The sequence below is a fragment of the Schistocerca serialis genome, chromosome 1, assembly GCF_023864345.2.
Source record: "Schistocerca serialis cubense isolate TAMUIC-IGC-003099 chromosome 1, iqSchSeri2.2, whole genome shotgun sequence".
Classification (NCBI taxonomy): Eukaryota; Metazoa; Arthropoda; class Insecta; order Orthoptera; family Acrididae; genus Schistocerca; species Schistocerca serialis.
Genome location: NC_064638.1, coordinates 487,368,526 through 487,512,704, shown reverse-complemented (window position 1 = coordinate 487,512,704; position 144,179 = coordinate 487,368,526). Strand labels below are relative to the sequence as shown.

The following is a 144,179-nucleotide window of genomic DNA, read 5'->3' as shown; positions in this document are numbered from 1 at the left end:
ACTTAGAACTACTTAAACCTAACTACCATAAGGACATCACACACATCCATGTCCGAGGCAGGATTCGAACCTGCGACCGTAGCGGTCACGCCGTTCCAGACTGAAGCGCCTAGAACCGCTCGGCGGCACAGGCCGGCACGTGTCCCCTCACGTTTCCACTTCACTATCACATCGGAAACAGTGCGCCTAGGGATGTTTAGGAGTGTGCAAATCTCGCGTACAGATGTGTTACACAAGTGACACCCAATCACCTGACCACTTTCGAAGTCCGTGACTTCCGCGGTGAACCCCATTCTGCTCTCTCACGATGACTAATGACTACTGAGGTCGCTGATATCGAGCAGGTGGCAGCACAATGAAACTAACAGGAAAAACGTATGTTTTGGGGGGTCTCCGGATATTTTTGATCACATAGTGTAAATGGGAGTATCTTTTGACTGCACTGACTTAGAAGGTTACGTTTTTTTTACAGCACCAAGAGACCTTAGGCCTTAGTATGTGAGATAAAATTCAACTTGAAACGTCCCCCCGTTCCTGAGAAAAAGGGGTCTTAACAGATGGACAGACCAACCAGCAGTCGGACAACAAATGAGAAACTTCCTGACAGATTAAAACTGTGTGCCGGACCGAGATTCGAACTCGGGACCTTTGCCTTTCGCGGGCAAGTGCTCCACCATCTGAGCTACCCAAGCACGACTCACACTCCGTCCTCGCAGCTTTACTTCTGCCAGTACCTCGTCTCCTACCTTCCAAACTTTACAGAAGCTCTCCTGTGAACCTGGCAAAAGTAAAGCTGTGAGGACGGGGTGTGAGTCGTGCTTGGGTAGCTCAGATGGTAGAGCACTTGCCCGCGAAAGGCAAAGGTCCCGAGTTCGAGTCTCGGTCCGCCACACAGTTTTAATCTGTCAGAAAGTTTCATATCAGCGCACACTCCGCTGCAGAGTGAAAATCTCATTCTGGACAACAAATGACATTATAAATATTTTTTCGTGTTCTTTAGTCATAAATTAACGAGTTTTGGATTTTTTTCCTTTACATGTACTATTAAATTTTGCTTCTTGACAAATTTCATGGTTCTAGGTCAAATGAAAGTACCATATAGGTTTTGGTGAGTGAGTTTGCGAGTATCAAAATATGTGACATAAATGGCCGTATGTTTTTATTGTATGGACTTAAAATCTTAACTTTTTGACACAGCCAAGTGACCATAGATCTTAGTATATGGTGCTGCATTTCAACTTGGTACGTCCACCCGTTCCTAAAGAATAGAGTTTTTAACATTCGGGCAGACAGAGACACAGACAGACGGACAACAAAGTGATCCGTTTTTATCGCCTGAAGTAGGAAACCATAAAAATGGCATAATTAATCGAAATCGCGATCGTGGTGGACAAGTAAATTTTTAATAGGGGTCGCAGAAATTGCTGACCTTTCTTTTATACCTTGTTTTTAACAAACCTTTGCATCTTACATATACGTGATCTACTATGGTATACGCCAAATAAGATAAAATAAAATGTCCCCTTGGGCTATGGACCAATGTACGGTAGGGATGACCATTATCGCTGAAACAATCTATTTTTGGTTATATCGTTTTTTATGTTAATTTAATGTGACTGTTAAAGCCACACAAAATAACCAGTTTCTCAAATACCTGATTTTCGGTTTTTATCCCTATTATTTCCTGTATCGTAGAAATCGAACGGAGATTAAAAACTTTTGACTCAGTTTCAAGATATATAGAATTGAAATATTAAATTAAGTAGGCAAATAAAAGAAAATTTAATCCGCCATTGTTCGCTGCTTTTCTCGAAAATTGATAAGTGGTTGATTATTACATAAAATCACCCGTATTCTTCTAGTTGCTCCAGTTTTTTGAAACTACTCAAAAATCATCTTGTAATCGGATATCATACCACTGTTTGGGCATAACGAATAGTCAGTGCGAAAGGATGAAAACAGAGGCTAAGAACTCTATTTTCTTGTTAATTCGTCCGATTTCAATGCCTATACGCACATAAAGACATATTATGTAGTCACAGGCAGCAGATCAGTTATTTTATATTTTTATTGTATACTATGAATGATTTTTTTGGAAGTTTTTAATTCGTAACTATCACCAAAGTTTCTTTCCTCTTATTATTTCATAGATTTGGCACACAAATTTTTAATTTTTTAAAGCAGTTGAAGCGTTGTACTTTATTACTACGTCACTCCACAAAAATATTGGTGCCATTCTGCAATACAACGGATGTCCAGCGGCGGCAGGAGAGTGCTGTGGAGACCAGGCGAAGGCGTTTCGCTCGTTGCACGTACACGCGTTACCTTAAGCCACGGTTCACGGCAACAGGGGCACTATTGTCTCAGCAATACTCTACCAATTTTCATGCCATGTGTTTGTTGCTCTTTTCTGTCGCTATTGTTATTAAAGTAGCATTTATCGCTAGGATTGTGCAAATGATACTCGTCTTTGAACGGGCTCGAGATTTTTTCCAACAATCACGTAACATTTTACTCGCGCGGCTCGAGTGCATGGAAGGATGCGCAAGAAACTACGAACTAGTCACAAAAATAAGCTTATTTGACAATTTCATGGAACAATGAAGAAAACAGCATTAAATTCTACCAGTGGATAAACTCCTACAATGTTTGAAGTAATTTATAATAAGAATTCTCATACAGTGCTGGTATGTATGGACATATAATTACAAACATTTATGCTGCTTTTTAAGACAAAGACAAAAATGTTGTTCAAATGGCTCTGAGCACTATGGGACTCAACATCTGAGGTCATCAGTCCCCTAAAACTTAGAACTACTTAAACCTAACTAACCTAAGGACATCACACACTTCCATGTCCGAGGCAGGATTCGAACCTGCGACAGCAGCAGTCACGCGGTTCCAGACTGAAGCGCCTAGAACCGCTCGGCCACACCGGCCGGCAAAAATGTTGTCCTCCAAAAAAACGTTACTTGACTAAACCCAGTATAATATTTCATTTGTTTATGAGAAGCGGCGACGATTTACCAAGTTGGTTCCAAATAAGCAATTCAGCCCCTGCTCACATATTAAAATTAAAGATAAAAACGTTACCGTATTTTAGTCTGTTTGAGAACAAGACGGCAACATGGAGATAAACCAATGAAGACAATTAATCAAGAATTACATGGCGAACAAATGAAATATATCGTGATAAAGTAACTAATTTTATCGCGAGAATGAATTACAGCGGCAAGATCCGTCATGGAGATCGTAGCGTCAGACGTCGCTCGATCGAACAAGCTGCTGCACAATTGGACAGAATCACGATTAAACCTTTTATTTATTTATTTATTAGTTGCTGGTTTTACGTCTGACCTGCACCGTTGAAGATATTCCAGTCCGTGTTTCCGTTATTTTTGTTATTAAAATCCTTAGTACATTAAAAAAGATGAAACAGGTAGTTGTGACAGCATCAACAAGTCACTAGATCGTAGGCCGATCGAAAGATCGAATAGAGCCCGAGATTTCCCAAACTGTGACGTAAACTGTTCGAATCGCGTTCAAACACATCCCTACTGTTCGCTTTTACCATTTTCTATACACTTAATATTTCAAACCAATACAAATTTTAGGTGTAAAAATTGTTTTTTTAAATAGTTTATATATAAACAAAAAATCTAGCGCTACTGTCATTGCAAGTTAGCAATAAATAAATAAAAAGCACCTTTACAGCCGAGCCAAAACAAATACCGGTTCCACAAGTCACACCAATACTGAAGAAAGGTAGCAGGAGTAATGCACTAAGTTAAAGGCCCGCATCATTGACGTCGATATGTAGCAGGATTGTGGAGCATTTATTGGGTTCGAACATTATGAATTACCTCGAAGGGACCGGGTTATTGACGCACAGTCAACAAGGATTTAGAAAACATCGTTCTTGTGAAACACAACTAGCTCTGTAAACACAGGAAGTGTTGAGTGCTGTTGACAGGGGATTTCAGATTGAGTCCAGAAGGCTTTTGACAATGTACCACACAAGTGGCTTCTAGTGAAACTGCGTGGTTTTGGAACATCGTCTCAATTACGTGACTGGATTCGTGATTTCCTGTCGGAGAGGTCACAGTTCGTAGTAATTGACGGAAAGTAATCAAATAAAATAGAAGTGATTTCTGGCGTTGCCCAAGGTAATGTTACAGGCGCTCTGCTGTTCCTTATCCATATAAACTACTCAGGAGACAATCTGAGCCGGCCGCGGTGGTCTAGCGGTTCTAGGCGCTCAGTCCGGAACCGCGCAACTGCTACGGTCGCAGGTTCGAATCCTGCCTCGGGCATGGATGTGTGTGATGTCCTTAGGTTAGTTAGGTTTAATTAGTTCTAAGTTCTAGGGGACTGATGACCATAGACGTTAGGTCCCATAGTGCTCAGAGCCATTTGGACCATTTAGACAATCTGAGGAGGCGTCTTAGGTTATATGCAGATGATGCTGTCGTTTATCGTCTAGTAAAGTCGTTAGTAGATCAAGATAAACAGCAAAACGATTTAGAAAAGATATCTGTACGGTGCGAAAATTGGCAATTGACCCTAAGTAATGAGAAGTGTGAGGTCATCCCCAAGAGAGTTAAAAGGAATCCGTTAAACTTCGGATACACGATAAATCAGTCAAATCTAAAGGTCATAAATTCAACTAAATAACTAGCCATTACAGTAAGGAACAACTTAAATCTGAAAGAACACACAGAAAATGTTGTGGGGAAGGCAAACCAAAGACTGCGCTTTATTGTCAGAATACTTAGAAAATGAAACAGATCTACTGAAGAGACTGCCTGTACTACGCTTAACCGTCCTCTTTCGGAGTACTGCTGCCTGGTGTGAGATCCTTACCAGCTATGATTAACGGAATACATCGAGAAAGTTCGAAGAAGAGCAGCACGCTTTGTATTATCGCGAAGTACGGGATAGAGTGTCGCTCACATGATACAGGATTTGGGGTGGACATCATTAAAACAAAGACTTTTTCAATTTTAATAAACATTTTTGGAACAGCGATCAAAAAAATTTTTAAAAATTTTTCTTTTTAAAATTCAGTCTTGATCGCACCACGCATGCTACAAAATATTACTATGATCGTTTCCCCCCATGTAGGTCGGCGTGAACAAAATATTTTCGCATTCGGAGGAGAAAATTGATGATTGAAATTTCGTGAGAAGATTACGCCGCAACGAAAGTCTTTAAAAATTTTTTTCTTTTTAAAATTCAGTCTTGATCGGACCACGTATGTTACAAGAACATGGGTGACCGGTTTCGGTCATATCACATGTCCATCATCAGACCTGTAATTTAGAAAGTAATAGAAACCTTTTCTATTACTTTCTAAACTAAATTACAGGCATCAATTTTCTCCTCCGAATGCGAAAATATTTTGTTGACGCCGACCGACATAGGGGGAAACGATCATAGTAATAAAATAAGGGAAATCAGAGCTCGCACGAAGAAATACAGGTCTTCGAGATTGGAATAACAGAAAATTATTGCGAAGGTAGTTCGATTAACCCACTGCCAGGCACTTAAGCGCGATTTGCGCAGTATCCAGTTAGATGTAGATGTAGCAGGTATTCGGAACTAAAATACCGATATCCGTTTTGAACGGTCGGTTTTTGCCATCCCTAATGTACGGGTCGGCCGGAGGAAGCGAGTCCCCGCGTGCGGCCGGCCCGCATATAGGTCGGGCGTACGCCAGCGGCTGGGCGTGTAGCCGTACATAGCCACAGCCGGCAGCCGGGCGGCGTACCGGGGAGTATCGATCGCGCGGGCGCGTCGCCCGGGAGGACGCAGCGCCCGCCACGCCCACGTGCCGGCGCCGCGCTGCAGCCGTGACATTCGTTCCGGACAGGCGGCGCTGCGCCCTGGGCCTCTGCCTGCGTGGGTGGGTGGGGGCTGCGGGAGACGCCCACCTGTTCCTCTCGCATGGACCCGGCCGACCCAAACACTACCACCGGTCACTTTGGTCAACCGGCGGAGGGGTTTTAGCATTTAGATCGCCTCCCAGCAAGACCTAACCGCAGGCGAGAATCCAAGATCTCTCTCTCTCTCTCTCTCTCTCTCTCTTTCATACACACACACACACACACACACACACACACAACGTGCCACAAGCGCCTTCGATTTTAATATTGACAACAATAAAATACGTAAAATCTTACAACGTAACACAGATTATTGATGGGAAAAACCGATCAGTTAAGGGGGGTAGGACGTCAAACGGGCCGTCTTGGAGCAAGAGAGACACCACAGCACATTTTAATTTCCACTGTCTATAGTTTTACGAATAAATTCATAAAACTTTGTCAGCATGACCAGGAAGGATACAGGATTCACAATCATAGCAGTGGAAGTTAAAAAAAATAACAAAATAATTTTTTTACATGTTAAAGTTCATCATTTTTTCACTTCTACTGGCTGCATTTATTGCTATAGGTACAAGTTTCTTCGTAAGTAAGAGAGATTCTTCGATGAATTTTGCACAGCATACAAACCATACTTACAGGTGTATGAAACTCTAGAAATTATTCAATTTATAAAAAAATGAATGTGCTGTTACATTTTAAACTTCATGATAAGAAAAACTCAAATTTTGTAGTTAATTATCTCAATTTTTATCACAGTTTTTAATAGACTTCGAAAATTCTAGAGTTTCATACACCTGTAAGTATGGTTTGTATGCTGTGCAAAATTCATCGAAGAATCTCCCTTGCTTATGAAGAAAAGTGTACCTATAGCAACAAACGCAGACAATGGTAAGTGAAAAAAAGGTGAAATTCAAATGTAAAAAAATAAATTATTTTCTTATATTTTTGAACTTCCACCACTATAAGTGTAAATCTTGAATCCTTCCTGTTCATTCTGACAAAGTTTTATGAATTTATTTTTAAAAGTATAGAGAGTGGAAATTAAAAATTCCTGTGGTGTCGTCCCGTTTGACGTCCTACCCCCCTTAAAACCGATACCGGTATTTTAGTTCTGAATAACCGGTATTTTTCGGTATTTGTTTGGCCTCACGTGTTTATTATTATTTACTAACAACCGGGTAAGAGACCGAAATGTCAATTAGCCACAGCAGCAGTGCTAAAATTTTTGGTTTTTACATACACCTTTCTTTAAAAAACGACTAATTTCATTCGTAAAATTTTCATCGCTTTGAAATATTGCGTTGTAACAGACAATGGGATAAGCTATCAGTGCTATTTTAAAAACAATGTCGACAGAAAGGAACAACTAACACGTGGCACAAGAATTGGTACAGCTTTGCTGAGACATTACTGGCACTGTTAACAATGTTGCGAGGCGTATTAGATGGTACGCATGTACAGTGAGGCCAAAAAGTATTCGTCTAGTTGTAATTTTTTTAAGAAGCTAAGTATATGTCACGTGAAAGGAAGGGAACGTAAAATGCAAACATCCAGTCATATGTAACGAACCTCGGTAAGTCATTTTTATTGATGGGTAAGGAAATAAATACATCCATAGCGATAACAAATTTGACAAAATGGAGAATTTATTCAAGGGCTACTTCAAAAAGTATTCGTCCACTCATATTGTTACAATCTGAAAATATGATTTCAATTACAAAAACTAACATTTAGTGTGGTTTCCCTTTGCAGCTATTACTGCTTGTACTCGTCTGGGCATCGACTCGACCAAGTTTGCCGTCAGAGAGGGTGGAATTTTGTCCCATTGAAGTGCTTCTTTTAGGTCTCTCTTGTCAGGAATGTGTCTTCTTCTGATGCTATCTTCCAGCTGTCCAAAGATGTTCAATAGTATTAATGTCGAGGGTCTGAGGAGCGGTGTTGTTTTGGGTTGTACAGGGGCCACAGCCTTGTATTTAGTGCCATATGCTTTGGGTCGTTATCTTGTTTAAAAATGTAATTTCCTTGCAGATCTACTTTTTTGGCGCTAGAATTCATATTGTCCTTTAAAATGTTGATATACATATGGCGATCCATTGTACCTTCTATGAAATGTAATTTTCCAACACCTGCAGCACTCATGCAGCCCCACACCACAAGGGAGCCAACACTGTGTTTAACCGTTGGCACAAGTTTGAGTGGCAGCATCTCCGCATTCTTCTTACGCCACACCATTCGCCTGCATTCCGACCCGAATACGTTATATGATACCCATACGTTTTGAAGGTATTTCTGATTGTGTTGGCACATACCTTCTTTCCCCTAGACTCTAACTCCCCAGCCAACTTAGGAGCGCTGATTTTAGGTTTCTTCTTCATTTCCCTATTGATAAATCTCACGTCTGCATCAGTTAAAGTGCGAGTGCGTCCGGTACGTGGTTGGTTTCTTAATGATTTTGTTGCGCAAAATCGATCTATTATCAACTGAACCGTCGATCTAAGTCTACCGACTACTTTAGCAACTTCGCAAGAAGATTTGCACTCATTATGTAAACGCAGAATAAGTTTCCTTTCGATCAGCGTCGTCTCACTACCCTTACGGCCCAAGGCGCCAATTGCAGTGTATCGGCTCCATTCAGAACGACAACAGGCGATAGAGTGGGGCCGGGCGCGGTTGACTCTATTGTGTGCCGTGGATCAGCGTTATAGTTCAATCACTGCACGCAGAATTTCGGCATGTCCAGATGGTGGACGAATACTTTATGAAGTAGCTCTTGTATTAAGTTTTCTATTTTGTTAACCTTGCTGTCGATCTGGATGTATTTCTTTCCTTGCTTTTCAACAAAAATAACTTACCGAGGTACTTCTTACATGGCTGGCTCTTTAGATTTTGTATACATGTCTTTTCATGTTACACAAACTTTGTTTTCTGAAAAATATGCAGCTAGACGAATACTTTTTGGGCTCACTGTACGTACAACCAGTGTGCAAGATTTGCCCCATTTGGTCAGTATGGTAGTTTCTCGCTGTCGTCGTTCGACACCAGTTGCATTACAGAATTGCACCATCCCTAGTCTGGAAGCATTTTACGAAGTGCGATAGTAATGAAGTACAATGCTCCATTTGCTTTAAAAGACTAAAAACGGTCGTAGCCACAACAAACTTGCGTCTTCTTATGAAAAGAAAACTTCACACTTAACAATTCATTCATAATTTACGATAAACACAGAAAGTAGTTGATATACTTCCTATGTCTACATAATATGCCTTTATCTGCGCTTGTAGCTCCTGAAAACAGACAAATTAACACGAAAAATAGAGTACTTCAACGTCAGTTTTCATCCGTTACCAAATACCGCCTGATCTTAATCGCTTAAACAATGGCTGAAGCCATAACGGATAGATCATGTTTGTACGTGATTGTCCGGCAGTATTTTTTGCCTGTGATGTCATCGCACAAATGGACCTGCTTAGCTTTGCGCCTTTTCTGTTTGTTGTGCCTTTGACCCGCATCCGCGCAGTGTCGGCATGGTGATGAACGGTTTTTCGCACGGTTAATTTAAGGAGTGGCCAGATGGCTCCGTTACGCACCCCCACCCCCCTCTCCTTCTGCCGAGGAAGGAATGTGTATATCCCAATCGTATCCGTGTAGTGTTATTCATGGTGGTAGTGTTAGAAAGTTTTCTAAATATCTGCGAAGTCCAGGCTGGCCGGGATACCGACCCGCGTGGATAATCTGGAGGGCCGACTCGATCCGAGGCCGCCGCACCTCCCCCAACACGGAGACGGCGCTTTAACACACTCTTATCAGGACGGCTTCGTCATAGCTTTGTGTAAATTCATGAATTGCTGCAGTATAGAAACTCGTTTAGCAATGACACTGATTAGGTGTCATTCTCAAGAGCTTACAGAGTCCCACTGCGTCCAGAAGTCAGACAATAAGTATATTCGCCACAAATGATTCAAATGGCTCTGAGCACTATGGGACTTAACTTCTGAGGTCATCAGTCCCCTAGAACTTAGAACTACTTAAACCTAACTAACCTAAGGACATCACACACATCCATGCCCGAGGCAGGATTCGAACCTGCGACCGTAGCGGTCGCGCGGTTCCACACTGTAACGCCTAGAATCGCTCGGCCACCACGGCCGGCTATTCACCACAAATAGGCGAAAATCGCTGTTATACTGAAAATTACAAAAGAATAAACGATGATGTCTCATATGACTCGAATATGTGCTCGGAATTATAGAAAACGCAAAGTCACAGGGAAGTTCGCGTCGAAAGGAATCCAAAAGGCCTAAAACGTCCAGAGCGAATGCGAGAGCTACGGCAGCGTCGGAATTGAAATGACAAACCGGTGCAAAGCGATCACGTTGCTGAACCATCGGGCGTAACACCGCCCAGTATTACATCGATCCCACTGACGCGCATGTCATGTATGCCTGTGATCTGCTTCAGACCGTTGTCTGTTTCATGGAAGATTCTACTGCCGGTCATGCTGACCTCTCGATGATGATACTACGCACACCGCATACATCCCTGGATATACTTGTTCAACTTCATGAGTCCATAGAACCTTGCTGCATGCGATCAACTTGTGATTCATCTACTCTGAACCGCCGTACTAATCTGTATAAACAATGCAGCAAATAGATGGCAAATTAGTTTACTTATTAATACGAGACACTTATTACAATCTTATCCCGACGTTCTCACGAAAAATCCACGTCACACATAGACGATTTTGTTTATGTCAGTGAATACACACTGACTTCGTATAATGTCAAAGAAATTGTAATTCAGAGAAATATTTCATCTGAAAAATATTCGTCCGAGGTCCGAAAATGTGAGAAGTACATGCGTCATTCAACTGATTACGAACTGTAACAGTAACAATATCTTGTAACTTTGACAGTGTCATTATTTATCCAGTATAAAACGGAAGTGTGTGTTCGCCATTATTATTATTATTTCAGATATGGATGCAGACTATGGCTATGCGAGCGTATAAATGGAGTCTATTTCAGCTCTTTCCGTTCTTGAGGTCTGCCTTCTTACTACGTATATTGTTTTCTTCATAGTGCAGGTTCTCTCACCCTTTATCTTCCCCCTTAGACCCGTATTACGCTCTAAAAGGACTTTGTCAAAAATGTTTTGTAAAAGAGGGTTTATGAAATCTTTCACGGTGTACCAGAGTACTTAATTACACATTCTATAAAATTTAGAGCATTGTCCTAGCTTTTATAAAAGATTTGTCAAAGTACGAGGACGTGCTGAAGAGTAATGACTCCGAATTTTTAATGTGAAATCTCTTAAAGCCTTTTAATTAAAACAGATGTTATTAAGGTTTTACATCTATATTCTTCATGTCTATGTATTTGCAGCCCTGTACCGCTACAGGGTTCTGAATTGTAGCGTATAACATGACGGTGTGCAACATAACTATGTCGTTGCCCGAGAAGCAGCGTGCTGTAATCAATTTTCGAATTCGAAAGAGTTCGTCCTCACATGGAACAGACACTCCAGCAAGGCAATGCCAGATCTCACGCGGGCGCTGCAACAATCCGACGCCTTCGGTTCACTGCCATCGATCATCCGCCAGGTATCTCTTGGTGTAAATGTGTTCGCCGGCGAGTGCATATGTTGAGAAATAAGTATGTAGAAACGGACAATAAAGATATAGAATGTTGAAAACGTTTTGTTTTATTTAAGAATCTTTAGGAGTATTCACATAAAAATCGGAGGCATTACTTTTCAGCACGTCCTCGAAGATTGTCAATTTCGTGAAACAAATGTTTCTTGCATCGGCTGTTTCTCATGCCCATTTTACTTTCATTTTATGTACTACGATGTTTTCGCTGTGTAGTCATTCTCGGGTTTATGGTTTAACCTGTTAACTACTTACGTTTTGGGTTACAGTCATATAATTTGATGGGAAATCCGTCGTTCGTCGGACTTGAGAGCAATAGGCATGATACTCTGGTAAATATTACAGTAATAGTAGCAAACAGTAAAGCCGTTAACTAGAGTGGCGGAGCACTGAACTATGTACAGGGAACTTATCCCTTTCCAGAACCTTATCAGGGCTGTGGATCCTGTTGCAGCAGAATTACCTTGACAATATAATATGAATCTTACTCTCTGTGGTTTGTCCGCTATACCTTTGGCTCACGAATTGCGTCGGATTTGTTGTTGACAGGTTTGGTCAGCCTGTGAAGATGCGCCTTTACCTGGCTGGTATGTTATTGATCGGACCGCAAACCCGCCCACGTGGGCAAATCTTGAAACAAGCACTAGGAAGGTATCCTGTGGTAAACGTAGCTCGGATTGTAGAATTCTTTGCCATTTTAGAGGCTTAGTTTTCGTGCTAGTTAACTTTCCGAACGTTAGCTGCTAAATGTGAAAATTGACATGTGTAAAATTATAACCGCTTTTGCTACAATGAATTTTTTCTTGCCACGCCACCCCCCTCCCCTCCCCCACTTAACCCTAGCTATGGATCCCTTTAGCAGGTAGGGTGCGACAGCGACAGTTGCTGTTTTTTCACAAGCACCTGTTACATCTCTCTCTCTCTCTCTCTCTCTCTCTCTCTCTCTCTCTCTCTTCCTTTTCCCCCCGTAGCTTAGATACGGATGAACGAAAAACTGATATGACTTATGAAGAAATGTTTCCTGCTCATCAGAGATTTGTGTTATTATTACTGATCGAGTAAGCTACCAACAAGTGACTTAGTTTTTTTTTTCTGGCTTTCAATATCACAAGCGAAGCACAACGGGATGTTCCATTTACAAGAAAGCTATTTGCTGCCACGGAACATACGCACTAGATCCACCTTAATAAGTCCCAGCAATTACTGTTTATTTTTTAATTCCGACAGCAAGGAACACCTACAAATTGATTTTGTCCCCTTCCAGCCAGTATTGATTCGTAAGGACTACACAAAAGGGCTCCTCCCATTCTTACGATGGGTAAATTAGCATGAAATTACTGCGTCATATCGATGAACTATTCTCTTTTTTTTGTTTCTTATGTTTACGGAGCGTTTTGTAGTGTAAGGAGGCAGCGCTACGACACCAAAGTCAACATGAAGTATTACCAGCGTCATTTATTATTTTCGTTTTTTATAGAAGCCATGGAGCTGCAAGTGTGCAAATCAACATAGAATGGGAATTTGTAGTGCTGCAGCCACATTTCATGGTATCGGCACAGTGCGTGATTTGTGTTGACGCTTTGTCAAATGCTGAAGACTGGGATTAATTCTTATATTTATGGAAGCAAATTATGTATCTCTCATTTTATTAACATGCCCACTGCCTTCTGGTTTAAATGTGTTTCGCCGTCAGGAAATTCCTAGCTATATTATGGCCATTTAGTGAGTTATGAATATGCTAATTTGCCGGCCGCTGAGGCCGAACGGTTCTAAGCGCTTCAGTCTGGAACCGCGCGACCACTACGGTCGCAGGTTCGAATCCTGCCTCGGGCATGGATGTGTGTGAAGTCCTTAGGTTAATTAGGTTTAAGTAGTTCTAATTCTAGGGGACTGATGACCTCAGATGTTAAGTCCCATAGTGCTCAGAGCCATTTGAACATGTTAATTTATATATAAGCAACGTCCCTGCAGGCTCTCCTGGAAGGCATTACTAGGTTGCTTATGTACTTGTACATAAATGTTATCAACAATAAAATGCCATTATCAACACTGACTGCAAAGTACCATATTGTCATTTATCCAAGCACTCTATAACACAGACAGAGATTTATTTTTCAATATCTAGCCTGTCACTGTCAATTTGTGTGTGTGTAGAGTATCCAAACAGCAGATATCTCTTTAAGACTGAAAGGTACAGGTCTCCAAATTTCAGAATAGGTCATCTACTAATCGGGGTTACACCTACAGACCAAGCAAATCTTAACATTTGAATTCAAAGAGACTGTGAAAAAAGGATTATTGTTGTGAACGTATGTAATTCACCTGGACCTTTTCTAAACCAAAAGCAACCTACCTTAATGTCCACCATTTCAGAGATAGTCAGCTCCACACTTTAGCCTGTCAGATTCATAAATAAACAATACTTTCACTTTAGCATTTGGCATCCTTTACATGTGAAATATCCTTCATGCACAGCCTTGATCTCTATGATTAACATATCCATTCAAATACTGTGTTGGCATATGAAAACGTTGCTACATGTTCTCACAGTTAGTCTGTAAGACTCATTTACAAACAGATCCTTGAAAATAAGACTCAATTAAAAAGTTAGAAAAAAAGGAGTTTAATGAGAAAAAGGATGTCGTCTCTCACCACATACAATTTTATGAAACTGCTCTGAAATAAGACCACTGAAACCAGTTTTTCTTCCATTTAACCCCAATAAAGAATGTTGAAGATTAGATGGGTAGATTGTAGAAATAATGAAACAGTCCAAGTCAAATAGGGGAGAAAGGAATTTCTGACAGATTGACTAACAGTAGAGGACACATCTTGAGCTATCAAGGAATCATTAATTTGTAATGGAGAGTAGTGTGTGGGGTAATAATTGTACAGGAAACCAAGGCTCGACTACAGTAATAAAATATAAAATGCACACACAGTATAAATCATAATAATTTCCTTCCATTTTCACTAAAATTCATGCTTGTGTTCACCTCCCACCACCACACACTACCATTCAGACTGTACCCACCTGTAAGGAATACCAAATAGAAAGCTAAAGTAATGACTCAAATTAGTGTGGCTGGCTGATTTCTTACTAAAATATTTGATGAGCCAGCTAATATGAAAACACACCAGAACCTTCTCATTGGAAATTTAGCAGCACAGTTCATGCAAGGTTAAATGTCATAACACATTTATCTCATTCTCTATTAAAATAGTTTGCAGATCAAATAAACTAGTGTCTGCCATCTTGTCTGCATGCACAATAAATGTGGCATACTGACATCTGAGACAAGCATTGCATGCTGGAAGGCTCTCTGAACAGAGCATGAAGCCTTTTGCAACCACACTGTGTCTACTGCATCCTACATTCTGAATTGGTGATCCTCCAATGCCTCAGAATGTATCCTATCAACCATTCCCTTCTTTTAGTAAAGCTGCGAACAAATTTCTTGTCACCCAAATTCTATTCAGTACCTCCTCATTAATTATGTGATCCCCCCCACCTAATCTTTAGCATTCTTCTGTAGCACCACATTTCAAAAGCTTCTATTCTCTTCTTATCTAAACCATTAACCATCCATGTTTCATTTCAATACACGGCTCTAGAAAGCTTCAGGAAAGACTACTTAACACTTAGTCTCTGTATGTCCATCTTTTCAGAGATCGTTGTGAGACTTGGCTGTTCAATACAGGATGTCAAATTAAACACCTTTCAGCCAACTAGTTTCCAAACTTATTTATTTGGCTACCAGTTTTGGCGATTTACTACACCATCTTCAGGCCCCTGACCAACGTGTAGGATCGGCAGTTAATGGTTGAAGATATCGCTATACCAAGTATAAATCTAATAATACCAGTATTGCTGGCCCCTGTTTTGATCAGAACTGAGGTGGAATCTTCCAATATGTTGGTCAGAGGCCTCAAGATGGTGTAGTAAATCGCCAAAACTGATAGCCAAATAAAATGAGTTTGGAAACTAGACAGCTGAAAGGCATTTAATTTGACATCCTTTTAACTCTGAAGTCTCTATTCAATATTAATACATTTCTCTTCTTTAGAAATACTTTCCTTGCCATTGTCAGTCTACATTTAATATCATCTCTATGACACCCATAAATTATTTTGCTGCCCAAAAAGTCTGATGTATATCACCTGTATCTTACAAGTGTACATCTTGCACACCAGATGGAAGAGTTTTTATTTGACTGGCTCTCCCACGGCACTCAGTAGATCTGATGGAATGTTGTCAGTTCTCAGGGACTTGTTTAGACTTGGATCTCTCAGCACTCTATCAAATTCTTCTCAAAGTATCAATCTCCCATCTCATTTTCATCCACATTCTCTTCCATTTTTTACAATATTGCCTTCACGTTCATCTCCCGTGTACAGACCCTCTACATACTCCTTCCACCTTTAAGCTTTCCCTTCTTTGCTTAGGACCGGTTTTACATATGAGCTCTTAATATTCATACCACTGCTTCCTCGAAAGCCTCTTTAACTTTCCTGCAGATAGTATCTATCTTTCCTCTAGTTCATTGGTACCAGTTGACCAACCCTACCTTACTTATTTCTTTGAACGTTGAGAAGGGCATCGTGCAGGCTCTAGACCAGAGATAGTCAACCTGGATTACTGTCCACTAGTGAGCATTCCAGCTATCAAGGTGGGCAGTAGGTGTTTTAAAAATATTTTCATAAATTTTGACGTAAAGTATGTGATAAAGAATTATTATTATAAAAAGTCTGTTCAAAAAATGCCGCAATGTTGTCCACAAAATTTTTCTGTGTTTACCATTTACTTATCGTGCATGGTCTCCTTCGAAATACTCTCCTCCATAATTGATACAGCACTCCCAGCACCGTTTACACTTCCGAGCACAGTCTTGGTACACCTCTTGTCTGGAGAGTATGGGGGATGAGGCAGCACACTAATTTCATTTTTTGTGCAACAGTCATGCAGCAACAGGGATGAATGTACAGGTACATTATCGTGATGTATGAGCCATGAATTGTCTGACACATTTCAGGCCATTTCCTTCCCATATTTTCTCGCAGGCATTGCAACATATCCCAATAGTACCATCGCTGAACAGTCTGTCTCTGTGGCAAGAATTCATGATGAACTAATCCTTCAAAGTCAAAGAAAACTATCAGCATGGCTCTGACATTTGACCTGAAGAGCTTTTTTGTCTTGAAGAATCTTTCCCGACCCATTGTAGAGATTGAACCTTGGTCTCAACATCATAACCACAGACCCATGTCTCACCAACAGTTGTTTACATTATTCTGCAATCTCTTTGACAGTCAGTCCTTGATTGGCAAACACAATTTCGTTGATGTTGCTGTCATGAGCATCATCAGTAGACATCAAAGGGAGTCCTGAACAAGCGTCATCTTTAACATCTATCCAGCCATTTTTAACCTGTGCAAATCATTCGTAACACAGAATAAGGCTTAAGCACTCATCACCGTAGACTACCTAAATCATTTAGTGTGTCTCTGTGAAGTTTTTTTGAATTTTACACTAAATTTAATGCAGAGATATTGCTCTGCTAACTCTGCTATTTCGAAATTCGCAAACTGTGCGACAATGTTGTACTCAATACAACACTGAACAATAACTAAAAGACATACAATAATGAAACTTTCCGCAGTTACACATTAAACACAGGTGTGTGTAGGGATGCATACCGCATTTCTCTCCAATACACCACTGGTGTAAAATCACAAATGTCTGGAATTTTCCCCACAGCCATTGTATGTTGTATCTTGCTGTAACTATGCTTTATAAATTTTGTAAAGTGACTTTTCCCTACATTTTAACTCATCATTACTAGTGGCGTAGATTGGTTGTAAAGATTGGGTTGGTTGGTTGGTTTGGGGGAAGAGACCAAACAGTGAGGTCATCGGTCTCATCGGGTTAGGGAAGGACGGAGAAGGAAGTCGGCCGTGCCCTTTCAAAGGAACCATCCCGGCATTTGCCTGGAGTGATTTAGGGAAATCACGGAAAACCTAAATCAGGATGGCCGGACGCGGGATTGAACCGTCGTCCTCCCGAATGCGAGTCCAGTGTGCTAGCCACTGCGCCACCTCGCTCGGTGTAAAGGTTGGGGAGACTGTACAGTTATTATAGGGAGACAAAATAGTACAATAAACAATTTAAACAGATGAAACAAAATGTATCAAATAAAACAACAACAACAACAACTACTACTACTACTACTACTACTACCACCACCACTACCACTACCACCGCCACTAATAATAATAATAATAATAATAATAATAACTAATTTGTTCAAGAAAGAATGACACATTTCTAGAACTCCAGCAGCAAGAGAAGCAGCATTCATATTTTCTTGTACACAAGTGCAATGCGCCTGTCTTTGCTTTACACGAATAAGTCTATAACTCGGTGTACAAAGATCTGATCACTGGATAGCTCTCCAAGTAGTGTCCTTTCTATTGCTAACGTGCTCAAACACGACGACCGGATGTTGGATATTGAATTCCTTAAATAATTCTTCACTCATTTAAGAGTACTAATGCTTCGTTCTATGCTTGCTATAATTGCGGGTAGGGTCAAAACCAAAAGCAGGAACTTTGTTGTTTCTTCATAAACAGAGTTTAAATAATTGTTGACAATGTACTTTAAGAGGATTCTTGGAGTTAAAGTGTTTTTTCTCATCAGCGTATATGTTACTCAGTTCATGCTGAGGTTGTTCTTGTTCGTAAAAAGGATACTGTTCTAATAACTGAAGCAGTTTCAACTTTGGGAATTCTTTTTGATAGTTTGGGAAACACTTTTTGTTCAGAAGTTCAACAAACTGAATTTGGGATAAACTCTTTACATCTTCTTTCCATCTGAACAATTTGCAAATCCATTATCTCGTAAGTTAATGCCCTGAGAGGTGTCGTTTCACTGTCACAGAATGATAAATTGCCATTCAAACAGAAGCTGCATTTAATGCATTCATCAACGAATGTTTTCGTTTTTAATTGTCATAAGTTTCTCAAAACAGTTCTTATTTCGTCATGGCAAGCAATTATACTGACAGATTTTGACTGAAGAACATTAAAGAGATGATTGACATAAACAAAGCACCCTCAGTAGATGCGAAGCAAGTAGACAAATGTAGGCTCATCCATTCGTCGTTTCATTCCCGCAGCACAGCTCAAAGATTCTGGGTCCCATTGAGAGTCTGTATCATCAATTATATAATTAAAAGCACCATATAACTCTGAGAAGTGACTAGATATTGTTGAAACTGCTCTGGAACGAAAGTTTCAGCAAGTGCTGCTCGCGTCTGGCAGTTTAAATCCTTTCTCAGTTAGCAATACAGTTCATTTTGACGATTTGCTGAAAAACGAATGGAATGTAGTACTATCACTTACAAACATGAGTACTTGTCATATGATTTGGAGGCATGTAACAGTACCAAATTCAGATGGTGTGCTTAATAATGAATAAACAGTGCATGGAGACAGAACTGCTTCACCAATTGCTGTAGTCTTCTTTCTCTGCCCTCCATTACTGAAGTGCCATCATCTGTTTGACTAACCACTTTTCCTTCCACATTCCATTCTTTCAATACCGCATGAATAATGTTTGGAAAACCTACAGCAGTTAAATCTCCAGAAACATCGTAAAATCCAACGAATCTTTCCTCAATTTTGTCTGCAATACAGTATCTGAATATTATACAGATACAGCTTGTTCATTTTATTTTATTGCCGTCAGACGAGCGGCTTCAGAAAGGGCGTGCTCAAGTCTACTTTTGCCCAATAACTGAAATGATTCGTTGTTCTGCAGGTGATGTTTTGATATCTGATGCTTTTGTGCTTTCCTGTGAAAGTTCTTTATTGTACAAATGCCCTCACTGCACCATTCCTTTTCACCACCGAACAGAAGACATGTATAACAATATAATCTGTTATTAACTGCATTCGCAGTCAGCCAAGTATACTTTTCGTACCAGGCTGTCTGAAAAGTGCGTCTTTGTTTGGCTTCACTTAAACTACTTTGAGTACAGGAATAGGTCGTTTGTCCTTCAATTCGCACTTTTATCATTCGTTAATGTAGAAAAAGGCGTTTTTAATAAAAATTCTAAAAGGTGTTCAGATGCTGGCTCACTCATGTTGGCGACACAACGAAAATATGTGCTAAAATCACACAAGAATGACTATGAACAAAAACCGCGTGACTGTTCACTTCCGTGTTAAAAGCCAGCATAGAAGCGACTAGTCTCGATACCTGCTAGCAAGTGCAGCGCAATAGCCTTCGTGGAAGAGGGAAAGTGGAGGGGAGCCGTGAAAGCCACTAAAGCGCGCAGGCGCACACGGCCAGGTAAGGGAAGGGAGGCAGAGACTGGGAGCAGTCGAGTCTCAAGCAGGCAGATACACATATACTCAGGGTGCGGCGTGGGCTACAAAAACTGATGTCTTCACACATTTAGAGCTCTTAGCAGAAAGTTATTTATATTTTTGTTATGAATTACTATTGCATCTTTTTTAAGCAGGAATACAGGGGAGACAGAGTCTCCCCTCACGCTACGCCACTGATCATTACTGAGTAATTAGTAAACAGAAAATTTTACTGCTAACATGGATGCAAAAGTCCTGTAAAAAAGGATGACTACCTCTGCTCTAGACTATTCTGTCTGCTCAGAACAAACTGTCTCCTCTGCAGTGGCACCCTCATGACTGTATGTAACTCTGTATAAAATACCATTTAATTGGTTAAATGTGTCTAAAAGACTTATTAATGGAAAAATGTGGGCATCTAAGAAAGCCCGCCCCCACTCCCCCCTTAAAGCCAAATGCAAATACTGTGGTACAATTACATGACACATTTAAAATCTCAACATTTTACAGTTAAGATATTCTCAGGAGTGCAGTCCCTCTTGTATTTTACTAAATACTGGACAGATAAAACATCTACTCAACAAGTGACAGCAGGAGAACAACACTTATATACAGTTTTAAATTTGCATGCTTTCAGAGCCAGTGGCTCCTTCTAGCAGAAGGGTTGAAGGGGAAGGAAGACGGATGAAGAAAAAAGCCTCACAATGTTAAGCGAATGAGGATAGTTTGGAAATGTCACCCAAAAACCAAGGTCAGGCTTTCCTGCACATCCTGTTTGATAAGCCTCCCCTGGTCCGTGGTTCTGGGTAACTTCTCAAAACTGTGCCCGATTTGCTAAACTTTGTCAGTCCTTTTCATTTCTCTTCCTTCCACTTAACCATTGTCAGAAGAAGGGGACACTGACTCCAAAAGCTTGCAAATCTCCTTAACCTTTATATGGGGGTGTTCTCCTGCTGTTGCTCGGTGAATAGATTTTTTTATCTATCCAGTCACATTATAGTTTAAAAATTGAGAATAGATTATTATTGTTGAAATATTACTAAACACAAAAGAATTCTTGGCGTCTTTAGTAACTGAGATGCTGGGCACCTCTGAAGCTGGGACAGGGTTGGTATTTTCCCCACACCAAGTATTACAACCTCATGCTTTGTGTAGATCCCAGTTGACTGTATTGTTCTCAGGTGATTTCCAAAAATCAGTTACATGTGAAGGAAAGCAACTGTTTGGTATGTTGCTGATCCTGGAACAATAGAGTACTTGTCATGCTGAGGGTGCGAAGCAGTCACTTCTCATCCATTTGTGGTTCCTTGTGGAGGATCGATGTATCATGGCCAGTTCATAGCCTTCACAAATGTAGATCTATTTTATATGAGCCTTTTATATGTGCAGCTTTGTCAACATCCACTGCTTGTAGCATATCAGTCTGTAAATCAGACTCCAACCAACCATGACACACACACGCTGGTGACAACAATGTTCAATTGATTGCAGCATATGTGTAATTTTAAAAATATAATGTATGTGAAAGATAGTACAGGCACATAAATGGCACTGTCTATCCACATCTGTATCAATTTTCTTTCCCTTCAGCAATTTGTTAATCACCAGAAGACACTGATGCTGTTTGAATTATGGTGTTCACCTAGTAGGTCTTCTTAGATAATTTTTTAATGAATTTTCTCCAGTTACTGGTACAATTACAACAGACTTTTAATGTTTTGTACTTTGCAAAAATGAAATGAAATGATCATGTAGCATTATTGGTTGGGAAACTCCAACTGGGATTGTTCAGCCATCTGGTACAAGTTTAACGTCACATCAGTGAACTGTGTGTTGAAGATAAAATGATGATGAGAACAACACAATACCCAGTCCCTGAGTGAATAAAGTCTCCCACCTGGCTGGCAATTGAACCCAGTCCTCCAACATGGCAGTCAGCCATGCTGACCTCTCAGCTACAAAATGGCTCTGAGCACTATGGGACGTAACATCTGAGGTCATCAGTCCCCTAGAACTTAGAACAACTTAAACCTAACTAACCTAAGGACATCACACACATCCATGCCTGAAGCAGGATTCGAACCTGCGACCATAGTGGTCGCGCGGTTCTAGACTGAAGCACCTAGAACCGCTTGGCTACACTGGCTGGCTCTCAGCTACAAAAGCAGACATTTTACAGAAATGGAACAGTCAATGTCTTGGCAGTGATGATCAGTGCATATTGTATAAGGAAAAAAATACAGAAAACTAAAATACAAATACAGAAAACTAAAAGTATTACAATAAAGTAATTTTGTGCAATCTCCAGCATTGCTAGTGCTCCTTACGGTACAGATGCTTACACATGTAGAAAACTGTCATTAAAACGTTGTGTAGATTCTAGTGTGTCAAGATACAGAGGATAAAGAAAAAGCTAACAAAGTTTCGTGGAACATGCAAACCAATAGCCCAGAACAGTAGGCCATAGGCAGCGATTTTGTACAGCCCAAAAGTGTGGTAGTTTCCACATGTATGTTCTCAGCAAGTCTGGATTCAGTAGTGTCCTCTGGTCCCAAATTATTAAGCAATGCATTATGTACAGTATTAACTTTCTGATGTCTTTTTCTGTCTCTGTTGTACTCCATCTGTGCAGTACAGTGGCAGCTACATCTCTACTGCTATTATAAAATGCATATGCTTAGATTGTCAGGAAGAAAAAAGCACAAACAAATGTGAATCATGAAAAGGATTATTCATAATAAAATATTTCATTAAGTTACCAACTTAACAAGCAGCTCCAAGCATCAAAATATGTGTGCCAAATTGAACAGCAAACAGCACTCAGCAGGCAAGCAGTTTTGTCACTGGAGTTTAAACACAAATAATCAATTGCACCACGCAAGTCTCATGACTAAAATAATTTACCATGGCAGCAACAGCAACTTTACCTACCATGATTACTTCAATTGACAAAATAAAAGTACGCACATGAGTACTGTATCAATCTTGGAGCGGCTCAATGGTGCATGAGAAAACATAAGAGAGAGAGGCCAGTACTGTGGCCACCACATTCTCCCGACTTCACTCCTATGGCTTTCTTGTAATAATAGTGTGGTGTACAAAACATCGATGGACAGTCCAGAATGGACGAAATTTTCACCAACATCTGTAGCATCAAAACTTTCATGGACACCTAGTGTGAAAATGGAGCATCTGTGACATTGAGTCACACAAAATGTATCTTTCATTTCCTCTAACTACTCTAAACTTTTGTGTGTATCGATTTTTACAGACCGTCTGTACAACACCATTGTGTGGCAAAGTGCCTGGGAGATCAGTTGACTGGAATGGCTAATGTATTGCAAAAAAGGTTATGCAATGAACATCAATGAAAATGAAACAAGGGTAATAGAGTGTAATCAAATCAGGTGATGGTGAGGGAATTAGACTACGAAACGAGGCACTAAAATAGAGAAATGAATTTAGCTTTTCAGCATAAAAATTGACAATGGTTCAGTAAAGAGCTTACAAAATGCAGACTGGCAATCGAAACGAAAGTGTTGGACAAAGAGAAATTCTAATAGAAATATTGTTACAAAACATTTTGTGAAGTTATCTGTCTAGAGTGTTGCCTTGTATGGAACTGAAATACATGAGGTGTGTTTTTTTTATGTATGATCCGTTTGAACATAAGTACACAACTAAAGGTTATTTCAAAAAAGTAAATTTATTTTCAGAAAGTACATACTTCACTCTATTTTTTGACACAGTTGCCAAGTTTGTTGAAACACATAACATACCTCTCAACCAATTTTAAAATACTCTCTTCATAAAAACTTGCCACCTGTTCTGATAACAGAAAGTTCACTGCCGTTTCCACGTCATCGTCATTGTAACGGTTGTCACTGAGGTGTTGTTTGAGATGGAGGAACAGATGGTAATCGCTCAGTGCAAGATCAGGACTGTAGGGTGGGTGGTCTAAAACTTCCCCGCCAAAACTGTCCAATAAATCATGGGTCTGACCTGCAGTTTGAGGTCTTGCATTGTCATGGAGAAGGACAATTCCCTTTGTCAGCATGACACGTCTTTTGCTTTGAATCGCTCTGCATAGCTTTCTCAGTGTTTGGCAGTATGCTTGTGCATCTCTAGTGGTTCCTGGTTCCTTGTTGCATGAAGTCGACCAGCAAAACACCATGCCTATCCCAAAACACTGACGCCACGATTTTGTGCTGGTACAGAGTCTGTTTGGCCTTCACCTTTACAGGCGAGCATGTGTGTCTCCATTCCATGTCTGTTGCTTCGATTCGGGCATGATATGCGAAACCCATGTTTCGTCTCCAGTTACGATCTGACCAAAGAAGCCATCACCTTCTTTGTGATAACGAGTCAAGAACTTCATCACACACTCAAATCTTTGGTTTCTGTGGTCCTCTGTTAGGAGTTTCAGGACCCAATGGGAACACAGTTTCCTAAACTTTAGGTGTTCGGAAACAATGTTGTAAAGCACTGATCTCGACATGTCAGGAAATTCTTTTGAGAGACCTGGTATTGCGAAGCACCTGTTCTCATGAATCCTCGCTTCAACTGAAGCCACCAAATCGTCTGTAATCAAAGAAGGGTGACCGGAGCAGTCCTCATCATGGACGTTGTCACGGCCAACTTTGAATTCTCGTACCCACTTATGCACTTTGCTTTCACTCATAACAGTATCACCGTACATTTCGCAAATCTGTCGATGAATTTCTGCAGCAGACAGGTTTCTTGCTCACAAAAACCATATCACTGAGCGAACCTCACATGTGGCAGGTGAGTTGACAGTCTTAAACATTTTGAAGCACAGAACAGAACCATACAGGTTAGCTACAGAGCTGAAATTGAGCACAGTTGTTCCCGAGGCATGCCGGTACACAGCGCAGGCGCTCGTTGTGGTATACACACGAACTACTAGTGTCTACTACAAAACGGACCTTACTTAAAACACACACCTCGTAAATAATAAACAGGACAGACAAGTAAAATCAGAAGCTTTTGAAATGTAGTGTCCAAGGAAAATAATAAACACTAGAGGGATATATCAAGTAACTAACAGAGGTTTTGCATTTTATGTCAAAGCGGTAGGTGGAACAAAACAAAATGTCCAGACACACTGTGACCAAAATGGTACTGAAACAGAGGATGACAGACTAAAGGCCGAAATACTAAATGCCTTTTACCAAAGCTGTTTCACAGAGGAAGACTGCACTGTAGTTCCTTCTCTAGATTGTCGTACAGATGACAAAATGGTAGATATCGAAATAGACAACAGAGGGATAGAGATACAATTAAAATCGCTCAAAAGAGGACAGGCCGCTGGACCTGATGGGATACCAGTTCGATTTTACACAGAGTACGCGAAGGAACTTGCCCCCCTTCTTGCAGCGGTGTACCGTAGGTCTCTAGAAGAGCGTAGCGTTCCAAAGGATTGGAAAAGGGCACAAGTCATCTCCGTTTTCAAGAAGGGATGTCGAACAGATGTGCAGAACTATAGACCTATATCTCTAACGTCGATCAGTTGTAGAATTTTGGAACACGTATTATGTTAGAATATAATGACTTTTCTGGAGACTAGAAATCTACTCTGTAGGAATCAGCATGGGTTTCGAAAAAGACGGTCGTGTGAAACCCAGCTCGCGCTATTCGTCCACGAGACTCAGAGGGCCATAGACACGGGTTCACAGGTAGATGCCGTGTTTCTTGACTTCCGCAAGGCGCTCGATACAGTTCCCCACAGTCGTTTAATGAACAAAGTAAGAGCATATGGACTATCAGACCAATTGTGTGATTGGATAGAGTCTTCCGAAGTAAGAGTAATTTCAGGTGTGCCGCAGGGGAGTGTCATAGGACTGTTGCTATTCACAATATACATAAATGAGCTTGTGGATGACATCGGAAGTTCACTGAGGCTTTTTGTGGATGATGCTGTGGTATATGGAAAATTGTACTGAAATGCAGGAGGATCTGCAGCGAATTGACGCATGGTGCAGGGAATGGCAATTGAATCTCAATGTAGACAAGTGTAATGTGCTGCGAATACATAGAAAGAAAGATCCCTTATTATTTAGCTACAATATAGCAGGTCAGCAACTGGAAGCAGCTAATTCCATAAATTATCTGGGAGTATGCATTAGGAGTGATTTAAAATGGAATGATCATATAAAGTTGATCGTCGGTAAAGCAGATGCCAGACTGAGATTCATTGGAAGAATCCTAAGGAAATGCAATCCGAAAACAAAGGAAGTAGGTTACAGTACGCTTGTTTGCCCACTGCTTGAATACTGCTCAGCAGTGTGGGATCCGTACCAGATAGGGTTGACAGAAGAGATAGAGAAGATCCAACGGAGAGCAGCGCGCTTTGTTACAGGATCATTTAGTAATCGCGAAAGCGTTACGGAGATGATAAATAAACTCCAGTGGAAGACTCTGCAGGAGAGACGCTGAGTAGCTCGGTACGGGCTTTCGTTAAAGTTTCGAGAACATACCTTCACCGAAGAGTCAAGCAGTATATTGTTCCCTCCTACGTATATCTCGCGAAGAGACCATGAGGATAAAATCAGAGAGATTAGAGCCCACACAGAAGCATACCGAAAATCCTTCTTTCCACGAGCAATACGAGACTGGAATAGAAGGGAGAACCAATAGAGGTACTCAAGGGTACCCTCCGCCACATGCCGTCAGGTGACTTGCGGAGTATGGATGTAGATGTAGATGTAGAATTGGCAAGAAGGAAGCTTCACGATGCAACTTCACTAAAAGGTGAAATAAGTTGACAGGATACTCATTAGATGTCAAGTAACAGCTGATTTGGTAATGGGAAGATGTCATGGGAAGTTGTCCAGGTGTGTGTGTGTGTGTGTGTGTGTGTGTGTGTGTGTGTGTGGGAGAGAGGAGGGTTGCTTGCAGTAGTTATGCAGATATGAAAAGACTTGCACGGGACAAACTTAAAGACTAGTCTAGAGAGCTGTATCAAACCCATTTTCAGACTGAAGATTACAGTAACATCTATGTCACAGTAAATATTAGAACAAAATATTAAGTGTTAGAAAAATAAGGAACAACAAATCCATAGGCTCAACAGGGGCACTGTAACTGATGTTGCAGTGAAGTATTCATTTGCTTCTGTAGCTGACACAGATTATCACTTTTGCCAAAATCCTCGTGATTATACACCGAGGGTCACCATACTCAGTTTAAAGGGCCTAAATATCTCTGTTATCAGTCCACCATTTCACTGGAAATTCACATAATGCAAAATAAGAAAGAGAGAACTGTCAGGTCCAGAGTATGTAACTTTGTTGTCAAGATTGGAAATGTGCATAACAATAGTTTAAAATAGATAATTAGAAATGAGACAAAACTGAGGCAGCTAAAAACTACAATTGTTCACTGAAGTATATTCCATGAAGGGTCACCATAGTCAGTATGATTAGACTGAGGTGACAAAAGTCATGAGATGCCTCATAATATCACGTCAGACCACTTTTTGCCTGGCGTAGCACAGCAACTCTAAGTTGTTGGAAGTCCCTACAGAAATACTGAGCCATGCTGCATCTAAAGCCATCCATAAATACAAAAGTGTTGCACATGAAGGAGTTTTTGCATGAACTGACCTCTTAATTATATCCCATAAATGTTCTATAGGATTCATGTAAGATGATCTGTGTGGCCAAATCATTCACTCGAAATGTCCAGCATGTGCTTCAAATCATTCATGTACAACGGTGGCCTAGTGACGCATTGTCATCCATAAAATTCCACTGTCATTTGGGAATATGAAGTCCATTAATGGCTGCAAATAGCCGAACATAACCACGATCCAGTCTGTTCATGTAAACACAGCCCACACCATTAAGGAGCCACCAGCAATTTGCACAATACCTTTGTGGCAGCTTGCGTACATGGCTTCAAGGGGTCTGAGGCCACACTCTGACCCTACCATCAGCTCTTACCAAATGAAACTGTGATTCATCTGACCATGACAAAGTTTTCCGGTCATCTAGGGTCAAACCGATATGCTCATGAGCCCAGTAGAGTTACTGCAGCTGATGTCATGCAGTTAGCTAAGGCATTCGTGTCATCTGCTGCAACAGCCCATTAACACCAAATTCCACCACTCAGTCCTAACACACACATTTTTTGTACATCCCATGCTGATTTCCAACGTTATTTCACACAGTGTTGCTTCTCCGTTGACACTGACAAATGCCGCTGCTCTTGGTTGTTTAGTAAAGGCTACTGGCCACTGCATTGTCCATAGTGAGAAGTAATGCCTGAAATTTAGTGTTCACAGTACACTCTTGACCACTGTGGATGTTGCAATATTGAATTCCCAAACCATTTCCGAAATGGAATGTCCCATGCATCTAGCGCCAAATAACAGTCGGCATTCAGAGTCTGTTAATTCCCTTCGTGTGGCCGTAGTCACGTCTGAAACCTTTTTATGTGAATCACCCGAGTACAAATGACTGCTCTGCCAATGCACTGCCCTTTTATATCTTGTGTATGTAATACTGCCACCACCTTTATCGTGCATATCACTACCCCACGACTTGTCACTACAGTGTAAATCAGCATGAGAAAATGAAGACCACTCAGAGTAGAGAGCTAATTAGGCTAAAGCGCTGGATGAATAAAATACATACGTAAAGATTTTAAAATGCCTGACAATGCAGAGGCGGAGGGTAGCTTGAGGCAAACTGGGGCACATGGCGCTCCACATATACCCTTGACACCAAATGTTGAGGTGCATTATATTTTGTTATAAAATCTGGTTTCCCTCAGGAAACATGACTTTGTTAACTGCTATCCCAATGTCCCTAATTATCTGGGGTAGGGAGGCATGCAGGTTGATGGCTTTTGTCTCTCTTCAGCCAACAAGGCACACATTGTGAGAATATGGGCTACCATGGGATGGTTAGTGCAACTGCATTGAGACAGTTTTCTTTATGTAAAAGGAACTTGTGGTTAAGTCTGGTGTGGCAGATATGTAGCTGTCAGAATACAATGGCTTTTGAGAGGCTTGGACAGAAGTATACCATGCCTTGGTGGTTCCCTTAATTGTCCTCTACTTGTTGAGGATTGTGCTGACCTGCCATTCCATATCACGGGTTTCAAATTTTGATCCCACAGTTGCAATTTTAGGGCTGTTCTCAGCCTGTGCCCAGTACTCTGAGTTCAATTTTGACTCCTGTGGTGGCTTCTTTGGCTAATTGGTCAGCAAGTTCATTTCCTGGAACACCCGCATGGCTCAGTATCCAGATGAATGTCAAAACCCTTCTGGCATCTGTCATATGAAAAGCACGGAACCAACAGAGAAGGAAAATGTGAATGGATAATACACTCACAATGAATGAAAAATTTAATTTCTAAAAAAGTTAACTTTTATTTTCCATAGTGAATTGGAATATATCACAAATCACAGTAATGTTGGAAATATTGCCGCATAATATATGTAAATACTATGTATAAATATTTAATATACTATAAAATAACATACATACACACACAGCAACACTGTTATCCTACTAATGAAGTCACTAGTTCTGCTACATCTTCACTAGTCGATCTTACTGTCAGCTGCATTGTGACACCTTCAGCAAGTGCTAATTTCGCTCGGACCAGCATATCATGACCTCCGCGAAACACCCCTGTACAGGAAATAGAAAGGATTCAAGTTGGTTATATGAGTAAAAATACTACTGGTATGAAAACAAATGTATACATTCACTGGTACGTAAGGCTGAAGATGGAATCCAAGTTTCTTAATTCAACAGAGGGAATTCTTCAAGAATGGTGTCGCTTACACTTTTCTTTCTCACTGAAACTTGTCCTTTCTATATCAATCACATTAGCACTTAAAAAACTGCTTTTGATGCCAAATAATTCTAAATCTTCCACCTTCTTTTCAATGCCTTTCATCCCAATGACTTCGGGCCACTAGTTGATCTTATATAAAACAGAATCTTATTTAAAAAATACTGTGTTTTGGCAATAATTAAAACCAGCTTAAATTTTCTTGCATAGTTCTTTGGTTGCCATCTCACTTTATTTAAAAAGAAAATTTCTACTATGTTAAACACCCATTTCCTGAGTTCTTGTAATTCGAGACTCATAGCATTTCCATGATTGCAGACTCGAATTTAAAAATGCCAAAATTTTTTTGAAGAACTCTTCCTGCAAGCTTTTAGGTTTTATCACCTATTCTAAATCATAATTTCTGAAAGAATAATCTGATCTGTTGCTCTGCCATCCAAGATAGATTCTACCTCTTTATTCTTCAGTGGACTGTGGTTCTGGTTTTACTTTTTTTTATTATTAATTTTAGTCTAGTTTGATTTGCTTGCAAGTTGTTTAAGCCTCCACTGCAGCTTGCTGCTCTGTCCGCAGCTTTCTACAATTGATACGAAGCCAGGATAGATTTTTCTCATCTATCTTAAATGGGTTGTTGAATGAGATTCCTAAAATTAAATTACATATTGTTCTACCAGTTTTATCAAGAGCTGAAAGTTTAGGAAAAAAACTTACAAATACATTCTCTATTCGATTTCCTCAGCCACTCCCATTCTTATTTTGCTTTTGTTCCTGATATCTTCATGCCATAAATTTTCATATACAACATGCAAGAAATAATTATGCTAAACTCATAAAAATTAGAGATGTATGTGCTACTGTACACTACACACTTTACCTGCAAGAAACAATGTGTGTGCCGACTTTCCTTCAGGTACTCTGTCTGACCTCTCAGCTGGCTGCATGCCCAGGAAGTTGATAATGGATTTCACAGCCTCTTCCAGTGTATTCATGCTTGATAGTGCATAAATATCCTCCATTTCACAATATGCTTCTGCTGCTTCATCCCACGAAGCACCAAAATTTACTTTGCTAACCTTCTGGATTTGGTCACTGAGAGTTACTTCAACATCCTCCAACTGCAAACACAATTGCAAGAATGAGAATTGAGAAAATAAAATAACTCGGTTATTCTACTTATGAACAACAAATTTATTTAACAAGTTGCCCATTGGCAGTCAACGTTTTAGATTCCTGTCTTATTATGAAAAAGTGAATGGGTATTTCAATATTCAGGTTGTGGTCTTCAGTCGAGAGACTGGTTTGAAGCAGCTTTCCATGCTACTCTATCCTGTGCAAGCTTCTTCATCTCTGAGCAACTACTGCAACCTACTTAGTGTATTCGTCTCTTGGTCCCCCTATATGATGTTTACCTTCCATGCTTCCCTCCAATACTAAATCGATGATCCCTTGATGCCTCAGAATATGCCCTACCAGCTGATCCCTTCTTCTAGTCAAGTTGTGCCAGAAATCTCTCTCCTCTCCAATTCTATTCAATACCTCCTCCTAGTTATGTGATCTACCCCTCCACTCTTCAGCATTCTTCTGCAGCACCATATTTCGAAAGCTTCTATTATCTTCTTGTCTAAACTATTTATCGTCCATGTTTCACTTGCATACATAGCTACACTGCATACAAATACTTTCAGAAACAACTTCCTGACACTTAAATCTATAATCGATGTTAACAAATTTCTCTTCTTCAGAAATGCTTTCCCTGCCATTGCCAGTCTACATTTTATATCCTCTCTACTTCGACCATCATCAGTTATTTTGCTCCCCAAATAGCAAAACTCCTTTACTACTTTAAGTGTCTCATTTCCTAATCTAATTCCCTCAGCATCACCCGACTTAATTCGACTACATTCCATTATCCTCGTTTTGCTTTTGTTGATGTTCATCTTACACCCTCCTTTCAAGACACTGTCCATTCCGTTCAACTGCTCTTCCAGGTCCTTTGCTGTCTCTGGGAGAATTACAATGCCATTGGCAAACCTCAGTTTTCATTCCTTCTCCATGAATTTTAATTCATACTCCAAATTTTTCTTTTGTTTTCTTTACTGCTTGTTCAATATACAGATTGAATAACAGTGGGGATAGGCTACAACCCTGTCTCACTCCCTTCCCAGCCACTGCTTCCCTTTCATGTCCCTCGACTCTTTATAACTGCCATCTGGTTTCCGTACAAATTGTAAATAGCCTTTCAATCCCTGTATTTTATCCCTGCCACTTTCAGCATTTGAAAGAGAGTATTCCACTCAATGTTGTCAAAAGCTTTCTACAAGTGTACAAATGCTAGAAACATTGGTTTGCCTTTCCTTAATCTATTTTCTAAGGTAAGTTGTAGGGTGAGTATTGCCTAGCATGTTCCAAGATTTCTACGGAATCCAAACTGATATTCCCCAAGGTTGTCTTGTACCAGTTTTTCCATTTTTCTGTAAAGAATTCGTGTTAGTATTTTGCAGCCATGACTTCTTAAACTGATAGGTTGATAATTTTCACACCTGTCGACACCTGCTTTCTTTGGGATTGGAATTATTTATTCTTCTTGAAGCCTAAGGGTATTTGTATTTCAATGCAGTAAGTTAAATAACATAAATAAGACAATTTTATAATTCTCAACTTATATTACAAACTCAACAAATACCCAAAATATTATGGATTTTGTTTTAAAAGAAAAAACCACCAGAAATAATAAAAACTGGGAAAGGAAGATTAGATTTTGTCTCTCTTACCATGAAGTTATTAGTTAAAGGCTCAAAGTTTGACACGACGAAAGAGTAGCAAAATGGCTGTGACATCTTCAAGCAGCCATATTAGCTGTTGCCTTAATTCGCAGAAACTTTGGTAAACCTAGATTTATTGTCCAGACAGGGTTTGAACCCAGTTTCTCTTATGAAGCAGTCTAGTGGCTTAGTCATTATGCCACCAGCTCTACATCTGCATCTATTCTCCGCAAACCATCTGACTGTGTGGCAGAAGGTACTTCTGGCACCATTACAGAATCCCACCATTCCCTGTTCCATTCACAAATAGTGCGAGGGAAAATTGATTCGTGGTGAACCTGCACATTACCTGTAATTTCTCGAATTTTCTCATTGTTGTCATTTTAGGAGTTGTATGTAGGAGGAAGTAATTTTTGCTAGACTTTTCCCAGAAAAATACTCTTCCATAATTTCAAGAACAAACCTCTCCACGATGCCCAACATGTCCCTCGTAGCATCTGCCACTAGAGTTTGTCGAGTGTCTCCATAATGTTTCCATGCCAACTAACAGATGAAGCAATGACAAATGCTGCTCTTCATTGGATCTTGTCTCAGTCTTCGATCAAACCTTATTACTAGTATTAGTAATTTATTTGTCTAAGGAGGATTCTACAATCCCTTTCCACCTTCAATTTACATATAATACAATTTGTCAAGGTAATATAAAGAAGAACATATGTCACATAAGTAGACATATAAATATAGTTATAATAGAGGGAAACATTCCACGTAGGAAATATATATCTAAAAACAAAGATGATTTGACTTACCAAATGAAAGTGCTGGCAGGTCGACAGACACACAAACAACCACAAACATACACACAAAATTCAAGCTTTCGCAACAAACTGTTGCCTCATCAGGAAACAGGGAAGGAGAGGGAAAGACGAAAGGAAGTGGGTTTTAAGGGAGAGGGTAAGGAGTCATTCCAATCCCGGGAGTGGAAAGACTTACCTTAGGGGGAAAAAAGGACGGGTATACACTCGCACACACACATATCCATCCACACATATACAGACACAAGCAGACATATTTGTGTGTCTTTAAATATGTCTGCTTGTGTCTGTATATGTGTGGATGGATGTGTGTGTGTGTGTGTGTGTGTGTGTGTGTGTGTGTGTGTGTGTGTGTGTGTGCGCGCGCGCGAGTGTATACCCGTCCTTTTTTCCCCCTAAGGTAAGTCTTTCCGCTCCCGGGATTGGAATGACTCCTTACCCTCTCCCTTAAAACCCACGTCCTTTCGTCTTTCCCTCTCCTTCCCTCTTTCCTGATGAGGCAACAGTTTGTTGTGAAAGCTTGAATTTTGTGTGTATGTTTGTGGTTGTTTGTGTGTCTGTCGACCTGCCAGCACTTTCATTTGGTAAGTCAAATCATCTTTGTTTTTAGACATATAAATATATATACACATGTTAATAACTTGAATGCTCAGTATTAATATTCCACAATAATATTTATTTAATAATTTATTATGAACCAGCTTTCAGCTTCTTAGTAATCAGATAGCCCACACAACTCCAGCGATAATTCATAACTTTACAATGATGTGCAAAATTTTATAGCTATATCAATACAAAACACAAGCGCAATGTAATACCTAAAGAGGCTCTGAACAAATAAATCTGATATTACAATAAATTCAAATGTTAAAGCTGTATGAATGTACAAACCAAATATGTTGTACAGGTGAATAATGGAACAGGCTACAAGTCATATGGACAACTTGTCAATGTGATGAACAGGCCAAAAAAGGAGGAGGAGGAGGAGGAGGAGAAAGAAGTCTATATAATGTGGGTGCAGAACAGTTACAACAAGCCTATTATCCAATGGTGAGAGAAACAATAATTGTCTGCTGATACCTTAGTAAGGTTGAGTAATGCGAACCGCATTCGGTCATTAAGGGCCAGGTCAGGATTCTTTGATTGGTGTTTATTAATGACCAGAGTGTCAAATGTTAGTTTTCTGCCATTAGTTCCACTATCGAAAACATGTTTCACATCATATGAATGACATTCATTCAGAGCATATTCAGCAAAGGTCTAATCTTTCTTTTTCAGTCCCCAGCACCTTTCATAATCAGTCAATCTAGTAGTTATAGTGCTACCTGACTGACCTACATATAACTTGCCACACAGGTTGCAGGAAATCCTATAAATTCCAAAGGTGGAATCTTACCCTTACAGTTGAACAGAAAGTGGACAACAGTATTCCTAGAACCAAAAGCTGGAGTATATTCCCTTCCACCTTTGCTAAACATGCTATGAAAGAATGTCATTCATTTGATTTGGAATGTGATGTTCTCCGTAGTGGAACTGAAGGCAGAAAACTAACATAATTCAAAAGTCTGGCCATTAATAAACATCAATCAAAGAACACTGACCTGGTCCTTAACGACTAAATACTGTTCTATTACCTACCCTTACCAAAGTAACAGCAGACAGTTATTTCCCTCACCACTAGATAATAAGCTTGTTTTAGTTGTTCCACATCAACATTACACAGAATTCTCCCCCACCCCCACTCCTTCCCCTTTTTCAGCTTGTTGTTGTTGTTGTTGTGGTCTTCAGTCCTGAGACTGGTTTGATGCAGCTCTCCATGCTATCCTATCCTGTGCAAGTTTCTTCATCTCCCAGTACCTACTGCAACCTACATCCTTCTGAATCTCCTTAGTGTATTCATCTCTTGGTCTCCCTCTACGATTTTTACCCTCCATGCTGCCCTCCAATGCTAAATTTGTGATCCCTTGATGCCTCAGAACATGTCCTACCAACAGGTCCCTTCTTCTCGTCAAGTTGTGCCACAAACTCCTCTTCTCCCCAATTCTATTCAATACCTCCTCATTAGTTATGTGATCTACCCATCTAATCTTCAGCATTCTTCTGTAGCACCACATTTCGAAAGCTTCTATTCTCCTCCTGTCCGAACTATTTATCGTCCATGTTTCACTTCCATACATGGCTACACTCCATACAAATACTTTCAGAAACGACTTCCTGACACTGAAATTTATACTCGATGTTAACAAATTTCTCTTCTTCAGAAACGCTTTCCTTGCCATTGCCAGTCTACATTTTATATCTTCTCTACTTCGACCATCACTAGTTATTTTGCTCCCCAAATAGCAAAAATCCTTTACTACTTTAAGTGTCTCATTTCCTAATCCAATTCCCTCAGCATCACCCGACTTAATTCGACAACATTCCATTATCCTCGTTTTGCTTTTGTTGATGTTCATCTTATATCCTCCTTTCAAGACCCTGTCCATTCCGTTCAACTGTTCTTCCAAGTTCTTTGCTGTCTCTGACAGAATTACAATGTCATTGGCAAACCTCAGTTTTCATTCCTTCTCCATGAATTTTAATTCATACTCCAAATTTTTCTTTTGTTTCCTTTACTGCTTGCTCAATATACAGATTGAATAACATCGGGGATAGGCTACAATCCTGTCTCACTCCCTTCCCAACCACTGCTTCCCTTTCATGCCCCTCGACTCTTATAACTGCCATCTGGTTTCTGTACAAATTGTAAATAGCCTTTCGTTCCCTGTATTTTACCCCTGCCACCTTTAGAATTTGGAAGAGAGTATTCCAGTCAACATTGTCAAAAGCTTTCTCTAAGTCTACAAATGCTAGAAACGTAGGTTTGCCTTTCCTTAATCTTTCTTCTAAGATAAGTCGTAAGGTCAGTATTGCCTCACGTGTTCTAACATTTCTACGGAATCCAAACTGATCTTCCCCGATATCGCCTTCTACCAGTTTTTCCATTCGTCTGTAAAGAATTCGCGTTAGTATTTTGCAGCTGCGACTTATTAAACTGATAGTTCGGTAATTTTCACATCTGTCAACACCTGCTTTCTTTTGGATTGGAATTATTATATTCTTCTTGAAGTCTGAGGGAATTTCACCTGTTTCATACATCTTGCTCACCAGATGGTAGAGTTTTGTCAGGACTGGCTCTCCCAAGGCCGTCAGTAGTTCTAATGGAATGTTGTCTACTCCCAGGGCCTTGTTTTGACTCAGGTCTTTCAGTGCTCTGTCAAACTCTTCACGCAGTATCGTATCTCCCATTTCATCTTCATCTACATCCTCTTCCATTTCCATAATATTGTCCTCAAGTATATCGCCCTTGTATAGACCCTCTATATACTCCTTCCACCTTTCTGCTTTCCCTTCTTTGGTTAGAACTGGGTTTCCATCTGAGCTCTTGATATTCATACAAGTGGTTCTCTTTTCTCCACAGGTCTCTTTAATTTTCCTGTAGGCAGTATCTATCTTACCCCTTGTGAGATAAGCCTCTACATCCTTACATTTGTCCTCTAGCCATCCCTGCTTAGCCATTTTGCACTTCCTGTCAATCTCATTTTTGAGACGTTTGTATTCCTTTTTGCCTGCTTCATTTACTACATTTTTATATTTTCTCCTTTCATCAATTAAATTCAATATTTCATCTGTTACATAAGGATTTCTACTAACCCTCGTCTTTTTACCTACTTGATCCACTGCTGCCTTCACTATTTCATTCCTCAAAGCTACCCATTCTTCTTCTACTGTATTTCTTTCCCCCATTCCTGTCAATTGTTCCCTTATGCTCTCCCTGAAACTCTGTACACCCTCTGGTTCTTTCAGTTTATCCAGGTCCCATCTCCTTAAATCCCCACCTTTTTGCAGTTTCTTCAATTTTAATCTGCAGTTCATAACCAATAGATTGTGGTCAGAGTCTACATCTGCCCCTGGAAATGTCTTACAATTTAAAACCGGGTTCCTAAATCTCTGTCTTACCATTATATAATCTATCTGATACCTTTTAGTATCTCCAGGATTCTTTCATGTAAACAACCTTCTTTTATTCAACACATTAACCAATCTGTCGATGTGACATAGTAGCCTGCACCATTACTCTCACTTGTACAACATATGTGGCTTATCTATTGATATGGTTTTAATATTTGAATATAGTATAAGATTTATTTGTTCAGAGTCTGTTTAGGTATGATATACTTATTTTTTTGTATTGATATAGTCATAAATGTCACATATCTTTGTACAGCTATATGTCACTGAATTTGTGTGGACTTATTTAGTATTAAGTTATCTTACAATGGCCTAAGAAGCCAAAAGCCAGTTCATAACCACCTATTAAATAGATATTATTGTGGAACATTAATAATGTGTATTCAAGTTGTTAATATGTGTATATTCCTTCAAGAAATGACAGAATATTTCACAAATATATATACATGTGTTTATATAGGAGAGGGCAGGTGGTCAACCATGAACTTGTTAAAGGAAATGTTTCAATATTTGCCTGAATTGATTTGGGGAAGCCACATAAAACCTAAACCAGGCTGATCAGACAGAGAATGTTTAAACATTAGAATGTAACCCTTTTGAAATGTAGTGCCACAATATTCTAGCCCTGTTTTTCTGCTTCAAAAAATTTGAAGTTTTACAAGAGTAACATGATAGTTTATATTGCTGAAAAAACTGCCAATATTTCTAAAAAACTGCCAATATTTCTAAAAAACTGCCAATATTTCTAAAAAACTGCCAATATTTCTAAAAAACTGCCAATATTTCTAAAAAAAACCGCCAATATTTCTAAAAAACCGCCAATATTTCTAAAAACCACAAAAATTGGCAAAAAATAACCTTGAATTTAATAAAAAATAAAATCAAATTTGGCAATAAACCATGACAGCAGCAAAAAATAAAACTGAATTTTATTGAAAAATCCACTGAATTTGGTGAAGAGCACTGAAACTGGCAAAAAATAAACTGGATTCATTGAAAAATATCAAATTTGATAAAAACAACACAACTGGCAAAAAAAAAAAAAAAAAACAGTACAGGCATTGGAGAAAATAACACCAAAATAGGAAAAAAATAACATGGAAAAGTAGAAAAAAAGTAACACTGAAATAGGGAAAAAATAAACCAGATTAAGAAAAAAAATTATCGAGTTTATCAGAATATGTAGCAACATTGGAAAAAACTAACACCAAATTTGGCAAAATCATCATATTTGCAAAAAATTATACTGAATTTGGCAAAAAATAACACCAAATTTGGCCATAAAATAAATGATTTTTTCCTGTCTCTACCGGTTCACCACTGTCCAAAAAATGGACTGCTGGAACACGCACCACATTAAAAACACGGCTGCAGTACACCTGCTTGACACCCGCCCTAATATACAGAAGAACAGCCCCATTGCCTGCTGCATATCTTAATGTCGATAGCAAGTTTCACATTTGACCCATTAAGGCTTGTTGAGACTGCATCATGCTTTACTAGCTAAAGCAAATGTGGTAGAGTATGTCGAACAATGTCATGCTACACCTTATGTGTATTCACATGAACATCTGTGGGCCCAAGTGCAGAAAAAAAGGCAATTTGTGCACTGTAAAAGAGGGAAAAAATGGTGAAACATCAAGGTCAATATCTACATCTACATGGATACTCTGCAAATCACATTTAAATGCCTGGCAGAGTGTTTATCGAACCACCTTCACAATAATTCTCTATTATTCCAATCTCGTAAAGTCGCGGAAAAAATGAACACCTTTATCCTTCTGTGCGAGCTCTGATTTCCCTTTTTTATTATGTTAATCATTTCTCCCTTTATATGTCAACATCAACAAAATATGTTAGCATTCGAAGGAGAAAGTTGGTGATTGAAATTTCATGAGACATTCCGCCACGATGACAAACACATTTGTTTTAATGACTTCCAACCCAAATACTGTATCACTTCAGTGACACTCTCTCTCCTATTTCATGACAATACAAAACATGCTGCCCTTCTCTGAACTTTCTTGATGTACTCTGTCAATTCCATCTGCTAAGGATCCCACACCGTGCAACAGTATTCTAAAAGAGGACGGACAAGCATAGCGTAGGCAGTTTCTCTAGCTGGTCTGCTACATTTTCTAAGTGTGCTGCCAATAAAATTCAGTCTTTGGTTAACCTTCCCCACAACATTTTCTATGTGTTCGTTCCTATTTAAGTTGTTCACAATTGTAATTCCTAAGCATTTAGTTGAATTTAAGGTCTTTAGATTTGACTCATTTATTGTGTAACTGAAGTTTAACAGATTCCTTCATGCATTCATATGGATGACTTCACACTTTTTGTTATTTTGGGTCAATTGCCAAATTTTGCGCCATACAGATTTCTTTTCTAAATCATTTTGCAATTTGTTTTGATCTTCTTATGACTTTACTAGTCGATAAATGACAGTGTCATTTGCAAACAACCTATGACAGCTGTTCAGATTGACTCCCAAGTCATTTATATAGATAAGGAACAGCAAAGATCCTTTAACACTATCTTGGGGAACGCCAGATTAAGGTGTTTGGACCTTCTTAAAATAAACAGTTCTTTAACACTGTGACATCTAGCAATAGAGTTATGAGTTCTGTAGTCCAGTTGCCATGGCCACACAATACCATACCAAAAAAGGGAGACAGGGACTATTTTGGTACAGACCTAGGATATTAAGAGTTGCTCAAACTAACCACTATTAATAATATGAAATGAGGTAGTTAGGATATACTGCTGAAATATGGTTACCTTTAAGGTGTAACAGTAATCTAGCTTTATAAAGTACTGAATGGAGAACTTCCTGTCAAATTTATTTCTTGGGGAACAACACATTATCAAACTCAGCTAATCAACTATAACAAAAATAGCACTTTCTGAGTCTTGCCCCCTCTTGTATTAATTTCTGGGGGCACTCATGCAGTCAGTGATCACTAAGCTACAACCCCATGTCAGCTCAATGTTCAGTCAATAGCACAAAAACATTCTGTGCTGCACTACCCTGATATACAGTCACCCATACTGAACAGCTACTGAGTATGGACACTGCAATATTGCCACTTGTTCGTGTAATTTCAACCCACTATAGTCTCTGTGAGTTTACTGATGTGTATTATTACAGTGTGAAGTTTGATATAAAAGCTGATCCTCTTCAAAAAGGACAGTGAAAAGAAATGTGCATAAACTCGGAAATCAACTTCAATGGTGTTGTGTAAAGTTACTTAAAGTCAACTTATGAGTCATCCATTCAGCTGGGTCAGTAAATTTGCAACTGGAGATTCGTGACACCCGAAACAGAGAAATGGCAGTTTTGATTAATGAAGAGTGACTAAACTGGAAACAGATTTTGAAATAGATGATTCAGAGTTTACTGATGAAGACCGTGCAGTTGAAGACAACAAACTGAGTAATGTTAGTGGTGAATGGCTGAGGATTGTATTTACTGGCCAGGACAAACAAAGTTTTAATAGTGGGTATCTAACAAAAAGAATATTTTGGAAATACAAAATTTATTTCACATATATTTGTTGAGGAAATAATTTGATTGAAACCAAGGGAATTTCTGTACAGCTTTTAGATGACAACTGCATCTACACCAGGCAAATTAGTAAGAAAATCAGCAAATGGAGTACAATGATAAGAAACAGAAAAGTTCCCCTTTGTAGGAGGGGTGCGTCCCCCTTTTTCCCGTCCAGAGGTAGATTTGTACCATATTTTTAATTTACATGCAAAAAGGCTCATTTTTCAAACAGAGCTCTGATTAGTAAATATATTCCTTGCAAAATTGTACACGAAAAAGATCTTGTGAATCTTTTCATTTATACAAATGATATTTGAGGTATAAGAAGTGGTACAGAATTCTATAAACGTGATGGTTTGCACTTTTCGTTTATAAGCAAAGTATTTAAATAAAAAGCGTAAATAAGTGTATATTTTGTAGCCTTTATATTCTACTTTATGATTTTTTTTTTGCGACCAGTGTTGTTGAAATCAGGAGTATGTGCCAACAATGAAAACATCAAGTTCCCCTTCCCATTCACTCAGTGATCCCCTACCACTACTGTCAATGCCATTTCTTCCTACCCACTGTCCAGTTCCATTGAGTTAATGTTGTGAACTGTCAAAGTAGTGTCAGAGAGTTGTTTCTGTGGTAGTATTCGTCAGTTTGTGGTTTTATGAAGTGCTTCTCCTTAGTCTCATTTCTTTTGTCTGGACTGAGGAAGCAATACTGCTGGACCCTAGTATCTGTTTTATTTGTGGTAAATCTGTTTCAGAAGAAGAGACATCAATAGTGACGAAGGGCTTGGAAACTCTGATACACGTCAGCAAGAAATGGAAGGATGGGCTCATAATCCTCTACAGAACGCTGGACTGACTGAAGTGCATCACGTATGTCGACCTGAATTAGTAGTATAAGGAAACTAACCAACCAGAATGTTGCACAAGCAGATGATAAAAGTTCGAGAACCTCTTACTCTTATTCATTCAGTTTCAAAAAGACTGTTTCATACACGCTGAAACATGTGGCACAGAAGCGGAAACAAAAAAAACCACTCCACAAACGCTGTGGAGTGTTTGATGTTTGCTCTTTAACTGTGAAATATATGTTGCTTGAGAAAGCAGAGAAATACGATGCTTATTTTGGTAGAAAGGTTGCTGAATGCATCAAGAGTGTTATGTATTTAGTAGCTGCAAAAGCCCATTATCATCAAGATTGCTATGCTAAATTAATGTCGAACCCATCCTCTGTCTGAAAAAAAGGCCACCCTCAAGATACCAAGTTTGATGCTGCTTTTCAAGAATTATATAAATTTAGATAGTTCAGAGGAATGTCAAATTTTACTGTTCCATTTTTGGCAGAAAGTTAATGAATGTCTCCCAGAAGGAGAGACAATGACTATAAAAACTCTGAAAAATAAACTGACTGAACACTTCGGTGATGGGGTCTTGTTTGCCACAATGCCAAAAAATCCCCTAGTTGTATGTTTTCGTGTTAGGGGCCACAAACTATTGAATCAATGGTACAATGAACTACGTGTTAGTGAAAAAGATGGGAGAAAGAGAATAGCAGAAGCAGCAGCAGCAGCAGCTATCATCCGTGAAGATGTAAGAATGACTCCTTACAGTATTGCTGATTATCCAGATATCAATGACTTGACAGAGAATGCTGAAGTTATGGCTGCTGAAACTTTACATGAATTTGTGAAGGGTGTGGTTTTGTCAAAGCAGAAAGGTAGTAAACAGTTCCCTTTAAAAAAATGTACAGCTATATCCCATGCGATTGTGTCAGCTACCAGCACTTTTTCATTTACCTCCCCACTGCAACCTGGTGTATCTCAAATATGGGTTTGTGCTTTTCATATAGCACTATGACTTTATTTGAGGCTTCTGCCTTTCAGTTCTGGAAACCAAATTTTCCAAATGATTTGTTCACACAGTTCGTTTTTGATACTGCTGACTTCAATATAGCAACAATGATAGGCAAAGGTACATTCCATGCTATGGATGGAATCAAAGGTGTGACTCCAGGGAGAGCAACGGAACATCAGAAAGTAACTAAACACTCTGTCATGCGGAGCTTGACTGAAACACGAGGCGCCAAAAAAATTAATCTGCTAACATTCTGAAGGCAGAATAGAATTGGAATTAAAGAAATTGATCTGCAAAATGTCTACTCAGAACAATCATTCACAAAAGCAACAGTGCCTACAAAGCACGATTTTACTTTGACGATGGGAAAGTTTTTATGGCTTTCTATTTCTGCATGGCTATGTTTTATGGAGAGAATCACAACTGGAGAACCTTATACATAATCAAATTCATCAACAACCTCCCCACAGATTATAGCACTATTTTAACTGCAGGCTGGCGCAGTGGTTAGCACACTGGACTCGCATTCGGGAGGACGATGGTTCAAATCTGTCTCCGGCCATACTGATTTAGGTTTTCCGCGATTTCCCTAAATCGTTTCACGCAAATGCCGGGATGGTTCCTTTGAAAGGGCATGGCCTATTTCCTTCCCAATACTTGCCCCATCTCAGCTTGTGCTCCTTCTCTAATGATCTTATTGTTGATGGGACATTAAACACTTATCTCCTCCTCCTCCTCCTCAATTGCCATCATGGAGAATAAGACCACAAAGCAAACATGTATTGTGACGTCTGATCAACCACTGTACATGAAAGCTAAAGATATAGTTGCAGTGGAGGCTAATGGAGGGAATGAGCTGTTCACTAGCGTACTTATTAGATTAGGAGGCTTTCACTTGATAATATTTTTCCTGGGAGCAATAGGATTCTTAATTAGAGACAGTGGACTCTCTCAACTTTTGGAGACTGTATATGCTGCAGCTTCTGTTCCCCATATACTTTCTGGTCATATACACAAGGGCAATTCAAGCTTACTCTGCAGTAATGTGTGCTCTTTCCACCATAATACTGAAGGAAATGGCAGTCATTGAGGAGGAGAAGCAACATATTGAAGACTGTATTTCTGAAAGAGTGGAAATGGCGCATCTTTCAGCGATTTGGAAACAGATCAAGTGATTGAAAAGTTGAAAAATAAATTTGCCAACACAATGGATTATATTAGGCAAAGAGGGAAAACTTCCCAACTGTGGATACAATACATTCAGCTTGTCATCTTGGCATTGCATTTCATCCAAGCAGAGCATATGGGGAATTGGGAGCTCCATACTTTCTTTATGCTAAGGTGTGTCATTTGCACCTCCAGGAGATGGAAAAATTGAAAGAAACTATGAAACCCATGAAGTTCCATAAATTCTCCAAGGACAGTTTCTTCATGGTTCGAAACTCTGATAAGTACTGGTGTGGAGTATGGACTGACATGACGATAGAACAAACGCTTATGAAAAACCTGAAGAGTGTTGGAGGTGTTTCACACCGAAGAGATTTCAGCGAGTGTGTGTTGAACCAATAGATTTGCAGTATACCAATAGCCAATCACTAATGTGAAGCTATGTAACAGTTCTGCAATTTACATTCGGTTACGAGTGATCAGAGTGTTGAACTGAGGAGTGGGAGAATTCACAGAAGATTTCAACTGTGGTTGCAACAACACACTCCATTTGCTTATAAGGAGCAATTGTATTCATTAGCATCTGAATTGGTAGCTTCTCTGGAAGTAAACTGCAACAAAGGTGTGTGTGTGTTGGTGAAGAAGCTCTTTGAAGAATAGTTACTGTATCATCAAAATTTGGTTCTCTGAAGCTTAAGCGATGCAGCATGGTTAGGACAACACGTGTGTCAATTGTTACGATTAAAAACAAATATAACTGAAGTAGATACAAATCAAGTTATTTTAGAGAATACTGTGCATGTTTCATTCACCTGATGATTTAAAGGATTGCTTCACATACGAATTGTCGAGTGTACCAATGTCTCTGTTGGACTGATGAGGAAAACAAAAAGTCATCATTGTGCAATCTTTTTGATCAAGTACCTAAAAGGAATATTGACAATAATGAATTGAAGTTCTTTGCTATAGATGCAGGGTTTCTTATCCTCCACATCGTGTGGCCCGAGAATGGAACTTTTGGTGACATTTATAAAACCTTAACAGTCCATATTCAGAGACATTATAAAGATGCTGCTGCTGTTGTATTTGACGGATATTCAGAAAGCTCTCTGAACCCAAAGACTACTGAATGACAAAGGTGAATGATGGAATGGATCTCATGAGAAATTTTCTTTGATGATGAAACATTATGTGTTGAATTACAGTTTGCCTCACTTAATAACCTCAGCAATAAGGAAATGTTTATTACACAGCTTGTGCAAAAACTAGACAGTTTTGGTAGTGAAACCGGATTGTGGATGACGATGCAGATGTTGAAACTGTTGCAAAAGCAATAAATGCCTAAAAATTTTACCAGCAAGTGATTATAGTGGGTCAAGATGTAGATCATCTTGTGCTACTTGTCGATCTCGCTCCAAATGACACAGACATAATTCTAATGAAGGAAGGTAAAGAAAGGTAGCATCAGGACAAGGTGTTACACTTCCAAAGAAATACGTAACTCCTCACTCATTCATGAATGCTAGAATTCAACACTGTTTCTTTAAGTAATAAGTGGTTGTGACAGCACATTCGACTGGTATCCCCAACTTCATAATATTCCACAGATATTTAACGCTCCTGTTTCCTCTCCTGATACCACTGCAAAAGCAGGAGAGATATTTATACTCTCTCTCTACACAAAAACAGTCCTGATGAAACTTAAATGCCATTCGATTTAAATGTTTGTACTTGTGGGTCAGGCAAACAACACTGTCATACTCTCTCATTTGCCACCCACTACTGATGCAGGACACCTCCAGTCTCACCGAATTTACCTACAAGTCCAGCTATGGCTGGGGAACAACTTGAGCTGGAGGCTATCAAACTCATCCCTCTCCTCGATTCACATGAAACAACCACCTTCTCCAGAGAAAATACTGCTACTGATTTCATGCGGCTGCACTCAAGGCTGTGAAAGAAAGTGCAGATGTGTGAAGACTGACCTACATGCACAAAAGTGTGCAAAAACTGCCATGGACAAAGCTGCACTAATCTGCCTCACAGAGATTAGACAGAAGAGTTGGATGATGGTTTTACGAATTTATTTGTTTGATAGATATTGTGGTATTTTCAATGTCTAAATGCTGTAATAGGATTGTAAATATATTACAACAAAAGTAATTGTTGATTAGTTTTATAGTAATTCTTAATTTTCATGAAAAATGACTTTCATTCCAATAATTAAAGTTGCATACTTCTAAAGTAAACTACTATAAAGCAAAATTGTTCTGTATAGAAAGAAGTCTGTTTCAAAAGAAATTTCACTTACTTTCCTACAAACTTTAGCACTCAAACTAATTACCTTGCTTAAACATGCGCCTGTCTTCCTGCAAGTAGAATTTCACCAGAAATATTTTCTGTCATATACATAACTTTGTTAAATGAACGGTTTTCTGTGAAGTTTGGAAGAAGGAAAATAAATTAAATTAGGGGGTTGGGGAGGGGGAAGCTACCCCAATAGGGGAGGAAACTTTTTTGTTTTTTACTACTTCATTCCCTAAGAGTGTTTTCCCAAAGTTTCAAAACTTTATAAATTTTCCCCCTCATTTTTCCTAATTTTCCTGGACTAATCAGTTCAGAGGGCAGGTAAGATGGTGGAAAGCTATCCATCCCTGCCACTCCTTTAAGTACAGATGATGTTCTGTAGCTGTTGATAACATGTTTATTGAAATCAAATGCCTTTTTTTCTTTTTTTAAGTCATTAGTCTTCTAACCATTGCGATGTGGCCTATCAAGAATTTCTCTCTTGCGCTAACCTCTTCATCTCAGAGTAGTGCTGTGCCCTGAAATAGTTTGGCGTGAAAACGATAAATTTTTAAATTTTAATTCCAGTTGCAGCCAGGTAGCAAAGGCCCCGTTGTGGAACGTGCTAACCAAGTAAGCCACTGTGCAGTATTGTCGACATCACACCAAAACATTTCTGCCAGACAAGGTTGCTACACTGGTCACAGCCGAGGTGCATAGAATCGTGAACATCACAACACAGTGAGACCATGAGTTAAGTAACATTTTGTAACTAAGAGTACTTGTATGCTTCCAAGGAACTCACACATTGCAAATTTAGCCCAGCCTAGCAACCTGTACTCAGGATGTGCAAGCTTGGAAAAGCTGACACAGCAAGTCTATAGCAAACCTACTAGTTCCTCAGGCAGGACTATATCAGAAGTGTAGCTGTAAGCGTGGCTCAAGTCATTTAGCCATGCAGTCATTCTGTCGGTGTCTTGAGCCAGAGAGAATGACAGGGTTTTGAGTTTCTGAGAAGCCACAGCTACCATTGGATGATGAAGATCAGCTGGAGACCTGTGCACTGATAGCTCATCAAGTTAAGGCAAGAAGTGTACCTACCATACCCATGGTGTGTCAGCTGCACGACTTTGAGAAATCTCACTGATGTGGGGAACAGATGCCTGGCCAGCCTCTGCCACTATGAGGGACTATGGCTGACGGACTGCAAGCTGTTTACAATCTGGCTTGGGAGGCGCACCTTCATGGCCTCCTAACCACTTAGGTATCATTGGCCAACATCCTGGTCTACCGCTGTGTGGCGACCAGGGCACTGCCGCTTGGCATCAGGAAACTATCGCAACCAAGTGCACGACATGGGGACAATAAGTGTGTGTGGCGGCAACTAGCTGACACTACTTCAGAGGGCTTGGATGGGCCACACTTGTCTTCATCTGCTGGCGACCCACAGAGCACCATGGCAGCTGTGGCCTGTGACCCAAGACAATGGACACAGCCAACGTGATCGGGATGTCAGCGCATTCCATAATGCGCTTTGTTTGCATGCATGCAGTGTGGCCCTGAGGTGGGCTGGAGTGTTTTATAAAGCTGCTTGAATGAACAACTGTCAATACTATGACTTTTTAACTGAATGTTCTGGCATTAATCTGTTCTTACCATTTTTCTCGCACATCCTCATGCACAGCAGCCCAGAACAGACCAGGGCACCACAGTAGATTCGCACCCTATATCCTTTATAATTTGTTGGATTTATTCCAACCTCCTCCTTTCTTTACAGTTTTGGCCTCCACAGCTCCACTAGTCTTATGGAAGTTATTTTCTGATGCCTTGGCAAATGTCAACGTTTTCTTTTATTTGCCACTTCTGCTGAGAACCACCACATTACTTATCAGTAATCGCACTTTTCAACGTTTTTCTACATCATATCCTAAATTCTTTGATTCCCTTCTGCTCTGATTTCCCCACAGTCTATGCTTCATTACCATACATGCTGTGCTCCATACACACATCCACACAATTTTATTTCTCAGTCCTATGTTTGCTACTTGTATACTTCTTTTGGCCAGGAATACCATCTTCACCAGTGATAGTCTGCTTTTTATGTTGCTTGGTGCCTTGTGTTATTTTGCTTCCTCGTTTCCAAGGTAGCAGAATACCTTCCTTTCTTGTACTTCCTGGTCCCCAATTTTTATGGTAAATCACTTAATAATCTCATTTTTGCCACTCTTCATTATTTTTATCGTTCTTCAGCTTACTCTCAATCCATTTTCTATGTTCGGAAGACTGTAAATTCAATTCAGTATGACCCGTAATTCTTCCAACTTTCACTGAGGGTAATAGTGACATTAGAAAATCTTACCATTGATGTCCTTTCACCCTGAATTTTAATCCCAATCTTGAACCTTTCTTCAATTACCATCATTGCTCCTCAATATAGACAAGATTACATCCCTATCATACACCCTTTTTAATGCAAGCACTTGATTCTTGGTCTTCCATTCTTATTGTTCTTTGTTGATACTTACACACAAAGTATTACTCTTCTTTCCCTACAGCTTATAACAATTTCTCAGAGTTTCAAACATCTTGCACAATTTTACACTGTTGCACTTTTTTTAGGCCAACAAATCTTGTGAATGTTCTTGACTTTGCTTAAATAATGCTTCCATTAACAAGCGCAATGTCAAAACTGCTTTGTCTCATACTGTTACCTTCCCAAAAACCAAACTGATCGTTACCTAACACAGCCTCAATTTTCTTTTCCATTCTTATGTATATTATCCTTGTGATACAATCATTAATAATATTGTAGTTTTGTTCAGACACTGGCTGAGAGTCATTCTCAAGTGTGCAGGGAGTTTATGCAAAGGATAGCACAAACATATAATATAACATATAAATTCAGCTGAAATGCTCATTGTGTGCTGGAACAAAAACTGCGCTGCCAATGATGTATGCCACCTGAATTTATACAGTTTTTTGGCAAATTTTGTACTCAAAACAGCATTTTTCCCAATGTTTCCACTTTCAAAATGCAACCTTTAGCAATGACTAATCAACCTGGTGAATTTCCTACACAGTTGATGAAATGTGATACACCCAGAAAAAATAAAAACATTCCTTCATGCCCCTTAAGCTACCCATTATTTGCGAGTAACAAAAACATTTTCCTGGTTGAATGAAGAGGGTAGCATGTTATACTTCTTGAATTTCATTTATGCCGACAAAGGGAAGTCAAACTCATCTGTAAAAGGATACATGAATGGTAATAAAACAATATAAAACTTTTTATTTCCTTACCATGTACTCATCATCATAACCTTCTTCAGAATCTGGTTGACCAGTTGTAGGATCACAATCTTTGACTACAAACTTAAGAGTAGCACTGAAAGTACCTATAGAAGAAAAACAAATAGAAAAATGAATTTAAAAAATCAGTTCCATAGACCACATAAAAAACAGACTTCAATTGGAAAGTGATACGAACATTGTAGACCTACTGGAGCAAGAACCAAAAGGTCACTACCTAGTAATATAGTGATGTGATATAAATGGCAAAAAGTTTTGAATCCTTTGAGCATATTTTAGTCAACATTTCTTACAAAAAACACTGAGGCTTCTAGGAATTTATCATTCAGTGTTTCTTGGTTGATAAATATCAAAGGGCATTGCATTAAATGACAATCTTAATTCTCAAGTAGAACAGTAAATTGTGACTGGAAAATTTAAATGAACTCTGCCAATTTTATTCATCATAGTGAATACTCATCAAAAATAAGGGGCAAAATTTATAAAATAGCTTTAAGACTAGTCCTAGTGTATGGTAGTGAACTCTGGGTGTAAAAAAAACACTCATGAACAGAAACTCCATGCAACAGAAATGTGCATGTACAGTAGATGAAAGAAGTAACACTGAAAGATGAATTACACAATGAATTAATGGGTGATGTGTTTAAGGTTGTCTCCATACATGAAAAAACTCATAATCCACGATGAGATTGTGTGCTAACGTAACACTAAGACCTGATGTCCATGCCCTGGAAAAGGGCCTTTACAGAGTACAAAAATGAGATGGAGATAAGAGACCTCACCCAGCTGGTTAAGGTGTATCCACGGTGATATGAAGAGATTACGCCTTAGTGAAGATGATGCCTACCATCGGCATGGTGCCTCATGGTTAGGGAAGTCAAACCCTACAATGGGAAAGGCGACGACAAGAAAGAATGCATAATCGGGAAACTAAATAAAAATTAAATTGTAGTTAATACTTTACAAAAAGTGATCGAATATTTGTGTGTGAACTGAAAATAACAGTGTAATAAATTATCTGTAGGGGGACTCCGTATGAAAATTCAGAGTAGTAATTACAGGTTATAAACACATTTAACAGTTTTCTCATTACATTTACTATCAATTCAATGTAAGGAAAAATGGAAGGCAACTGCAGCTGTTCACTCCTTTCTCTATCAATTATTTCAATAATGCTCCAATAATAATTTAATAATAATATACTCCCTCTTGAGTTTTACAAGACCCCCCCCCCCCCCTCCCACACACCACCATCATCATCATCTCCCCTCTCCACCCATAGACAGCACTATTCAATTTTAGAAGTGCTGATGTGTAAATAGTGTTCCTATATTTTAGCCAAATTCAGGACATTTTCAAAATAATGCACAAAAATTAAGGACAACATGGTAAAATTCAGGACATGTTAGAATTACCATCAATACAGTCTTAATAATATACAATTTTCACATAATTAGCTGTAACACTGGTGAGGCATTAATAGCAGTATTGCATATACATTTAGGCTGTAAATATAAACAGAAATTTCACACATTTTGCATTGCGTACAATGGTACAAACTCACTGGTACTTGAATAGTACATTTTTTGGTATGTATTTCCTCCAAAAGTTTTTTTTTTTATTCTGTTCACAATTTTGGAGCCCATACAAAGAAGGCTAACAAATGTGGTTTCTGTCAGTGTCAGAGCTTTTATTGTTTTTAAGTTGAGTGTTTTTTCATCTGTACACATACTTTAATACTGAGAACACACTTTTTTAGATGCATTAAAACATGGAATAGCTAGGAAAATTCAACCAAATTACTAATATGTTCTGGGACAGGGGCAGCCAAGAATTCAGTTTGAGAGCTGTGGCCTGGCTTACACACACACACACACACACACACACACACACACACAGATTGAATTATTGTAGCACTTTCGTAATCTCACTGTGGTGATGTCAAAATGCTCCCTGAGGAAAACAATGTAGACATCCTGGACAGTTGTAACATAAGGGATTTTTTCTTTAAAACAGGAACTAGACCGCAGATCAATAAGTTACAACTGTACATGCAAAGGACACTTTCAAATGAAATGGCAAATGATCTTGAAAACAGATGTATGGCTGGCACTGTCCTCGAAATGTTTAGAAAACTATCCTCGTGATTGTTTCAAGGCCACAATGAATTCTTCACACTTCATGTTTTCTTTGGTGCTACTGAGCTTAGGGCTGTGTTTGTCAGAATTTGTCCCATCTTTTTAAGGACATCCCCATCAAATCAGAAATAAGATGTTTCTCATCTTGCACTGTCTTACTATGGGCAGTGTACAGTGAAGTCCATTTCAAATGTTAGGTCAGCAATTCTTTCCAGATGTTCTTATTTTAGTGCCTGCACTCCTCTTTCATTCATAAATTCAAAAATAGCTAGCTCTCTTGAAAACTGTTGCAACTGACAGTGGAATAATGTGCGAGACTTCAGAAATTTTACTATTCATACTACCAATTTATTCACGTGCTTCATGCCTGCAATATTGCCACAAAGTGCTAGTTGATGTACAGAACAATGAATCTCTTGTCAATAGTATTTTTTTGCTCTTTTGTTGTCAACTAAATCTTTAAATTCTTTCTGTATGGTGCTTTAATGCTGTTTCATAGCAAATTTGTGATACCAGTCAATTACGGGAAGGTAAGATCTTTCTCATCCTTCTCCTCTGCGATTTCCATTCATTTTTAAAGGCCTGCGATGATCAGTTGCTAGACTGGCTCTTTCTGTACCAAAAGCTACTCAACCTGTGAACTTCTTGTTCGCCCTGAACAAATAGCGAAGTAAACAGTATCGACAACACGATTCTGCCGAATGGAGTAGAATCATGCTAACTGAAAATGCCACACTGCAATACTAAATGAAACGCCACTCTGTGCCAGGTACTTCCGAAGAGGGCTGAGCAAAGCTGAGACAGGTGAAACCTTGGCCTACACATCCAGCTCACATGCGTTTTATCAAGCTGTGGCTAGCCCTATTCTAGGTGCACTCACTCCTTATGAAAATGAGTAGAAATTTGCTGTCATTTTTCAATGATATTACAATTTGCTGGACTGATTGAGGAGGGTTATGGGACTAAACAGCAAGCTGGTCAGCCCCGCAATCCAAAAGTTAAATGCGTAAGACAGAGGCATCTGCAAAAAATGGGTGGATCCAGTCACAGGGGGTCAAACTATAAAGTGAGGAAGCTAAAAACACACACAGTGGAAAGTGTAAAATGGTAACTCAAATACAAAAGCTGGAAAAACAGAGGGATAAAAGAGCGGTCTTCATACGGGGAGTGGTCATGGGTCCCAGACCCAGAAAAGAGTAGAAGCCCCAACCACAACTGCCCTGCCCCTGCTCCAGGAAGAAATCAAAACCTTGTAAATGAAAATAAAGACCACTTTCAGAAGGAAACTGAGGACCAGTCCAGTCATCTGTGAATTGTCCGCTAATACTAAAGGACAAGGAATTTGGGAAGCCATAATTAGTATGAAGGGTCAAAAGAAGGGGACATTCCACTGAAATATGGGATACCATCAGTCTGGCTTTATAATCACATTGTGGGGGTGGCTCGTTACACAAGAGTAAACAATGGGTGAGCCTGGTATGACCGATGCTTACACAACATAAGACAGTGGACTACTACTGAGAGGAGCGGAAGGAAGAGCGTGAAACTGTAGTAGTCTCCTTGATTGTGTGAAGTTTATTACTGAGAGCAGAAGCACACCAGATGTCATTTACCTTTTGGGCAAAAAGTGATTTGATGTGAATCTGCATACCTGCAACTGGAATCATGAAAAGGGAAACGGGGGGGGGGGGGGGGGGGGGGGGGGGGGAGTATCTGAGTATCTGGCTCTCTAGCCAAACAGTCAGCCAGTTCATTCCCTGGGATGCCCTCATGACTTGGGACCCAGAGAAAGGCAATTGAGCAGGCGGTATGGCTAAGGGCAGAGAGAAGGTCATGGATAGCAGAGACCAAAGGGTGATGACAGTAGCATAAGTCTACAGCGTGCAGACTGCTCACTGAGTCAGTACATATTAAAACACTGTTAAGGGAGGCCAAGTAACAAAATGGAGGGGCCTGCATTAATGGCTAGCAGTTCTGTTATGAACACACTAGATGATCCCGGCAGTAAATGGTGTTCCATGCCAGCAGGACACACAAAAGTGTATATTGACTTATATGTCATTTTAGATCCATCAGTGTAAAAGATGGCAGCATCTTGGAACTCTTTAAGGATGGAACGAACAAGATGCTGATATATCATAGGGGCGACAGAGACCTTAGGACCCTGGAATAGGTCAGTCCTAATCTGTGGTCGAGGCACAATCCAAGCGGGGGGGTTGGGGGGAGGGGGGGGGGTTGCTGAGCTGCAGAAGGAAATAGGAAATACATGATACATGAGGCCCTCTCCAGTAACCAGAGGAGGAGGGAGGAGATTAGTGTTCAACGTCCCGTCGACAACCATAAACCTGACAGCTGTAATCTAGTCTGGACAAAACCAGAGCATGGTAAAGGTGGAGAAGAATAGCACGGTCTGAACCCCAAGATGTGCGCGCCAGGATGTGGAGAGCATTAAGCTTCTGCATACATGTAGTCTTCAGGTGACAAATATGGGGCACCCATATCAGCTTTTTATCAAAAAGAAGGTCCAAGAAACAGAGCTCCACTACAAAATCTAGGTGCTGGTTGCCTAAATAAAGTTCTGCATTGGGGTTTACTGTAGGTCTACGGCAAAACCACACAACCCACATTTTGATTCAGAGAACTAGAAGCCATGGGAAAGGACCCATGCTGAGGCCCATCAGATGACATATTGGAGCTGGCATTCCGCAGGTGCTACTGAGTGGGATGTGCACCAGATGCAAAAATCATTGACATGCAGTGCCGGGGTAACCAGAGGCCTAACAGAAGGTACAAGTCCATTGATAGTGATAAGGAAGAGTGTGACACTTAACAAAACCCTGTGGGATACCATTCTCCTCAGTCCGAGGGTGCCGAGTGAGGTGCCAACTCAAACCTGGAAGAGCCTGTGGGATAAAAACTTGCAGATAAAAATTGGAATGGGGCCTGTGGAAGCCACAGTCATGGAGGGTAAATAAAATGTGATGGCGACAAGCCGTGTTGTGTGCCTTTTGTAGGCGAGGTGTAGGTGGTTAGTAAAAGCCTGTCGGATTGCTGTTTCCAATCTGAGTTAATGGTCAGTTGTAGATCATCCTTCCCGGAAGCTTCACTGATATGGGGACAAAATCCCTGAGATTCGAGCACCCAACATAATCAGAAGCTAAACATCCTCTTGAGCAGTTTACAATGTGCACTGGTCAGGCTAATCAGCCATAGCTTCCGAGTGTCACAGTTCCTCCTGGGTTTAAGGATGGAGATACAGGATGTATACGTGGACAAGGAAAAAAAAGTTCCCGCATTTTTCCTGGATGTCCCAGTTAAAAATGCACTTTTTCCGTGTAAAGTGAGAGAATGCTTTCTCTCGGAACCATAAAACTTATCAACCCTTTGAATGGTTAAGGTTTTATACACTGGCGTAGAACTTCCCAGTGCTTCAGAAAATGAACGTCCCCTCCCAGAAAAAAGGAAGACATATTTTGGAAAGATATTTCATGGGCTGCTACATGTAGCACATATGATCTCGCCAGCTGACGATAGCAGATACTCAGAGCATAGGAATGTGACGTAGTCAGTCAATAGCAACCAACATCGCTGTTCAGTAGTGCAAACACATATGAAACATTAATGGTTTAAATTAAAACACATAGTGCAGCTACTAGAAAAGCTAAGCTTTCACATGTAATATTGGTCTATTTTGCAAGTGTTACACTTTAATATACATCACACAAATGTGTTAGTAACATTTTAAATAATACGTAAACGTGTGGGCTCAAAATTCTGCTAAGTGGTTGGCCCTCACAGTGTTAAGCTTTAAATGAGAACCAAATGATCTGTGATTCAAAAAATTCAAAGCACATTTGCGCATGTAACATAATTCATCCTGCGTAAAATGAAATTTACTTATTCCCGCGACCTGTTGGAATTCGTTTCAGCAGCTGTCAGTGAGTGCCAGAAAACGGCTTTACTGCGAATGCACAGCTACGATGACATAGAAAGCTCACATGTTTGTACCTATATAACATTAAGAGATCTAACGTTATGTCGTAAATGAAATAGAACATCAGAGGGTACTCAAAGAGCATTGGAATTTCGTAACCCAGACTTAAATGCATAATTCGGCTGAAAGTGCACATTCGTATGTCCATATTCACAAAGAAGTAGGCCCCAACATGATATGAGGGTTGGAACTTAAATAGTGGTAACTATTTATTCACAACCAATACAAAAGAGTTACATATTTACACCTGTTACTGTCCTTCAAAGCAGTCACCAGCATTGTGTAGAATCCATTGCCAGTGATGTGGAAGGCGTAGAATACCATTAGCGGAGCCTGTTCTATCTAAAGTTATGGTGATTCTCGTGTACGACTGTGATGGTGTTATCCTAACGCATTACATTCCTCCAAGGCAGACCATCAATGCACAGTATTACTGTTCATTTTTGGATCACCACCTGCGACCAACTTTGCGAAAGAAGCGGCGACACTTTCTGCGCAACCCACCCAGGATTTTGCATGACAATGCACGGCCATATACAGTACGAGCTGTGGCTGCTCTGTTCGGTCGATGGAACTGGGAAGTACTGTACCATCCACCATACTCCCCAGACTTAAGTCCTTGTGACTTTGATTTGATTCCAAAGATAAAGGAACCATTTCGTGGCATTCGCTTCAGAACTGTTCCAGGGATTCGGCAGGCAGCAGACCGCTCCATTCGCACCATCAACAGAACAGACTCTGCTAATGGTATACCACGCCTTCCACATCTCTGGCAACGGGTTCTACAGAACGCTGGTGATTACTCTGAACGACAGTAACAGGTGCAAACATGTAACTCTTTTGTATTGGTTGTGAATAAATAGTTGTCACTATTTAAGTTCCAACCCTCATATTAAGCTTTCCAGTGTGGTTTTCGGGCTGCAAATCTTCTTGGAGTACCAGTACTGTATTATCTCATCTTTGGTTCTTTATTATGGCATAATGCCATATGCACCAGGGGATAAAAACGGACACTTCTAATTCAGCAAACAGTTGACACTAGCTAATAGCGTAGAATAGAGCACTTCATTTCAAATCAATGAAATGCCTCTGCGAAAAAGATTAATAAAAGCCAAATTTCTTAGCAAATCGACAAAAGTAACTTCAGTGTTCAGCAAGGCAATTACGGCTCGACTGCCAAAAATCTGGAAATAAAATAAACTCAAGAGACTAAAACTAATAACATATCTTAGCCTTCTGTAAATACATGAATGTATTTCAATTCACTTAACTGCTCTCAGACACAGAAATGTGTTTCGTTTTCATTTGACGAGAGAATTGCAAACAAAGAAGAAAAGCAAAGCACTGGTCACGTGGAGACTATCACCCTCTCTGCTGCAACTTAGACTGCTCTACGCATGCGCCAATCTGGCAGCCTCGGCTCGCCAGAAGAATTTTTGTGCTAGTGTCTGGCTGCTTGTTGCTACTGCTGCTACAGCTAACAGCCGTACTTCAAGTAGCCATAAGCGGGAGGGAGCAGGTACTGCTCATACGCGACCCAACTGCAAATGCGCATGAGCCCGCTGGCAACTTCTCAAAGGAACCTAATGTAAACAGTCGTGACGTCACTGTTTGTTGTTATGAAGTACTGCATAGTCTTCGTCCTAAAGCCTTTGACACATTTTTGTGTTTGCAGGCACTTGTGTGTGCACTGTGTTTTGTTGTTGGAAATGGTGCACTTCCTTTGGAACCTGGTTTATTTCGGTTTTATTTCTCTCGTTTATGTTTTATTGCTGCATTATTATTCTGCAGTAGTGGGCTAGAGTAAAATTCTTTGTTAAAGTATATCAGTTCATACCAATCAAAACTACGAAAGTTTAACTGAAAACTAAAAAAATGAAAAATACCTGAAATTCTAAAAAATTCTTGGATTTATCCCGGTTTTCTCCCAGATGAAAAAATTTCCGGGTTTTTCCCGAATTTCCCGGGGTGTATACATGCTGAGATAACTATGCTGATTCGGCATTGCAAGGGAAAGGCACCTGTAAGCCAAATGCGGTTGAAGACCTTGAGTAGATGTTGCCTCTGGGTAATGTCCAAGTGTTGGATCACCTGGTTGTGGATGGAATCCTGACCTAGGGCCATGTCATGTGAAGAGGTAAGAGCTTGCACGAACTCCCATTCAGTGAAGGGTTCATTATAGGCTGCAACTTTGTGGGGGTTGGAAACAGAGGAATGTTTCTGCCTGAGAAAGGTAGCAGGATAGGAAAAAGACGTCGATGCTGTCGCAAAGTGTGTCATGAGGTGTTCAGCAAGGGCCGATGGTTCAGTAAACAGAGCACCCTGTAAGATACGACAGTGGACAGTTGATTGTCACTGGTAGTCCAGAAGGCTACAAAAGCTTGGGCCAAACCTGTGATGAAGAGGAATATGTCCCCAGGGAGGAAACACAGCGCTCCCAGCATTCCTTTTTACTCTGCTTAATAAGGTAGCAGACCTTAGCATGGATATGCTTAAAAGCAATAATGTTGGTCTGGGAAGAGAGTCGTTTCATTTTTTGCAATGCCCGTCAGCAGTCCTTTTTCCACCATGGTACTGGTCCACGACGACAGAGATCTGTGAATAGGGGGATAGTAGTGCCAGCGGCATGAAGGATAGTGTCAGAGATGTGTTGCTTGACCACACAATGCAATCCAAAAGAGGTGTTGAAGTGCACAGATGTATATAAAGGCAAATTGGCTCTGCGGAATGCCCAACATGTGGGGTTGTTTGCCTGGTGGCAGCATAGGATTGATTGAATCACCAGAAAGTGGTCACTGTCACAAAGATAATCATGGGGTGACCAATGTAGAGAAGCCACGAGAGCACAGGAGGAGATTGTGAGATCGATAGCAGAAAAGGGACCATGAGCGGCACTTAGGTGGGTAGAGGAACCGTCACTGACGAGACACAAATCAAAGTCTATAGTAAGTTGGTCAATTAGAAGCCCTACCTGTCGAGGCGGCAGGAGATGCTGTATTAAGGTAGACAGTTCAACTTAAGAAAGTGACCTATCTGGAGGGAGGTAGACATTGCAAATAGTGATTGCTGGGGATGTTCGCACTCTTATTGCTATTGCTTTCAGGTTGGTACAAAGGGGGATTCAGTCATTAATGATATCAGTGCAAACCAAAGAGCAGACCACTCCAGATACTATCCTGGGGCCAGGATGATTCCAACAGAATGCCAATAACCATGAAATGTTGAAGAGTGGTCATCACAGAAGTGTGTTTCATGAAAAGCAAGAGAGAACTCAGAATAATAGGAAAAAAAGTGTTTTATTTCCAGTGGGTGACAATAACATCTGTTGCAATTCCACTGGATTAGCTTGTGACGAAAGTCCAGGTGAGACAAAGAAACCAAGGGAAGATCACAACAGTCAGTGATCATCACAGATGAGGACGGCATGTCATGCATAAATAAGAGGTTAGACTCAGGTTGTGAAGGGGGCCATGGTACCTCCTCTGGGGGGCACCGGGAGGGGTCTTGCCCTGGGACTCAAGTTTTTTCTTCTTTTCCTTCAGAGGACGAAGAGGGCACGGCAAAGAGGGAGAGCAGGCTTCTGCAAGATCCAGGGCCGGACGAGAGTGAGTGACCTTGGAACATACAGACAGTGTGTCTGGGAGCACGGATCTCCAGTGTGTGTGTGTGTGTGTGTGTGTGTGTGTGTGTGTGTGTGTGTGTGTGTGTGTGTTGGGGGGGGGGGGGGGCAGTCTCCAGGTGGGAGGTCCTTCATCACTGGTGGTTGCCGAAAAAGGGGGCACTTCTTTGGTCGAGGAGGTATAGCGGCACCCTGGAGGGGAGGGTGTGGGAACTGCAGTGTAGGAGGAGGGGAGAGGGGGACTGAACTCGGATGAGGAAGAGGGAAGTGGAGGAAAGGACGTAACAGAGGCGAAAGTTGAAGAAAGTGACGCTAGATGGAGTCGGTCATATTTCTGGTGAGCTCCAGCGTAAGATAGGTGATTCAAGGACTTGTACTCTAGGATCTTCTTTTCTACCTCGTATACTGGGCAATCTGAAAGTGTGGAGAGTGGCAGTCTTAACTATTTACACATACAGATGGCAGAACACAGGGGCTTCCCTAATGGACTGTATGTCCGTAGTCACCACACAGAGGGCCCGCAACACATCAAGAGAACATATGCCCAATATGCATGCACCGAAAGCACCTCATGGGTGGTGGGACATAGAGCTTCACATGACATCTTTAACACATGACCTTGACCTCCTCTGGTAGGGTATCTCCCTCAAAAGCGAAATTTGGTTTCATGTTCCAGTCCAATAGTTTACCTTTACAATATTTACCTACACAGCAGTCAAACAGCTTGTCAAACAGTTCTCCTTGACTCACAGTAAAGTTCATGGAAGTATATTTCACAAAACATTACAAATCTTGAATCCAGCTGACAGTTTTCTTCAGGGCAGCTGTTTAGATTGGCTAAAGAGGCATCATAAATGGTTCGCATCAATCACAAATACATCCAACACAAGTATCATAGAAATCTGTGGTGATATCATTAAACTGATCAAGTGTCACTAGTGAATCACTTTTCAACTCTCATTACTGCTGTTTTACGACAGATGAAACATATGGAGAGTGGGTTTTTGAAAAAATTCTTCAAGATTGTAAGTCACTTATCAAGGGACAAGAAGAAGGGCTTTAATACTTACAAAATCAGCGACTATTCAGACAGCCGGTAGAAGAGAGAACCATCTAATAGTTTGTTGCATTCTACTTCAGTAAATTCACAGACCGATTTTACCTTTTCACTACATGCAACGTAGATACCTAAATGCTCGTAGATTTTACCAATTATGAACTATATATTAATGGGCAAGCAATGTGCATTTGTTTGGAAAGAATTGTGCACAATTTGAGGACATCATCATACGCCAGTTAAATTATTTTCATTCTTTTCTTGCAACTTAAAGATTTTTGTATCTCTCCCCAATAACTCGTATTTTTGTTGTCAGCTTAAACTGCTAGAAACTTTTTCTGAAGACCGAATTTGTATTCACCTCTGAGACCTACAAACTCAAATGGTCTGCACTTTCAGCAAGAGAGCTCTCCAGCTCCAACATTCTGACCATGATCCCTCAGTGGTAAAATCAAACCATTAAATGAAACGGCTTGAAGTTGTGTGGCTTGAAGAACCTATCAATGAAATAAACTACTACTTTCAGTTCCATCATTATTTCTTCCATAGCAAATGGCACAATCATGTTTGCAATAATTGAGTTGGTCTTTGTATGCAAGCACGAGTGCTTTTTGTTTATCTATGATTTAATGATGCCAGTGGTGCAGTCCATGCACTTTGGTTGTGCATCACTGTATGGTATGTCAGTGTGGCTTCTTGTGCCAAAAGTTGTTTATCCGTGTCTGAAACTACCACCTTTACCAAAAAATAGTTGTCAATTTTTGATCTTTAGTAGTTAACCTGGGGGCACAGTTTTGTTTTTGTTGGTCTTCCTGTGAGTTACTATGTCAGAGCCTCCTTTATGTCCAATGCAAAATTTCACAGCACAAATTGTACAGACTGTGACCTTTCATAAACATGAATTATTGCTGTGTCTTATTGTTTAGTTTGCACTTACATTATCCCATGATTAATACAGTTAATATTAAGATAATGTTTATTGAAGTCCCTGCCGTGAACACTGGAAATGTTGAACTACTCTACAACAGTGCAACACACTGATGTTACAATACATGCACTTGTTTACAAGATCACAGTACTGTCATGTTTCTGAAAGAATTTATATATTATATCGAACTTGACAACCAAATAGTTTAATTTTTTCATGTGAATGAAGTGTCATGCCAACATTACAAAACTTCAGGCAAACAAAGCATTTTATCGGCACAGGTTAAGTGATTAGAACAAAAAGGAAAAAGTTGGCTACCTAAGATGAAAATCAGGAACATTTCACTCAGCCCAAAGAGGTGTTGGAGACACTGGGACAGGTTTTTAAGAATTGGGACTGTCCCAGAAAAATCAAGACAAATAGAAACACTGTGCGTAATATATCAAGCCCCAATAATATAACTTCTGTCGCATCACATCAAAAATGAACCCCATCTCCCTACCCTATGGCTCCTATCTCTGTGACAGTCCCTGCTGTAAGACTAACCATATGCACCCACTGACCACCACCTACACTAGCCCTGAAACTGGGGAAATACATACTATCAAAAGATGAGCTACCTGTGAAAGATACCAGCTGTTATGTAAACCCTGTTTGGGCTTTCACTTCGGCACGACTACCACCAAATTATCAGTTAGGATGAATGGGCATAGGCAGAGTGTGTACACTGGCAACATGCAATATCCTGTTGCAGAACATGCTCTACAACATGACAGCTGTGACTTCGATGCCTGTTTCACCACATTCCCACAGACATCAGTTTCTGAGAACTTCACAGGTGGGAACTGGCGCTACAACATGTCCTTGGTTCTCACCACCTACCGTGTCTTAATTTACATTAATTTTTTCTGTTTCAGCATTTCTTCACAGTATCTATTCCTTTCTTCATTCCCTTTTAGTTGTCTACATGTTTCATTTTCTGACCTGTCTATTTTTCACTGCCCCTCTTCCACCTCCACTCTTATTATTAAGATCACTAAATAATTCACGATTATATGAAATGATAGTGGTTGTGATTAATGTACTTAGCAGAAGCATTTGTGATTAATGTATGTGACAGCAGCAGTTATTTTCACGCTACAGCAGAAAAATCACCATCAAGCCAACTTACCAACAGATGATGACAAGTCCTTCGGGAATTTCAGGATTACATATGCTGTGCCTGTTTCATTATAAGGCAAGCGACGACAAGGTATCTCCTTCAATATTTCATACCCTTCAGCAGGTTCAAGCTGCACACGCACATTTTCCAGGAGTTGATCATCGAGAGTATTCAGGCAGTCAAACTGAGAGGTGAGAAAGTCATGAGAGGAACATGTCCTTCAATAATCCAAAAAACTGTGAAGCAACATCTCATCTGAGATAAGCACAAAAAGTGGAGCTACTCACCTGAAGAACAAGATGTTGGGGAAATATGTGCTTCACACACCTTACAACATATTCAGTTTCTGATTCTGTAAGCTCCACCGGCTCAGAACTGCGGAACAACGAAGCACATAGGGGTGCCAGTTCAGGAACAGAACGTAATTTCTCGAGGTATGCCTCCTCACGACTGACAGCAACTGTGGCTGCTGCTGTTGCTGCCGCTGTTGGAGCTTTTGCACCTGTGTGCATTCAGGAATTTCATCTATTTTAAGCACAATGGTGAAGCTTTTTTAATTTATTGTATGCAAAAATGGCAATATGAGTAATACCTAGATACTTTTTATTGAAAGTTCAGCCATTTTTAACAAAACAACTTTACATACAGAAAATATACAGAGCAGCAAATAAATGTACAATCACAGCTTTACAAGCGGTGGTGACAACAAATTTAATATAAAAATAAAGTGGTACCTACACAAAATTATTGTCACATCAGTAAAACTGCCTGGTTCGCTTTTTTCAGTAATGATTATGATTTCCTATATCCTTCATATGTCATAATACTGACAACAATTAATTTAAATTCTACTGCTGTTTTTTCAACCTAAAATTGTCAACAACAATGACATAGGAAAGATTGTAACTCACCACACAGAAGAGAGACTGATTGGCAGTGGGCATATTTAAGCTGCAAGTCCAACTCAAATACACATCTACCCTATTTCATTGCTGTTATTCCATCCAACATTTTCCAGTGTTTATTTTTAAAAATTATGTGCAATTGAATGTTTCAAGAAACCAGAAACTATTAGTGTTGAAATAGCATTAATAAAGAAAGTTGTTGTCATACAGAGCTTGAAAATACAGTTTACCCTTCCCATCAAGGAAACTTCTACATTGCGCCTGCCAACAAGTCTTACAACATATGCAATTTTCTACTTTTATGCACAGAGTATATTTAGGATGTGACTGGAAACCAAGCTTAATACTGGACTACATGAATATGGAAAATTACCTTCAGTCAAAACAGTAGCATACAAAATGCGAGTTCAGTGGACAATGCAACACAAAATCTGAATCTGCTTCATCATCCACTCTCAAAAGTAAATGACACGGAGTTACACTATCATGAACATCACAGGTTGAAAACACTAAATTACAGAGAATATACATTTAACATCCATATTTGTCGAACATTTCTCTCACTGGTAGGGTCATTTCGAAAGTTCTGCAACCTATAACATAGTACTGAAGAAAATAATTTATTTTGCAAAATACCTTTACAGGCTTCAATATAATCTCCATTCCACCTTATGACAGCTTCGCAACATTACGTAAACTTTAGTGTTCTGGATGGGGAACCTTCACTGTTGAGCTGTCCAACTACTCACTGGATGCTTTATCAATTGTATCAAAATATTTTTCATGGAGTTGTTCCTTCAATTTGGGAACAAATCAAAGTCTGGCAGACTCATATCATGTTTGTGTGGTGAGTGCAGAAATATTTCCCATCCACATTTGTTGGGCATTTCTCACTGGTGGGGCAACATGCAGTCTTGCATTATCATGTAGAATAATTTATGATTCTGTACACTGAAGTGACAGACACTCTTGTCTCATATGCAATTTCCTTATGTTTTTAAGGGATCCTTTCTGAAAATGTCATTGACAATAACTTGAGAGGTGTAGTCCATTGCAGTTGACGGCCTTCCACTATTTGGGTTATTCTCAATGCTAACTCTATCTTCATGGAAATGAGCAGACCACCATGATACTATGCTGCAAGTCCATTACACTATTCCCGCACACCTCTCTCGAAGCTTTGTAAATTTCCATTGGGTTCTTTCCACAAAGGGAGTCATTTCTGACATCTGAATGCTGGTTACTACATATAATTCAACCTGATTTTGTTTCAGCTTCCATTTTAAAACTGAACTGCTCATGAAACAGCCATGCCAACCAGCAAACACATATACAACTATAGGGTGCACAAAAATATCCACTACAGTCACAATAAAAGGTTATTTATTTGTCAACGACCGGTTTCGGCTTGTGCCCATCCTCAGGTGTTTATACATTCATGTACATGTTTATACCGCTGGAGATCAATAAAGTTGAAGCACCATTATTATAGTTACACTGTGGTGATAGTTTTGCCACTTAATTACACAGTTATCATTTTCAAGTCCGTAAGTGTATAACTAAGTGGCAAAACTGTCACCACAGTGTAACTATAATAATGGTGCTTCATCTTTATTGATCTCCAGCAGTATAAAAATGTACATGAATGTATAAACACCTGAGGATGGGCACAAGCCCAAAACCGGTCATGTGACAAATAAATAACCTTTTATTGTGACTGGTAGCGAATATTTTTCTACACCCTATAAAGGAACAGTCACGGAGTTCGACAGCATCCACTACGGATGAAATTCACATATACAACTATCATACCTAAAGTCTCGCTCACAACTGACATGAAATTCAATTTGACCATACTACCATAATGGTTGCACACATGCAGTGTGCAGGATTTTTGAATTTACCCTTGTACGATCACTATATGGGGCCAAACAGCGTTTGGATCACAATAGTTCCAATAACGGAAAGTCCAGGATGGAATGTAACAATATAATGAAAAGGATAGTTGCTATTCACCATATAGCAGAGATGCTGAGTTGCAGAAAAGCACAACGAAAAGACTGTCACACAACTAGCTTTTGCCAACAAGGCCTTTGTCAACATTAGACAACATACACACACGCACGCACGCAAGTCTCTGGCAGCTGGAGCCAGCATTATGGGAGAGGCAACTGGGTGGGGGCCAGTAGGAGGCTTGGGTGGGGATGGGTACAGTGAGAGATAGCAGGGTAGGGATGGGGGACTGTAAAGTGCTGATGGGAGTGTGCAGGGATGAGGTGAACAGTGGGGCAGCTAGATGCAGTTGGGAGGTTAGACAGGGGCAGGTGAGACAAAAGGTGGGTCAGCAAAAGAGGATAGAAGTGAAAAGACTGTGTGCATTGGTGGAATAGAGTGTAGTGCTGGAATGAAAACAGGGACTAAAGAAGGTCGAGACCAGGACGGTTACGGGAATACAGGATATATAATATATTGCAATATATCCTGTGTTCCTGTAATTCTCCTGATCTCAACCTTTGTTAGTCCTTGTTCTGACCCATCTACCCCCTTTCCTATTCGAATTCCAATACTACACAGCCCTCTATTCCATCGATGCACCCAGTCTGTTTACTTCTCTCCTTAGACGGTCTAACCTCCAGACTGTACCTAGCTGCCCCAGTCTCCACCTCATCCCTGCACGCTCCCTGAAGCACTTTACAGTCCCCCACCCCTACCCTGCTATCTCTTCCCCTACCCGGCCCTGCTTCCTCCTTACTCCCACCATATTGTCTCTCTCATAATGCCCTGTTGCTCGCAGCCTAGCTCCAGCTGCCAGAGATTGTGGTCATGTGTGAGTGAGTTGCATTTGCATGAGTGTGTGCGTGTGTGTATGATGTCTAATTTTGACAAAGGCCTTGTTGGCCGAAAGCTAACTGTGTGACAAGCCTTTTTGTTGTGCCTTTCTGCGACTCAGCATCTCCATCATATGGTGAGTAGCAACTATCCATTTCATCATATTGTTATAGTAAAATAGTTATCTGCAGATAACAATCAAAATTGGACTTACGTTTCATGCAAATATCACATAAAATCTTACTAGTCTGCCCAGCAGACAAAAATCTAAATAGCCCATTATAAAATATGTAAGAAATGTTACTCAACTTTCATACAATTGAAAAATGAACTGTACCACCATATTTCCTTTTATTACCTGGTAAGCCTGGTGTTATAAGCATGCCATCAGGTGCAGCACCTCCTTTAGCAGCTAGATCGTCAGCAGATGGAGTGGGAGCTAGAGGAACTGACTTCATGTCAAACGGTGAATCAGTGGGATTGAGATTATATTGATGTAAGGCACGTTCCAAGCCAGGAATTGAAACCTGTAAAAGAATGAAACACGGAAGTACCAATGTACAACTCTGTAACTTTCATCTTATTGATCAGCCATGTTTACTGCAAAAATTACATTTCTAAGTTACCTCGCTAAGCACAGTTATTTGTCTTAGTAGAGCTAGAAGCTTCCTTAGCACTATAAGTTTCTAATTTTGTATTCAGACTTCAGGATAAACTACATAATTAAAGAAACCAAAACAATTAATATATTACATAACAAGAATGACAGGATGAAAACAGCATTATCTGGACATGACAAATCAATACATTTTAACACTTTTGCTGCTGAGTGAGAGTACAAACGTCCTGCCAAATAGTTCCCCTTGTGTTTTGGGCATGCATATGTGCGCTGATTGGATTTTCCTACAGTGCTATGGACATCTGAATGCATCCTGAGCCACCTATCTTTCACTGCTACAGACATGTTACCTCCATATATCACTGAATTAAAAAAGTTTCCTTTATTTATCATACAACATTTGTTCCTCACTATGTGCTATCACTTGCAGAGAACTCCGTTTCAACATCTTAAATCATTTATGAGATATGATAATTGTTATGATCACACCATTCGCAATAGCCAAGAAAGTGAATGGGTGTGTCGCATACAACCATCCTTCACCTCTCTTCTGGGGCACACTTCCTTGATGAATCATTGTCCGTGCGGGTGGAGAGGCTTGCGTATCTGTGGGAAGCTGAGGGCTATGCTGAAGGTAGAGGACCTACTGCCGGAAAGGCCTCAGCCAATGGATCAGACTAAGAGTGTCCCACAATGTCCCATCTTCCCTATCCACTTCTAGTCCTACCCAATTCCCTGACCCGACCCAAGGTGTGATGCGGTCCGTGCTGAGTGGTGCGTTGCACATGGGAAGATGTGCTGCAAACGTAGCCTCAGGGATACTGGGCGACCTCCCTGAGCAATTAGCCTTACACCGCGCGGGGTATTCGTGGTGTGGACCTTCTAGATCCCCAAATCTCGTGGGACCAAATGGACACGATTAAAGAAAATAAAGAAAAACAAACTGAGGGGGAAAACTGAGATCTCAGATACCCAAACATCGGGGTCAGAACTGATGGAAGGCATTCCCACTACTGAATCAGGGTCTAGACCTGAGCCAGAAGTGGGAACTGTAACCAAGAAGCTAAACCAGATTAAGCAGATTAAGATCAAAGCCTTGTCTGGGGCCCAGAGGAGGAAGCTACTTGGAGAACAGAGGAAAAAGGAAGGGAAAGAATGGATTCCTAAAGACAAGTGGAAGAAATTAAAGGGACTAGAACCTAAGACCTCCAGGAAGAAACTGTCTCAGGTTGAAGGGGATATGCAGACCACTATGTCAAAGACAGGCAGTAAGCGGATAAGGGGGGAATCAAAGACTCCCTTCTCCCTGGATAAGTGAGTCTAGAAAAAAAACCGAGGCAAGAAATAGGGAAACAGACCTACAGTACTGTAGTCTTAGTTTTTAGGATGGCAGTTATCCAGGAAGGTTATCCACTGGTGGCCATCACCTCGCAGCAGGAGGAACTGGTACAGGTGGCCGTCTTTGAAAAATTGGGGGGGATGCTGGCCCAGGACCCAACTTCAGGAGGGTCTATTTAGATCATGGTGACCTCATTTTTGTCTGTGAGAGGGTGCACACGGTGGAATGGCTCAAGGACAAGTTGCTCATCATATCCCCGTGGCAAGATGCGAAGCTGCTGGTTAAGATGGCAGCGGAGCTTCTTAAGACCGCAAAGATATTATTATGGGTACCTAAGATCCTTATGGAAGTCTCTTCTAAGACTCTGTTCGGGAAAATAGGGGCCCAGAACCCAAAAATCTCGACAGAAGACTGGAGTGTGATTAACCAGAAGGTTGCTCCGGAAGGACGAACCCTGGTGGTGGAGGTCGCAGAGAAGTCCCTGAAGGCAAAGTGGGAGCAGGACCTAAATCTGCTTTTGGGGTTCTCGCAGGACACCGTCAGGGTTTTCAAGGATCTCAAAGATGGCAGCAAGATGGGGCCTCGAGGTGCTGCAGATTAATATGCAGCACAGTAAAGGGGCCTCCGCTGCCCTGAGTTGCTGCCTGGGGAGACCAAACCTTGATAAGGAATCCAGTAGAATTTGAGGAAGTAGCAGAGACAGTTACCTCTGCCATAGTGACCTCATATCAGGACAACTGCACAATCTCCAGGAAGTTCACAAATAGGGGGTGTTCCTTGGTGGAATAACAAACTGGAAATGCAAAGAAAACAGGTACGGAGACTGTTTAATATTGTGAGACATAAAGGACAATGGGCTAAATATCGTGAGCCCCTTCTTAATTACAATCTTGCAATCAGACAAGCACAGGAGGCATCCTGGAAGGCATTCTGTGAGGAAGTGGAGGGCACGGGCACAAGCCAGACTTCACAAGATTCTCACTAGAGTACTATCCAAACCAGGAGGTACGTTGAGGAAGGAGGATGGGGAATATATGAAGACAGCACATGAGACGCTGGAATTGCTCCTCAAAACTCACTTTCCTCAATATGCTCTGCTGGGCAACACAGACCAGTATGTGACCCCAGAGAGGGAACGGGTCTCAGGCACTCGAAGAGAGCACTGGGAATCAGCCAAGGAGTGTGTGAACTTCAATAAAATCCACTGGGTGGTGGGAACATTCCAACCATTCTAGTCACCTGGCCCAGATGATATTTTTCCAGCTCTCCTGCAACAGGCTGGAGGAAAGCTCATAAGAGTCCTTTGCAGGCTATTCATGTTTAGCCTAGCAGTACGAATCATTCCCAATGCTTGGAGGGCAGTGAAGGTTGTCTTCATTCCAAAGCCAGGGAGAACTCACCATACCAAGGCCAATGATATGAGACCAACCAGTCTGTCCTCCTCCATTCTCAAAATATTGGAAAAACTGGTAAATGGATACGTCGGGGAGAGGAGGCTAAGTAGGGTCCCTCTACAATCGAACCAACACGCATAGCAACCAGGTAAATCATGTGAGACGCTCTCCACCAACTTGTTGGGAAGGTGGAAAAAGCACTTCACTTCCAAGACATCGCCCTCTGCATCTTCCTTCAGTAACATGACCTTCGATTCCATGGTAAGGGCAGCAGAGGTGCATGACCTGGGGATCACTATATGTAAGTGGACCAGGGGAATGCTCAGTGGAAGGAAGGTAGAGGCTACCATGATGAACGTAAAGATGGTAATTAACACCACTAGAGGCTGCACACAATGAGGAGTTTTGTCTCCTCTACTGTGGACTCTAGTGGTGAATGACTTCATTGAGGAACTAAATTCTAGACAATGCTTCTGCTCCAGCCATTGTGGCCGAGTCTTTCTAGGCACTTCAGTCTGGAACCGCGCGACCGCTACGGTCGCAGGTTCGAATCCTGCCTCGGGCATGGGTGTGTGTGATGTCCTTAGGCTTAAGTAGTTCTAAGTTCTAAGGGACTGATGACCTCAGCTGTTAAGTCCCATAGCCCATAGTGCTCAGAGCCATTTCAACCAATGCTTCTGCCAAAAATATGCAGATGACCTTGTCATAGTAATATTTGGCAAATTCACTGACACAGTAAGGAATATGGCACAAGGAGGATTGGACATTGTGCAGTAAACAGGATCTGAGAGTTAATTCTAAGAGGACTGTTGTGGTGCCATTTACGAAGAGACACATTCAACACTCAAGTTGGAATCTAAAGCTCTTTGACGAAACTCTACCTGTGAAGGGGATAGTGAAATATCTAGGGGTAACCTTGGATGAGAAGCTAACTTGGACCCCTCACATTAAGAGCATCTGCTCCAAGGCAAAAAGTACTCTAGTGAGTACTAGAAGGGCTTGTGGCAAAAACTGGGGCCTAAGACCCAGGGGTATGCACTGGATATACACCACAGTGGTTAGACCTAGGACTTCCTATGGGGCCATAGTGTGGTAGAAGAAGGTAGAACAGCGGGTTGCTGCTAAGGAGCTTGCTAAGGTGCAGAGATTGGCCTGTTTAGCCATAACGGGCGGAATTAGTAGCACACCAAGCGCTGTAATGGAAGCTATGCTGGATATGCCTCCACCTTTGGGTCAAGATGGAGGCAGCAGCTGGGGCACAGACTTAAAACTGGCAAAAACTGGGTCTCATTTGCTTATCCAGAATCACACACTAACAAAGTAAGTGAGGTAAATATAGTAATGGCTGGGGAAATGCCTGCCGACTATATAGTAACTACCAACTGCTTCGACAAGCCTTACAACATAATGATTGGAAGTAGGGAGCAGTGGGAAAAAACAGTTTGACACCGTACAGGGGACACTGTTTGGTTCACCGATGGGTTGAAAACAGACCAAGGTGTTGAAGAAGAGGGTGTACGGGGTTCAGCCAAGACTGGAGAGCATCATCTCTCTAGGAAAACAGGCCACTGTATTCTAAGCTGAAATTACTGCAATCAGGGCATGTGTGGAGGAGAATATGCGTAGATGTTGCAATGACCGTAGCATCTACAGCTATTCAGACAGCCAAGCAGCCCTGAAATCATTGGCCACTCCTGCAACAAGATCTAACATTGTTGCAGATTGCCACAGGGCTCTGATGGAGCTAGGGGGAAGCAATAGGGTAAATCTAGTGTGGGTCCCTGGCCACTCAGGGATCTGTGGCAATGAACAAGCTGATAGACTGGCTAGTATGGGGACAACAAAAAAAATGGTTCTGAGCACTATGGGACTCAACTGCTGTGGTCATAAGTCCCCTAGAACTTAGAACTACTTAAACCTAACTAACCTAAGGACATCACACACATCCATGCCTGAGGCAGGATTCGAACCTGCGACCGTAGCGGTCGTGCGGATGGGGACAACAACTCCATTTATTAGACCGGAACCTGTCTTGACACTCACCAAGCCTATGATCAAATTAGAACTACGGAAACAGCATGTAGGATATTGGACCAAGGTCCATAAACAAAAACATGGTAAGGTAATGATGCCCAGGCCATGTTTTAAAAGAAGCTCTGTAATCCTGGGATTGAACAGGAAGGAGATCAAACTCATGACTGGACTGATGACTGGTCATGGGAATTTCAAAAACCACCTACACACAACGGGTATTGCGGAAGAGGACCATAAATGTAGGATCTGTAATGAGGGCAAAGAAACTGCATCACACCTAATCTTCGAAGGAATGGCACTGGAGAGTAAAAGATACAGAATCTTCGGGACAACTAGACCTGAAGAAATTGTGTCTAATAAAAAACTGGTAGAGGGACTCCTTACACTATTTAAGGGTACCGGTTGGCTTTACTACATATACAGGGAGTGATACCGCACAATAAACCTAGTTTTGGTGCAGGCAGTGGCGGGTCAGACCTAAGCTGTTTTAGCTTCCCTATTAAAATCAATCAACCAACCATCCTTCAGATATAAAACCCAATAAATTGAGAATGAAATGTGATATCCTTTTGCTCTCAGTTTTATATACAATTTTGATATCTTATCTACACTTTGTGGACTGCTATGTATGAGCTAAAATCAACCACATGATAAGTTTACGCAATGTGTTTTTACCTCTGTAAGATCTTCAACATTTTGTCCATGTTTTACTTCATTTGATGCAGTACAGTAACTATGGCATATAACAAAAAGAAAATCAGTCCTTTAGCAAGTGAAGATACCTAGCTGTAAGATGGCCAAAAATCAAATTTTTTCACCTAATTGTTTTTGAAAAACTGGATAAGTAAACTGGATAAGTATTTCATATCCACCAGAATACCATCTCTCAGCACAGGTACCAACCTCTGATGAACAGTACTGCCATAACAGCAGCAGCCTCAGCACAGAACGTGAAGAGCTCATTTGCAGCAGCTAAAGGGTTAACTAGGTGTTCTGAGTAGTAAGTCAGTGAATACAGGATACAATGGAGTAACCACCTAACCCACATCTCACTGAACTAGTTTCGTCTCAGTGACTGAAGATGAAAAACTACTGACAGAACAGCCACAACGACATCAAAGAAACAGCAGGCACAGAAAAGATTATTTAGCTTAACCATTAAAAAACCAAGATCATCATGATGAAGTGATAAAAAGAAAGAACTGATTACAACATCTGCTGATGATGTTCTTCAAAAAAGTTGTATCTTTCAGACTTCAGTATCTGTTATAAATGGACAGGCAGTACAGGATTTGAAAAAGGGGCAACAGAAGAGAATGTTTTCACTTATACCTTCCAAACCAGCTGCAGTGTACAGGTCACTGCTCACCACAGCACTGTTCTTCCCCACACTAATGAGAATGTGAAAGTGCAGCTTTGCATGTATGTTTTATGACCTGCATCAATCAATTATTTCCAAAACCAGTAATAAGTGAAGAGTAACTAACAATAAAACAATTTTTATGAGACACCACACAGGCAAGAAAAGGTAAGCAATAGATTGCGAAGGGTCAAATGAGTGAATTTCATCACTGTTCTTGATTGTTACCAACTATCAGGACCATAATATGAGCGAAGTAATACTAATACCATTTACACACATGATCACTATCTCTGGCCACTACTCTGGCAACAGCAAGAACAGAAAGTATCATGTGTTCACAATTAAAAAAGTCTCATCTTCAAAGTTACAAGCAAAAGACAATTTCAATAACACATTTCATTGTAATATTAGTAGAGGATTACAGCAAAAATGCAGTCTTTCATAGCCCCAGCTACGTAATTAAAATAAAAATGATTAAAAAATCCGAAGCCACAAACAGCAGTTTTCCACATTCCTTTATGAATAAACCAACATAAAAGCAATTTATCATAGAAACAGAACTGAAGTTATTAATTCCATATTCTTTACAAAGAATAGCTACAACTGAAACCCCCCTGCCCCCCCCCCCCCCACCCTCCCTCTCATGTAGAAATTTCACTGACATTTTGAGTCAAGGTAACATTGTAGTAAAAAGATGTATAAATTTATTTCATACTGTACCTGAAGGCCTTCAATGATGTACTGATTTGCCAGTGAGCGGTCTTGTTTCTCAAGAATACTGTGGTAGTATGTAGCACGATCTCGCACCTCATCATCGGAATCCATTTGACATCGAGCCAGTAAAACCTGGATGTTAGGCAATAGATCAGGGCAGGCAGCTCCAAACTGTGCCATTGCTGCAACAGCTGCTGCTCGGACCATGGCATTTTCCAATATTACACGATTATAAATAAATCTTATGTACCTAAAAGGGAATCCAAAAAATAACATGTGCATTGGAATTAAATAAAGGTTCAGAGTGGAAAAACAAATGGACAACATGGGAAAGAGACATATTTTATAATAATGTAATTAACGATTTAAGAATATTATTTCAGAAATATAACTCAGTACATTCACACACAGCACATCTACATCTTCCTACTGCCAATAAATGATTATTCTAGCCATAAAATGGGGTAAATTATTGCCATATCTTTCAGATTATAAACAATATTATGTAGAAAATTGTTGTGATCAATCACTGATAAATTGCACTAAGTGGTTAGTGTGTGCTGATGAATGTTAAAGTCAAACATATGGCTATCACAGCAAAAACTGAGCTAGTGATAATTTGCCCCAAACAACTCACGTCCTGTTAAAAAATATCATTATTGGCTTTGCGCAATCAAATATGAAAACAAGTGAATTATCACTATTAGCATAAAGCAAGGGATAACTTGTTTTTTAACACAAATTCCATGGCAGATTCATTAAAGAAGCACACTCACATTACATGCAATTTCATTCTCTTGTAAACAGTTTTACCTCTATCAAACACATTAGACAGAAGAAATTTTGGTATGAAGGGCCAGTGGTGAACTTCACTAAAGTTTTGGACAAATTAACATTGTTTTTTTCTTTTGCACTGAATCTTACCAGAGTAAACTGTTGTCATTCCGAAAGCTGCTTAAATGAATGAGCCTATTGGACATGATATGTCCTTACTTTCCTCTGACCTAAGAACTGGCACACCTTACCCCTCTGAAAGCAACCCACAGCAAGATTTAATCTGAACAATGTTGTATCCCACTGTGCTATGTGGCTGCTGGATTCTTGTCTTACAGAGTTCAACCACATATTGGAATGGAGAAGTCTCACCAATACTGATCATGAAATGGCCTTCTGACAATGTTTCTGTGAGTATGTACTAACTCAGGAAGTGAGCACAGGAAGATGGTTCTTCGAAAAGCCCAAACATTTGTTCTTTGAAAATCCCAAAGATTTGTTCTGACAATGTCACTGTCAACAAGCCATGAGTTAAACTGGTTCCTGGCATTTTGTCAGTTTTCTCTCTGTTGTTAGTGGGCGATTTGCCATCTTAACTGATGAAATGTGATTTTTTACACAATCTGAGTTTTTTGGCTTCTTCATAATAATTGTTCACAGTAATTTTTTAAATCAGTGCTTCTTCCCACTTCCTTTTGAAGACTTTTCCGAATAGTTTTGTTTACACCAATGCATCTCGATTAGAAAAATGTGGTTTAAACTATTGTAACACACGGAAGACAAGGCAGGAACTTGTGTTGAGTATACCTTACATTCTAGCAACTGCGATGGAATATAGAGGCTTTAACAACAAATAAAAATAGTGTAATCCATTTTAAAGTTGTGATAAATATTTATGTTAATAGGGCCCCTGTATTTTGTCATCTGTTGCTGATCTTTGATGTGGTGAGGAACAAAGGTAATGCATTCTGTGTAAATTCCTTTGTTCTGTGGCTGTCTCTTGAGCTCTATTTAAAACCATTGTCATATTTTTGTTTCCTTGTACTGGAAGGTTTCACTGATCATAGCTACCCGTGTAGCTTCACATTTCAGTGACGTTATCTGATGCAACCACCTGTACCATTCAGTATTTCAGTGAAGTAACCTGATGTGAGTCTTTACATGTGATCACCGCCATTGTCTTACATGTGCATAAACGTTATGTAAATTTGTCATCATCATTTTTCTGCGAAGTTTTGTGTTTTAGGAAGTAGTCAGCGATACACAGAAAGTTTCAAAGTCGTTTCTCATGCCTTTTCAGAAAATGTTGAAGATTCTGACAGCTGATGAAACTGCGTCAAAGCTGCTACAAAATGATGTTGGAAACAGTCTCTGTCTGAAGAAAGTTTGGAAAATTGAGAAGAGAACATTGAAATATGTGAGCATGACATGGATTCATATGTGGCTATATTTTCAGGTGGTGAACCTCCAAATTCAAGTGTTACTCATGAGTAAAGATGAGCAGATTAAATGGCACATGAAACAAATTAGTCACAGAGGAAGATTCAAAAGCCACACTGTCATTTTTTCTCATAAGCCAGGCACCCTATGGCAAAGTAGCAGCATCCAACTGAAATCTTTTCTCTCTATTTTGATAATACATTGATGGGTGGCACCGTTGTGTGCACTAAAAATTATATGATTAACAATTGCGCACAGTTTGACATATATTTATACACAAGATAGAGACTACGCGAAGCTGAATGCGTTTCTGTATCTCTTGCTATGCACAGGGACTTGCAATGCTTCCAATCAACATTTCAAAGTGTCTTGGGATATGGATGGAGCCAATACATTTGCAGTTATTATGCCGTATAGAAGATTCTTGTTTTTACTTTGCTGTATTCACTTCGATGACACAGACACTGGAGATGAGAGTAAAAAGACTGACAAGTCAACTGGTTTGCTTGAACATATCATATCATTGCAAGGTAAGTATTTGATGTTATGTACCACTGGAAGACATGTGTCAACTGATGAGCAACTAATTCCATTTTGAGGACAATTTTTGCTTCCAAAGTATCTGCCATAAAGCCACAGAAATACAGCATAACAGGTTTTTGCTTTGTTAGACTCCAGAACACACTATCGTATGAACTTTGAAATATATTTAAGGACACCAGTTGGAACACCCAACATGGAGCTACAGAAGAAAAGGGATCTGTTAAACACCAAGTTCAAACTATTCAAGTTGCCCACTCCACGGAACCTGTTTTTGGAGTAGGAGGAGGAGGAGGAGGAGGAGGAGGAGGAGGAGGAGGAGAATGTGAATATTTCATGTATCTCAGTAATATTGTGGCAAACAAGGGGAGTGATAATCATTATGTTCCGAATGGTGTAACCAAAGGGTTCCAGAATATTCCATTTAATATGAAGTCTTGCATGGGTTAACAGAACTTCTCTAAGAACTAAACAGACTGTATTCAAAACTTGCCTTCTACTTATCATGTCATAGCCTGGAGATCTGTGTCATAACCAACATCACTTAAGTCAACTGCAGACTTGTGAAATGAAATTCCTCAAGTTCTCTCTACAAACTACAAGGAGAGGAAACATAAAAAATGAACACATAAAGAGAGACCTGCAAGTGGAAGTGATCATAGAGATGTACAGTGTAAATGAAGTGCTTTGGCCATGTGAAATGGATGCAACCTAAAACTTCCCTGGCAATATTTGGAAAGGAAATGCCATCACGAAAACCAGTTTGAGGACCAACAAAGAGGCAGCTGGGTCAAATTTGAAGACGATCTTGAAAGAAAGGGAAAAATGTGAGATGCTGTGAAGAAGAAAATCCATCAATGGGGGCAAATCATTTGTAAACATTCTGCTGGAAGGACTCAAAAAATATCCTACCTAGCTAACTGGAAGGACCCCATGGTGGTGATGGTGATAAAAAAAAGATGCCAACGCTCACAAGGAGAGGCGACCAGCGATGGGATCAACTTTTTGAAACAATCTAGACAGTGATGTAGGTTAGGGTCCAAGGAATCACACCCTGCAGCCACTCACCCTAGTGGGCCCTCATTTGTGAGAAATCAAAGAGAGAAATTTCAAAATTACGTGTGATGCTATATAGCTTTAAAAATGGTAGTTAAATTTACAAACTGGTTCCGCAGTGTAATGGTTAAGGTACTGACTTTGCATGCAAGAGACTGAGTAGAATGTAGTTGGGTTCTTTGAATTTTTTTATTTTTTTTATATTTATTAAAATAATTCTGATCATTATTGGTTTAAATGTAACTTTTTTCATATTCTTTTGTCAAGTCATATTACTCCTCATAGTGTAGCGATTCAATTTCTGTGTAAATTCTAGAACCACTCAGCCTTCTACCGTCTCGAACACACGATATTCTAGATACGAGTGTGGGATAGTCAAATCCTACCTACTGCATGTCACACGTTTGTGTGTGCAGGTTTAAAGTCAGATGCGAGAAGAACGTAGACACGGCGGTCGAACGCCACCGACAAGTACTTGTCGGGCAATCCATAGATGTTTTAGAGGAAGAACCATGGAGTTTTATGCAGCGCTGTACCTGTTGTGTCATTGACTATTGTTATGTGAAAGAAGAACAGTTGAAAAAGTAATCTTGTAAACTCTAAATCCAGCCTTGTTAGAGGCAAGACCTATTTTATGATTCATGTGAAGTAGAGTCATGGTTATTAAGCCAACTCTTTCATAAATGTACTTAAATTTGTTTCTAATGTTGGATGGAGCGAGTGACTTATTGGAAGTCGTATATGTATGTGGAAAGTGATAATTTTATTCTATATGAAGTTGAAATATACCGTTGGTTGATGAAAAGCAAAGTTCACATATCTACTTATTTCACAAGTAGAGAGAGAGGCTTAAATATTCCCGTACCTAGCATCATTCTATGGAGATGAAGGCAAGAGTGTTTTCCAGTAGCCAGCTAGCCAGCAAACAAGATCGGCTGTGAATCTCAAGTAAGTAACCTCGTATAAAAGGAGTGGGAAGGTTGTACGTCATTTTCTCGCTTTAAATCGCTGTCAAAACCATTAGAACATGGCGACCTGTGTGAAAGGACCCGAGAAAATGGGTAATTTAAGTAAAAAACTAGATAAGAAGTTGTTACATGTTGCCCTAACAACCAAACATAACACGACAAGGAATTTACTCTAAGACATTGGAATACATTCAAGTATCCAATGAAGCAAAATTTTAATGAAAAATAGTGAAGACATGGAAAATTCACAACTATAAAACAGCAAATAAGATTTTGATGCATTTGTCTAAGAAGAAATATGCGTAAAGCACTTCAAGCAAGAAGATCCAGTGTGGGGGGTATATCGCTCTCACACAAATTGCAGGGACTCAGACGTGGAAACCAACCTACATCCGACGCCGCCGGCACCAGCCGCTGTTCACCAGTGCTGACCTGCCTCTACATCCACACACCTACGCAACAAGACTTCTACACCGGGTGAGCATGAAACAAAACTTCATTACTTTAGTACCAAGTGGTACATACTGTTGAGTGAACTTTTTTGGTTTAATTGTAGTATTTAAAATTAGTTTTGGGGCTAAAGCATATAAAAGCATGGACAATATACATCAAATTGAGGACACTCATGAACCAGCTATGGCTATGAGAGTTAGCAAAGAAACACCTGACTGGGCTGAGTTGGTAAATTTAATCAAAGCTCAGAGTGTGACTCTAAGTTTGGTACATTCTCAATTAAATGCTCTGAGTCTTAAGTTAAACTCATTAGATTCATAATTAAATACCCAGAGTGCAGTTTTGAATGCCCAGAGTGATACTCCGAATAATCAAGTGACAAATCTAGGTTTGCTAAATGCCAAAGTCGACTCGCAAAGCAAAGAAATAGTAATCTATGCGAAGGCATGGGTGCTCTTAAGACTGAATTTGATGCCTTAAATAGTAGCGTAGAGAATTTAAAAATAGATTTAAAGAATGAATTGACTAATTCCTTGACCATTCATGTAAATCAAATGTTTACTGACCTTAGTCAGAAAAAGAATGACAATTTCCAAGATATATCAAAAAAGTTAGAATTTAACATTGAGGACAGATGTAATAATGTGGAATCCGAAATTAATGAAAAGTTAGGATCCTTTGAAAATGTGTGCAATGTTAAGTTTAATGCTGTAAAGCAGGACTGAATACTTCGAAAGAGAGTGTAGATAAGAATAATGAATTAATACCGATTATTCATACGCAAATTACAGGTGTCAGTACACGAGTAGATAATGTAGAAAGAAATTTCAAAGAGAAAATAACGAACTCTGATATCATAAATGGAAGTAGTTTGGAGGAACAATTTGAAGAAATTTTAGATCGAAAAGTTAATGAGAGAATAGCACCCGGGAATGTGTCACCTATTCCTTCTTCCGAACTTAATGATACCAGGAAGGGTACAGAAGACCTATGAAGAAATTTAAGTGTATTCAAGAGAAGTAGGAAAAAGGGTAACTTCACCTAATGTGGTATTAACTTATGAAGCTGTGACTCATTTACAATGGGGAGCTAATTCAGGGTTATCTAGACAATTCCCTAAATTTAAGCTGGACGGAGATGTAAATCTGATCGATTTATTAAAAAGATTTAACCAAGCATTACCAAAAAATTCGGAAGAATCTAAGAATATCGAATTTGCTGTGGGGTACCTTCTAGGGGAAGCCTCAGAATGGGGCACAGTAAACATCGAGACGTTTTCATCTTGGGAAAACTTTCAAAATAAATTTAAAGAGAAATACTGGTCTGCCAGTGCTCAAGAAAACTTGATATCAGATCTATGGGACCCAAAATATTACAATAATACTTGGGGTACTATGAGGAAATATTTTAATTGGCATTTAACATGAGCAAAGTATTTAGATAAGCCAGTGGAAGAAGAAGGGTTAGTACGTATTTTAATTAGACGACTGCCTATCTATGCGAGAAAAGACATCTTATGTTGTGGTTGGAAAACAGCAGAAGAGTAGTTGTTGGTTGGTTGTTTGGGGAAGGAGACCAGACAGCGTGGTCATTGGTCTCACCGGATTAGGGAAGGATGGGGAAGGAAGTCGGCCGTGTCCTTTCAGTGGAGTGATTTAGGGAAATCACGGAAAACCTAAATCAGGATGGCCGGACGTGGGATTGAACTGTCGTCCTCCCGAATGCGAGTTCAGTGTCCATCCACTGCGCCACCTCGCTCGGTCCGAGTTGTTGTCTTTTGTTGATGCACCTGATGCACTAAATAAGGACCTTAATGAAACTTTACACTAAAGCGAAAGTTCGAACTACAAAAAGAATAGCGGAAATAATTTTAAAAGGCACGTGGCAAACTTAGCAAAAGTACATTGGTACAATAAGAAAAGTTGTAACAATAATTATAAAAATAAACATCCACATTCAAATTTAAATCCAGTAACTTCTCAACAATCTGTACCAAGTAACCTAAAAACACAAAATGGGAATGACATACCTTGTTACGGTAACCAACTCATACTTAGTAGTAATGAAAAAAACGTTGTTCGAGCTGGATTCAGGGCAGGGGCCCAGATCGTAGAGATACATTAGAAGGCCTTATTCCATGTAAGTATGTTAATTTTACATACAAAATATCCACAAAGGAATGGTTTCTGTTTGAAGAACCAAGCTTAGACACTAATAACCCACTGCCTGTAACAGCAGGGACAGTGGAAACTTCAGAGGTTAACATATTTACAGATTCGGAAAGTGAGGTATCATTCATCTCAAACGCATTTTTTAACTCACTGCAGAATAAATAGCACTTAACATTATTGCCAGTGACTGGAGTATACATAATTAGGATAACGGGAACAAAAAGTAAACTTGTAAAATATTAAACTCCGGTGAACTGCAGTACTGGAAACATTATTTTGTCAAACGCTATTGACAATAGAGAGTATTAATAGAGACATACTGTTTGGTTTATATTGGTTGTTAAGAGTTGAAAGTCATCTTTAACTTTGATGATCATCATCTTTGTTTTAGTAAAGGGGACAGTAGATGCTAGACATCTTTTGTGATAAATAGTCGCTTTGAGAAACAAACAAACGAGTGTCAGTGTCTGCGATTAACAGCTACAGCACAATTAACCCTCAAAAATCGGTAATGTGGCCCAAGGAAAACATCAAACTGATATACTAGACAAAGTTAATGAATCCCAGGTATTAATGAATCAACAGAGGCAAGATTTAAATAAAATTTTAATGGAGTATGAAGTAGTGTTTTCCGACTGTCCAGGTAGCATCAGTGACCATACCTGTAAGTTCAAAATCAAAGATGACACTCCATTCTTTTGCAAAACTGTATCCAATACCGATGAGTTTGGAGGAAGCAGTTTGGGATGAGATTAACAAAATGATTGATAATAATATTACAGAACGAAGTTCCAGTGTGATCAATAATCCTCTGGTCATTGTAAAGAAAGCTACAGGTGGTGTACTGTTAGTCTTAGACATTCGTACACTGAACTAACAAAGAGACGGAGAGAGACTGAACGATTAATCTCGATGAATTGTTGTCCAAATTTGAAAAGGCAAGATTCTTTAGCATGATGGATTTGACAGCGGGATATTGGCAGATAAAATTACATCTGGAATCAAAAAAATATACAGCCTTTTTATTTGATGGAAAATCATAGCATTTCAACATATTGCCATTTGGACTTATATCTCTGTGTCCATATTTATATCTGCGTTAGATGAAGCACTAGGGAGAGACTTATTGAAGGATTTGATAATATACATAGATGATATCCTAATAATATCAGCTACTTGGTAAGAACATTGTCTAACTTCGTGCAAGAATCTGAAAAAATTTAAAGAGAAAGGTATTATAATGAAGCTGTCAAAATCGTTATTTGTGTGCCATGAACTCAAGTTCAGAGGGAATTAGACCAAACACTGAACACATAAAAGCTATCAAAAAACGTCTGCACCTCAGAAATGTAAGACAATTAAAAGGACTGATAGGTATGGCTGGATAATATCAACAGTACGTACGAGGGCAGGAGTTGAATGACCCGAGAATTTTACATTTATTAGAGAAAGGAGTACCGTGGACTTGTGATCAAGGTGCAAATGATGCATTTGAAAACATTAAAAGAGCATTTGTTAAGGCACCCATATTACATCATCCAGTCTGGGTGAACCGTTTAAAATTTCGACACATACATCTGATTACGGTATTGCTGCTGAACTTTTCCAAGGAGAACGGGATCCGAATAAAGTAGAACACAGAACCATAGCTTTTGCTAGCCATAGCCTAAATAAGCACAAACTGAATTACACAGCTACCGAAAAGGAACTATTGGTGATTATGAGGAGTATTCAAAAGTTTCAAACATTAGTATGGGGATCAGAAATACATATTCATACAGATCAAGTTTTATCCTTTCTGATGAGTAGTCTATTACTACAGAGTAGGTTGATGCGAAGGATGCTTTTCCTACAGGAGTACAATATTAAAATACGATACGTAAGAAGGTTCCAAAAATAGTCTCTGATGCTTTACCTAGGCTACCCTAGGAATGGAAGAACTGAAACATATGGAAGGACCTGGCGTTATTTTTGCCGTTAATTTTATGTCAGCAGAATATCCAAACTTCAGGGTAAAGGCAATGGCTCAAAGAATAACAGATAACATCCACCATGATCCTTATTTCACAGAAATATTTTCTATGTGTATCCAGAACTCGTTACCTCCTAATCAGTTAGGAAAATGGAAAATTATAGATCATAACCTGTTTTCGAGAGACAGTGTAACATCACAGCATTGGCGTTTATGTATTCCGAAGGTAATGGAAGACGAACTTGTATGGTATGTTCACACAGGGTATGGACACTGCAGAATCAAAAAATGTATATCCCATATGAATAAGTTTTATTATTTCAAGAAGCTAGCTCATGGAATAGCATCTTTGATTAGAACCTGTGAAATTTTCCGCAGAGTAAGAGAGACTAATACTCATGTGAAATACGAAATGTATCCTACTATTCCTAAGTCATTACACGACCTCACAGCAGCAGACTTTTTGGACCAATTCCACAAGGAAAGGGAGTAGTATCATATTTTGGTCCTCATAGAATGCTGGTCAAAACATGTTAAACTATATCCCATTGAAAAAGCAAATACACAAATGGTTATACACTGTTTACAACATTACTTCCTAGAAGTAGGCAAACCAAAACGGTTTCTAACGGATAATGGACCACAATTTGTGAGTAACGAATTTAGAGAATTCCTAGCATGGGAAGGTATTCGACAAGTGTTAATATCCAATTATAACCCATCATCAAACCAGTGTGAATGAATAATGAAGGAAATTGTAAAATTATGTCGTGCTTACTGCCACGAAAAACATACTTCGTGGGCAACAAAAATTAAAGACTTTGAACTTATCCTAAATGAGTTACCCCATTTATCGACTGGGTTGACACCTGTAGAAGTTATAGGCAAAACTTTAATAGGAGAACCTCTAAATAAATGTTTTAACAACTGCATATCAATTATGAAGTAAATCAGGAAATAGTTTCTAAGAATTTAGTTGAGAAAGCACAACAAAGATTAAGTAAGCATAACGAAAAAGCTGTAAAACCTCAGTACCTAGTCAATGACTTGGTCCTTATAAAACAACAACTTCAAAGCTTGACTCTGAAGAAAGTGACCCCCCATTTTTTTCAAAAAATATGAGGGACCATACTGGGTACAAATGGTAATCCATCCTACGATGTTATTTTTGGTATATCCCACAAGTGGATCAGAGAAGGGGAAATACAATATAGAAGATGTAAAATTGTATATTCCCCCCTGGGATGTTAACATTCTGAATTAAAGGGTGGAGTGACGACCATCGGATCCCGAGTTGTTTTCAGGGTTTCTTCCAAAACAGTTTTCCTGCACCAAATTCCTTTAAAATCTTAAACTATTCTGTCATCTGGCCTTTAAAATCTAGAACTATCCTCGAGTCATATTGCGTAGAAAACCCAATATGACTATAAAATCGATAACAACTTAAGAAAATCCCCAAAAAGAAGTGATATGTACACAAAATAAGCCGAATAGATTATTATATTTATGGATAATATAATATGATGTGACTAGTTAAACAACTGTGATACCGAAATGTATAGCTTTTCTATTTTGTATAGAGTATTTTTACCTTTTATGAGATGTGATATAGATGGGAGGGTTTGTATAAACTTTGAAAGGGGTGGGTACTGTTGATAAGAGCATGATTTACACGAACAGATAAATCATGACTAACACAAAACACACAACACACCTTTCAAACAACCCTCACAAACAAGTGCCGTTTCCATAGGATTTCCTTCAGGGACTTCAACGGTGAAGGTGGGACAAGTCCGTTCTGTAGGAGACGATTTAATACCAAACCACCTCCGGTGTCTCACTCAAGTACCTGAGAGGTAGGGATCCTGGGGAACAGGGCTATTCGAAAATTTCTGTGTAAATTCTAGAACCACTCAGTCTTCTACCATCTCAAACACACGATATTCTAGATACGAGTGTGGGATAGTAAAATCCTAGCTACTGCATGCCACGTTCGTGTGTGCAGGTTTAAAGTGAGTTGCGAGAAGACAGTAAATGTGGCGGTCGAGTGACACTGACAGGTACTTGTCGGGCAATCCAGAGATGTGGGAGGAAGAAATATGGAGTCTTTATGCAGCTCTGCGCCTATTGTGTCATTGACTATTGTTATGTGAAAGAAAAACAGTTGAAAAAGTAATCCTGTAAACACTTAATCCAGTCTTGTTAGAAGCAAGACCTATTTTACGATTCATGTGAAGTAGTCATGGTTATTAAGCCAAATCTTTTATAAATGTAGTTAAATTTGTTTCTAATGTTGGACGGAGTGAGTGACATATTGGAAGTCATATATGTGTGTGGAAAGTGAGAATTTTATTCTGTACGGTGTTCAAATATACCGTTTGTTGACGAAAAGTAAAGTTCGCGTATCTACTTATTTCACAAGAAGAGAGAGAGAGAGAGAGAGAGAGAGAGAGAGAGAGAGAGAGAGAGACTTAAATATTCCCATACCTAGCATCATTCTACGGAGACGAAGTCAAGAGAGTTTTCCAGCACCCAGCAAAGAAGATCGGCTGTGAATCTCAAGTGAGTCACCTCGTATAAAAGAAGTGGGAAGGTTGTACGTTTACTTCTCACTTTAAATTGCCGTCAAAAACGTTAGAATATGAAATACATTATATTCTCTCATATTTCTTCCTATCAGGCATTTGAATTCTTGCTTACAGGATTTTGATTATCACTCTGTATTACCTTTGATTTAATTGCATCCATTTTTTACTCTTACATTTTTGTCCTTGTTACTGCAGTCATTATTTTTATATCTTATTTTCCTTGAATTTCTTTTTACTTATAATCCTAGCTTTTGTTGAAATCATCATTCACATTATTTTGTCCATAGTGCAATAAGAATTTATGTTTCAAATGTTTGTATGACAATTACCATCAAAAAAAATGTACATCTTGTAACAAAAAATACATTCTTGACAGCGCTCCACTGACAATACAAATAGATTATTTCATCTTCTGTTTTTTAACCAACATATCAGCAATTTCAAATTTTTAAACATTGTGATGGATAAATAAAAATAATAAAATGCTCATGCACAAAGAGACTAACTGGGAAAAAATGATAGGAAGAAAAAATAAGAGCAACTGGGGAAGCTGAAATGTTGATTTAAACGGTGTGGCAAATAAAAAAAAAATTGTGTGTAAACCAAATAATTGAATAAAAATAGTGATCCAAGTTATGTCAATGAAGATTTAAAAACAATAATAATTCAGCATATCTGATAAGATTCAAACTGACAACCTTTTGCATGTGAACTCAGTATCTTAACCATTACGCTACAGAACCAGTCTGAAGAAAAGCTACTACCTTTAAACCTAAAGAACGTCACACAAAATTCCGATTTTTGTTGTTAATTACTCAGAAATGAGCACCCACCAGGGTGAATGGTTGCAAGGTGTGATTCCTTGGACCTTAACCTACATCACCATACAGTGTGTTGATCCCATCACTGGGGACCTCTCCTTGTCAGTTGATAAATTGAAGTCAAGGAAACTTTTCTATTGCCACTACAACAGTAATCAACTGCACAGTATTTAAGTGAATCACAATCTTAGAGCATTCTGATATTCTGTTTCAAAGGAATCATAGCAATAATCTAAAACTGACTGGCACAAGATTTAACATTGACCCTGATTTGTCTACTTTGAGTGCATGTTACTAACACTAAAAATGGGGAGAAATTGAGGAAAGGAAAGATGCATGAGCATTTAAATTTGCATCGGGTTACTTTAACATAACTCATTGTTACAAGAACATAAGAACCATGAATATGGTATGGAAAGCTATGCCACAATGTAAATAATTTGGGAGTAAAAGTAATAACTTAACAAACAGTACAGGTGCCAAGTCATCAATAGGCATACAAACGAGACTGAAAATTACGGTAGTTTTAAGATAAAGCTTTTTTTGAGCTAGAGTGCTCTGCCTCCCCGTCCCCACACAGAGAATACGAAGCTGGGACCGCAGTTCCACAGGTCAACTGATGTGAGGGGTTGTGTTAGGTACAGTGTGCAAGGGGAGAAACCAGGCAAGGAGAGGGAGGGAGGCAGCAGGTGTAGATGGGGGAGGGGGTTACAGGCAGGAGGTGCATGGGATACGAATGCTACACACTGGTGAGTTTGTGCAGTATACAGTGACACAGACAAGTGGACTGGCAGGGGTGACAGAACAGAGGAATGAGAGACGTGGACAGACAGAGGGTAAGGGTGCAGTGTGAGTAAAGTTAGTTTTCTGTGGCAAGGTGAAGGTGGGAGTGGGCAGGATGTTGCAGAGATTGAGGACAAGAGCATTACAAGAACAAAGGATGTGCTGTAGTTCAGAAAAGTTGGTGGAGGGGGAATCTACATAGTACAGGTTGCGAAGTAGCTACTGAAATTGAGCATGTTGTGCTTAGCAGCAAGCCTCCTGAATACTTCTCCCCAGCACAAGCTTTTCCAAATTAAGTAGATGGAATTTTTTCTTGCAACAAATTTTTCATTCTCATAACCCTCCTGGTGTCAATCACTGCTAACCTCTGCCTCACACCCATCAATACATCCATTCACCCTTCACCTGTACAATCCCTACAGCCTCCACTTCCTCTGTTCCGTCATCCCTACCCAATCTACTCTGCCACATTATCACCATGTACTGCACAAACTTATTGGTCCTGGTACCCTTGTGTCACATTCCTATCCCAAGCATCTGCTGCCCACTGTCATTGACAGTCCTAGATCTCTGAACTATTAGCCACTCTTTCCCAACCATCTCAATCCAACCCCCTGCAACACCTTTCCGCTCTTGCCCACCCACCTAGTACAAACCTTCACCCTAGTCTGCATGGGGAACTGCAGTCCCAGCACTGTGTACTCAGCCAGCAGAATGTAGCTGGTATGCATATATATATATATATATATGTGTGTGTGTGTGTGTGTGTGTGTGTGTGGTGGGGGGGGGGGGGGGGGGGAGGTTTGCACATGCTCGTCCACTCACCTGAAGGCTAGTGAAGTTTTCAGTCGTCGATGACTCAGGACCTCTACTATTTGGTGAGTTGTTACCTTTACTTCTAAATTACTAATATAAGAATCGACAATAAAATACTAAACTGTCTGAAGAAATCTACCAAGAAGTCTAGGAAGTGGAGTGCAGGAATATTAAATAAGAAGTATGTAGGATGAAATATGCTGGAGAGTATAACAAATTCTCAGTCCCATTTAGTTCAGTCAGATAATGGGGCAGCTTCTGGACAAAGTCTGTGTTCAATTTCCTCCACTATTCTTTCCTAACTGAGTCAAGGGCACCTCTCATGATGAAAATACCAAGATGATGTACCAAAATTTATGTTCAATGCCAAGTTCTTTTCGCAACCATCTTGCAGTACAGTTTACAAACCTCAACAATATTGTGATATCTTTGAAGTTTCATACCATCTTTGAAAAAACAATACCGCAAAACTGACTTTTCTAATTTTCTGGATTTTGGTCAACTGGCTTACATGACACATTACAAAAGCAATATCATGTAAATCAAACAAGGCAAAAATGGTTAACCCCGATAACCCTGACGTCCTTCTGGAAGAACGACGTAACTCACTGTTGAAATTATCTATTTTTGCGAATAACCCAGTGTTGCAACAGACTGTGACGCATTGTTATATGAAGTAGGCAGAGTCAGTTGCGCGCTGCGACAGTCAGTTTGACGCTGTCGTTCATAGTGAGTGAGAAACTGTGTCTTGAAAATAGGGCCGATTTTACCATCGACGAACTGACTGACCTTGTCATCGATGAATATGTATATTTTCTTTCATATTGCGTCAATAATTCTGAAACTTGTCATATAATATCTTAAAGAATTAACCTATATTATTTACGGGCTCATATTACGATTGAAAGTTTTTGTCAGTTGTAATTCAATAATGTTTTCAAACGTCCTTCCAGAAGGACGTCAGGGTAATATGTTGTCATTTTGTATTCACAGAAAACGATGTACACTTATGGAACTTCTGGACATGTTAGAATCAAAAGATGAGGAAATACCTAATACTGGTGTGAATGTAACATTACACCCTCCTCTAAATTCAACTGGTGACGTAACAGATGAAGATTCGGGTGCTGAAGAAAATCCAAGTGTAGATAAATTACCAGCAAGTTAGCTCAATGCTACTGCGCTACATTACCTAAAAGAGAGGGGCGTGGAAGCAACAGGAACAATAAGAGGAAACAGAGTTAAGAATTGTACTCTATCATTTGAAGGTAAAATGATAAAAGAAAATGGAGGATCATATGAAATTTGTTCTGACTCAGCATCCAGGATTTCCATTGTACGTTGGAATGACAACAATGTTGTTACTGTAGCCACCAACTTTGACAGAGTGCAAACACTGCGCTCTGTAGCAAGATTTTCCAGGGAACGAAAGAAAAGGATTAGCATGCTTCAGCCTAACTTGGGAGGCATAGATCGAACTGACCAAAATTAATCCCTATATAGATGCTTTATAAGAGGGAAAAATTGGTATTTCCCGTTCACTGCAGATTTTATAGACATTGCAGAGCAAAATGCCTGGGATCTTTACAAGCACAACGAATAACCCCTAGATCATCCGACGTTTCGTCGTCGAATTGTCACTGCAATTCTTGAAAGTAACAAAAGAGTCACTACCAGCAGAGGATGTCCTAGTAACAGGGCACAACTAGATTCTAGATTTGATGGAATAGAACATTATGTTGCTGAATTACCAAACAGACGAGATAACAAAAAAGAAGAAGTAGCTGAAATGTCGAAGTTGCCACAAAAAAACTACTACTATGTGTGTAAAATGCGACGAACCACTTCATGTTTGTTGCTTTTTGTCTTATCATACTAGTGTATAAAATATGTGTATACGTTATTTTCTTTGTTTTTTTTTTTTGTATTTATTAGCTGTTTTAGCCCATAATTCAAATTTATTTATGTTTATTTGAAAGTATAAAAACCAAATCAAGTTAATTGTGCAATATCATATACTTTAAAAACATTATTGTCCTGACGTCCTTCTGGAAGGACGCCCATTTTTGGAAATACTAAATAAAAATAAGGTTAGGTTAGTGGTGTTTAACGTCCTGTCGACAACGAGGTCATTAGAGACAGAGCGCAAGCTCGGGTTAGGGAAGGATGGGGAAGGAAATCGGCCGTGCCCTTTCAAAGGAACCATCCCGGCATTTGCCTGAAATGATTTAGGGAAATCACGGAAAACCTAAATCATGATGGCTAAATAAAAATAAATACTCTAAATTGTTTTTACTTTCTTCCTTACAACCTTGTGAATGAATGTAGATAAGATATAAATCAATTTTTGAAAAACAAATAATTCAGGACTATCTGGGTTAATATTCCACATAACTTCAAAAGAATTAGGTACTACATAAATGGAACATCGTAAGGTTCCTGAGGTTATGTGGCTGTCTATAGAGAGCTTGCAATGCCAGAAGACTGTGGCAAAGTGCAGGAAAACCTATGAAGGATTGACAATTGGTGCAGTGGCTGGCAGCTGTTAATCACTCTCAAAAGCAAATCTCTACTTTCATGCACTACTTTCGAGGGAGCAAGAGTTTCTCTCTCTATGAAAAGATTGTTTTGTAAAAATTTAAAATAAGAAGCAATAACAAAGTTCTGTGCTTGCTTATGCATTTACAAGGTAAATCAATACAGTCAGTTATGCTCTGTTTTTTAAACAATACTGTGGGACACATTGTTGGTTATGGTTCATGCAAAATAGAAACAGACATACCTCGACGGCTGCTTTGTTCGAGGCCCTTCTTTACCCAACAAATGAAGAATACGAACAGCAAGACTTGTGTGTTCACAATCTTCTATGAATTCACAGAGATGGGCGAGACCTGTAAGCATTTGGTTGTTTTGTTAGTTGCACTCAATCTCAATGGTATGGCATCATACAGTTTGAATTCAGTATTATTAAGAGTTGACCAGACAATATAAATATCTGTTATCTAGGCAAAGACATTTCATTAAAATTCATATCACTACAGTACTCAGACAATGGAATGAACAGTGAGAACGACATAACAGAATTTCATCATAAAAATACCTGTTTCCTTTGCTTCAGGATTTTCTTCAATGATGGTGATAATTGTATCGGCAATTGAAGCTTTGTATTCCAATCCTCCCTCATCACGAAGCATGGCTGACAGGAAATTCATCAACACACTGTGTTTGCGAGGGAACTTCAGACACAGTGCTCGTATAGCCTGCAAAATTTTATGCAATGTTGTAAGTTTCCATCAGAAAAACACTGGTTATTTATGAACACAATCTGTCCAGCATTACTGGCCTCATAACTTAGGCAACAAAAAAATCCACACTCTGATGAACCTTGTGACATCCAGGGTTATTGAAACATTAAGGTTGCTACATAAATTTCTTTGCTGACTTAGTGAGAATGATCAACCTCTACAGCAGTCCAAAAAAATGTGGGAGTTACAGGTCTTGGCTCACTGAAAAATTCATGTAACAATGTTGGACAATTTCATATTCACCCATCAAAGCCTCTTAAATATCATACTGAACACCAAATAAACTGTTAAGAAGTTACACAAAATTTAAACTAACTGATGCACAGTCTTGATGGATATGTTCATTAATGAGTAATACATACTCACATAACCAAAAATAATTATAATTATTATTACTTTGAAAAATATAACAGATACTGAAAGTCAGTGAAGGCTGCTGCAAAGTGCTCAATCCAATTTAGGTAAAGCTGCTTAGCATCACTCGTCAAAACAAAAATATAGACATATACGTTTTCATTAAAAATAAATTTGATTAAAGCTGTTCATTTGACACGTATCCTTACCTGAACAACAACAATCTTGAATTCATCACTGATCTCACTGACAAAGCTAGCAATCTGCTTCATCAATCTATCAACAGAGGATTCTGCACCAGTCTTCAGCAACGTTGTAATGGCAAGTGTGGCGATTGATCGATTCGAATCAGTTATAAGACTTTCGAGATCCATATTGCAAGCTGTAACTGCTGTTGGATGAGTCATAGCCACCTGCAAATCATTGAACACATTGATTCACATTCACTGGGGGGGAAAAAAAACAGATTTTAAAAGAATCAAATTCACACTATTATCCTGCTTTGCAACATGCAGCATAGCAAGAATAATGCTGCATCTTAAATACAGCTAAACAAACAGCAGAGTTAATGGGCCAGATGCACAAATACTTTTTACTACATATTATAACTATTTTAATTGTACTACGAGTATGCAGCTGGTGAAATAGGTAGGCTGGTACAGGGCAATAGGGAGCACCAGTATCGACTTGGCACAGAGCAAATGCTGCTTTAGATGGATCAAGATTGAAGACTCATGGGCGAAACCCACCACAGTCTAGTTCTTTGGCCACGATACTGTGATATGGAAAGAAATGGAAGGACTAACACATTATTACATTTGCTGAATGTTGGAAGGCTGAGAATAATGATACTATTTTTCAGATTAAAATGTTTATGATGTAAACTAATCCCCCATTCAGATGTCTGGCTGGTGAGTACTTCAGGGGATGTCATCAAAAGAAATGAACATTTTAATTTCACCATCGGTACACAAAAAGTAAGAACACTTCAAAGAGCAGGAAAAGTGGAAAATCTGAAGAAAGACAGGGACAAATGTGAAAGGAACATAAAGAGTTTAAATGGGGTTGGCAGACAATGGTGAAATAGTGTCAGGTAATTCCACAATCATTTATTCTTTGAACATGGTATAGCAGTAGTGATGGGAAATCAAAAGAGTGCAAATTGATACTAAAGTGATGTGCCACAATGATCATTTAATGTTTGTGAAAATAAATGCAGAAACAGATCAGGTGTGCACGACATCAGACCATGATGACAAAGAAGTGGAGAAAATATACAATGCAATAGAAGATATTATTCACTCTGAGGGCAGAGCGACAGTCAGCATCTTAATCATAGGAAACTGGTATAGGGTGGTTCGACAAGGTAGCGAAGCAAACAACATGTAACAATATGGATTAGGAAGAAGGAACGACAAATGGGAGATGCTAGTGGAGTACTGTCAGCAAAATAAATTGGTCACGATGAACACTTTGTTAAAGGAAACAAAGAGTAAATTTTACACGTGTAAGAGCCCAGGAGACATTAACAGTTATCACATAGACTACTTACTCATCATCAAACAGAGGCAAAGTGGTGGTGTGAAAGACACCAAGACCATGCTGGTTGCTGATATCGACTCTCATCACAATCTTTTGGTTGCAGACATCAGTACAAGTTGAAGAGGTGAGGAAACAACATGCCAAGAAATGTAGTGATCACAGAATAATTAGTCTGATCTCACACACAGTGAAGATCACTGCAAGAGTACTCAATAGAGGGCCAGAACACAAAGTTGAAGAAATAATGGGAGAGGACCAGTTTGGATTTAGGAAAGTAAAGGAACCATAGGCATCATTAGCATAGTGAGGATGTTGTTGAAGAGAGTTTTGGGTTTTACAAAGAACTTGTAAGCTGGTTGTAGGTTGTGTTCCAAAAATGAATAGCATAGAGACAGAAGTGATGACACTTTCTGCAAGACCTGACCATTTTGCATGACAATGCTCAAGCACGCACAGTGCAAGCTGTTACTGATTTGTTTCACTAATGGGGCTGCAAAGTGCTATACCACCTACTGTACTCCCCTGGCTTAAGCCCTCTTAAGTTAAACTCAATTTCTTAATTGAAGGAAACACTTCACGCCATTCAATTCAGAACTGTACAAATTCATAGGACAATAGACTGCGATGCTTGAACTGTCAACATAACTGGCACTGCTAAGAGTATCCTACAACTTCCACATCACTGGCAACAATGCTGGTGACTATGTTGAAGGTCAGGAAAACTTTGAAACACGTATCTATTTTATATGAGCTGTAAATAAATAGTTGCCACTATTACAATTCCAACCCTTCTAAAAAGAAGTGAAGAAAGGAGTAGTTACAGTGAAACAATGCTGAGATGGAAAGAATTAAAGTAAATTAAGGCCAGGTGGTTGGTGAGAACCAAGGACATGTTGTGCTAGTTCCCACCAGCAGAATTCTGAGAAACTGGTGTCTGGGGGAAGAATTAGATGGTGCGTGTAGTGAAACAATCACCGAGGTCACAACTGTCATGTTGTGCAGCATACTCTGCAACAGGATATTGTGTGTTGCCTGTATACAACCTCTGCCTATGCCCTGACTGGTAACTGGGTGATAGTCATGCCAATGTAAAAGGCTGAATAGTGTTAACATTACAGCTGGCATATGACATGTCATTTCACAGGTGGCTCTTCATTTGATAGAATATACTTTGAAACTTCCTGGCAGATCAAAACTGTGTGCCGGACCGAAACTCTAACTCGGGACCTTGCCTTTCGTGGGCAAGTGCTCTACCAACTGAGTTACCCAAGCATTTCATTCTAGAAGTATATACTATGTCAGTTACAGGGCTATTATAGGTGGTTGGAGGAGGGTGTGTACGGCAAGTCTTGCAGTGGGGACGGTCACAGGGGTAGGAGCCATAGGCTAAGGATATGGGTGCAGAAATGCATATGGTCTGACAAGAATATTGTAGAGATTAGGAGGGTGATGAAAAGCTATTCTAAGCGTGGTGGGCAAAATCTCAGACAGAATGGATTTCATTTCAGGGCATGATTTTAGAAAGTCACGGCCTTTAAGTAGCTGAGTGATACATTCAAGAACAGGATAATACTGGGTGACATGTGGTGAGCTCTGAAGTTGTTTTTTGGATGGATCAGCAGTACCAGAATTGGATCTGATGGCCCAGGAAATCCAGTTTTGAACTAGGCTGTTGGGATAATTATGTCCAATGAAGGCTGAGGTGAGAGTTGTGGTGTATTGCTGTCAGTCTGTTTGTCTCGAATGCCAAGGCTGTATGGGAGGAAATGTTTGACATGGAAAGGATGGCAACTGTCAAAATGTAAGTACTGTTGTTTGTTAGTAGGTTTAATATGGACAGAAATGTGGAGCTGATCTTCAGCGAGGATGAGATCAACATCGAAGAAAATGGCATGGGATTCAGAATAGGACCATGTGAAATTTAATTAAGAGACAGTATAGAGATTCCAGGAATTTTAACAGGTCGGCCTCACCCTCAGACCATATGGCAAAGATGTCTTCTATGTATGTAAACTGTACGCGGGGCTGAAGGCTTACAGATCCCAGGAGAGCCCCCTCCAAGCGACCCATGAAAAGGTTGGCATATGAAGGAACCATCCCGATTCCCATGACTGTACCTCCCATCTGTTTGTACATCTGCCCCTCATAGGTGAAGTAATTGTTGATAAAAACTACCCTCCAAAAACCAACTTCGAAGCATACAACTTGTCACCCAGTATTATCCTGGTCAGACATACAACCCGGATTCTGGATGACTTTTCTGAACTGTAACCCTTTCCCTAAATCTCTCCAGTCCTTTTCCTTCACCCCTCTTCCTTCCCCTTCAACTCTTCTGCCAGAAGGAACAGCCCTGGCTCCAGAAGTTTGTGAACATTAAATCCTTTTGTGTGTTTTTTCCCTTGCCGCCACAAGGTAAATAGATTTTTTATTTGTCCATTTACATTTATATTATCAACAACTGATTATTTCTGTTGTTATTGTTGGCTGTTGCTGTTTATGACAGTCAACTAGGGCAGCACTCTTGGAAGTTCTGGAGGAACTCATGCCTACCTCCTCAGAATTTCTCTGTCCTACCATTACCCTGTATCTGCCCAATGTTTCACATTTATTTACTTCTTGTCTAATTTGTTGCTTCCATTGTCTTTTCTCATCCAGCCCACACTGTGACTGTGTTTCATTCTTTTCTGCAAGTTTCTCTCGACAACACAACACTTCTGCATTCTAGTTAGTAATCTCCTCTACTGTAATTGCTTCTCTAGAATTTATTCCTTTCTTTTTCTATTCTGGTCACCAATTTTATGACGTCTATACTTCTTTCTGCTGCCCTTCCCTTGCCTCACATAATGCGTGTAGGTTTTAAAAGCTTTCCTGTTTGAATTCTGATTTGTGTCATTTCTTATATCACTTTCTTAAATTAAACTTTTTTTTGCATAGGCTGCTACTTTATTTGAAACAACAGTTACTTCACAATTGGTCAATTTTGACATTGTTGTTATTTTCAGGTCACCTCTTTTTTTAGAGCTTGTTTACACATCACTGTGAATTGAACAGGAAGTGCACTCCACTACATGCATTATGTTGAGTATAGGGTACAGAAGCACTGCAAAATTCAGCTGTGTGTTAAATATACTAAACGATTTGGACATCTTAAACTACATATTACATATGATCTTTTAAGATACTACACAGGACTGTATGCACAAATATAGTACAGTGCACATTAAATGTCCAAATTGGTTAATTGTAAAGCAACTGTAACTTCAAATAAATTAGTTGCTTTTAAAGGATCCCAACAACAGAAAACTACATTATAAATGTCACTTCCTTCTCATCAGATGTATCGATCTCTGATTTTGGAAGTAGCATTAATGGAACCTTTTCAGCTTGTACCTGCACTTCTACCTGCAGCCACTTAGCACATTCAATTTCATAAATTAAAAAAGGAAAAAAGAAATGATCCTGGCACTGAACTGTAGTACCACTTTCAATTTGTCAGGTATTTTTAACTTTGACACGGGTCTTTGTCCTATGTACACTTTCTCTTATATCTTTACACACTTCATTGTCCACAATCTTGTCCAAACATGGTAATACTATTGCACATACACTGATCAGCCAGAACATTATAACCACCTACGTAATAGCTGATATCTCCACCTTTGGCATGGATAACAGTGGCGACATGTCATGGTTTGGAAGCAATGAGACATTGGTAGGTCGTTAGAGGGAGCTGGCGTCACATCTGCACACACAAGTCAGCTAATTTCTGTAAATGCTGGGAAGAAGGATATGAGCTCTGATACCATATTCAATCAAGTCTCAAATGTGTTCAATCAGGTTCAGATCTGGTGAGCTAGGGGCCAGCACACCAACTGGAACTCACCACTGTGTTCCCCAAACACTCCTGGCCTTGTGACATCATGCGTTATCTTGTTGAAAAATGTCACTGCTATCAGGAAACATGATCATCTTGAAGGGGTATACGTGATCTCCAACCAGTGTACGATACTTGTCGGCCGTCACTGTGCGTTCCATAAGCTCCACTGGACCGATGGATACCAATGTGAATGCTCCCAATAATGGAGCAGCCACTAGCTTGTCTCTGTCCCCCCATACAGATATCAAGGAGCTATTCCCTTGGAAGATGACTAATTCGCACCCTTCCATCGGCATGATGATGAAGGCATCGGGATCCATCAGACCATGCAATGCTCTGCCACTGTGCCAACAACCAGTGTGATGGTCACATGCCCATTTCAGTCATAGTTGCTGATCTTGTGGTGTTAACATTAACACATGCATGAGTCGTTGGCTGTGAAGGCCCATCATTAAGAGTGACTGATGAACTGTGTGTTCAAACACACTTGTACTCTGTCCAGCATTAAGTCTGATGTTAGTTCCACCACAGTTCCCCACCTGTCCTGTTTTACCTGCCTGCCCAGCATATATCTGACATCTGTAACAAGTCGTACACTGTCCTAATTGCTCATGTTGAGCCTCCGAGCCATCACAATCTGATCTTGGTCAAACTCGTATAGATCATGTGCCTTCCCATCCTAAAGATGGACAACAAGCTCACTGATACTGCACGCACTGTGTGTATATGTGACTGGCAGCCATTCCTCACCACATGACACTGCTGTCACTTGGACAATTTTATGTCAATAGTAGGTTGGTGGTCATAATGTTCTAACTGATTAGTGGCAATGGATGGTTAAAACTCTGTAACATTTAGTTTCATTTCCAAGAATGTTTAGAGACTCAAATGTTCATGTTCCAGAAGTATTATCTTATTATGGCCTAAAAACACTTCATACCCAATGATTATGTATCAACCATCAAACACATTTTCACAATGGAAGTGTCAGTGTTCAAAAAGTTTGCTAAGAACAATAAGCATGACAGTAAAATGTGATAAAAGAATTTCCACAGAAAAAATAAATTCTACCTACAGCTAGCTGAAATGATTACAGAACTGGGAGCCAATACTGTCTTTTTTCCAGTGAAGTACTTACATAATTTAACTTTCTTGATAAACCTACGACCAGAATGAGCCCAGACTTTGTTTCTCTTGTCTGATTTCTAATAGTATCAACTGTCCTGAACAGAGAAAGCTACAAACTTATCATACCTTCTAGTTCTGCACTGAATACACATAACATGTTTAGTTAGGTTGTAGTGCTGATTCAACGTATTTGGCCAGAAAAATTGTGTGTGTGTGTGTGTGTGTGTGTGTTTGTGTGTGTGTGTGTGTGTGTGTGTGTGTGTGTGTGTGTGTGTGTGTCGGCGCGCGCGCGCAGGATGTAGTATTGTCTCAAAGCTTAGCAACATTTCCAATCTTGTTTACATGCCTATCAACCACTCCACACCTTGTTATCTTTACTCCTTCCATTATTTGTAATACAAATTATTTAGTCCATGAAATCATCTTGTGTCCAAATATTTACTGATTCTGATACAGTTCAAATATTTTAGAATACAAGGTGAAGATTATTGGCATAGGATACTACATTTACACACTCTGTAGACAAATTATCAATACAGTATAATATTTAATTCAATCAAGTGTTGACAAACAGTGGCCACAGGTTCGTATGAGGAATGTCCCTTATTTTCCAATTCCAATATTGTCTGAATTACTCTTTCAGTACTTGCATGTGCATATGCCATGCAGTTAGTTGTGTATTTGTTACGGATAGTGTCAGACATTTTTCAGTTGTTATCTAATATGTCATGTTAATACAAAACTCTTAAATACCTGTACCCAATAAACCATCAGACAGACACGTGCTGGAAGTTTTATTTTGAAACATACAGGAAGTCAAATCAACAGTTGGTGTAAGTGACAACCTTGTGGTTCACGAGTGCACTATATTTAGCAAGAAAGCAAGAATTCTGACAAGAGCTATTGAAAATTATTCACAAAAAGTTACTAATGTGCACTCGAGTGAAGAAATTTCCAAAGGAGTGTCAAGGTGTGTTTCAGTGCCGTGAAGACAGGTTTATAAATAATTTGGACAATTTATTTCGTATCACACATGCCAATGCTCTACAAACTATCAAACTGGAAATATACAAGATATTTTTACTTTGACAGAGAGGGCCAGGTTGTAAAGGCTTACCTGGGCAGGAGTAGACCAAATACTTGTGGATGAAGAAGAAAGGGCAAGACAGAGAAACAAAAGTTCTCAGCATCTATTTCTATGTCTACTGCTGTACTTCTATTTTCATCACCTGAAGAAACAGATAGGGCATTTTGAAATTCAAATGAAATTGACATTGTTGGGACTTTGGAACATACTTCTAAGAGTACTTCAATATAGAATGCTGTAAGGTGGGGAACCAATGTCTGTATTGCTGAAAAATATGAAGTCACCTCGGACAGATGCCAGCATAGTGTAAGAGATTCTGTGTGTATTATACAGGCGATAACAGAGACACTAGGTCACAATACTGAAGAGCTATCTATCACTATATTTTCTCTTCAGACAAAGGAGAAGAGAACTGTCTAATACAATAAAATGAGCTTTCAAAAATGTTACCTCTGCAGTTCTCAGTGTTCATTGGGATGGTAAACTTGCCAGCATCAAATGCCACAGATCCAAAAGAAGAAAGATTCCCAGTCATCGTTATATTTGAGGACAGCGAACAGCTTACTGGTGTTCTGGGATTACAGAATAGTTTTGGTAGAGAGCTAGCAACTGTTTTTCTGAAATGCAACAAAGTATTGGGGTACTGAAGACAACGTACAAATTCTCTGCAATGACAACTGCATCAGATAATGGCCATCTTAATGGGGCATGCAACTTATCTGATCACAAACTGGAAAGGGAATTTTATTTCCCATGCCATTAACACATGGATGAACTTACTTTAAGAAATGTGCTTGAATGTACACTACATGGGGGTAAGAAGCAGTCCTGGAGTATCAGCTTTTAAAAATCTGAAAGATAACTGGAAAAGTATCAATGTCAGTAATTATTTCATGTGCAAAAAAGATGGTCTATTTGGTTTTTAATGAGTCACAAACTAGGCTGGATGTTTGACTTTCAAGTTAATGAGGTGGTCCAACAGTGAGATGTGATTACTGTGAACTGTTATACGTCTGTGTAATATTTCTGGGAGGAGACTTTTGGAAAAATCTGAAAAACACCCTCATAGAGGAGTGCATTAAGCAATATTGAATGCGAGAGCCAGTAATTGATTAAAAATGTTTCTGCTAAGATCACAACTTGAACTATATATTAAAAATAAATGTACCCTGAGATGTATCAATTTTATTGTAAATGTTTGCTTCAAACTTTTACTTCAGTTCAGTGGAGTTTTAAAAGTTCCTCACCTGGATTTGTGCCCCCAATCTGAAATCAAATGAAAAGGCAGATTCCAAGATTTCTGAAACAACTATAAGGGAATTTAGTACTCATTTGTGGCATTTATCAGAACAGTTTTCTCTCTTATCACTCTTTGATGGTGAAATAGACACACAAACCAAAATCTAAATGAGAGCAAATTTTGACAGAAGAATCTAAAAATGGAAAATAGATACTGGAAAACATGATGGACCATTATATGGTAAGATTAATATTACTCTGATTACCATTTACTATTGCTTTTATTTCATTAATTTGCATCTCTTAATTCACTCTTGTATTTAGTCCAGAGAAAACATTAGCCGACTTCATGTTAAGCAAGAGCAGCTGAAGATTGTGGACACTACTTTTATGCCCTTTGAAATGAACGAGCAGCACTTCATATTAAGAAGCTAAACTGATATTTAAGGAATTAACAGCTGTCAATGACTCTTCCGAAATGCTTGTTAAATTAGTGCAAGATTTTCATGGAAAAATGTTCAAATGTGTATGTATTCCAAAGGGACCAAACTGCTGAGGTCAGTGGTCCCTAGATTTACACACTACTTAAAAACTAATTTACAATAAGAACACCACACACACCCATGCCCAAGGGAGGACTTTAATATCCAGTGGGAGGGACCACGCAGTTCGTGACATGGCGCATCAAACCATGCAGCCACTACGCGAGGCATTTTCATGGACTATTGACAGTAGGTGAGGAGCAAAAGGAATTGTATGTGTTGTGCTCAAGATCAGTGCAGACTATACCTAGATTAAAAGAAACAAACACTGAAAGCAATACTCTTAAGAATACTAAACACACCCTAAAAAGCAAAAAGGTATTCAACTTTAATTTTATGCACTCATCAATAAATTTTACACAAAAGCTAACATTCCCAACATTTAAAATTTGTCACTCTAGTCAGCATGGGTTAAGTCATTCTACTGACATGAAACTTTTCTCCAGAGGAAATCTAACCAAACAGAAAACATTTAAGGGGCGAGTGTAAAATTTTTTGAAAAAATATACCGTATTTACTCGAATCTAAGCCACACTTTTTTTTGGTGTTTTTGTAATCCAAAAAACTGCCTGCAGCTTAGAATCGAGTGCAAAGTAAGCGGAAGTTCTGAAAAATGTTGGTAGGTGCCACAACTAACTTCTGCCATCGAATATATGTAGCACTGCACTGGCATGCTTTGCAGGCACAAAGATAAATACTGGCGCCAAAACCTACGCGTCAGGAAAAAAAAAAAGTGGAAGATAAGCTTTCTTCTCCGCCCCGAGTTTCAACCACTGCATTTTATACATTATCCAACGAAGTAAATACAAATTCTGTATTGTTCATCTTCGAATGTAGCATCATTTCAATGTACTACAAAAATCCAACTGGCAAGACTGTTTGGGATGTTTGTCAATATGGCCAACTCTACGTTCTGAATTTTTTCCTACCTGTGAGAAGAGATGGTTGCTTATAGGAACTTTTATGAATTGTGAATCACATGCAGTATTCTCTTCGCCATAAGAATAATACAAATATAAACATTTTGCCATGTATTCTTTAGTGTTTGCTGCTATTTCATTTAAATCCCGTCTGCCTAATAAACTACGAAACCAGGGTGAGACAACAGCAAACGCGGAAGAATATAATATCATGTCATGTTTATATTTGTATTATTCTTATGCCTAATAGTGATACAGTCAGAAATGAAGCACGGCAACTGACTAGATTTTTACATCTAAGATGACTCTAATTTCTATGCAGAATGTAATATACTAAAGAGGCGTCTGCAAAGATTTTCAAATGGAGAAACATTTTTGCTAAACTCTCGTTCCGAACGTCTTCTATCATAAGCAGTCTATTATTTGGTTCTTGTTGATCATTATCAAAGAAGGCATCAGTATAAGTAACAACAAATAGCAGTCTCTTGCCATTGTTTTGCTAATGAGACAATTCCTCTCTTTTTTTATTGTACGCTGCGGTAGCGCGCACAAAAGCAAGCCATGCTGCGAGCGGGGACAGGCCCTAAACACTCATTATCAGAATACGACAAACAATTCATGACACAGTACAGTAATGCATTTTCAGCTTAGAGTGACAAACACCTACAACAAAGAGAACGGCACTTACCAGATCAAAGCAAAATAAGCAATCAATTCAAACCAGACGAAGCACGTGAAAAAGGAAAGGTACCCGTATATAAATATGGACGGAGCGCATGACGCATAGCAATGGCTACTTAGTAAAGCGTAACTGCTAAATTTATGACTCGAACCGAAGCTACTGTAGCTGTATCGTCATTCATTCGACCTAAATTGTGTCTCATATCACAATGGACCAACTTTGTTTCGATTTCGAGGTGTGAACTAAAACTTCTCTCCCCCCTTGAATTTCGAGTCTCAAATTTCAGGTGCAGCTTAGATTCGGGAATTTTTTTTTTTTTTTCTCCTTGATTTCGAGTCTCATTTTTCACGTGCGGCTTGGATTCGAGTAAATACAGTAAAATAAATAAATACATTCAGGCAAAATAAAGGACACCCTAACTGATACAGACTATATAAAAATGACTGATTTGAGTGGTATGTCAAGCACAATTTTTCCTGTTTTGTCCTTAATCCTGTGCTTGCATAAAGAGAGAAGGGAACAGAAAGGATGTAAAACAGGAAACAGTTTCTGTCTAATATATGCACATGTCTAATACATGCACACACTAAGAAGACTGCAATAAGGTGGCTAATGGGAGTAGCTGACTCAATACGAACTAAATAACCTGGATGGATATTGATCACTTTGCAGTTGTTATCAACTTTAGCTCACAGATGACACTATGTTTAGGGCAGGTAACACATCAATATGTATGATAATTTCAAACTCAGTTACAGATAACATTTCAGCTTCATTAACTCAAGTGTCATATCTACATCTTCGTAGGTGTAAACATAACGTATATAGTGTTGTCTACATGCTAAGGTACGCTGCATTCTGTACCAGATGATGTCATTCAGATTCTTTCAGTTCGGCAACTCCCATTATCTTATTGAGTGTCTTCTAACGTGTATAGTAGATTTAGATTACTGTCTGTCTATTATAGGCTCGGATTGTTGAAAGTAAAAATGTGGTATTTCACAATAACAGACTTTTACATACTCTTTATTCAACAATCAAGTGTTCAGTATGAACAACTATGATGATCAAAAAATTTCAAGATGATAAAATATGTTGAGACAATACATACTTTGGTGGGTTTGTATATTGTGACAAACAGTATTGAAAAAACTCAATTCTTCAAAGACGCTATAGACATTATTGAAGTGATATCACATACAGTTTGAACACTGTTCTGTGCTCTTAAATTATTTGTGTCCAGTGAGCTATGTTGAATCTTACATTACATGGAATTAAGAATTAAAATTTATAAAGTGAATTCATTTATCACAAGACAGTCTCACAACCTTTGTAATACTGAAAACAATTTTCCTAATCCAATGACTTGCACAACTTACCTTGTTGAGTGTTCTGACAGCTGCAAATCGGAGTGTTGGCTTTGGACTGGAACAAAAGAGTTGCAGCACACCTACAGCTGGTGCAAGTTCCCTGGAGGTTGTGCGACGGAGGTTGACAATGGCATGGGCTGCCTCATAAATTACCATTTCAGATTTATGTCGCAGGCATGAATCAATAAATTCAAGCAAAGGTGAATCTGAAGATCCACCACTGCCCACACTATCTTCTTCTTCCAACAATTTGCATGCAATACGTATCTGAAACAAAAGGTGGTTTAATAAAATAAAATTGTGTAGTCGTCTTCAGTAAGAAGACTGATTTAACTCAGCTGTTTATCCAGTTCATCTCTGCAAAACTACCACAATCTACATCTATTTGAACATGCTTATTGTATTCAAGTCTGTGTCCCTCTACAACCCCCCTCCCCCCAAACACACACACTTCCTTCCATGACAAAAACTGTAATTTCTTGCTCCCTCAGGAAGCATCCTATCACCAGATTCCTTCTTTTAGTCAAGCTATGTCATATATTTCTTTCTCCCAAGTACATTTAGTGCATCCTCATTTGTTATTCTTTCTACCTATCTAATCTTCAGCGTTCTTACATAGCACCACATTTCAAAACTTCTACTCTCTTCTTTGTCTGAACTGCCTCTCATTCATGTTTCACTTCCATACAAGGCAAATACAGTCAAAGAAAATTTCCTAAAACTTAATTTTTTTTCAATGTTAACAAATTTCTCTTTTTTCAGGAATGCTTTCTTGCTGTTGCCAGTCTACTTTTCACATCCTCTCTACTTTGTCCATGATCAATTATTTTGCTGCTCAAATAGCAAAACTCATCAGCTATATTACGTGTCACATTTTCTAATCTAATTTCCTCAGCACCCTGTGATTTAATTTGATTACACTGCATAACAGATGTTTTGCTTTTGTTAATGTTCATGCTGTAATTCCAGTTCAACTGCTCTTCAAAGTAATTTGCCATCTATGACAGAATTACAATGTCACTCGCAAACCTCCACAGCTTGCTCAGTGTACAGACTGCAGAACATTAGGGATGGGTTACAATCCTGTCTCACTGCATTCTCAATCACTGCTTTCCTTCATGTCCTTCGACTCCTGTAACTGATGTCTGGTTTCTGTACAAATTTTAAATAATCTTTTGATCTCTCTATTTCATCCCTGCTACCTTCAGAATTTCAAAGTACAGTCAATAATGTCAAAACCTTTCTCTGAGTCCATAAATACTGTAAATGTAGGTTTGCTTTTTGTTAACCTACCTTCTAAGATTATTTGTAAGGTCAATATTGCCTCGTGTGCTCTTACTTTTCTCCAAATCCGTATCTATCTTCCCAAAGGTCACCTTCTAACAGTTTTTTTTTTTTTTTTTCAGTTTCCTGTAAATAATTCATGTCAATATTTTACCACCATGACTTATTATACTGATGGTTCAGTAGTATTCACAACTGTCCACACCCACCTTCTTTGGAAATGGAAAATTACATTCTTCCTGAAGTCAGAGTGTTTTTATTCTGCCTCATGTATCTTGTGCACCAAATGAAATAACTGTGTCACGGCTGGCTCTCCCAAGGATCTCACTAATTTGGAGCATGCGTTGTCTACTACAGAGGCCTTCCTGAATATTTCTTGGTATTCTGCAGGGTGGCATCGCCCAAAAGGCACGATATTTTGACAAGCCAACTTCTTGCCATCTTTAGGTGTACCCGCAGTCTCATTGATCTCTGATGGATGCTGACTATATATCGTCTGTCCACCTCCTGCAACCTCTGTCTCGGTGCCTCTGTGTGGTCTGTGGCTGGTGGCAGGGGAAGTGTGGTGCTCGGTGGTGGGGCAAGCATGGAGCAGGCCATGCCAGATCACGAACCACAGTCCTTTCGCATTCGCAGCTGCTTGCAGATCTCAGCTGCAGTGTTGACAATGTGTCTTCTTTAGATGTCTTAACTGCAGCGGATTTCCTTGTAAACTCATGATGTGATTTCATCATACTCAAGGCTGGATCCTAGGTCCTACTTAGCTGAAAGTCACTGTCACACAATCCCCAGAGGGTATTCAACTGCTGCAACACCTTTATGCCATCGTAGCACATTTCATGTGCATGGAAGATGCACTGTTCTGCCATGGCAGACATTGTCGGCTGTACATTGTCTGTGGGGTGTTTACGTTCAGTGCATCTCTCCTGTACTGTCCAGATGGCCTGACCTACATATATTTTCCCACACAAGCAAGGGATGCGGTAAACACCTGGTTTCTAGAGACCTACGTCATATTTTACTGATCCTAATAAGGTTTTAGTCTTGCATGGAGGGCAAAACACGCACCTGACATTGTGTTTTTGGAGTATTCTGCCAATCTCTGCCAATATGTTCCTGACGTGGTACAATCACTGATGGAGTCACTTTGTCTTTGTTCTCACCAGGCTGCTATCTCGGTTTCTTCGATCTAAGGGCACATTTTATCTGGCAGCTGTACTAACTGTTCGTGCGGAAGACTGCCTGTACGTGCTGCAATTCAGCTGCCAAGTTTTCACGATCTGAGGTTTTGCGTGCTCTGTGTACCAGTGTGTCTAGGAAACCTCACTGCGAAGGAGCACGACAGCTGGAGGCATGCAGGCACAAATCTGTATGTGTCAGTTTATGGTAGAACCTGTTCTAGTGTGCCATCTGGTCTTAGCTTGACGAGCACATCCAGAAATAGAAGCTGGTTGTTTTCTTCTACTTCTATCGTGAACTTGATAGTGTAGTGAAGTGAATTCAAGTTCTGCAGAAAGCCTTGTAGGTGATGTCATCCGTGTGACCACATTGTATCGCCTACATTCTGGAAAAACAAGAGGGGTTGTACACTGCTGACTCCAGATCTTGTTTCCACTTGGGGTCTTTCTATGCTTCATCAAATTCTTCTTATAGTATCATATCTCATATTCACATACTTCTTCTTTGTATAAAAGTATAAAATTGTCCTCAAGTTTGTTTCCTTATGTAGGCTCTCTATATCCACCAATGAACCAAAACATTAAGACCACCTGTTTAATAGTGTGTTGGTCCACTTTTCAAACACAGTACAGCAGTGCTACTAATTGGCATGCGTTCTACAAGTCCTTGACTGGTTTCTAAAGAATGTGCCACCAGATGTCTATTCACAGGTCACTAAATTCCCACAAATTACAGTATGGTTATTTGTGGGCACACAGCTGGTTCCCAATGAGTGTTCCAGTGGGTACAGATAAAGGGCATTTTTCTGGCTAAGACATCAATGAGACTTATGCTCCTCAAACCACTGCAGTACAATTCTGCCCTTGTGCCGTGGAGAGCCATGCTGCTGGAAGATGTCATTGCCAGTATAGAAGACTTCAGCTGTGGAGGAATGCAGGTATTTCTCGATAATCTTAATGTAATTCGCTGCTGTCGTGGTGTCTGAGTACTACCGTAGGACCCATAGAAGTCCCAACAGAATGTACCCCCTAACATAATTCTGCTTTCACCAGCCTGCATCTGTGGTGTGGTGCATGGATCAAGCAGCCATTCACCTGGAAGACAGTGTGTAAGGACCCAATCATTCAACAGGCAACATGTTTGTATCGATCCACGGTGAAAAGTTGGTAGTGCTGGGCCTACTGCAATCATAACTAACAAAGTTGTTGGGTCAACACAGGTCATGTGATATGGAGTTCTACGTTCAACAATGGCCTTTGAATTGTGTGCTTTGAAACACTTGTGCCTGCACCAGCATTGCCATCTGTCAACCTGGATTACACTGCAGGGGATCCTGTGACTGCTACATTTTGTGATGAGATGTGGACATACCAATACCATCAGTCTATTCAAATCTTCACCATCCTTCAACCACTTTCCATAGCTGCTCACGACAGTAGTACACAAACAGTAGTCCAGGTTCACCGTTTCAAAGATTTTTGTTTCCAGTCTTGCCACAACAATGTGCTTTGTCAAAACCACTTATATCAGTGGATTTCTTTATTGTAATGACTGCCCTCCTGCCTCTCTTCTGCTAACATTCTTTCCTCATTGTGCCTCATGCCTGCAACACCACAAGGAGGCACTGAACACTGCGGTGGATAGTGGTCATAATGTTTTGGCTCGTCAGTGTATATGCCTTCTACCTTTCCGCTTTACCTTCTTTGCTTAGTACTGGCTTGCCATTTGAGTTTTTAATAACCACACAGCTTATCTTTTCTTCGAAAGTTCCTTTAATTTTTCTATAGGCGGCATCAATCTTCCCCCTAGATGTGCACTCTTCCACAGCCTTGCATTTGTTTTCTAGCCATCCTTGCATTGCCATTTTGCAATTTCTGTTAATCATATTTTTAGGGTTCTGTACCTTATTTGTAAAAACAGAACCATTATTGGATCACTTTGTTGCCTGTGTGTGTGTGTGTGTGTGTGTGTGTGTGTGTGTGTGTGTGTGTGTGTGTGTGTCCGTCCGATTGTTAAGAACTCTTTTTCTCAGGAACGTGCGGACGCACGATTCCGTGGCAGTGTAAAAATTCTATGTCAATATGTTGAAAAGATTTGACCATTTATGTCACATTTTAAAACTTGTAAACTCATTCATCCAAACCTACAGGGCACTTCCCATTGACCTAGAATCATGAAATTTGGTACAAAGCAATGTTTCATGCTACAAGTAAAGGAAAACATCTGAAAATTGTTAATTTAATTATATCACACAAAAATATTCTTTTATCATTTTTTATCCATCTCTTTGTATGTCTGTCCATCTTTTAAGACCCCTTTTTCTCTGAAACAGGTTGGCATATCAAGTTCAAATTTAAGTCACCACTTTTGGTGATGTAAGAAAATTAATCTTATAATACAATGCAATCAAAAGATTTTGTCATTTATGTCACATATTTTGATACCAGCAAACTCACTCATGAAAACCCGTAGGATACTTCCCGTTGACCCAGAATCATGAAATTCGGCAAGATGCAAAGTTTCTTAGTACAAGTAAAGTAAGAAATATGAAACTTACTGAACTGTAATTGTATCACATAAAAAATATCTTTTTGCCATTTGAACATATATGGAAATCACCATCCATCAAAAGCATAATATGTGAACATTACTGCATGTACACATAAAACATAAGCAGTTGTCATGTTTTAATAATTAAATAAAAAATGTTTTAAATCATCTTTCTCTAAATATATAAATTGAGGTTCCCAGCTCCCCTCTTTTTGTATGTCAGAGATGGTTTGAGGAATTACCGTAGCGACTTCGATATAGTCTTGGAATTCTCTGGACCAATATCTTGTCAGCATTGATGTTGACAGCCAGCAAAAATTGTTCAGATTTTCGATTCCTAGGTTGGATGAACTGTACATACACATAATTAAATTTGTACAGAACCCTCAGTGTGCAAGTCCTACTTGCAATTGCCCAATTTTTCCATGTTTCCTTCCACCTGCTTCATTTGCTGCATTTTTATATTTCATTCTTTTACCAATTAAATTCAATATTTCCTATGTTATTTGGAGAATTATACTAAGTATTGTCTCTGGGCCTTTGTGATCCCATGCTGTCTTCTTATTTCATCTCTATTTGTCTTTATTGTATTCCCCCCCCCCCCCCCCCCCCGGTCCCTCCCCCTCCCAGCTTCAGTCCAATGTTGCCTAATGTTCCCTCTGCAACATTTAACAACCTCTCTGTTCTTCAATTTATCAATGTCCCATCACCTTAATTTCCTACATTTTTTTAAATTTCAGTTTTAATTTCCAATTCATAACCAACAAATTGTGGTCAGACTACACATCTTGCCTTACAAATGTCTTAAAATCCGGTTTTAAAATATCTGTATTACCATTATACAATCAATCTAAAACATTCCTGTGGCCCCACATATCTTCTTTCACGATTCTGAAATCAGTGTTAGCGATGATTAAATTATGCTCTATGCAAAATTCTACCACACAGAATCCTCTATCATTTCTTTCCCCAGCTCACGTTCTCCTAATGTTTTTCATTCCCTTTGTTTTCTTACAGTAGACATCCATTCACCCGTCACAAATTTTCATCTCCCGTAACTACCTGAATAGTTTCCATCAATCTCTTCACCATCCGTGGGGCTAGTTGGTATATAAACTTTTACTAATGTGGTGGGTGTTGTCTTCATGTCTTTCTTGGCTATGATAATGCGTTTACGATGCTGCTCATGGTAGCTTCTCCACATTCCTATTTTCTTATTCATTATTAATTTTCTTATTCATTATAAGACTAACTCCTGTATTACCTTTATTTGATTTTATGTTGTGGCCCTTTACTGATGTTTCCCGAAGTTCTGTCATACTGGCACCGTACTACGTTAAATCTCTCTACATTTAATTTCAACCTATCCATTTCCTTTTTAAATGCTCTTACCTATCTACACAATTATGGGCCATCTTAGATTCTATGCTCTGACTCATGGCATGCCAGTTTTGATTTTCCTGATGGCTACATGAAATTACTGTGCTATATTAATAGTAATTCTCATATGACGCACAATTGCTTTAATGAATCTTGGTACTCACTGTGACATGTTGTTGTTGTTGTGGTCTTCAGTCCTGAGACTGGTTTGATGCAGCTCTCCATGCTACTCTATCCTGTGCAAGCTTTTTCATCTCCCAGTACCTACTGCAACCTACATCCTTCTGAATCTGCTTAGTGTATTCATCTCTTGGTCTCCCTCTACGATTTTTACCCTCCACGCTGCCCTCCAATACTAAATTGGTGATCCCTTGATGCCTCAGAACATGTCCTACCAACCGATCCCTTCTTCTGGTCAAGTTGTGCCACAAACTTCTCTTCTCCCCAATCCTATTCAATACTTCCTCATTAGTTACGTGATCTACCCATCTAATCTTCAGCATTCTTCTGTAGCACCACATTTCGAAAGCTTCTATTCTCTTCTTGTCCAAACTATTTATCGTCCATGTTTCACTTCCATACATGGCTACACTCCATACGAATACTTTCAGAAATGACTTCCTGACACTTAAATCAATACTGGATGTTAACAAATTTCTCTTCTTCAGAAACGCTTTCCTTGCCATTGCCAGCCTGCATTTTATATCCTCTCTACTTCGACCATCATCAGTTATTTTGCTCCCCAAATAGCAAAACTCCTTTACTACTTTAAGTACCTCATTTCCTAATCTAATTCCCTCAGCATCACCAGACTTAATTAGACTACATTCCATTATCCTTGTTTTGCTTTTGTTGATGTTCATCTTATATCCTCCTTTCAAGACACTGTCCATTCCATTCAACTGCTCTTCCAAGTACTTTGCTGTCTCTGACAGAATTACAATGTCATCGGCGAACCTCAAAGTTTTTATTTCTTCTCCATGAATTTTAATACCTACTCCGAATTTTTCTTTTGTTTCCTTTACTGCTTGCTCAATATACAGATTGAACAACATCGGGGAGAGGCTACAACCCTGTCTTACTCCCTTCCCAACCACTGCTTCCCTTTCATGTCCCTCGACTCTTATAACTGCCATCTGCTTTCTGTACAAATTGTAAATAGCCTTTCGCTCCCTGTATTTTACCCCTGCCACCTTTAGAATTTGAAAGAGAGTATTCCAGTTAACGTTGTCAAAAGCTTTCTCTAAGTCTACAAATGCTAGAAACGTAGGTTTGCCTTTCCTTAATCTTTCTTCTAAGATAAGTCGTAAGGTCAGTATTGCCTCACGTGTTCCAGTGTTTCTACGGAATCCAAACTGATCTTCCCCGAGGTTGGCTTCTACTACTTTTTCCATTCGTCTGTAAAGAATTCGTGTTAGTATTTTGCAGCTGTGACTTATTAAGCTGATAGTTCGGTAATTTTCACATCTGTCAACACCTGCTTTCTTTGGGATTGGAATTATTATATTCTTCTTGAAGTCTGAGGGTATTTCGCCTGTTTCATACATCTTGCTCACCAGATGGTAGAGTTTTGTCAGGACTGGCTCTCCCACGGCCGTCAGTAGTTCCAATGGAATATTGTCTACTCCGGGGGCCTTGTTTCGACTCAGGTCTTTCAGTGCTCTGTCAAACTCTTCACGCAGTATCGTATCTCCCATTTCATCTTCATCTACATCCTCTTCCATTTCCATAATATTGTCCTCAAGTACATCGCCCTTGTATAGACCCTCTATATACTCCTTCCACCTTTCTGCTTTCCCTTCTTTGCTTAGAACTGGGTTTCCATCTGAGCTCTTGATATTCATACAAGTTGTTCTCTTATCTCCAAAGGTCTCTTTAATTTTCCTGTAGGCGGTATCTATCTTACCCCTAGTGAGATAGGCCTCTACATCCTTACATTTGTCCTCTAGCCATCCCTGCTTAGCCATTTTGCACATCCTGTCGATCTCATTTTTGAGACGTTTGTATTCCTTTTTGCCTGTTTCACTTACTGCATTTTTATATTTTCTCCTTTCATCAATTAAATTCAATATTTCTTCTGTTACCCAAGGATTTCTACTAGCCCTCGTCTTTTTACCTACTTGATCCTCTGCTGCCTTCACTACTTCATCCCTCAAAGCTACCCATTCTTCTTCTACTGTATTTATTTCCCCCATTTCTGTCAATTGCTCCCTTATGCTCTCCCTGAATCTCTGTACAACCTCTGGTTCTTTTAGTTTATCCAGGTCCCATCTCCTTAAATTCCCACCTTTTTGCAATTTCTTCAGTTTTAATCTACAGGTCATAACCAATAGATTGTGGTCAGAGTCCACATCTGCCCCTGGAAATGTCTTACAATTTAAAACCTGGTTCCTAAATCTCTGTCTTACCATTATATAATCTATCTGATACCTTTTAGTATCTCCAGGGTTCTTCCATGTATACAACCTTCTTTCATGATTCTTAAACCAAGTGTTAGTTATGATTATGTTGTGCTCTGTGCAAAATTCTACCAGGCGGCTTCCTCTTTCATTTCTGTCCCCCAATCCATATTCACCTACTATGTTTCCTTCTCTCCCTTTTCCTACACTCGAATTCCAGTCACCCATGACTATTAAATTTTCGTCTCCCTCCACAATCTGAATAATTTCTTTTATTTCATCATACATTTCTTCAATTTCTTCGTCATCTGCAGAGCTAGTTGGCATATAAACTTGTACTACTGTAGTAGGTGTGGGCTTCGTATCTATCTTGGCCACAATAATGCGTTCACTATGCTGTTTGTAGTAGCTTACCCGCATTCCTATTTTCCTATTCATTATTAAACCTACTCCTGCATTCCCCCTATTTGATTTTGTGTTTATAACCCTGTAGTCACCTGACCAGAAGTCTTGTTCCTCCTGCCACCGAACTTCACTCATTCCCACTATATCTAACTTCAACCTATCCATTTCCCTTTTTAAATTTTCTAACCTACCTGCCCGATTAAGGGATCTGACATTCCACGCTCCGATCCGTAGAACGCCAGTTTTCTTTCTCCTGATAACGACATCCTCTTGAGTAGTCCCCGCCCGGAGATCCGAATGGGGGACTATTTTACCTCCGGAATATTTTACCCAAGAGGACGCCATCATCATGTAATCATACAGTAAAGCTGCATGCCCTCGGGAAAAATTACGGCTGTAGTTTCCCCTTGCTTTCAGCCGTTCGCAGTACCAGCACAGCAAGGCCGTTTTGGTTATTGTTACAAGGCCAGATCAGTCAATCATCCAGACTGTTGCCCTTGCAACTACTGAAAAGGCTGCTGCCCCTCTTCAGGAACCACACGTTTGTCTGGCCTCTCAACAGATACCCCTCCGTTGTGGTTGCACCTACGGTACGGCTATCTGTATCGCTGAGGCACGCAAGCCTCCCCACCAACGGCAAGGTCCATGGTTCATGGGGGGACTGTGACATGTACAGATAAATAAAATGTACGTTGTGTAACACATTACACCAGCAAACTAAGAGAATACACTTACAGATAATAATTGTGACCTACAAGAATGCATAGCAATGAAATGACATCAGTGCCGAAAGATGATGAACAGCAAGCAAATTACATAGTTAAAAGTTTCACTCCAATATAATTAAATCACTGTCAATCATTATTTCTTAAGTGATGATGATGTGTGAAACCAGCTTCTACAAAGAGGAATTTGATAACCTGCCTGCTATATTATTTCTGTACATTGGAAGCCATTTGGGTCCAGTCTGTGCCAAACGCATTAAATGTGTAAATCAAGTAAGCACCTCATCCTATTATGTTGTAGAGAATACCAGGGCATTCTGTAAATAGTGTAACGAAAATCACAGCTTTGTCCTTTACAGTCCACTAGGTATATGTATAAATATCTATAATTTGTGACAACAGTAACACTTTTTGATGATGTCTTCTTGTCATGTCATCATGTTCACTGAGTTTGATGCTAAAAAACATGTTCGATAAAAAGGTTTCAGGGCCACTAGAAGCGGCCACTGATGTATGTAAGGACTTCAGAAAGTTTTATTTGTCGTCCATGAGGAGACCACTGCCGAACAAGAGTGGTGCATTGTCAGAAGAGAGTACATGTTCTCCATTTCCCGCAGACGTAGTTCTGCTGTGGCATTGAGAACAGGTGCATTACAGTGTTTATGTGTAATGGCATGGCAACTGGAAATGTACTCCAAAGTTGAAGTATGAGGGACAGTACTACTATTGTGAGCAAAATGTCTAAATTCCACACAGAGTCACCAAAAAATTCTGGTGGTACATGGACCAAATTCAATTTCATGTCCGGCCACAGTGAGACAATGGCAACAATTCAGCCAAGGCGGCACAGAGATAGGTGAAGCTGATCGGGAAGTCCAGATCTTGCACCATGTGATTACCATCTTTTCAGCAGGCTGAAAGAACACTGGGAGGGAGTGGGCGGCAGGGTGGGAGATGTTCTCTTGATGAGGATGTTAAATGTTTTTTATTCCAGTCTTTGATAACAATATCAATTCTTTTGACGATGACCGGTTTCAGTCAGTAATGACTATCCTCAGATCTACAATATAAAAATATATTCACCTAGTGAGTAGTGTGTCTTTGAACACAATACAGCATTGTGTATCACAATATACTATCACACAACCAGGGAAATGTACAGATAAAATACGGTAAAACGTACCTTTTCTACACCATGTCTTAAAGTGATAAGGGCGTAATGGCATCGTCAAAACACATAAATATACTCAACCCAACATCGTCACATAGATATAAAATAAGGTGTAGAATAGGTCACATCGTCCATACTATCATTTTTGCAGCTTGCTACTGAAGCAAGTAGCTAGCAGACATATGTTTGCCCACATCCTACATAGATGTCGCTACTGCGGGCTTAGATGTAGTCATCACTTACGTAAGAAACATAATCTGATAAAACACATTAGGTAAAAGACATGTAGCAGACTTTTAAATATTGATAACTATTATAGAAACCATGTGTGTTACAATAAAAGACGAATACAGTTATCCATATAAAATTATTAAAAGGAAATATATGAAGATAATAGGTCTGACACTTTTATAGTGAATTTACGGTCAAAAATTAATATATGTAATACATGCCTGCAGCACTTACAAATTACCTATGAAAGATAAAATGTCTACATGACAGCTGAAGAAAAGACAATCAATGATCAGTGCCCTCTGTTGGGTCGGTCGCCAGAATTTTACATAGCTCTTTTTACATTAATGGGTCTACACTGTGGGGTAATCAAAGGAAAACTACCAAAAATTTCTAAAAGTGCCTCATAAGAGTTTATCTGGACACCACCAAAACCATACTTTTTCATATTAGGCGCATTGTGCTGCCACCTACTGCCAGGTTCTCAATATTAGCGACTTCAGTAGTCATTAGACATCCTGAGAGAGCAGAATGGGGCGCTCCGCGGAACTCACCAACTTCGAACATGGTTAGGTGATTGGGTGTCACTTGTGTCATATGACTGTACACAAGATTTCCACATTCCTAAACATCCCTAGGGCCACTGTTTCCGATGTGATAGTGAAGTGGAAACGTGAGGGGACACATACAGCACAAAAGCATACAGGCTGACCTCGTCTGTTGATTGACAGAGACCACCGACAGTTGAAGAGGGTCATGTGTAATAGGCAGGCATCTATCCAGACCATCATAAAGAAATTCCAAATTGCATCACGATCCATTGCAAGTACTATGACAGTTAGGCAGGAGGTGAGAAAACTTGAATTTCAAGGTCAATTGGCTACTCATAGGCCACACATAACACCAGTAAACTCTAAACAATGCCTCGCTTGGTGTAAGGAGTGTAAACAGTGGACAACTGAACAGTGGGAAAACATTGTATGGAGTGATGAATCATGGTACACAACATGGCGATCTGATGGCAGGGTGTGGATGTGGCGAATGCCCAGTGAATGGTGAATGTCATCTGCCAGTGTGTGTAGTGCCCACAGTAAAATTCTGAGGCAGTGGCGCTATGATGTGGTCGTGCGTTTCATGGAGGGGGCTTGCACCCCTTGTTTCTTTTTGCGTGATACTATCACAGCACAGGCCTACATTGATGTTTTAAACACATTCTCGCTTCCCACTGTTTAAGAGCGATTCGGGGATGGCGATTCATCTTTCAACACGATCTCGAGCAACTGTTCACAATGCACGGCCTGTGGTGGCGTGATTATATGACAATAACATTCCTTTAATGGACTGTTAATGGGCTGCCATTCCCCAAGAAATCTTCCAGCACCTGACTGAACGTATGCCTGTGAAAGTGGAAGCTGTCATCAAGGCTAAGGGCGGGCCAACACCCTATTGAATTCCAGAATTACCAATGGAGGGTGCCACGAACTTCTAAGTCATTTTCAGTCAGGTGTCCAGATACTTTTGATCACATAGTCTACCATAACATACAGAAGGGGGGGGGGGGGGGACCTTTTGCCCCTTCAATTGGATTGAGTTACAAATTATTATACACTTTCCTGGATCAATAATATACATTAACCATGTTATATGTGCTAACACAAAACTACCATGTTTTCGTATGTTTTGTTGTAGACTGCAAAAACAACTAAGTCACATGCACCCACGTCACAACTGTAGAAGAAGAAGACAACGAGAGGTGTTACAAATGACTATATGTTAATCCCAATTGATAGAAGAGAAGACAGCTAAAAACAGGAATAGGGAGAAAGGTCTATAAAATATGCCACAGAGAAATGAAGGTCCTGAACTAAAAATTAAATGGCCTTTGCCATAATGCCAGGATGGATAAAAAGTAAAATGCCGTCGACAGCCTGCGCATTGTTCGCTAAAATGGCCAATAAGTCGTACAGCAAACACAACTGAGAATATAAGTAGTTAAAAAAAGGACATTCCATCAGGAATCGGCGGACCATCAAAGGTTGAGCACAATAAGCAAGAAAAGAAAGCTTCCCATTGAGCATGAGCTCCAGGAATTTCGTAGTTTCAACGAAGAGCAGCAGGCCCAAGATGTAAAGACAGTGGAAGACACCAAACGTGGCACCAGAAATTCATACAAATTTTTTTGTCATTGGAAAAACGAAAGCCATTGTTGATGCTCCATGAGTGATGATGATTGAGACATCGCTGAAGATGCCGCTTAATGAGACAAGTCCATGGAGAACTGCAATAGATGGCAAAATCGTCAACGAAAAGGGAGCTGGAGATGCCCGATGGAAGACAGTCCATTATAGGGATAATGGAGATAGTAAAGAGGATGATGTTCAGGACGGAACCCTGAGGCACACCGTTTTCCAGGATAAAGGTGTCCAATAAGGCAGAATCTATCGATACCTTGAAAACTCTGTCTTTTAAAAATTCCTGAAGGAAACGGGATGTGTGTGGCCATGGAAGCCAACTGTGTAGAGAGTACAGAGGATACCAGTCCTCCAGCAGGTGTCGTAGGCTTTCCCAAAATCGAAAAACATGGCCACGGTCTGGGATTTCCACAGAAAACCATTCATGACATGGGTGGACAAAGTGATGAGATTGTCAACTGCAGAGCGGCATCCTCGAATTCACACTGTGCAGTGGTTAGTAAATTACTAGACTCAAGCCATCATACCAGCTGGGCATGAATCATACATTCCATCATCTTGCAAACAGAGCTGGTGAGAGAAATGTGGCAATAGCTAGAAGGAAGGTGTTTATCCTTACCAAGCTTAGGTACGAGTATGAAAGTGGCTTCTTGACAGTGTCTGGGAAATGTGTCCTCTGCCCAGATGCAGTTGTATGTATGAAGCAGAAAGTGCTTGCCCGCAAGAGAAAGGTGCTGCAACATCTAAATGTGAACATCATCTGGCCCTGGGATGGAGGATCGAGATGAAGTGAGAGGATGAGCTAGCTCCCTCTTAGTAAAGGCGGCATTGTAGCACTCACAATTCTGAGAAGAGAAGGGTATCGCCTGAACCTCCTCCACTCATTTCCGATGGAGGAAGGCACGAGATAGTGGCAAGAGCTTGAAACGTTCGCAAATGGCGGCCCAAGGTGTTTGAGATAGCAATAGGGTCCACTATGACATCATCTGCTACTGTCAGGCCGGAAATTGGGGAATCGTGCTTGGTACTGGAGAGCCTTAGGAGGTTGGCCCACATGATGGAAGAGGCAGTGGAACTGTTAAAACAACTAGTGAATGAAATTCAGCTAGCTTTTTTACTATCCCGAAGAATGTGACCACACTGCACACACAACTGTTTATAATGAATGCAGTTTGCCATCATAGGATGACAGTCAAAACTGCAGAGAGCACATCTCCAAGCGTGAATTGTGCCGTGGCACGCCTCAGTCCACTGAGGGACCAGGACACGGTGCAGTAAAGAGAAAATATGAGGAATGGAACGTTCTGCGGTGGTAAGGATAACATTTGTAAAATATTCCACCTGGTCTTCACAACTGGGCAAATAATGTTCATTGAAGGTCGCCAGAGATGAGTAAAGCCTCCATAACTGCCATTTGGGTGTGCACGTAGGTGGGGTAGGTGTCAGCAAGTCGATAGCATACGGGGAATGCTCGCTAGAGTATGTGTCAGAGAGAATGGACCACTTGAGATAGTGGGCAAGCTGGGTAGTGCAGAAGGGTGGGTCCAAGTGGTAATAGGTATGCATGGAGTCTGAAAGGAATGTAGGTGATTCTGTGTTAAAGCAGAGGAGGTTAAGTTGATTGAGGTCAGCCAAAAGGGTACCTCTCGTGCATGTTCTGGGAGGACTCCAAAGGGGATGGTGTGCATTAAAGCCACTAAGCAGCAGAAAGGGATGAGGTAGCTGCCCAATGAGCTGTAGGAAGCCTGCCCTGGCGACTTCAATGATGGAGGGGATGCAAATGGTATAAAGGGAAAAGGTCACATGAGGAAGGAAAAGGCGAGCTGCAACAGCTAGAAGGAAGCAGTCAGGGAGATGGGATGGCTATAACCATCATTCCATATGAACAGCATGAATCCACCCCAAGATGAAATGCCAACCTTGGCGGAAAATCAAAACGGATGGCTCTGAGCACTATGGGACTTAACTTCTGAGGTCATCAGTCCCATCAAAACGGACTGGGAAGAAATGGTGAGAGCTCAAAGCTGTCATGAGGATGCAATTTTGTTTCCTGGAAGCAGAGAATAAGCGGAGATGGCGATTCTAAGAACGACCATAAGTCCTTTTCATTTGATCGAAGGCCATGAACATTCCATTGAACGAGAGTCGCAACGAGGACAGGGGGCGAGGGAAAAAATGAAGGGGTGTCACCTAGGCAGCTGCTGAGCATCAATCTTCAAAGACTCACTGCTACAGGGCACAGAGGCTGAAGGATCCTGCTCCATGAGATCAACAGAGGCGTCAGCATTCTCCCTCTGTCGATCTGCTGAGTCCACAGCAGAAAAATGATTGGCAGTGTGCGCTGGCGACATAGAGGTCAGCCAGGAAAGGGTATCACGTCCCGACGCCATCTAAGAGGATCTCTAAGTCAGCGAAGCAGAAGATCATTTGCCTTTGTTTGACTTCTTGGCTCCCTTCTAGTTGGCAGAGGAAGACTGGGTGGAGCGACATAGGAAGTCTTCGCATGAGTATTCCTTCTGTCATTTCTGGCCTGCTGGTTATGTAGCAGGTGACTTTATCCCAGGAGGCGAATGTCAGGTGGCTTTTTGCACAGCTGAATGAGGAGACAGTGATGCTATCAAGACACTGGGCGACTTAACTATCATAGTGCTGAATTTGAGGTCGCATGTCTGTGTGGCCACATCCTTCATGGAGAGAGATGAGATGTAGCAAGAACAGTAATGTCAGTAAGGCCAGATAGTAGAACACACAGTCTGCGACTAGACAATAACTTCTGAGCAACCGGGTAGGGCAGTTTTTTCTTTACCCACATCTTCTGGACAGCTGGCTCATCGAAATACATTGGACATTCTTGAAAGGAGGCAGCATGGTTGCCATTGCAGTTGATACAACGGACAATCGCCCTCGTGCACATCCCTACCACAGGTTACACATTTGGTCGGCTATCAACAAGACACTTCACTGTGGTTGAAACGATGACACTGGTAGCAGTGAATTGGGTTCGGAATGTACAGTTGGACTGAGATAAATTACAGCCTGCTTTGATCTAGAATGGGAGCACCACTGTATCAAAGGTGAGAAAAAGTGTGTGTGTGTAGGCACTAAGGACACATCTACCTTTTTCATCACTCGATGGACGGCTATGACATGCTGCTCAGGGAGGTAAGATTGGATTTCGGCCTCATTCAGACCACCGAGCAGCCTAGTGTAAGTAATACCACAGGAAGAATTCAGAGTTCTATGGGTCTCTACATGTACAGGATGGTGTTGGAGAAGTGAAGCGGAAAGCAGTTGTGCTTGAGAATCAGAAGTAGTCTCCAAAACCAAAGAGCCATTCCTTAAACGAGAGCAAAATTTCACAACACCTTTCTGAATAAGAAACGGATTTTCCATAGCAAAGGACTGACCGCCTTCGGTACGTGAAACCACAAGGAACCGTGGTGCAGGAGGAGGGTCTTTGAAATGGGAGCTTCATTCTGTTTACATTTGGTAGACATGGACTGCGAAGATGATGACTGGCTCATTGTGAGAAAATCCCCTATGATTGTGAGCACCTCTGACTGCACGCTTCTTCTAACTGGAGCCCCCCTTTACAAGGGGGCGCACTCGTCTTAAGTGATTGTTCACACTTCCCGAACACCTGAAAGAGGTATCAATTGGAAATTTGGGAAGATAGCAGCTCTGGGAATCACCCCTCCCTTAGTCTGGCCTGTACCAGTAGGTACGTGCAAACCCTACCTGTCGACCCAGGGCTGGCTGGGAATTATGCTGGGCATGAATCATACGTTCCATCATATTGCAAACAGAGCTGGTGAGAGAAATGTGGCAATAGTCACCTGTTATGCGCCAGATGTATGGGTCGGCCTTCAGAAGTGCACAGGGAGGAAGAAAAAGGGGAACCTCAAATGCTGAAGTGGAGGAAGGATAGGAGAAGGTGAACAAAGAAAGAAAAATGAAACAAAAAACAGTGGTGCGACTGTTCTGATGTCAACCACAGAAAATGCAGAACACATTCCGAAAAACACCCCAGACATGTCCCCCTTGGAAATGGAAAAAGAACAGCAAGAGTGTAGGCATGCAGCATGGAAGGGAAAAGATGCTGCAAAGATTGGGGCCCCAGGGTAGCCAAGCACAAACCCGCGAAAGTGCGGTGAGCCCCCTGGGGGTACAAAGCTGACATACAGAACAGTTATCAATATACAATTTTATCTGTGATGAACAATTAACAATCAGCACTTTAACTTCAGTTGATTTCACAATGGCAATTATTATAAGTTTTTTGCTGCTCATCGGTTCCTCCAATAATGCACCATAAAAGGTCACCATTTTCCATGGCTTTCAACTCAGAGAGAGCTTTTGTTGAAGTCAAATTTTTGTAGCCTAGATTGTTAAACTTAGTACAAGTAAGTGAAAGCTACAGTGGTTCTTTCACTATGTGGCAGAGCACTCACTATAATGAAACTTCTATATGGCTTTAAACTGTATTATAAACTAGAGTTGGAATATGAATCTGTCTTTCACAGAAATAAACCTCTGCAACTGAAACACCCTGTATATGTTTTGCTATCAATTTTTCTCCTTTCTTTTCTTTCAGAACACCCTGAATTAAGTAAGGGAGGGTATAAGAACTCACCAACATGCAAACAGCATAAGGAGACTTCAGAGCCATACGTGTCAGCTTGGCCACTAGCTTGGTAACTGCGAGCCTGTCTGATTTTCTAATGTGGTACAGCACTCCAAGAGCGTGGTACTGGACCATAACACTGAAAAACAATGGTTACAGAAATTCAAGATGATTGCTCACTAATGGGTTGGGTGTGCATACATACATGTATTAAGTTACAAGAAGTAACTGACTCTTGTCTATTATATTCTTAAATTAACTCGATTTACTACACATACTATGGATGTTAAATAATTCCTAATATTTTTGCAAAAGAAACAAGCCTGTGTACATCACCTTTTTTTTTTTTTTTTTTTTCACAATCTACATGGCACTTCTCATTCATTGACAAAGTGGTGTACATCAAATACAACAGATGGCGAAGGAAGAACCATTTGAAAAACACCACCTAAGTTTGACAGTATGAAACATTATCTCCATGGAGTTGGTAGCACATGGTGAACTTCTGTTTCCATCAATTTATATCAATATATTATGTATTTTGTGCATGATGTATACTGCATTTACCTAGATGTTGTTATAAGTTTTGTGTATCTTAAGTCTAATTCCACTAAATACAAACTACAATGTGAAAAATAGTCATTTGTTTTAAGAGGCGGTGTTGTTGCTAGCCTTTCTGGTATTTTGTGTGGATACTTGGGGAAGTCCTACAGATAGATGTTTAATGTAAGTATTTCGTTCATTTTTTCGACTTGTGAAATGATATTTACAGGTATGGTGTTCTGACTATAGCCATTTTACCTTTGCTTTTCATGATTCACAATAATTATATTTACCATATACAAGTATTGCAAGTTACACTATGGTATTATTTTTCAGTTTGTATTAAGTCTGGACAGGATGTAAGTGGAAGTTCTTGGCAAATTTAAGGGGAAGGCTTAATATGGATGTAAGTGTTACATTTTATTAAACTGTTCTTTGCATTTCAGATAAAAATGGCAGATGAAAGTGAAGATGATGGCTTATTTGCAGTTGAAGAAGTCATGGCACAAATATGTTACAGCAAATTTCCTGCCAACAAATCGGTAGTCAAAGACAAAAAGCCATCCTGCAGAAGGAGGTCTTGAATGATTCATATACTTTATTGTTAATAAATAATATTATGTAGCCTAGATATCAGCCCTCTTTTGCTACAGTAATACACATTGCACAAGGCCTATGCAAAAGCAGCTGGTAGAGTAAGTACAGAATATGAAATATAATTTTATTATTTCCTTATTCAAACATTTGTCAACAAAACTGAATTATTTCCAAAGATCATACTTCAGATTAATATATATTAATAATAAAATTATTGTTGTTCTGCACAGGCCCACTGTGCCAGCAAACGAGGGTAAAATAACTTGACTTACAATTAGTAGCAGAAATTCGCCTCAATACGAAGAAACTGGAAAGAAATTCAAGCTATTGATACATCATTTATCAATTAAAAAACAGACCTGGGCAATTTGGACAGTTCTCTGATGAATGTAAGTGAAACGTGCATACCGAAGGATATTTCTAATTTAATTTCAGATTCAGTAAACAATTTTATTATTTTCCCAGATAATTAATTCTTCAGTAATCCAATCAATATGGAAATGGGTAGCCAAGAAAATGTGGCACTCATTCTGCAGGAAAACTATACATAGCTCTGTGCAAGAAAAAATTGGTGTTCAGGAAGAGGACTCATTAAATCACTTACGAGAAATTCAGCCAGGTGCTAAGAAGATAAGAGGTAATCTCTTAGATGCCTCAGTTACATCAAAGAAAGTCAAATATCAAGACATTGAAGACAATTATGATGAAGATGATCCTGTTCAAATTCTAATTACAGTCTTTCAGAAAACCTGCATGACAAATTACACATCCAGGATCATGATTTTGTTCAAGGACCTACCATGAATGAAAACAATGAAAATCAAGATCCCCAACACACGGAAGAAGTTGGTAAAAGCACAAAGACAGCAGACACACCCCGGAGAAGGAGAAAACACTAAGAAAAAGGAATACTAGAGAGGAGTGGAAGAAAATTGATAATGAAAAGGAGACAGAACATGATGAAGCCTACCTAGTATATGAGCATGTTGGTCAAGGCAAAATAGGTCACAAAGTGGAAAGGCCTCCCAAGCAACTGGGACCTCGATGAATCTCAGATCTTTGTAATAAATCAAAGGTAAGGGCATACACTGATATAAGAGAAAAACAACAAGAAAAAATATTTTCCCGAAGGCATGAGTTGGGATCAGTGGAAGGTGTCCAGGGAAAGAATGCAAGTATGTCGGAACACATTCCTCAATACATCAGGTATAAACAAATGGATAATTTGATATAGGTTGGATGGAGATGATAAAACTTCAGCTAATCATTCCAGCCAAACAAATAATTTTATACTATCAGCATTGCTCATGCACCCATCTACAAAGAGGTACAGCAAGGAAGAAGTTAACTTCCTTGCAGACACCTTCAGGAAAATTCCAAAATTTCCCTCACACTTTGGTAGGCTTTCGCCAGCTAAGTTGTGCTTCAAGCCTATACTCCATTCATTGACTGGACACTCTGAATTTTATAAAGAAGATTGCCAAAAAGAAGAGAAGAAACCATTAAGCAGGCACTCATTCAATTCGGTGTTCACTGAAAAAAAAGAACATGGCAATATTTCAGTCACTAAAAGAGCAGTGTTAAAATTTTTCGCAGCTTTGAAGTAGGTAATGGAAAACTGTCTGAAGATTTGTACAAGGACCACATACAATATAAAGACAGAGCTAGGAAAGAGAAAACATGGACACTGATAAACCAAAATGTAACAAAGTTTATGTTTTTTCACAAGACACACAAGCTGTGACACTTGTTCCTTGTGTGAATGGAGTGGCAATGTACTGCAACATTAACTTGAATGTACATAATTTCACTATCTACAACCATGCAAGTCATGATGCCATGAACTGTTGGTGGGATGAAACACAAGGACATCTACATTATTCATCTTTTGCATCTTGTATTACTGGCAACCTAACAGAAATTCTCAGAGATGAATTAAAGCCAGTTACTCTATTGTCAGACAGTTGTGGCTACCAGAACAGAAACCATGTATTGTCTAATGCTCTTCTACACCTGTCAATGGAAAAAGTTGTTAACAATAAAACAAAGGTCTCTAGTCAAGGGGCACATGCACATGGAGCACAGCAGTGTACATTCCACAATCATCATAATTCTGAACCCGAAAAGAAGAACAAAAAACAAGGAGACATTAAGGAATTTCCAGCCCAGTCAGTATGCCAAGTGGACAGAAGAAACCAGTAAAGGTCCATTCCACAACACTGCAGAATTTATCAACTACAACATTTGCAGAAGTTATTCTCTGAAAAAGCATCAGCTTACGATTCTATTAGAGTAGAGGGAAACTCCAGTGACAGTGTGGTCCATGATCTCAGAGCCGTGAAATACAACTGCAACAGGACTGTAGAATTCAAGACCAATTTTGACAAGTTTTTGCCATTACCAAGACGACACCAAAAATTATCAAAGTGATGCCAGAATTCCCACATCTCCACTCAGTAAGGTTGAAAATAAAAGTCTATGTGAATGTATCTGCAAAAGTTGACAGAATACATTCCAGCTGATTGTCATCTATTTTATGATGACATTCCTGTGAAAAATGACTAGAACAAAAAAAAAAAAAAATGTAGGAAATTCAATCAGCACATATCTGACCTATGATTTAACATTTTTACAGGAATATATATTAAACTTTAGTGACAATATTTCATTACTGGTTTTGTCTACATATATTTTTATAAACAAAGCTAGAGTACTGTTTGGTAACTAAGCTATGAATATTAAGCAAACCACATAACTGACTATTATTTTTGTCTAGTTCTTACTGTAAACAAGTAAAGTTAGTTTAATTTGGAAATTGAGTGATTCACTGTAAACACTACCTATACCTCCCTAAATTGTATAGTGAACAGTAACAACACTGCCCATGCCCCATAAAATTATAGTTTTACCTCATAATCTTAAATTTGTAATGCACTTCAACCAACACCAGAGAATAAAAATATGGAAACTAAAACCTATTCAAATTTTAACAGGCTTTATGGAGCTTTTTTTTTTGTCTCTCCAGAAACTTACATAAATGTCATGAAGGTGGTGCTGTTTCTTAAGTGATGATATATATATACACACACACACACACACACACACACACACACACACACACACACACACACACACACAGAGAGAACATTTTCTCTCATTTTTATTGATAACTCATTTTGTAAATGTACCTGTCAGAATTAACAGCTTCTTGAGCTTCATTTACCCATCTTTTAATGACATCACCAGCTATTTTTGTGAGATGAAGACTACTCACAAGTGCAGCACTGCTGACAGCTGCATTTCTATCTACTATTGCTTGCTTCATGTACCGTTCTATGGCTTGCAGCATTGTAACCTAAAAAAAAATCCAATTCACAAATCATACAGGAAAAAAACACACTACAAATGCTGTAAGTATGCATTCAGCACATAAAGCATAAAATAATTACTTCTATACAGAAAACAGATTTCTTTAAGAAAGGAACCTACAAGTCTCAGTGAATATTATAATCAAGAATTGGTAAATTAGACAACTTGAGAAAAACTTAAAGTAAATTCAATTATTTAATGTGATTTATACTTACGAAAAAACAGAAGACAAATAATATTCTTTTACCTGTACAATATGTATCATTCCACTTAGGTTACATTCATGCTGGTAGATTGTTGATTATGTGCACAACGATGGAAAGAGTGTGTGTCTTTATTAATGTGGGCCTTCTTATTTCTTCAAGAGATAGGTACCTGCCTGTTGTGTCCTGATGTTCATTGTTCTGAGGTCTGTGGTTAATTGCTATTTGATTTCTACATCTCTTTTTGGTCTCAGTCTATTGACCTTTGCCCTACTGGTTGATAATCCATTCTTATTTTAGGCATTGTGTTTTTACTGCAACTTGTGACAGGATCTCTAAATTTATTTCTATACTCAAAGTAATGGGAAGGCAACCACTTATCTACAGCAGATCGAATGCATGGAGTACACAGAAACATGTAACATAACAGCATTCATACTAGCTTCTGAGCAACAGATCTTTTTCTAGCGAAAGTACACATATTCAAACAAACAAGCACAAAGACACCTGAGCACTTGTTCAAGTACTGTATGATTGTGAGCACGAATGTGTGTACTATGCAACAAAAAGAGCTATTACTGAAAAGGATGCTGATTTCCGTTAAGTGTTCCTGTGTTCAGTGCATTCGACCTCGTATAGGTGAGATGTTACTACTCTTTTATTGAATGTAATGCTCTACTTAGGAATCTCATTATTGTTATTTATTCCTATACTTCTTGATCTGCTTATTTGTGCTTTTCACTCCTAATTCTTGTCTCATTGTTTTAATCCATATCATCTTCTAAAAAACCTCATTTCCATGTTTCATTTGAGCTAGTGTTGTCTCACACCCATTAAGTACAGATGGTATTACCATTATTTTGTACAACTTTATTAAGATTTCTTTCTTCACCATTTTGTTCAATGTTCTGTATGTGGTTCCAATAACATAATGGCATCTTTCAAATTTTTCCAATATGTCTTTTTCATTTGTGAAGGGGCAGGTACTTCCCAAGAAGTTGAATTCATTGACTATTTTCTGGTTATCTGTTACAATTTAGCTTGGGACTGGCTATTGACTTTTAGAAGCCATGACTTTTGTTTCTTTGGTCAAAATTGTTAAGTTATAGCTTTTGGCAATAATATTTAATTTATACAAGGCTTTTTTGAAGGGTGTCTTTGCTCTCAGCTATAAGAAGTTAGTCATCAGCAAAGAATGTTATCATCTAATTCTGTTGGCTAGAGGAGGAGATTAGCGTGTAATGTCCCGTCAAAGGGATGGAGAAGGAAAGTGGTCATGCCCTTTCGAAGGAACCACCCCTGCATTTGCCTTAAGCAATTTAGGGAAGTCACAGAAATCAGAATGGTCAGACACGTGTTTGAACCATCGTCCTCACAGTGTGCTAACTACTGTGGTACCCCACTCAGTTCTGTTAGCTAAAGGTGTGGGTGTAAGACCATTTCAACCTATCATCAATACAGATATTAAAAACTATCAAAGAAAAACATCATCCTTGCTGTAAATCTAAATGTTTTGTTAATAGAGGGAAACATTCCACATGGGAAAAATATATCTAAAAACAAAGATGATGTGACTTACCAAACGAAGCGCTGGCACGTCGATAGACACACAAACAAACACAAACATACACACAAAATTCAAGCTTTCGCAACACACTGTTGCCTCATCAGGAAAGAGGGAAAGACGAAAGGAAGTCATATACAGACATAAGCAGATGTCTGCTTGTGTCTGTATATGTGTGGATTGATATGTGTGTGTGTGCGAGTGTATACCCGTCCTTTTTTCTCCCTACGGTAAGTCTTTCCGCTCCCGGGATTGGAATGACTCCTTACCCTCTCCCTTAAAACCCACTTCCTTTCGTCTTTCCCTCTTTCCTGATGAGGCAACAGTTTGTTGCGAAAGCTTGAATTTTGTGTGTATGTTTGTGTTTGTTTGTGTGTCTATCGACGTGTCAACGCTTTCGTTTGGTAAGTCACATCATCTTTGTTTTTAGATATAAATGTTTTGTTACTTTGACATTCCATTTTCTGGCAGTGGCAGTACTGCAATGTTGTTACAATTGCTGGACGAATCTTAAAAGTGTTTTAGGATATCTCTCCTGTCTACACTGTGAAAGACTTTCACTTAGCCAATAAAGAAAAGATGTTTTCACAATCACACTGTATATGTCTTTAGAAACTATATAAGAATAGGTATGAAATGAAACTATAAAATAAATATTTGGGAAGGTGAATGGAATACTTAGATTTGTTGGAAGGGCTCTGGGGAAAATGCAGTACATCTGTAAATGAAATCACATATGCAACACTAGTGTGGTGAATTGCGAAGTAACATTTTGGTATTTAGTATCCTTATCAAGTAAACACGACAACAAACATTGAACAAAAATGCTGAGTGATCTTAAAATGAGAATCTTTGGAAGGACAATGATGTAGTTGTCACGAAATCCTATTAGGTATATTTAGAGAGCCTGTATTCAAAGAAGACTGACAGTTACGCTGCCACTACTGAATATCTCACTTAGCGAGCAAGAGAATAGGACAGAGATTATGGTATGCACAGAGGCATTTAGACAGTACTGCCTCACTAAATACGCAAATTGCTAAGGACACTGATAACACTGGTATGAAGTACCCTCCACCAGTCACCAAACAGTGGCCCACAGATTATATATGCAGGTGTGCCAGACTAAATGCCCCATAAGGTCTGAACCAAGGATTTTGTTCTGTTGCTTACCACTTCTTTCATCAGTGCTAATTGTATGTTAATGTGAAAAATGTCAAAATGCGCCAGGGTTCAGAATTCAGGTTAAACTGTAGGTTACCTATAACTAACTAGATAAGTCAGCTAGAAGGTCAGAGGAAGGCAAATCCACACCACCTACAACAGGCACATGTCTATTACAGCACTGTACTGTTCAAACCAATTTTGGTTAAAGGACAGCTTCACTCATTATGGTTACAGAAAATCATGATCATTGTTGAAAATGATAATCTGTTGAACTCCGTGTACAGTCAAATAATAAAGAGTAAAGATACATAAACTCAATCAAAATCAATTTTACCGCAGCTTTCCTTCAGATATGTAATGCTTGAATTACAAAGCTCCATCCAAGTCTCATACCACTGATTGATATCCATGAAATTCAAGCTGAGATGGAAGTGAAGTAAAGGTACAGTAAAAATGAAGGCCACAATCAAGAATGAGTAAATCATTTTAACCAAGATTCATTCAAAGAAATGAAATACCACTAGACTAGATTTGGCAAACGAATCCCACTGCCCACTTTTCACAAGTGATGAGGTATTTGAATAAATGGAATCAGCAAAGTAGGTCAACGTACTATTATTATAACCCACAAAATAATTAGTATAGCTCTTCTGATGAATGTTTCCATCAAGCGGGAAGGATGCTGGTGTTTGCTAACACACAAATGGAACAACCAGTGAGGCACACTAGAGTGCTAGGTACATCACGTTTAAAACAATTTTTTTCGCTGGCTGAAATTGTCCCAAAAACCTCCAATAAATACTAATTATGTAGTAAGCTGTAATTTCAGAATCCGAAGTTTGAAACTTTAACAGTAACTTTATTTACTATTTATGCCAAGTAGATACACGTTTCAAATTTTTACTATCATTCAGAGTAGTTACAGTAATCGTGTATAACCCATTGCCAGTGATAAAGTCCTAGGACACCCTTAACAGTGCCAGTTATGTTGATAGTTGAAGTGGGATGATCTATTGCCCAACAAATCTCTGAAACAATTCTGAAGCAAATGACATGAAGTGCTTTCATCATTGCAGAAAGCAAGCTGAAGCCACAAGGGCTTAGGCCCGGGGAGAGTGATGGGTGCACCCAAACACTGTCCCACAAAATGACTGGCAGGTTTTACAGAAAGTGTCACCACTTCTTTCTCTAAGGAATTAATTTTTGAAACATAGCCTGCCACCAATTTCAAGAAAGTAGCCCAGAGCTTAGCTCTTGTCACTTCAACTTGATTCCAAAACTGAAGGAAGCACTTCATGGCATTCGCTTCAGAACTGTGACAGATTCATTGGGCACTAGACTGGTCCCATTGAACAATCAACATGACTGGCACTTCTGAGGGTATCCTATGAATTCTACTTCACTGGTAACAAGTTATACACAACGCTGGTGACTACTTTGAAGAACACTGAAACTTTGTAAAATGTATCTGTCTTGTATAATGTGTAAATTAATAGTTGCCACTCAAAGTTCTAACCATTGTAGATGACATATGAGATGTTTCTGTTTGTATGTTTCAGTTGCAGTTGTTGATTATACATTTTGTTTACAATAGGTCACTTACTTCATGTGAATGGTGGAACAAGTAAGTCTGAAGGGAACAATGTTTTGTACTGTGTTATATACTAGACCAAATAAGTTGTACATTTTTTTCTTTTGTGACAGATTCGTTGAGAACTTCGGAAGCCAACAAATGTGTCGTGACAAAAAAGGTATTTCTCTTAAACAAAGTATGCAGTGAAAAACTAATTTGCAGTATGGCCTGAGACCTAGGTGAGGTTGGAATGTGATGGTTGGTGAAGCTGACAATTTTTTAAAATACACTCCTGGAAATTGAAATAAGAACACCGTGAATTCATTGTCCCAGGAAGGGGAAACTTTATTGACACATTCCTGGGTTCAGATACATCACATGATCACACTGACAGAACCACAGGCACATAGACACAGGCAACAGAGCATGCACAATGTCGGCACTAGTACAGTGTATATCCACCTTTCGCAGCAATGCAGGCTGCTATTCTCCCATGGAGACGATCGTAGAGATGCTGGATGTAGTCCTGTGGAACGGCTTGCCATGCCATTTCCACCTGGCGCCTCAGCTGGGCCAGCGTTCGTGCTGGACGTGCAGACCGCGTGAGACGACGCTTCATCCAGTCCCAAACATGCTCAATGGGGGACAGATCCGGAGATCTTGCTGGCCAGGGTAGTTGACTTACACCTTCTAGAGCACGTTGGGTGGCACGGGATACATGCGGACGTGCATTGTCCTGTTGGAACAGCAAGTTCCCTTGCCGGTCTAGGAATGGTAGAACGATGGGTTCGATGACGGTTTGGATGTACCGTGCACTATTCAGTGTCCCCTCGACGATCACCAGTGGTGTACGGCCAGTGTAGGAGATCGCTCCCCACACCATGATGCCGGGTGTTGGCCCTGTGTGCCTCGGTCGTATGCAGTCCTGATTGTGGCGCTCACCTGCACGGCGCCAAACACGCATACGACCATCATTGGCACCAAGGCAGAAGCGACTGTCATCGCTGAAGACGACACGTCTCCATTCGTCCCTCCATTCACGCCTGTCGCGACACCACTGGAGGCGGGCTGCACGATGTTGGGGCGTGAGCGGAAGACGGCCTAACGGTGTGCGGGACCGTAGCCCAGCTTCATGGAGACGGTTGCGAATGGTCCTCGCCGATACCCCAGGAGCAACAGTGTCCCTAATTTGCTGGGAAGTGGCGGTGCGGTCCCCTACGGCACTGCGTAGGATCCTGCGGTCTTGGCGTGCATCCGTGCGTCGCTGCGGTCCGGTCCCAGGTCGACGGGCACGTGCACCTTCCGCCGACCACTGGCGACAACATCGATGTACTGTGGAGACCTCACGCCCCACGTGTTGAGCAATTCGGGGGTACGTCCACCCGGCCTCCCGCATGCCCACTATACGCCCTCGCTCAAAGTCCGTCAACTGCACATACGGTTCACGTCCACGCTGTCGCGGCATGCTACCAGTGTTAAAGACTGCGATGGAGCTCCGTATGCCACGGCAAACTGGCTGACACTGACGGCAGCGGTGCACAAATGCTGCGCAGCTAGCGCCATTCGACGGCCAACACCGCGGTTCCTGGTGTGTCCGCTGTGCCGTGCGTGTGATCATTGCTTGTACAGCCCTCTCACAGTGTCCGGAGCAAGTATGGTGGGTCTGACACACCGGTGTCAATGTGTTCTTTTTTCCATTTCCAGGAGTGTATAAAATGTATAATCCCATACTTTTAATTAATTCCTTGATATTAATCCTTATTTTCCTATTGTGATCTAACATTTCCAAGTTTTTAATAGTTTAAAGGAGTTAATACCATGAATATTCACAACCCAAAACTCCTTATTTCCATTGAGTTCCCATTAGTTTTTCGTGTTATATTTTGATAATATTTTGTGCCACTGGCAACATAAACCTCTAGTTGTTTTTTAATGCTCGTATCTCCCCCTTTTTAATAATATCACCAGTACATCACTGTGGTATCATGATGTTAATTAACTCCAATTCTTGAGTAACTTTTTTTAAGAGTCATACTATGGAGTCCCACTAATGAGTTTGAAAGGATGCATTGGTGCATACAACTGAAAGATCGTTTTCTGTCTATGAGTCATGCATACCCAAAGAATCACTGAATCATTTTCTTAACACAGGCATTGAAATATTATTATCCTCTGAGAAGTTGTACGAACCTTGATATGCAATCACTCAACATGATTTCACTTAAAGTAAGTAACAACTGCAAATTATCCAGTTACATTGGAAATGGGTGTCATTGTCTAAAGTCGTAAAAGTAAAGTATGCCACAGAGCAAGTGGAATCACGAACTGTGTATCAAAGTCTCCACTATCAGCTGTGTACCACAGTTCGCTGGAGAAGTGAAGTGCTCCAGCTATTAGAAAAATGTGCACATTATCCCCATTTTAAACAAAGCTTGCTCAACCAATGCACGAAATTATGGCCTATATTGCTGCCATTTGTGTGTTTTAGAATTCTGGAATAAGGACTTCCTTGCATATAGAACAGAGCATTTCTTTCTTAACGGAGAAAACCTTTGGACATAAAACTAACTGTGGCCATATGCCAAAAGAGTGACGTGAGACAGGCACTTAACAATATGTATGGATAATCTAGTAAACAATGTCAAACATTCCATGAGACTTTTCACAGATGATGCAATTATTTACAATGAAACAATACAAGCAAAAAATTGCAGAATAATCTGCAGAGAATCAACACACAGTGCAGGGTTATGCGACTGACCACCAAAATTAATAAATCCAATGTATTGTGCATAAATAGGCAGAAACACTCCTTATTGTGTGATTACATTAATGTAAACAAATCCTGGAAGCAATCATGCCCACTGAATATCTATGGGTCTGTGTACAGACTGATTTAAAGTGGAATGACCACATACATCTAGCTGCAGGTAAGACAGATGCTAAACAGAATCATTGGAAGGATCCTATAACCCATCCAAGGAGGAGACAGTTCACATAACCCCAGTTTGATCAATACTTGGCTATTGTTCATTGTTCAGTAACTTGGTATCCATACCATATAGAACTGATAGAACAAACAGAGAGGGTTCAAAGGAGAGCAGTGTGCTTTGTCACTGTTTATTAAGTTTGAAAGCATTATGGTGATGCTCATCCACCTCCAGTGACAGATGCTGTAAGAGAAGCATCATGCATTATTGTGTGGTTTACAGTTAAAATTCCTAGAGGAGTGAATAAATATATTGCTTCCTCCTACACAAGTCTCAGAAAAAATCATGAAGGTAAGATCATAAGAGTCAACCTCATGCAGATGCTTACTATCAGGAAAGGAGGAAAAGTGATTGGGGCACGTGAAGTGCCACCTGCCACACACCTTAAGGTGGCTTATGGAGTAGAGACTTAGGTCTTAAAAAAAGGTGGAAGAGGGGGGTGAGAGAAGAGGGGGGGGGGGGGAGAGAGAGTCTTGTGAACAATACAGCAGGTAATTGAGAATCACAGTGATTATCTACAATATGTCACACAAAATGAAAGAACTAATGCTTACAATATTAACTGAATACCCAACCCCCAACCTCACTTCCAAAATACAAAACATCCTCTCTCAATATTAATGCAGAACACATGTGGACGACCGTACATTTATGGGAAACAACAAGATTCATGGTGCACTCAGCATAAACAGTCACACTTTCCATAACCTGAAACACTATTAGAAATGCTATGACATGCACAATGTCCATAATAGATTTTTTATTTCTGGGTCACCAGTTTGCCGATTGGTTTGAGGTAGGCCCCTCAAATTCCTCACCTGTGCCAAACTCTTTATCTCATAGCAGCATGTGCACCTAATGTCTGTAAATACTTGCTGGAAATACCTAAATCTCTGCCTGCCACTAAAGTGGTTACCCTCGACACTCCCTTAAAGTACTAACAAAGTAATTTTTTGATGTCTTAATACTTCCTAGCATCCTGTCCCTTCTTCTTTCAATCTTTTCCATATTATTCTCCTTGTCAATTCTGCTGAGGACCTCTTCATTTCTTATCTTACCACTGCACCTAGTCTTCAGCACCCTTCAATAGCACTACATTCCAGACACCTAGATTCTCTTCGTATCTGTTTTCCCAATGTTTTCCTTAGCCAAATTGGTGGTGATCTATGATACTTGTAAATTTCTTTTGACCAGGAATACCCTCACAGTATTTTTAATGAGGACTACTGGTAGAAGGAAGTGAGCCCTATCTCAGATATAGAGGCCACCGGGAAAGGATTTGTGCACATATAACGTACCTACTTCCCTCTGGTTTATGGACCAGGAACAGCAGAGCGAACAAATTGTCCTCCAATTGATATTAGGATCCTACTCTATAAAATACTATTCTTTATTTACATCAACAGTGGCCAGAAACAAGTTCCTCTATGTCTACAGATTCCTCTGCTCACAGTAACTAACACTAAATCACTTAAGTTACAGAGCAAACACATACATTATTGAGACACATTATGTCATACAAATAAAGGTGCAACTTCCACCATAATGAAGATTTTCATTTTCTGCAGGCCACATAACAGAAAATGAAGTACACAGTATATGGCAGCCAATGACCACTTATGACAATTACTATGCATAAACTTCTCTAAACTGTGATAAGTCTAAAGAATGATTAATTCACAATGCAGCAGAGTGTACACAGTCTTGCAACTTTCTGACAGATTAATACTGTTTCCACATCAGGATTAAACTGAAACCTTGCTTCTTGTACACAGTGCTCTTACCGACATAAGCTCTTCATTCCTGACTAACAATCTACCCTGAAGTCTCTATTTGGCCAGTACTTCTCTTTCTCTGCTACTTTAAATACTTCACAGAAATTTGCCAGTTTACTTTGCTTGGCAAGCACTCCCTGACCAGAGCATTTTGCAAAGAAGTGGATTAGCCACAGCCTACAACTTCTGTTACATTGGAAAGCAAGGTAGGTAAGGTGTTGGCAGTATTGGATATCTGAGGGCAGTTGTGCTCTGTGTATAGAAAGCCTAGCCTGTTAGAACACTGCTCCCAAATGGCAAGAATACAGGCACCAGCCAGGTACACAGATTTAATCCATCAGGAAGTTTAAGGATACAGTACTTTCTATAATCACTCCGGGCACCATATGAATGCTGAAAACAGACACAAAAACAGTAGGCATCAATTAATTCTCTACGTACTTCGATTAAGGCAAGCTGAATGATAACTACAAAATGACAATACGTTCCGAGTGTAAAATAAGCCATTTATCTGAGGGACAAACATCTAGGTTAAATTCAAATCTCTCAACCAGTACGATGCTCTTTATAGACTCACGTCCGTGATGCTGCACAGTGCTCTTATAGCAGCCGCTCTGTATAAATCTTCTTTTCCAGTCATATCCTTAGTCAGACTTGAGGTCACAATAATGACGTCCTCTGCGATGGATGAGAGCTCCTTTATACCTAAATATACCATTCGACGTAAAATAACGTCACGAGATTGGAATAATTTGGTCATCGCAAAAAATGTTTCGGTGGCCTCTGTTGTGCCCAGCTGCTCGCCCTGGACAACAAGAAAAGTAAGAAACATGATTGCGTTTATTCAGAGTCGTAAAACATATCCAGAGTCGTAAAACAACTCAACTTTAACACTGTTTCCCACCTGGTTGAGCAGATAAAGTATCTTTGTAAGTATGTGTGTACATTTTCTTGGGTTCACCGGCGTGTCATTGAAGGTTCGGGCTTCTTGCAGAACTGTGGTCTTCTCAATATTCTGAAATGGGTTTCCGCCACCTACAACATAATATTTGTTTCACGACGACACAAACATTAACCTAAAATGTAGAAGTTGTTAATCTATGAGCGCTAACGTATACGTAAAGGTTTGTGGAGGCTGTGAATACCTTCCTCTTCTTCTTTTTTCTCTCTCTTAAATGAATTCATATCTACCTTACAATATACACAACTCAATAGCTTTTACACGCTCTTTCACACATCTACTATCTTTGACTTACACGTCAACTTCTTTCTCGCCATTCGAAAACACTACTTGCCACAACAGACGATACCAACAACAGTGTGACCAACGTCACTCGAAGCATCAAAATCGAAAAGTTAGAATATCGTTGACCGTAATTTCGCAAGAAAACAAATCATCCCAATGAAACTGTATAGACTTGCTATCGACTTGACAGTACGGAAGGAACATCAAAATATACCACAATGCATTTCAAATGGTAGCAGTAACACAAGACGTCACAAGCAGGTATAATCCAAACATAAAGAGAGAAATTCCAATAAGTGAAACAATAATGTACTTACAGCCAGTAACAACCACAGAACTGCAAACTGCTATCAGTAAACTAAAGTGCAAAAGGTCCTGTGGATTTCGTAATATCCCAGACAACATTGTTAACTGTAATACTGATAACACAGGCGGTGACTCCTACGCTCCAGGAATGTTTTCAAGCAGCTATGTTAGTGCCCGTGTGTAAAAGTGGTGATAAGTTTGACATTAGATATTACAGACCACTGTCACTATTAACCATATTTTCAAAACTAGTTGAATGTATAATGTATGACAGATTACTAGAGATTTGAAACAAAAAGAAAGTTATTGTTAATGCAAAGAATGGTTTCAAAAAGAGAAAGTCGGCAGAAAACAACTCTATTCAGCTTCCTGAAACATTTTTTTGGAAGCTATAGAGGATAATCAACTAAAGTGTGACTTGTCTTTGACGTTTTGCAAAGACACTGACCTTGTAAATCACGATTTACTACTTTTAAAACTGTATAACTATTGTGTCTATCGTGTTACTTACGAATGCTTCAAGTCATATTCATCTGATTGGAAACAAAAAGCGGAAATTTTGTCAAGAAGGTTAACTGTACCATTCTGAATACAAACAAGTTAATTGTGAGGTGCCCCAGGGTTCAGTATTGAGTCCCCTGTTATTCTTGGTTTTTTAATTAGCACCTACCACAACATTTTCTGGCAGAAGCTACTGTTTTATTTGCAGATATATCAGATTCTTTGTGACATGGAATGGTGATTTTGAGTTGCAGCAGAAGAGTGAAAAAAGACACTAAAACTAACAGAAGAAAAGCTTAAAGACAAATGACAAACACATAAATGTCGAATTGTTAATGACAAGAAAATTGTATGTATGAATTTCAACTACATACGAAATGAAGATAGAACGAATGTACAGGTTGCATTAGGGAGCAGCGAAATTCACTAAAAAAATCATATAAAATCGCATCATGTTTAGTAGGCTGTATTTTGCCAATAGTGAACATTGTCTACAGTATATATATAATAAATAGTGATTAAAATTACATTTCATTGTGAATAAGTTAGTTAACAGATACTGCAGTTAAGTGATTACATAGTTCTAGTTTCCAGTGGAAATAATTGACTTCTTACATTACATCATACACCTGAAACACTAGCCCATAGGTATGAGTTTTGACGCTCATAAATAAGGAAAACTCGTATAGTGTAAAGAAAGTTAAGTGATTTAACTCTATATTTAAGTGTTCAATCTGTGTTGCAATCAGTGATAAATCTGGACTTTGCTGTAGGGTAGTCAAATAGGGAGTGGTATGTGACTTGGAATTCCACTAGGATGACTTTGGTAGGGAATTGAATGGGGAACTCAATGAGGCTCCCCCATGGAACTGTAGCCTCTGCAAAAAATAAAAAGAGTTTCGCTGAACAGGTGGCAAAGGTTTATGCCCTTCAGAATGAATTAAGTTAACTGAAATTTGAACTAAAGAGGTTGAATGGGGAGAAAGATGAAGCTAACTGGGTAACGATAGCGAGTGAGAGGCAAAAAGGGAACAGCTCTTGAACTTTGGGTTGTTGCCTGAAGTAGGGCAGAAAGAGCCTCATCCAGTGCAGCTCACAGAAGGGTGCAACAGACTTCTAGCAAAGTTACTAATTGTAGGTACCAAAAGAGAGAAGAAAGAAATGTATCTTGCTACTGGGTAATAGCTATGGCAGGGTTGTAGGCAAGATGGTACAGGACAAATTAGGAATGGGGTGCAAGGTCACAGGTATTGTGGAGCAATAGGGAATTTGTGTAAATATTTTGACAAAGAGTATTAGGTTATCCAGTAGATGGAACAGGGAACAGTCTGGCTATAGACGGAAATTGTATTATTAGGGATGAAACAGATGAAATAGGAGTAGCAATTCCATACACAATTATGAATTCTATGGGATCCTATGGTGCCATGACCGTCCCTGGATTAACACTACACTGAGATGTGTGAAATCTGACAAAGGAACATTCCCAAGTGTCAATAAATGATCTTGATGAAACTTGACCGGCGTTTATAAGGGGAAAATACTGTAAAATGTTTCTTTTTGTTTGTGGGCAATTTCAATTTTAAGAGTTAAAACAGATCCCTAAAGGTAATTAGGAGTACTAGGTTTTAAGACAATACCTTTGAAACGATGACATATAAGAAATGTTGCTCATTTGCAAGTTGATAAGTAATTAACATTGTTGAAAACTGTATACCAGAATCCTGTAATAATCTGAAAATTGTCAAAGTACTCCACTACCACTAATTAATTTAAAAAAAATGAAACTTTTGTTATGATACAAATTAAAGAAGCTTTCAAACTACATACATATTTGAAAAATAACATTACAGAATGTCTGTCAGAGTATTTTCAACATAACTAAATAAAATATCTAAACATTCATGATTAGTCTACTTATTTAGTTTCCTTGAATTTGTTTTATGTTTAAAATGTTACTTTAAGCCTTACATTATTTTCTTGTTTTTTAGGTTACCATTTCACATGTGGATATTTCCTTAATTCAGAATAATAAGGAACACATTATTATGATACAAAGTCATGATACAACGACAGACTTTAATAAATGCTTAAAACATAACTTTTTCTTGGATCTTGAACATAAAATGAACGAAATTTCTTCATATAATATACACAACAGAGAACACAACATAAAACAAAATTCAGCAGGATTTCAAATTTTTGCAGGTGATTCTCTAAATACCCTGATTTGTATCAGCCATATTTCAGTATATTGGTAATCCATGGTGAGAAGAATTGATTATCCACTAGTGTCTGCAGCTTAATTATATTGATTCCCAAGTGGAGACTGACGTCAAAATAATTCAGCCGAACTAGATTTGAAAAAACTACTCACAAATGTTCTTCCAAGATCGAAAGGCATATACCTATCACATCTGTACCTGTGCTGACAACAGATGAACAAGTTCCTTGTCTTCAGGCTCCATATGGTTCTTTCACTGCCATAAGAATCATACAATAGTAAAGGTTTTTCTCCCTTACTAGGAAATAAAAACTCCTTCAAATATCTTTTGACCTGGTCATACGTTTGTTTTCTAAATTTCGATGCTGTCACAGAGACATTTGAGGCTTCAAGAAGAGATTCTCGAATTCTTGGTCCAAATTTATCATTAGTTGCTTTCAAAACCACGAAGTGGTTAGTGTGAGAAAACCGTTTTGACCATCATACTCGATGACGTGAAACTTATTTATCTGGTGATACCAGAGGATTCAACAGCACTGGTACAGACATGGTAGGTATATGGCTTTCGATGTTGGAAGAGTTTAGTGAGAAGATTTTCCAGCTCTAGTTCTGATGAATGACTTTGATGTCAATTTCCACTTGAGAAACAATGTAATTAAGGTGCAATCACTAGTAGATAATCATTCTTTTCCCCACACCTTACCATGTCTGAAATATGACTTATACGCATAATGGTATTTAAGAGGAACAATTTGAAATTCTGCTGAATTTTGTTTCATTTTGTATTCTCTGTCATGTATACTATTTGAAGAAATTTCGTTGATTTTATGTTCATGGTGTAAGAAAATGTTATGTTTGAAGCATTTATTGTAAAGTTTTGTATCATAATAATGGGTTACTTATTATTTTCAGTTAACAAAATACACATATATGAAATTTTAAACCTAAAACTAAGAAAGATGAAGAAAATGTAAGAAGTAAAATAACAATTTAAAACGTAAAACAAATACAGGGAAAATAAATAACTACGCTAATAATGAATGTTGAGCTATTTAAATTATGTATGTTAAAAATTCTCTTATAGACATTGTGTAAAGCTTGTTTTCCAAATATGGTTTTCCAGAAATCAACTTTATTACACATGGATGTATGTAGTTTGAAAGCTTCTTTATACATACATACATACAAACATTTATCCTTGTTCCATAGACCATAAATACGATATTTCGTAATGAGTTGGAATGCATCACTTCAACATAAGTTTTCTTTACACAAAATAATTAATTAATTAATTTTTTTACAGTTGCTACTTCATATCTAAGAATTCATCTATTGAATAGAAGGAGTTGTCATTCAGAAATTATTTTAATTCACTTTTAAATGTTGGTTGGCTATCTGTCAGGTTTTAATACTATATGGCAAATGACCAAAGATTTTTGTGACAGCATAATTCACCCCTTTCTGTGCCAGTGTGAGAGTTAGTCAAGAATAGTGAATATCATCCTTTCTTCTACTGTTGTAGCTGTGCACTTCGCTGTTATTTTTGAATTAGGATGGGTTATTAATGACAAATTTCATAAGATAATATATGTATTCCGAAGGTACTGTGAATATCCCGAGTTCCTTAAATGTCTGCAAGGTGATCTAGGGTGGGGTCAAACTATTATTCTGATCACACGCTTTTATGCAGTGGATACTTCCTTTCTTAATGACGAATTGCCCCAAAATATGATGCCATATGGAAGCAGTGAATGAAAATAGATGTTGTAGGCTAATTTACTGATATGTTTATCACCAAAATTTTCAATAACTCTAATAGCATAAGTAGCTCAACCTAACCATTTCAGCAGATTATCGATGTGTTTCTTCCAATTCAATTTCTCATCAGTGCACACAACTAGAAATTTTGAACATTCTGCCTTAACAACAGACTTCCGTTCATAGTCTATATTAATCAATGGTGTTATGCCATTTACAGTACAAAATTGTATAAACTATGTTTTCTCAAAATTTGGTGAGAGTCCATTTGCAGAGAACCATTTATTAATTTTCTGAAAGTCATTATTTGCTATTTCCTCAGCTGATTCTTGCTTTTCGGGTGTGATTACTACACCTATATCCTCAGCAAAAAGAACTAGTTTTGCATCTTCGTGAATATAGAGTGGCAAGTCGTTAATACATATTAACAACAACATGGGACCAAAACTGAATCCTGTGGGACACCATTCTTGATACCTCCCCAGTTAGAGGACTTGTCTGGTTTTTGCAGACTATCTGTACTGTTAATTTCAACCTTCAGCATTCTTCCAGTTAAGTATGCATTAAACCATTTGTGCACTGTCCCACTCATACCACAATACTTAAGCTTATCTAGAAGAACTGCATGACTCACACAATCAAAAGCCTTTGAGAGATCACAACGTATCCCTGTGGGTGATGTTTGGCTATTCTGTGCATTTAATATTTGATCAGTGAAAGCATATGTAACATTTTCTGTTGAAAAGCCTTTTTGAAAACCAATTTGAGACTTTGTTAGTACTTCATTTTTGCAAATACGTGATGCTACACTTGAATACATTACTTTTTCAAGAATTTTGGATAAAGCTGACTGAAATGAGATTGGGTAGTAGTTGTTAGCTTCAGATCCATCCCCTTTTTTATGCAATGGCTTAACAATAGCACATTTCAGTCTATCTGGAAAAAAGCCCTGTGTCACATATGTGGCTCAGAATCCTACTTACTTGTTGGGAACAAGCTTTTAGTACTCTGTTAGAAATGCCATCAATTCCATGTGAGATTTTACTTTTGAGTGGATTATTATATTCCTAATTTCAGTAGGAGAGGTGGGTTGAATTTCAGTTTTATCAAATTGCAGAAGTACTGCCTCTCCAATACTGCCTTGCATTTCCTAATGAATAACCGGATTCTATTTTCTCTAAAACACTTAAAATGAATATTAAAAATGTTTTCTACTTCTGACTTCTTGTTAACAAACTTTCTATCGTGTTTGATAGAAATACAGTCTTCCTGTGCTCTTGGTTGCCCTGTTTCCCTTTTCACAATATTCCAAATTGTTTTAATTTTATTATCAGATGTGCTAATCTCAGACATAATGCACATACTTCTGGACTTTTTAATAACTTTTTTAATACAGTGCAGTAATTTTTATGATGTTTCACTGTTTTGGGATCATTACTCCTCCTAGCTATAAGATGCATTTCCCTTTTCTGTTTACAAGATATTTTTATCCCTTTAGTAAGCCATGGCTTTTTACATGGTTACTTACAATTATATTTCACTGTTTTCTTAGGGAAACTGTTTTCAAATATACCCACAAAGGTATTATGAAATAGGTTAAATTTTAAATTAGCATCATGTTCCCTGTACACCTCATTCCAGTTTAACTGTTGCAGGCTTTACCTAAAATTTTGAATAGTTAAATCGTTAATGGAATGCACTATTTTGGAGGACTGTTCTGCTTTACTGTATGAAGCTATATCATATGCAGTAATTAGCTGTGCATCATGATCAGACTGACCATTCTTCACAGGAAAAGTTTTTAATTGATTAAATTTATATTGTTCTATGAAAGCGTTATGTATCAGTGTGTTGCTTTCCTGTACCACCATAGTAGGAAAATCAATAACGGATGTCAAATTGAAAGAACCAAAGAATACTTCAAGGTCAAGCTTTTTATCGGACTCTTTCAGAAAATATAAGTTGAAATCCTCAGAAACAATAATTTGCTTTCCTTTTCTCACAGGTAGCACAACAAAGAATCCAAGTTTTTCAAAAATAGTTGAAAATTTCCCAATGGGGACCTATTCATTGCTACAATTATAAAAGTGCCATTATTTAGTTTAAACTCAGGTGCACATGATTCAATATGTTGCTCTATGCAAAAGTTTTAGTTTCCAAATTTTTCACACTATGACTGATTTTAACATATATAGCAACTCCTCCTCTCTCCTT

The 144,179-nt window shown here is 39.5% G+C and overlaps 1 protein-coding gene across 2 annotated transcripts; it reads right to left on the bottom strand.

Annotated features, from left to right (window-relative positions):
* Positions 1-29,290: 29,290 nt before the first annotated feature.
* Positions 29,291-137,232, bottom strand: LOC126473806 (coatomer subunit gamma). Of its 2 annotated transcripts, none has more exons than XM_050101109.1 (16): positions 137,076-137,232; positions 136,835-136,965; positions 136,508-136,735; positions 126,478-126,644; positions 122,159-122,288; positions 104,019-104,276; positions 91,832-92,035; positions 91,064-91,223; positions 90,746-90,854; positions 73,588-73,831; positions 66,477-66,645; positions 62,672-62,886; positions 62,394-62,568; positions 49,478-49,572; positions 30,611-30,851; positions 29,291-29,570 (listed from the first exon to the last, which is right to left on the bottom strand). In XM_050101109.1, exons 1-16 carry the CDS (start codon positions 137,113-137,115, stop codon positions 29,440-29,442), a joined length of 2,697 nt encoding a protein of 898 aa, XP_049957066.1. In that variant the 5' UTR covers positions 137,116-137,232; the 3' UTR covers positions 29,291-29,439. The 2 variants fall into 2 exon arrangements, with proteins under 2 accessions (XP_049957066.1, XP_049957075.1); XM_050101118.1 differs by having other exon boundaries at positions 137,187-137,223.
* Between the last annotated feature and the right edge of the window lie 6,947 nt (positions 137,233-144,179).

Coding starts and splice junctions, on each gene's coding strand:
- LOC126473806 (XM_050101109.1), bottom strand. CDS start 137,115: ATGAATTCATTTAAGAGAGAGAAAAAAGAAGAAGAGGAAG. Junction 30,852..49,477: donor GTTATGATGATGAGTACATG/GTAAGGAAATAA, acceptor TTGTGTTTGCAG/TTGGAGGATGTTGAAGTAAC. Junction 29,571..30,610: donor ACACACATTGTTTCTTGCAG/GTAAAGTGTGTA, acceptor TTTCCTGTACAG/GGGTGTTTCGCGGAGGTCAT.